We start from the raw sequence: 144,179 nt of genomic DNA on the forward strand, positions 1-144,179 counted from the left end.
AAGTTCAAGTTGCTGTTCTTAACTCTTAATAAAATAACCGTCTCTCAATTTTTTATCAGAAGATATTTATCCTGCACATTTTTTTATTTTTCTTTCTTTCTTTTTTTTTTTTTACTGCGGATTGAATTAAGGATCTTATATATGATAAGCATCAGCTCTATCACTGAGCTACACCCCCAGCCTCACCCCAAATATATTTAGTAAATACTTCATAAGTAAGGTAGAAAGTTTGTGCCAGACTCCAACTAACAAAAAAAAAAATTGTTTCCAAAAATTTATTTTTATGATAGTTGTCTAACAGCCCATTTTTATTCTGGGTGTTTTCAAATTGGGTATTTGTCATTCAGAAAGTATGACAGTGTCAAAATTAGGTTTAAAAAATCAGAAAAGTCACTTGAGATATGGATCACAGTCTCCATGGAATCCTATTTCTATCATAATTTATTTCTAAGACTTCACATTTACAGACTAAAAGCAAGGAGCATCCAAACAGAGATACTAGCACCCTTTCACAAAACAAGGCCTAATCCAAGATACTTAATAAATGCAACAGACTCTTATACTCCTAGAATGCTGGACTGGGTTTGTTCTGGCTGTTGGAAAGTCTTTTGATCTAAAACCTCTTATGAGAGGTATACATAAGGAATGCAGAGTGGTTTTCTCAGGAGATGAAATTGTGAATCTTGCCTTTGAAGTTTCTTGTATATTGCTCTATTTTTCTGCTCTCGGTAGTAATTTCTTGGAAGTCATAAAGAATTGCTAAACATCTAATCATTCTGTATTTTATGTTTACCTCAAAATGTCTTCTGTTTTCCAATTTTGTTTTATTTTCTTGGGGCAATTACATTTTTTTTCCAGGAATTTTTTCTTTTTTTTTCTTTTTTTTAAATTTATTTTTATTTTTTTTATTGGTTGTTCACAACATTACAAAGCTCTTGACATATCATATTTCATACATTAGGTTGAAGTGGGTTATGAACTTCCAATTTTACCCCAAATGCAGATTGCAGAATCACGTCGGTTACACATCCACATTTTTACATAATGTAATTGTTGTATTCTGCTACCTTTCCTATCCCCTTCCAGGAATTTTTTCTACCTGCCATACTGCCCTAACCTGGACACAGACCCAGATTGTAAACTAACTCTGCTTAAACAATCAGGAAAAGTCTCTTTTCCTCTCAAAGCTCAATTTTATTTTTGGGGAAAATTTAAAATTCAAAAGTTTGGTAAAATTTAAAATTCTAGCTTTGATGATCTCTCGATTTGTTCTTAATATTAATTGACATAAAACAATTGTTCAAAAATACTCACTGAAGGAATAAATATTAGCCTGTTGATTAAGTGCATATTAGGACAGAATTATAAGTTTCTCTTTGACAGCCAAATGAAAGAACTAGCTGGGAATGGGGACATGTTAAAGGTCTTCCTGTTGGAAATATCTAACATGTGGTGTCACGAAGTCTGAGTCTGGGAATCATTAACAGGATATAAAGCCCTATGAAGGGTGGTGACCAAACTTTGATTCTGAGACTGTTTTGAAGTTTTCAACTCTTATGGACAGCAACAAGACTAGGAAAGGATTGAAGAGATGTATTTTCTGTCCCTGTTATACACTTGTGTGGCAAGGAAGCACAACAGACCACTTTTCCCTGTCTGGGAAAGTCAGACATGGTTGGCAATCTTTGGGTAACTTAAGATTCTCTCAGGCTTTCATCAATTGTAAAAGAGGTTTTAGTCAAATTTGCCAGTGCTTTGGAAATTTCTACTTTCTTGGATCATCTATTATAATTTAATGCATAGAGGGAAAAAAATCTGGACAAATAAACATGGTAACAGTAGTTATTCCTGCAGTGGGGTTACTGGGGACAGACATCCATTTTTACTAGACACTCTTCGGAATCATTTGTATTATATTTGTTATAAAAAGAATAATTTAAGTGTACTATATTAAATGCATCCAGACAATTAAAGTAATGGCTGCGATTTTCAGACTAAACAAACAGAAGATTCTTGGGAGAATGAGGAACATAACTCAGTCGCACAGTGCATGTTAACATGCATGAGGCCCTGGGTATTCCCAGCATACCACACGGTGTACACACACACACACACACACAGAATTATTCTCTATTTTCTAAAGTAGATTTTTACCAACATGGCTTAAGTTTATAGGCATCTGGGGGAAAATTGTTTTCATTCATTTCTCTACTTTCATGAGTATTTAGTTATTGTATCCAGAGGGGTTTTTTGTTTGTTTTCTTTTGGTAATTGGATTTGAACCTAGGAGTGCTTTATCACTGAGCTATATCCCAAGACCATTTTTTTTTTTGAGGGGGGAGTGGAATACAGGGGATTGAATCCAGAGGTATTTTTTTTTTAAAGAGAGAGGAGAGAGAGAGAGAGAGAGAGAGAGAGAGAGAGAGAGAGAGAGAGAGAGAGAGAGAGAGAGAATTTTTTTTAAAATATTTATTTCTTTTTAGTTATTGGCGGACACAACATCTTTGTACGTGGTGCTGAGGATCAAACCCGGGCCGCACGCATGCCAGGCGAGCGCACTACCGCTTGAGCCACATCCCCAGCCCCAATCCAGAGGTATTTAACCACTGTTTATTCAGTGCTTTCATATCCCCCCAGCCCTTTATTTTTTATTTAGAGACAGGGTCTAGCAGAGTTGCTTAGGGCCTCACTAAGTTGCTGGGGCTGATCTCGAACCTGTGATCCTCCTGCCTCAGCCTCCAGAGCTGGCCATGGGGATTACAGGCATGCACCACTGCAAGTGGCTTCACAGACCATTTTTTAATTTTTTTTTTTTTTTTTTTTTGAGACAGGTTCTCAGTAAGTTGCTGAGGGTTTCTCTAAATTGCTGAGACTGGCCTCAAACTTTTGATCCTTCAGACTTTTAAGTCTCTGGGATTACAGGCTTGTATCACCATGCCTGGCTGATCAAGAGATTTTTGTGTTCCCACTTTTGTCAAGGAATAACATGTATTCATGATACTGGCAGATGATCTGTAAATATTTGTTGAGTGAAAGCACTGAATAAACAGAAGTCTTCTCTCTGGAAACCACAATAACTTTTAAGAGAGAAGAATACCAATTTGGGCTCTGAGACAGTCTTTCCTCCTAGTAACCTAAAAGATTTTATAATATCTCTAAGAGTTATCTTAACAAAATTCCCTACTTATTTGCAGAGATTAGTTTATATAATAAAAATCTGAGTAAACAAGTAATTGTGTATATAATATTTCAGTCTCTAAAGAAATTATTAAATAAAGCATTTTATGTTGACAAAGCTCTATCATATTGTTTAGCTATTCCTCACATCTGCTTCTCTGGTGAAAATTATCTGCATTCAAAGGGAATGATTAAACAAATGAGTCGATGAAGGAATAAATGCTTTGCTGGTAATCCCAAAGGCAAGGAAAGGCAAAGACAAGTTTAGTATTCACTGACTTCATCTCTCTGGACTGCTGTTTATGCCACCCTACTACTAACTCTGTTTTCTACCCAGAACAAAGAGGTAGCACTACAATGATTTTGTTTTGTTTTCCTTCCCATGGCAGTAAATATGTGGGTCATTTATTCTAGTAAATGCTTGTCAGGAGAAGATGAAAGACTAAATTAGATAAGAAATGTCTGTTTACTGCAGGTATGGGTTAGTATCTTAGTTTATAACCTGTCTATAATATGCCCTGAGGACTCTAAATAAGTCATTTCAGTTTTTAAGTGTACAGATTAACATTTATCCTCCATTTCCAAAAGATGATTCCCCCCCCCTCGCCCCCCCCTCACCCCCCCCTACCCTTTCTGTGCTTGGAAAGAGACAGAGAAAAAGGAGACATCTAAAGACCGGGAGGGAGGGAGGAAGAGAGAGAGAGAGAGAGAAAACAAACAAAGTTTAAATGAATCTGAAATACTTAAATTTCTTGACTTTATTTTACTGAATTTCACATTTAAAATTGATAGAACTGACATTTTTTCTTACTAAAAAAATGTTAGCTATACTTTGAATAAAGAAAGGGAAAATTAATACTAAATATATCTTCCTATTCTCATTACATTTTTGTTGAGTTTCACCCCCTAGATATTTTTTAAAAATTTTTTTAGTTGTTGATGGAGCATTATTTTATTTATTTATTTTTATGTGGCAATGAGAATCAAACCCAGTGCCTCACATATGCTAGGCAAGGGCTCTATCACTGAGCCACAACCCCAGCCCTCACCCCCTAGTTTTTGCTTATTTACTTGTTTTGTTTTGTTTTTATTTTTAGAATTAGCTACTTGATTTAGGGGGAACTTGTTTGTATGCAGAAATGAGTCTTCCCCCCACCCTCTACCCCACATATTTCATTTGAAATTTACTTGAATTTTTATCAAATTTCTTTGGCTTTGAATATTTACCTCTCTTGTGTTCTGAACAGCATTTTTCCTTCTACCAATTGTTCAAGTGAACCAGTTCACGGCTGAATCTACAAACTGTTCTGGAAGCTACAAGTTTCCTTTGTGGCTCAAGATTCTTAGAACACAATCTACACTTAGTGAGTGTCAGTTATAACTGCTACCTCTCCCAGTCTAAGCACCTAGTACAGGCTGTTGGCTGATATCAGGGATGAATTAAAGCTTTTGTCTTCAAAACACAAAGTCCCTCTTGCTTTATAATTGTATTTAGAACATGTATATTCTCTAAACTCTTTCTGGTTTTTGTTTTTTGAATTTGTATTCTAAACTTATTTTCTTAGTTTTATCTGCTTCTTTGTACTGAAGTATTTGCTAGCATTATGTCACTATACCATTACTGATAAATGCACATTAATATTCTGGCTTTAATTCTCTACTCAACTTAATTACATGTGAGGTGTTATTAATAGTGTTCTTTTTTAAAAAAATAGTGTTCCTTTGATTCTTAATACGAAACACAATCTGCTGGATAACATATAAACAAGTGGCTTGATTTACTGAAAGTAAACCTAAGGAATGAAAATTGCTACCCATTGGGCTTATGCAACATAATACTATAATAATTGAGAGCACAGTCTGAAGTCAATCCTTGTGTTTAAATAAAATAATAAAATAATGCTATTTTATTTAAAAAATTAATTATGATTAATTATTAATGAATTATTTTGGTACCGGGGATTGACCCAGAGGAGCTCTATTAAGCCTGGCTGATACATTATTTTAAATGTCAGAATCTGCCTAGAAAAACCAACCATATTTCCTCTTCAGATAGTTACAACCAGAAATGGAGGAAAAAGTTGAAATGTTTTTATTGTGACAACATTAAGCTGAGTGCAGGGATGCATACCTGTAATCCCAGCTCCTTAGCGGGCTGATATAAGAAAGATCCAAATTTCTGGGCCCAGACAAAAGGGGCTGGGGATGTAGCACAGTGGTACAGCACCACTGGGTTTCCTCCTCAGTATGGGGAGAGGAATTGTGACAGCATTAAGTAACTTTGTGTTGTATTTTTAATATAAAATTTCCTAATAAAAGTCCCTTTGTATCAAAGATGGAGCCCATTTCTGAGCTTTTGTCTGGGAAAAGATCATTTAGAAAGATCTAAAAGAACTAAAAGACTGTTGCACTATTAAGTTGTAGTTTTCTCATTGTTTAAAGAATGTAGCAGATATAACTAACTTTTATGGGTGCCGAGGAGCATTCTGATTAAATTATTACTGTTTCTACCTGTTTTGATTAAAATCCTTCAATTCCCAAAGACTGCAGTGATATGTCAAGGTCCTTACCCTCACAGGAAAGGGCTATTTTTCCTGTGGGGACTCCCATGAGTCTTTTGTTTCCAAACATCCTAAACCACGTGCTTTCCTAGGACTGTTCTGACAGTCCCGCTTTTATAAATGCTGAACTCCACCCAGAATCCCTTCCCCACTTGGCTTTCATAACAAACTCTGTGGTGAAGGCCTCCCAAATACTAACCTCCTTCCCAGTTAGCTAGTGATTCCTCCAGGGCATTGTTTCTCCAAGTGTGGTCCCCTGCAGGCAACATCAGCATTTGCAAACTTAAGAGAACTAGAAATTCTCTGGTGACACCTTAGCCCTAATGAATAAGAAAGTTTGGGGTGGAGCCTATTTGCATGTGTTTAACAAGGCCTTTAGGCTATTCTACCTTTCACTGGCAACCCTCTTACCCACTTTTTGTACTCTAGGACAGAGAAACATATCCATATCAATAGCCTTGACTCACTTATTTCTGTAGTAGTTATTCAATACTGTTTTTATCTGAAACTAAAGTTTTTATACAAACAAAACCAAAAATATTTGCCTAAAATAAATTAGTCTGAGGTCAATTTGCCCAAAGCTTTACTTAATGATCATTACTCTGATTGTCCAATTTTTCTAAAATTCCTTTGAGTGTTTCGTACATTTTTTAAAATCATTTTCACACCTACACATTCCTCAAGCCACTTCTGAAATCTCAGCTCTTATTGAACACTCAAAATAATCTCTATCATTACCTCTTATTTTTTTATATATAATGAATTAGCTATAGGTTTTTCTCCTTGTTGAGAGCCACAGTCAAACGGACCCCAGCAAACTTCCAGCTGCCAGCAAACTTCCAGCTGCCGGCTGATGATTGGCTCACAGCGGCCCAGCAACATCTAGCTGATTGGCTCCTCTGCGGTGATGCTCATTGGGCCGTTTCCCTGCCCTTTCAGACCACGGAGCTGCTCATTGGGGGACTTCTTTGGCTCCGCCCATGCGACCCAGCCAATCGGCCTCAAGAGCAGGAGGATTGTGGGAGGTGGAGAGACTGGGGTTGGGAGAGAGGCTTGTGGGAAGCCGGTGGTGGCAGTTGGGCTCTGAGGGTTTTTTCCTGAGGAGCTGTTTTGTTTGGTGTGTGTAGTTCTAAAAATAAAGTTAGTTTCTTTTGACAAGTGGCTCCTGAATTGTGCCCAGCCAGACTGCGGCACTCCTAATATTATGAAGGGTTTTTAAATTTTTTTTCTTTTTTGTGGTGCTGGGGATTGAACCCAGGGCCTTGTGCATGCAAGGCAATCATTCTAACAAATGAGCTATATCCCAGCCCCATATTATGAACTTTCTGTGAGCACAACTCTCCTAATTTTTCTTACATGATGCCCTCTGAGTAGCATGTACTTTACAAATGCTTGTTGATGTCAGTGGCAACATAATACTATAATAATTGAGAGCACAGCCTGAAGTCAATCCTTGTGTTTAAATGCCACCTTCTCTACTTAACTAGCTGTGTGACTTTGAGGAACTGTTTTTAAGCTGTCAATCTCCTTATCTGTAAAGATAAGCATAATATTATAGTACTCTTCTTACAATATTACCATAAAATAAAATGCATACATGTGTGAAGCACATGAACCATTCCAGGCATGTACTAAATACCATACATATAATTGTTAGTTATTACTATTTTTATTTTCCTAATGACATTTCTGCCATCAACTGTTTATGTATCTTTATTTCTTTAAAAAAATATATATATATATTAGTTGTTGATAGACTTTTATTTTATTCACTTATTCATATACAGTGCTGAGAATCAAAACCAGTGTCTTACACAAGTGAGGCAAGCAATGTATCACTGAGCCAGAACCCCAGCCCTTCATTTCTTTTTCAATGTTCTTTCTTACTTTACTCTCTCTGCCTAACTTGGATTTAATTTTGCTTATTTAATTTAATTAATTAACAGATTATTATTGTTATTATTATTATATTTATTTATTTATTTTGGTACTAGGGATTTTAATCCAGGGTACTTTACCACTGAGCTATATTGCCAGTCCTTTTTATACTCTTTGAGACAGGATCTTGCTAAATTGCCCAAGATGGCCTGGAACTTGAGATCCTCTTGTCTCAGCCTCCTGAGTCATTGTGACTACAGGCAGGCATGTGCTGCTGCACCAGCCTTCATTTGGATTTAACAGATGATAATTATTTTATGATAATTAATTTTATCATAAAATTACAATATTGCTGCTTTATAAAAGTTAATATACTTTAAACAGTTTACATTCTCTGGCTTAGTAAATGTCCTTCTGGAAGTACAATTTATTTTTATAATGGCCAAAACTTAGCAAAAAAATTATGTATAAAAATGTCAATTTTAGCATTGTTGACAGTAATGGAGTTTTTTATATATTCTGGATATAAGCATTTTATCAGATAAGTGACTTACAAATATTTCTCTCAGGAGGTAACATGTCTTTCATTCTTTTAACAGAATGTTTTTCCATTTTTCAAAAACCAAATTTTTAAAATTTAAAAATTTTAATAAAGTTCAATTGGTCAATTTTTTTCTTTCACAGATTGTGCCTTTGATGTTACATCTAATATCTCAATGCTACCCCTAAAGGTACCTAGATTTTTCCTAGAAATTCTATAGTTTTGTATTACACATTTAGGTCTGTGATACTTGTTTTCTCCTGGGGTGCAAGTACTCTACCACTGAGCTATATTCCCCACTCTTTCTATAATCCATCTTGAATTATTTTGTGTAAAGTATGAGATGTGTGATTAGATACATTTTCTGCATATAGATGTTCAATTAATTATCCCAGCATAATTTGTTGAAAAGACTATTGTGTTGTTTTAATGTTAAATTCTATCCTTTCTACTATTATAAAACACTCACTTTTTGCAAGATGACTCAATGTTTTACATCTTTTCAGGGAATAAAACTCCTTATTTAACTCAACTAGAATCAGTGTGGTTAGTTAGCTAATCACAAAAAAAAAATGAAAACTACATATCTTCAACATTTTATTTTCACTTAAATGTATAAGACCTCATTTATTTGCTAAGTCCTTGATTGAATATGGGCCTGCTGGCTGGTGTTCTGAATTGTCACTTTTTTTATATATATATAAAAACACACCCATAACACATTGCCTATGATATTCAGTGTTTTCATCTAGAACTCAGACTTCAGGTTTAAAACGGGCCCAACCAAGTAATTATTTAGAGAATATTATCTAATCTCTCTAATCTTTAATTTCCTCATTTGAAAAATGAGAGTAAAAATAATATCTACCTCTTAGGATAATAAAACGAACTAACTTATGTTAAGCACTTAGAACATTTGTCTGACACATAGTAAGTGCAATAAGTATTTGTATTATACTGGAATAAGTTCTTGTGAAGCAATTTAAAAGATGAATCCTAGAAATGTTATTTTTTTCTTTTTTGTGGCAAGGATGAAACCTCAGACTTTGTACATATTAGGCAAGTGCTCTACCACTGAGTTACATCCACAACCCTGTTCCATATTTTTATAATTGCCTTGTTTGAATATGGCCCACTTCCCAAATTTGGTAGTAATAGCTTTTAGCAGCTCTTCTAGCAGCTTGTCTTCATCATGTCTTTCCAAAGCTCTTAACTTAGTTTTCATATTTAAAAAATACAAACTTTTTTCTTGTACACATATTTCTTGAGCAATCATAAACAGATTTGAGAAAACAATGAATTCATAAGTATAAAACTCTACTATTAGGGGAAATGTTGGTTAGGCTACAGAAAGATTACCAGTCAAGTTTTTTTAAAGTGCTGAAGGAATCAGTCAATATATTTATAGAGACACCAGAAAGGGTCAATGAATAAGGTTAATTGATTACACGGAAATTGGTTAGCAGGGTGTGTGCTACACTACAAGATAATATTTTCTGTATTCTATTTTTATTTTTGGTACCAGGATTGAACCCAGGGACACCTAGCCACTGAACCACACCCTCAGCCCTTTTTATTTTTTATTTTGAGACAGGGTCTAAGTAGTTTAGAGCCTCTCTAACTTGCTGAGGTTGGTCTCGAATTTGTGATCCTCCTGAGTAGCTGGATACTGGAGTGCACCAGCACACCTGGCTCTCTTTATCATTATTTTTAAATCAGCAGTGGCTGTTTAAATGGGCACTGTTTTAAAAGTTTTCAAAATAAAGGATTTTTTTTTTCCAGCAATGGAGTTTCCATTTAAGAAATTAGAAGCTCAATACAATACCAATTTAATAAATTAAGTGAAGTGTTGCATTACATTTCTGTATGTTATTTAAGAGGTCAAGTTTAAATAATTCATAGGGATGGTAGTAGGTAGGCTTTAAACAAGAATCCTGGAAAATAGTCAAAAGTCTCAGCTAGAGCTACATTACATTCTGTAGCATATAAAACTAACTATAACTGGATTGAACACTTCAGGAATATTTCAAATGAAGAAATATTAACAATTCATTCAATTGAAAAGTGTGAATTGAGGGAGCTCAGACTAACTTACTGAAAGCTAGTTTACCTAAAGCAGTTTAATTAAGAGTTTCTCATGTGTTCAAAGTATATAAAACAGAAAAGTCACTATCAGGATTCCAAACATTCCTCCCCTTACAAAAAGAAGATTATATAAATAATTATTAAATATACAAGACAAGATTCTGATAGAAAACTTGGTTACAGTTAGGATATGGGATGTCTCCCAAGCCTTTTGTGTTAATACAGGAATATTTAAAGGTAAAATGATAAGAGTATGAGAGCTATAACATAAGCAGTTCATCTTAGTTTCAATGGATTACCTGGATGGTAACTATAGGCAGGTGGGGTATGGCTGGAGGAGGTTAGATCACTGGGAGTATGCCCTGGAAGGGAGCATCTTCTCTGTGGCCCCTTCTTCTCCCTCTCCATCTGCTTCCTGACTGCCTTGAGCTGAGCAGCCCTGGCCTCTGACCATGATGTTTTACCTCACTTTGGGCTGAGAGTAACGGCCTACCATGGACTAAATCTCTGAAACTATGAGTCCAAAATAAACTTTTCCTCTTCTAAGTTATTCTGGTCAGATATTTTCATCAGGATCACACAAAGCTGACTAAAAGAGAACCCTTAGATGAATTGCTTAATATACGAAGGGCAAATGGACCTTATCTAAGAATTCAGTTAGACCCTTACAGGTGGTAATTTCAAAGCTTTGGCCTGGCATTTTTTGCCAATGAAACAGTTATCATTCTTCAGCAATCACCTATTACTTATTCTGATAGACTCACATAATTTCAAAAAGAGTGGAACTAGAAGCTATAAACTCCAGTGTCTGCAGGGTCTAGGCAGATATTGTGAATGAGTGAAGTGCATAGAGAGGCAATTCAGTGTAATGAAGAATGTAGTAAGTGAGGAATTGATGCCCTATCTAAAAAGTGCAAAGCTCCAGTGGATCATGACCAAGTAGAAATATGGGTCCAGTATGGCTTGGTCTTCTGATTATTTTCAAAAGAACTCTTAAATCTAGATTTTTCAGGTTAATTAGCTGTCAGTTCCATTGGAAAAAAAAAACATTTGTGGGACAATACTGTATTAACAAAGTATACTTCCTCTCAGAATGCATATTTCTTTTTAGGAGGGAAATCAGGTATTTTTTAAAAAAATTTTTTTTAGTTATACATGGACACAATATCTTTATTTTGTTTATCTATTTTTATGTGGTGCTGAGGATTGAACCCAGTGTCTCACACATGTGAGGCGAATGCTTTACTGCTGAGCCACAACCCAGCCCAGAAATCAGGTATTTTGAAGGACTGGCACCCTGAGAAGATGGAAAGACTATCATCCCACCGCTTCCCTGAAAAAAAGGCCATTTTAGGGAACTTAGTTATATGAAAGGAACTTTTATAGGGAGGCAGAGGAGGCACGGGGCAATGATCTGGGTGGAGTCTTCATCATTCAGGGCATGTGTCTTTTTCTTAGAATTTAGAATTCAGGCCAAAGGGAGGGGAAGCAAAAGTAACTTTGCCAAGGACAACTCCCAAAAGGGCAGTCATTGCCACTGTTACATTTGAAGAAAGCTAATAGACATAAAGAACTGTCTTGTCAGGAGTGGTGGCACACGACTGTAATCCCATCTACTCAGGATGTTGAGGCAGGAGGATTGTAAACTTGAGGCCAGTCTGGGCAACTTAGTGAAACTCTGTCTCCACATAATAAATAATAAATGTAAATAAATGATTAGGTAAGACACTGTCTTGTTGAAAGCTCTTAAGGCATTATTCTTGATCAACCAACTCCAAATATTGGATATGTACTGTGTTGCAAGGGATATAAATCATAGGGTAAGGCCAAAGGGAAACACTGTGTTATTGGAACAAGGTGAGAGCTCAAGTTATGGGAGAGATGTCGATTGGCAAAAGCAGTGATCATTGAGGAATGCACCCATTTCCAGGATGGCAGCCAGATAGGAGGGAACTGGGCAACTACGTTGGTTTCTCTTTCTTCCAGCTTTATATCTCTTGCTGGTACTTCATACGGACAAACCCAGTGAGAGGCAAGAGGGCACTGGAACCTGGGTGGTACAGTTTAAAAGGCTCAGTGTCAGTAGGTACAAAGCAGGGTGGGCAGGGGTAAGGAACAGATGTGATTGGAGCATAATCAGTAGAGTGTCTTGTCTTCTCCTTCTCCTCCTCCTCTTCCTCCTTTTCCATCTTCTTTTCTTCTTTTCCTTCTCCTTCTCTTCTTTCAATACTGGGGACTGAACCCAGGGATGCTCTACTACTAAGCTACATCCCATTCCTTTTTAATTTTTTCAAATTTTGAGACACGATTTCACTAAGTTGCCCAAGCTGGCCTTGAGCTTATGATCCTTCTCCCTATCTCCTGAGTACCTGGGATTATAGGCAAGCACCATCATGCCTGACTTATAGTGCTTTTTAAAATGAGAAATTATCAGTAATTTATTAGCATATAGAAAGGAGGAAAAAATCTGTTAGGAACTAGGGAATAAAGATAATGAAGCCAATGAATTTATGTCAAAATGGTTAGGACAGAATAGTCTTGTCAAAATAAATATTTGCCTTCTAATACATTAAATTATGTAAAAAAGGCAGCATGATTGACAAAGGAGTGTTATTCAGTGGATATAATTCATTTGGATTTTACAACGAATCCTGATAATGCTTTCTTGTTGGCTCTGAAAGAAACTAGATTTTTAGCCAGGTTCAATGCTACATACCTGTAACTCCAGCTACTCAAGAGGCAGAAGCAGGAAGGTTGCAAGTTGGAGGCCAGCTTAGGTAACTTAGGGAGATCCTGTGTTAAAAAGAAAAAAAAAAAAGGACTGTAATGTAGCTCAGAGTTAAAGTGCAAAGTGCTCCTGAGTTCAATTCCCAGTACAAAAAAAAAAAAAAACCCCAAAAAGTAAGATTCTTCAAGATACTTAATTTTGAGAATAAAATCATGGCATTTGTATGTAAATGGATGGAGTTGCAGAATATAATGCTAAGTAAAGTAAGGCAATCCCAAGAAACCAAATGGAGGTGGGGAGCATGGGAGAAATAGATGAACTTTAGATTAGGCAAAGGGGAAGGAGAGGAAGAGAGGGGAGATGGAGGAAGGAAAGATGGTAGAATGAGATGCACATCATTACCCTAAGTATATGTATAAAAACATGAATGGTGTGACTCTCCTTTGTGTTCAACCAGAGATATGAAAAATTGTGCTCTATTTGTGTAATATGAATTGAATTGCATTTCCTGTCACATATAACTAATTATAATAAATAAAATAATTTTTAAAAGATACATAATTTTCACATAATAAAGAATGAGATAAACAGTTATGGATAACTAGATATGATTTAGCAAAGTGTATCATATTAATTCAATTAATACATTAAGATATGGGAGTATATAGTGTGTCAGACTTTAATTCATATCTAGGAAATAAATATTTTTTAAAAGGTGTAAAGAAATAAAACCCCATTAATCCTGGTCAAAAAAATATAAGAAAATTAAACATTGAATAAGTCCTATCACACTTCACAATTCTTATAACAATCATCATATTTGCTTGTATTACTTTCAGATGGTTTTCCCCATGCCGTTGGTGATTCCCAAATCAAGAGTGATCTAAGGCTCTATATTTCTCTGTCTTTGGGACCCCACCAATAATTATTGGCTTCACCTTCAAAGTCTCCCTAGCTCTGGATGAATGTACCAAGGGAGTGTGTCATTAAGTGTTCCCAAACGCATTTGCTTCTGCACAACATCAGCCCTTTTGTCCTCTGCTGCTTTTGTTACATTCTTTCTGTAGGAAAGGTGCCAAAATCACGGAAGCTGTCACTGTGCCAAGTATATCCCAGGCTCTCCCACTTGCACTCAAGAAATTCTCTCAAGTTTTCCTTGTTACCTCGGTTCCCACAAACAAGAAGTTCTGTGTTCACAAACCCTTCAGAGTTTTCAGAGAAATGGCTCTTTAACATATTCTTCTATTGCCTCCCCTGCTCAGGTTCTGACACTCATCCTTGGAAGGCATGAGGCAGAAGTATCATATTCAGTATTGCTTTCCCTCTCTTACTGGACCTGTGCCCTTCAAAATCTCTTACTTCCTTTAGGATGAACTGCTCCTCAGAGCCCTGCTAAGGCCCCTTGAGGATGTCAGGACACACTCTGTCTAACATATATCTGAATCTCAGGGTGCCCATGGCTTGCATTTTGGAGCCCTCCTATTACATAGCCATTACTTCCTGAATCCATTGTGGGTGCTGTATATATGATGAGCTGTGGTAACCCTGCAGAAATCCCCACCTCCCTGTCAGTCACGGGCATCTGGCCTCTTCCTATAGCAGAGCCAGAGCATTTGTCTTACTCTCGCTAGCCTTCTTTCACCCTCCTTCTAGGATGGGTTCAGGGACTCAATGAATTCTTATGTTTTCTGTATAAATTATATTTTATATACCTTTTATGATGTTACAATCTGAGAAAAGATAAGAAGTTAGCCATACATATAGGATCATTACAGTTTAAAAGCATTTTATCATTTTATTTAATGACTCTTCTACTTATATACCTATCCTGATCCTTATTTTCCTTTGACCTTTGGAGAAATCTGTTTTTCTCTCTGAATACAATCTATTTACCCTGATGATTCAGAATATTGGAGAAATCTTTTCTTTTTTCCTTTCTAAATACCACCTATTTTCCCTGATGATTCAGGATGCTAATTATTTCCCCTCTTTGGACCCTGTTGTACCCCTTTGGTCTGTTTTTCTGCTAGGGTATAGAGCTCTATCATTTTTCCCAGAGGATCTAGAAAAGCATTTTTATTTGTTAAATATTAATCCTTAAAAATATCTACAGTTATTTAAAATAAATTCTCAAGGTGTCACTGAAGCTGAGGAACCACTGTGGAGAACCATATGCTATAAAAATATCATCATCCCTATTTTCAGGTGGAAAAATTGAAGCACTGAGTAAGGGCATACCCTGCTGAGGTTGATCATGCCAGAAAAGCTTGATTTGAACCTATAGCTTCCTGATTATTAAAGGCCCAACCACTCAAGATCTCTTTTCTCCCTGTTCCTCAATTTCCTCTATTACAACTTTACCTCTACTACTTAATAACTAACTACAGGAAGAAGAAAAATGCTAACCAAACAGCAACAACAGAAAAAAAAGGGTAAATGGAATAAAATAATTTTTACTTTTTATTTTAAATGTATTTATTTAATCTAATTTGTTAAACATGATAGAAGGATGTATTTCAATCCATAGTGCACACATAGAGCACAATTTTTCATGTCTCTGGTTGTTCACAAAATAGTCACACCATTCGTGTCTTCATACATGTACTTAGGCTAATGATGTCTCATTTCCCTGTCTTTCCTACTCCCAAACCCTCCTCCTTCCCCTCCTTCCCCTTTGCTGTCTAAAGTTCCTCCGAGGAATAAAATAAATTTGACAAAGATACAATGCTACTGTTCACAGATGAATAATAGAATACTTGAGCTCAATATTTTTCAGATAAAAATAATAAAGAAATAATCCCTAAGTTTCCCTAAACTCAGAGCTCATTTCCTGAAGTAGTAAAAAGGAGATACCTAAAGATAGAGAAAGAACTTATTAACCCCTAAGGCTGGAACTTGGCAAAGAACTCAGCCTAAGATCGACCTAATCTAAAAGAAAGAGAGACCTGAAAGGAGTGTAACAACAAAATGTCAAGTTCACTTCTAAGTCTACAAAACAACAAAGCCCCACGGTATAAAAGGGAGGAAGAGTGTCATATCCTTCCAATTACTTACAGCCTCCTCTTGAGAGTTGTGTACACTCCGCTATAAAAATAAGATGTCCTTCCGAGAATTGCTTTGTTGATACTGTTACTTTTCTCAGGTGTGTGAATTTTTAAAAGATGGATTTCCATATTCTAGATAAATATTTCAAACTAGTTTTACCTTCTCATACATGAGATTAAAAAACTAACTCTAATTAGTGTTTTGTTGGTGCTTGTGATTTATATGCTTAGCTTTGAAGATCAAAAAGTAGTGTACATGTGCTTACATGTTGCTTATTTTCTCCCACACACTCTGATGTTATCTGGTCATTCTTTAAAACATCAGCATTAAAAATATTGAGTCATGGGTGGAAAAATGTCTAAACACCAGAGTTTAGGGGTAGCAGCAAAGCAGGAGGAGGTGCAAAGTTCAGATATGCTAGCTCTGATGTGAGATGTAATACTAGCTTCTGGTCTTGGGCAAGAAATATATTTCTTGGGACCTCAGTTTCTTTATCTATAAAATGGGAACTAAGTACAATACAATATATGTAGTGCTTAGCACAGTATCGAGCATGGCATATGTATGTGACATATATAAAAAGTGATTTAGGACATAGACTCTGGAGATAAGCATCCCGGGTTCAAATCCTAACTTAACTAGCTGGGCAAGTTACTTAACTTCTCGGTGACTCTATTCCTTAATCTGTAAAATGAGAATAATTATAATGTTTATTTCATAGGGTTGTTGTTAAGATTTAACGAGTTAACAATATAAATGCCTTAGAAAAGTGCCTGGTATGCAGTTAGAATTCAATAAGCACTAACTGATATTATTATCAGAAAAGTGTGCTGTCCAGTAAGATAGTCACACTTGGATACTGAACATTTGAAATGTAGTTAGTTTTAATTGTGTTGTGCTCCATGTCAAGTTTCAAATACTTAATATAGAAAAGAATGTAAAATATCTCAATAATGTTTGTATTAATTACACTTTGAACTGATAGCATGGATATACTAAACTCAATAAGTTATTTAAATTAATTTTACTTGTTTCTTTTTACTTTTTAAAATCTAGGCACTAGAAATTAAAAAGTACATATGAGACTTGTTTTATATGTGTGTTGATGGTACTATTCTAGAATACAGAAGTATTAAAGCAAAAAGACGATCAAAGAAAACTTATCTTTTAGTTTACTTCAAAACTTGGGATATTCATGGTATTTTTTTTTGTCATAAGTAACAAAGTATTGAGGAAAAGTAAGGAAATTACAAAGTACTAAGAGAAGCCATTATAGCAGTCAAATAAGGTAATGCCATTTTAGGTTACATTCATTTTTCCTATAGAATGTTTTGTTCAGTTTATGACTACATTTTATAAGATAGACAAACTAGAGTATATACTTGTTAAGGCTCTGAGGAAGATGAGAATTTCTCATCTCCATGCCACAGAAGGGAAGAAGTGTGGGTGGTTAAGGATAGGAACATATTTATCCAAGTGAGGGGAAGATTTGAAGGAAGGCATAATAGCTATTCTCAAATTCCAGAAAATTTGCCATGTGGAAATGGAATGACCCAAAGGGTAAAATGAGGTCCATGTTACAGAGATTTCAGCTTTAATATATACAACAACCTTTTAAAAATTACAGTTCACCAAAAGTGAAATGAACTACCTTATAAAAATATTTGAGACTGTGTTGCCAGAAATTAATCAGAGAACCATAGAGAGGTAGGTAGATGGAAGATATCCAAAAACTTTTCCAAATCTTGGATTTGTGGATTAAGACTTTGCAACTAATTCTGGAATAGAACTGCCAATTCATGCAATATAACCAGAATAACTAGAGTCCTACAGTTTTTTTTTTTTTTTTTTTGTGCTGGGGATCGAACCCAGGGCCTTGTGCTTGCAGGGCAAGCATTTACCAATTCAGTATCCCCACCCCTTTAATTATTTTTTTAAAGAAGATATAGAAATATACTGGTGCTACTTCAAGAAAACAGAAGTTACTGTAGAGATAGATACATATGGTAGATAGGGATCTCAGAAGAAGGCAAGGGGAGGGACTGTGATACAGCAGGCTCAAACTGTAACAGGAACTGAGGCAGCATTTGCTATCTTCCTCTCAAAGGCCACTCTCTTCTTTTCTCATGTTATTTCTGCTTTTCTCAGCACTTCATTCCATTCTTGTAATTGACTTATTCATGCAACTCTATTCATTCTTTTTGTCCCCTGGTACTTTTGGCTTGTGTTTCAAGGCTTCTTTAACTTGAAATCTACTCTGTGACTTTAAAAGCTTGAATCATCTCATCTACATTTTTTCAGACTGTCATTTTTCCAATTCCAGTTTCATGAGAGGAATAACTGGTTCAGCTTCTCTTTCTAAGCCACCATTACTGGCCGTAGTATGGATGGACAAATCCTTCCTTGGACAAATGGTGTCTTAGTTTATTTTCTGTTGCTATAACATAATACCCGAGACAGGGTGATTTAGAAAGAGAAATTTATTTGGCTCACAGTTCTAGACACTGGGAAGTCCAAGAACATGCCCTTGTCATCTGCTTGGCTTCTGGCAGAAGGGCAAGTTTGGGCCTAAAAAAGAGAGAAAAGGGAAGAGAAGGCGTGTATGAGAGAAAAAAGGGGGCTGAATTCCTGCAATAACTAACCCACCCTGGAAAGGAAAAGCATTAATCCATTCATGAGGGCTCTGCCCCCATGATCTTAATACCTCCTACTAGGCCCTACCTCCCAATCCTGTAGCATTGAGGAATTAAGCCTCATTATGATTTTGATGGGGACTAATGATAGAACTGTAGATTTTGCTCTTTGATGTATTCTAGGAACTTGCTCCTTAAAGTATAGTTCATTGACCAGTAACATTAATGTCAGTCACCTAGAAGCCTGTCGGAAATGAGAATCTTAGGCCCCATTAAGATCTAGTAAATCAGAATCTGCATTTAAATAAGATTTCCAGGTCATTTGTATTCACATTAAATCTTAAAAAGTACAAATCTAGTTTGCTTTATGGAAGGTTTTTAGTAGGAAAGTTCCAGCAATATGTTATAGCCATGTGAGAACAAAGAAGTAAATTGTCAGGAATTGTGTGAACTGGATGATTTTATGTTTGGTGGCTTGAAGTCAATTATTGTGAGTGTTTACAGCATAGAATGCTACAATTTCATTTATTTTATACTGGAATACCCATAGTTAAGCTTTTATCAGCATACAACTGGAGAGTTTTCATCACTTATTTCAATCTGGAATTAAACTAGTCTCTTGGGGAGATTGAGAAGCTCCTAGATGTGTGGGACAAGTTGAAAATGAGTTTCAATCTATTATAGAATGTTCAAACTTAAGACTAAGAAACTATTACTTTAGATGTTTATTTATGAAAAAAGAATCCAAAACAAGTACATGGGGTAGGGGAGGGATTCTAAGAGTTGGTAATAGTTTAAATCCTGATAGGTAGGCAGACAGGCATTGGAACTCCTCATTGACAGTAGACATTTTTTGAAGCTGAAACCTTGACAGGAATAGCAATTTCTGTATAAAGTTGGAGAAGATAAGAATGAGTAGATTCTGGTCCTAGATGTGTAATACATGGGAACTTTTCCCTATATTATATTGAGCATGAAATTATTAAATGAAACAATTCATCCTCAAGTTAATGTTAGATATGGATGCAAATGTTTTATAATATTGAATAATGAGCAGTTTTCCAAGAATAGTTATTCAGCCAGTATGTCAGCATCACCTGGGAACCTATTATGAATGCAAATCCACAAATTATCACTCCAGGGCAACTAGATCAGAAACCTTGGGGTGGAACTCATCAACTGAGTTTAATAAGTTCCTGAGTGAATCTAATGGATGCTACCAAAATAAAAATGTCTTAAGAGTTTCTTATTTTTGTCCAATAAGAGAATCTATTTTCAACCTGAGCCCCAAATAGGAAGTGATTCTTCTTGCAAAGAATTAACTGGAAGATGTTTGAAGAAGGCAAAGAACAGATCAACATGATTACAGGGCTAAGCACATATTTAGAAGCTTTCCCCAGGGAAGTTAGCCAAGCAGGCTGGCAGCTGGCATTTTCCGAAGACTCTGGAAAAGTCTAAACCTTCTTAGAGATCAACTGGGAAAAGTTGCATTTTAAAGTAAACTTTGAGGAAGTGAATAAACACAGCCTGGAGACTTTCTGCAATCACTAATAAAAGTTCTAATATGAAGAAAATGACATCCTTCATGTATGGGATCATATTCATAAATAAGCAGATAGTTTATTTTGTTTTTCTGGTTAAGAAAGCTCACCAGTTCTTTACTCTGTGCCAGATACTGAAGTAAGTAACTTGGTAGTTATCTCATTATTAGCTCCATATCACAGATAAAGAAACTGAGATCCTTATACAACTAGTAAATGATGATACTGAGATTCAAGCCTAGGTTGTTTGGCTTCAGAGCTCAACCACTTAAACAAAAAGCTCCACTGACTCTCTTCAGTGAGGAAAATTTCATTATGTATCAAATATTTAGATGCTTAGAGTTCTCATTTCAGAGTATGAATTTTTGTAGTTTTTAAAAATTAAGTCCTTCTGTGGTTTTTATAAAGCTTTAAGCTAAAGAACTTCCTTGTGAATTGTTTTATATAAGCAGCTGGACTTCATACCTCACTTGACTAATGCTGCCAAGTTCTAGTGTCCAAAGAAGGCAGTTAAGCTGTACTCATCCAGGACATTGCTTTAATGATTGGACTATTACATACTACCATGAGTTCCAGAACCAAAGGTTTAAATTCTCCTGTTAGGAGACATAGAGAGGTCTATAGATGGGGGCCAACTGACCTAAGTTGTAGAAAGAGAAGACGTGTATAGTCACAGAATCAGCATCCCTAATCTGGGTGTTTACTTTGTTTGAAATCGTCTAGGTGAACTTGCATACATCCTCAAATTTAATTAAATTTTAAGAATCACAAGACAGATGACTGTCGGCTTTTTTCACCACATCAATGCATAGCCACTTATGCTGCTTGAAACATGGCAGATGATCACGTTTGTGTAAAAAAAGAACAGGAGGAAAGGACAGCAAGAAGGAAGAAAGTTATAAGGGTAGATTCAAATTCTTTGAATGTATGTGTGTGTATGTGTTTGTGTGCGTGTGTAACTGGGGATTGAACCCAGGGGCTCTTTATGACTGAGCCACATCATGAGTACTCTTTATTTCTTAAGATTTTTATTCTGAAAACTCTGTAGTAAGAAGGTTTGGGTTGCAGCTTGTTTCTCTCATTTATTAGTGATGTGACCCTGGGAGCGTTTGTCATCTTCTCTGATTCTCAATTTCCTCCTTCATAAAACACAGATAACCAATAGGCCTTAAGTATCTTGTGTGAAATGTTTAGAACAGAAGTTAGAACTTGGGAAACATTCATCAATATGTGGAATATAGTATTAATAGTTAATTAATAGTTAAAAGAAGGAGTGACTTATTTAAATCTAACAATCAATGAAAACTGAAGAAAAACTATATCAGCCTAATAACATTTTTCTATACTTTCTGATATATCCCTCTCTGAAGAAATTGCTCCAGAATGTTAATCTAAAAGAGTACATATGCCCTACCAAAGAGAACTGTAAGGCCTGTCTTTGATCTTAAAACCAGATCAAGAAATTGGAGAATTCCAAGACTTTAAGGGACAGGTCCTGAAAACAAGTATGAAATATTTTATTCATTTCTCTCACTGCCAGCAACATGCCATCTCCCATTGTCATCAGATCACTTTTCTGAAAAGGGATCATCACATCACTTTCTCTGGGGAGTCCCGGAGTGGCTGGCATTTGTCAGGGTTAGTGCCCTTCTTCTTGATGTCCAATGTATGATGCACAGATTAAGCAAACAAAAAGGTGGGACTCAGTTAATTTAAATTTCATCCAAACAACGACTAACTTTTTAGTATGTCACATGTAATATTTGGGACATATACTACAAAATTATTTGTTGTTTATCTGAAATTCAAATTTTTGTTTTGTTTTTTCTCTTTCTACATTTTTTTATTGGTGCATTATGGTTGTACATACTGATAGGATTTGTTGTTACATATTTATACATTCATATAAAAATATAATTTGGCAAATATCACTCCATAGCACTTATCTCCTCCCTCTTTGCCTCTCATCTTCTAGTTCCTTTCCTCTATTGTTCTCCCTTTGATTTTCATGAGATCCCCACCTTGACCCATGTTTCTTTTCCATTTCCCTCTCTAGCTACAACATATGAGAGAAAACATACAATTCTTGACCTTCTGAGTTTGGCTTATTTCGATTAACATAATGGTCTCTAGTTTCATCTATTTTCCTGCAAATGACATAATTTCATTTTTCTTTATGGCTGAATAAAATTTCATTGTGTATATATACCACATTTTATTCATCAGTTTATCTGCTGATGGACATGTAGGCTGGTTCCACAGTTTAGGTATTGTGAAGTGTGATGCTCCTTTTTGTTTTTTGAGACAAGGTTTAAGTTGCCCAGGCTGGCTTCAAACTTGTGATCCTTCTGTCTCAGTCTCCTGAGTTGCTGGGATTACAGGCACAGGCCACCATTCCCAGTTAAATTCTTTGAAAAATAACAATCAGAAATAGTTGTGAAATCTTTGAAGTAATTGGTTAGCTGTTCACAAGGCAATAAATTAGAAACCGTATTCTTCATATTGCTGAGTAATGTATATAAACATAAAATAAAACACCTGGAAATTCCTACTTTGATTATAGCTCATCTTCAGAAACAACTTCATGGAAGCAAGTTAATTTTTCAGGCTTGTCCTTCTAATGGAGTCACTAATTCATGCATACAAACATTTACTTATTCAACAAACATTTATTGAGGGCCTCCTGTGTCTGGTATTATATGAAAGGTGCTAAGGTTACAAAAATGAATGACAAGATTTCTGCCACTAAGTGCTCAGTGGCATAAGTTGGGATGGTTGTGCAATTCTCTAATTTACTAAAAAAAAAAAAAAATTGAAGGATACAATTTAGATTGGTGAATTTTATGTATATAAATCATATTTTGAAATTGCTTGAAACAAACAAAACTAGATGTAACTACATAAAACCAGGAAGAGGTGGCCATAATTCCCCCTCCGAAGTCAGGAGGGAGCCTTGTCAATGAGGAAAGTCTGACCTGAAATCTTAAAAACAAAAACAAAACAACAACAACAAAAAAACCTGATACTGTTACCTGATAATGTGGAACAATATATTTAAGCGAAAAGGACAGAATGAAAAAAGTCATGGAGGTGAGAAACCGTGTGTGTGTGTGTGTGTGTGTGTGTGTGTGTGTGTGTGTGTGTGTGTGTAACCTAGGTTGGGGGTGAACAGGGGATACGCAGAGGCCTTTAGATAGCCAGTCACTGGAGGGTTTTATTTAAAACTGGGAGATGATAAAATCAGTGATTAGATTTGTTTTTGATAAACCACAGGACAGCTGTGACGTAATGGAAATGACATTTAGTTTTCTTGTTTTTTTTTTTTTGTTAGAATTAACCTGAGCATAGGTCTCAGTTCTGCCATTTTAAAACTGCACGCGTTACATAAATGTCGAATGCTGTATTATTATTCAATTGATCCTGATGGCACAGCTCGCAGGGCAGGGAAGGGAGGGATGTAAAACCGAATGTTAGATCAACCTAAAACTATTACGCCTGATTTTGCGCTGAGCTAAAAAGGAAGTTTGTTAGTGAGTGGGATCTCCCTCCCTTTGGGTGCTGGCGAAAAGCCCGGCGGAATTTGTTTTTTTTATTTTTGCTGCTGGGGCCGGACCCAGGGCCTCGCGCCTGCTAGGCCAGCGTCTCCCTCGGAGCTACCTCCTCCGCCCAGCCGGGCAGGTTAGAGACATTCTTAACAAGGCTGGAAATGTGGCTGAGGAAACTGGTGGGACCTTCAGCTTTAAAATATTTTAGGCTGAGTCCTAGGTTTCCTCACGATCTATTAAAATTATTGTACATAGGTAGGATAAAAAATTAAAAAAAAAACCCGAACAAAATAAAGTAATTAAAGCATCTCTAACAAGATCGTATTTTCCTGAAGGTGGTTAAGCCATCGTACCGGAACCTCTAAACCGAGGGTCCTAGGCAGCACCGAGGAGTGACAGCAACACCGCCACGCCGGCAGAAAAGCCTGTTTTGGTCTCCGCCCTGTTCCTCTTGTTCCTTCTAACCGCTTCCCTCCTCGCCAATTCCGGAACGGAACTCTTTTTTCATTCTCCCCAGTTGAATTGTAGGACCAATTTCATCAACACAATCCGGAGTGGTCAACATGGCGGCGGCCGTAAGGTGCCTCGGGAGAGGTAAGGCGTGGGGTATCTTAGGGAGAAAATAGTTCATTGAGTCTTGGGTTACAGCGGAATGCAAGCTAGAGTCCCCGAAGCGGATCAGGTATAGGAACTCGACACGCCTCTTGCACTTTCTGGGCTCTAGGTTCTTTGAAGGATCATCACTACTTAAAAGCAATCTTATTGGAGGTTTCATTCCTTTCTGAAGCCAGTCACCTTGAGGGCGGATTGGCGGGGGAATGTATCATTGAAGTCCCTACAACCATCAGCGTGGAAGGCAGGGTTCTATCTCCAGTGTGTGGACTGGGGAGTGGATAGGTGGAGTTTGATAAGTGAAGAAGTGAGTTCTCCTTAGACTGGTGGTACACTTAAGTGACCTCCATCCTTAAGCCTTAAGAGTCTTCAGAGTGCTTGTTGTTGCTTTCTAGATACATCGTTTCAAGTGATTACAGTTTTTAAACATTATCTAATTTGGACCAACGTGTATCATTTGGAAGGTATTTCAGCAACTCTTTTCAGCAGTGAATAAAGTCCAATTTTAGGCGGAGGCAACAGCGAGCATACCCTATCCCTTAATTTTATAGAAAGGGGGAGATGATTTTGTTGGGTTGTTGGTATGTGGCCAAATTTATATAATCAATAAGTGGTAGGGGAGGAACTGAAGCTTGCACTCCTAAACCAGTGATTTTCTGCAGTGCTGGCGATTGAACCCAGGACCCCACCAGCGCTAGATAAGGGCAGTACCACTGAGCCACACCTCCCAGCCCTGCTCTCTGCTTTTTGAAACACAACATTACAGTTTTCTCTTTGAGCTTCTTACAAGAAAGCTGTGTCATCATGAGCATCCTTTACTTGGAATAGTTGTTCAAAAGTTAGGGATAGCATGGGTAGCAAGAGATCACAGTAGACTCAGACCACTACTAAGTAAGCAAACCAAAATGTATATTATTACTGAAAGGAGATTGGTGGCGTTATCTTCCCTGTATGACAGCAATCACATTACATTAGACAAAACCAAAGAAATCAAAAGGAGAACTGAAGGTTATTATTCTCTTCTTGCCACATTTTCTTCTCTTAGCTTCCTGGATACCTTTCTCTTAATTTAATTTTTTTTCTATTTCACCTGTCATTCCTTCTTATATTAGTTGACTGATTCCTCTTTCTCTTCCCAGTCTCATTTCTTGGAATAAATTCAAGTATAGTACAAAAAAAAAAGGACCAATAAAATTGTTTTTTTCTCAGTCAAGAGGTTTGAATTCTAGAAGAGTACCTATCAATAATTTAATACATGAAATAAACTGTATATCTTAATTTCCTTTTAACTCTGTGTCTTGATTTCTTGTTTACTTAAAACAAAAATATCACTGCCTGATGCTATTAATCTTTTTAAAAATTTATTTTTATTAGGTATATATGACAGCAGAATGCATTTTGATTCATTGTACACAATTGCAGAACAACTTTTCATTTCTCTCATTGTACACAATGTAATGTTGAACTGTATGTGCAGCCATACATGAACCTAGGGTAATAATGTCCATCACATTCTACCATCTTTCCTGTCCCCATACCCCTTCTTTGCCCCTCCCTCCCCTTTGCCCAATCAAAGTTCCTCCATTTTTCCCATGCCCTCCCCCATCATGGATCAGCATCTGCTTATCAGAGGAACATTTGGCCTTTGTTTTTTGGGGATTGGCTTACTTCGCTTAGCATGACTTCATCCATTTACCTGCAAATGCCATAATTTTATTCTCCGAGTAATGTTCCATTGTGTATATATAACACAGTTTCTTTATTCATTCATCTATTGAAGGGCATCTAGGTTGCTCTCAGTTTAGCTATTTTAAATTGAGCTGCTATAAACATTGATGTTTAGTATGTTGACTTTAAGTCCTTTGGGTATAGATAGACCCAGGAGTGGGATAGCTGGTTCAAATGGTGGTTCCATTCCAAGTTTTCTAAGAAATCTCTATACTACTTTCCAGAGTGGTTGCACCTATACTTGTTATTTTGAGGTATACAGTTAATTGTTGCCAACTATAATTGCCCTGTTGTGCTATAGAATATTTGAAATGATTCCTTCTGCCCAACTATGTCCTTGATCAAATTTATCATCTTCTTTCCATTTCCCTCTCCTTCCCAGCCTCTGTTAACCTCTATTCTTCTCTCTACTTGTGTGAGATTAACTTTTTCTAGTTTCTGAATGTAAGTGAGAACATGCAGAAATATTCATTAGGTTTTGGAGGCTTAGTACAAAAAGTGTAAAATATCTTAATTTTTAAATACTGATAATGAAATGATAATATTATGGGAGGTTAGCTAAAGCAAAATATATTTGTTAATATCACTGTTTTTATTCCTTTTTTATTGTGGTTATTAGAAAAAACTAAAATTACATGTGGCTCAAATTCTGTTACGCAGCACTAGCCTATAGTTTTCCACATCATCTAGTGCCTGCCTCTTCCCCTAATCCCCAGCTTAACTTCTCTGACTTCTTTTTTTTTTTTTTTTTTTTTTATTGGTTGTTCAAAACATTACAGAGCTCAAGACATATCATCTTTCATACATTCGACTCAATTGGGTTTTGAACTCCCCAAATACATAATACTCACTTCTGTTACATACTCACATTTTTACATAATGGCATATTAGTGACTGTTGTATTCTGCTACCTTTCCTATCCCCTACTATCCCCCCTCTGACTTCTTCTCTAATTAAACTCTCTACACTTAACTCTTATAGTTAGTTTCCTCCTGGTTCCATAAACACCGAGAATTTCTGCCTTGGGATGGTTGACCTGGAACATGTTTCTAGGTATTAGTGCTGTTCACTTTCTTCTTTCAAATCTTTGCTCAATGTCACCTTTTTAAATAAGGCCAATCTTAACCACTTAAAGTTGCAAACCACTTTCCTTCTGTCTTGATATCTTATCCTGCAGTCCCTCCATCCCCCATATTATATTTATTGGTATTCTTTCCCAGTAGAACATAAGCACTTTGAGAATAGGATTTCTGTGTTTTGTTTATGAATGTATCCTAAATGCTTAAGGCAGTGTTAGCACATATTTTGTTGGTACATTTGATATCTTATCCTGCATTCCCTCCTCCCCCATATTTTATTTATTAGGATTCCCTCCCAATAGAACATAAGCACTTTGAGAATAGGATTTTTGTGTTTTGTTTATGAATGTATCCTAAATGCTTAAGGTAGTGTTACCACATATTTTGTTGGTACATTTATTGTTGAGCGAGTGAATGAATTAATCCTGGATCATCAAGAAAAAATGTCCCCCCTTCAAGTGAGAACAGCTTTGATATATACCTTGCATCTAGGTTCATGTAGCAAAACTTGTTTTTTCTTCTAAAAATCTGCATTCTCTGCCTGCAGTTCCTGTTTGTGCATAGCCTTCAAACAATTGTATTTTAAAACACCCTCACTCAAACTGCCTGATGAACTGGAAAGTACTTAAGCAAATGCACAGAAATGCAACCGACTGGGCTACAAAGACATGACCAAAGAATTATGCAAGTTTTACAAATACCCATCTTTAAGACTGAAAACTCATTCCTAATACAAGTTATCCACCATAATAATGCTGCAGTTAATAGAGTCTGGATTTTCACACAGATAGGTTTGACATTCAATCATATGACATTTTGAAAAGCACAATTATGAGGGAATTAGGGTATACTGTAATTTCTGGTTGTTCTTTGGTCTATGGACAATATTCTAAAGCACAGTATTCTTTTTTTATGCTTTTAATAGTACATTATAGTTATATATAATAGTTGGGCTAATTTTTACTTAATCATACATGTATGAGATTTAATTGGCTCCATTTCAGTCCCTTGTGCCTCCTCTTTCCTTCTCTTGCTCCTGCCTATTCCCCTTCCTTTACAGGTTTTTCTTTTGTTTATTTTTAATTGGTGCTTTGTAGATATACATAAAGGTAGAATTCACTGTGGTATATGTATACTTGCTCATAACATAATTTTGTTAAATTCATTTTACATTTCCTCTTCTTTCCCATCCCTTTTCCCTCCCCTTCAGTTTCCTTCTTATCCATTGTTTTCTCTCTATGCTTATGATATATGATCCCTTCCACTCCCCCATACTTTGCTCTAGCTTTTGCATATGAGAGAAAATATTGAATGCTTGATTTTTTTCTGAATCTGACTCATTTCACTTAGCATGATGCTTTCCATTTCTATCCACTTACTGGCCATAATTTCATTCTTCTTTATGGCTGAATAAAACTCAATTTTGTATATATATATACATCACATTCATCTATTGAAGAACACCTGGACAAAATAAAATATTCTAGGCTGGATTTCTGGCAGGAGCATTTCCTTACCTTGCTGAGAGGTGCCTTGCTTAATGCCCTACCCAACCATTGTCTCTACCTACTTTTGGTACTAGAGGGTATTGTGTTTTTTTTTTTTTTTTTTTAATAACAGGGACCAGAAAACATTTTCTGTAAAGAGATGAATAGTAAATGCTTTAGATTTACATGCCATCTGTCTCTTGCAGGTACCCATCTCTGTCATTGTAGCACGAAAGAAGCCACAGACAATAATGTTAATAAATGAACTAGCTGTTTTACAATAAAACTTAATTTTTATTTATTTATTTTTTTGTGGTACTATAGATTGAACCCTGGGCCTTGTGCCTGCTAGGCAGGTGTTCCACTTCCTAGCTACATCCCCAGTCTTTTTTTTTTTTTTTTTTTTTTACTTTTTAATTTTCACACGGGTCTTCCTAAATTGCCCAGGCTGGCATTGAACTTTTGATTCTCCTGCCTCAGTCTCCTGAGGAACTGGGATTATAGGTGTTTGCTATTGTTCCTGGCAAAACTTTCTGAACACATATGTGTGTGTACACACACACAAGGCGTTCTCTTTGTGTGGTGTAATAGGTAATATTTAAAATAGTTTGAATCCAGGTTTTGCTTTAATTTGTTCATTTAGCAGCTGTTTATTGAGTCTCCATTTGTCAAACACTAAGCTAGGTGGTTAGGGGTACAGTGGTGAACAAGCTATACACATTTGCTTCCTACTGATAGTATTTACCATCTATTAAGGAACAATTATTTCTTTAATTACAAATGTCCTATGTGTTGAGAAAGAAAAGTACAAAATGCTATAGAAATGTAGGACAGGAGTTGTGGCTCAGTGATAGCGCATTTGCCTAACATGTATGAGGCACTAGGTTTGATTCTTAGCTCTGCGTATACATAAATAAAATAAAGGTCCATTGACAACTAAAAAAACATTTTAAAAAAAGTGTATATGAGAGACCTAATCTATTCTGAGTCTTCAGGGAGACTGTTCTGAAGAAGTAATGTTTAAGTGGAATATCTGAAACATGACTAGATTACTGTGAAATTCATCATGTGAAGGGAAAGTGGTAGGGAAGAATGTCACAGAGGGAAGAAAGATTTTGTACGAAAATCCTAAGGTGGTAAAGAACAGAGTAACTGTTCAGGTAACTGAAAGGAGGTGAGTGATTTGAAGCATGGTAAGCATGAAGGAATGGTTTTTTGTTTTTGTTTTTGTAACTTGGTTTCTTTTAGTTTGTAGCAGTTTAGTGTTTGATAGGTTAGAAGTAACTCATAGAGTATGTTGGTAAGAATTTACTCTGTTCAAAGAGCCAGGTTGAGCTATACAAGTGATTTAAGGACATGGAGACAGATGTCCTTTAAAAAATAATCCTTTTTACTAACAACAGGTGGAAAAGAAACAGAGAGGACCAAAAGTAGAATAATGGAAGAGTTTGGAGTTTGTAGTAATCCAGGTGGCCTGGTTGAAATGGGGTTATAAAGAAAAGCAAAGACTAGAAGGATGGAAAGGATCTCCTAGAGAGTAAAGATGAGAGTTGAGTGAGAAGGCAGTTTACCACTCATTTCTGGGGAATGTAACCATTCAGTATCAATTAAAAGAGTAAGGTAACAAAGGAGGCCGATTAGTTTCCATTTTGTTACCAACATGGGTAGGAGTGGGCAAGACTTTGGAGAATGAGTACAGATGCAGGTTAAGTTCTTAAGTAGTTGAGGAAGCTCTGAGGTCTATGAAGTTATCTGCTAAGGGTAAGTGGGTAATAAAGAAAGACTCTTAAAATAAGAATTGAAAATACAGACATCATAGTATAGTAGTCCTACTTAAATAGTGTTTTTTTTTTTTTTTTTTTTTTTTTTTTTTTTTTTTGTAACTTGGTTTGTTTTAGTCTGTAGCAGTTTGGTAGATCTGTAGCAGTTTCTGTTGGAAATTTTAATTTTTGCTTTTCATGACTGGGGATTAAATTGTGCCTACTGAATAGTGGTTCTGCCACTTGCTTTTTTTGGCTCAACATTATGTTTGTGAAACTCAACTATGTAGCATGGTTCGTTTATTTTTACAGTTCTATGGCTATTATAGAAATATACCACAATGTATTTATCCATCCTATTATAGTTGCTTGAGTTCTTTTTTGTAGTTTTGTTATTACAAATAATGATATGATCATCCTTGTGCATGTCTCTTGGTAGACAGGTGCAAGGGACATGCTTAGAAGTAGAATTATTGCATCATTGGGATATGCATGCTCAGTGTCATTGGGTCGTGCTTTCCAAAGTGGTATTCCAGTTACACATCTTCAGTGTCTAAAATTTATCCCTGCTTGATATTGTTAAAACTTTGTCAATCTGAGTATGTAAAATGGTGCTACTTAAATTATCTATTATCTGATCATAAACTGTTTACCTGTCCACAATGAGATCAAAGCACTTCCTCCTTTGAGAAAATTTTGTGGAAAATATATTGTCAAATACATTAAATAATTACTTAGTGATGTTTTATATGTTGGTGTAATCTTAATTTAGTTGCAAACTATAACAGGCCTCCTGATCACCACTAAGTAATACTCATATAAGACATTTATTAGGTTTTAAATTTTTATTTACTTGGTTACTAATGTGGTTGTGCATTTTTAATGTATTTATGCATTATTTGTGTTTCCTTTTCAATTAGAAGTCTTGGTTTTGTTCATTTCTCAATTCAGTTGATCATATATTATTAAATTATCTTTTATTGTTAAAATATTAATCTTTTGTTAATTATGCATTTGCCAATATATCTGACTTATCTTTTCACTTTTTTTAAAATATAGTTTTAGTTGTAGATGAATACGATACCTTTATTTTGTTTATTTATTTATTTATTTATAATGTGGGGCTGGGAGTAGAACCCAGTGCCTCATGCATGCTAAGCAAGTGCTTTACCATTGAGCCACAACCCCAGCCCATCTTTTCACTTTTTTAAAAAGAATATTTAATAAACAAGCTCTTCACACTAATGCAGCCATATTTTAGTGCTTTTTTGTGAAATAATTTCTTCCCCAAAGTTCATAAAGTTATTTTTCTATATTTGAAAGTCTTTTTAAGTTTTGGCATTTATGTAAGTCTTTTATCCATTTGGATTTGATGTGTGTGTGTGTGTGTGTGTGTGTGTGTGTGTGTGTGTGTGTATGTGTGTTAGTGGTAGCATCTAAATATACTTGTTTCCTTATGGGTAATCATTATCGCTGCACAACTTATTAGATTCAATTCAATGTGCAGAGATTTGCAATAACATCAATTTTATTTCAAGTATCCATATATGCATGTATCTATGGCTGAACTATTTGTTACTTTATTAATTTGCCTTTCTATACTAGTTCATGTATACACTTTCTATACTAACGTGTTTTAATTTCTATACCTTTACAAATATTGATCTCTGCTAGGGCACGTCACCCACTTTGTTCTGATCTTCAGAAGGACAACTCTGAATCCATTATCTATTAAGAAATGAATGAATGTAAATTATTTAAAAATTCAGGGATACTTAATACTTGCTCCCTAAAAATAGAGCCTGCATACTTTGTTGAGCCTGAACCAGATTAAGTTAAAAATAAATAACAAAATTGTTTGAATAAAAAATGTGGTTAACCAGGCATGGTGGTGAATGCCTGTAATCCCAGCAGCTGGGAGGCTGAGACAGGAAGATCGTGAGTTCAAAGCCACCCTCAGCAAAAGCAAGGGACTAAGCAACTCAGTGAGACCCTGTCTCTAAATAAAATACAAAATAGGGCCGGGGATGCAGCTCAGTGGGCAATCCCCAATACCACCCCCTCAAAATGTGTTCACCTAGTTTCTAGAAATGTGGTTTCTATTGTTAGACTTTTGTAGAATGGTTAAAGATCACAAAATATTGAATGATTTGGAAAAGCTAATCTTTATAATGTAAAGAATTTTAATATACTGGATTAATGTTAAAATTGTTTTTTCTTTTCAAGTCTTGATATGTCATCAGAGATGTCATCTTTCCAAGATGGTTTGTCAGATGTCTCTTTATCCTTGTTCTTTAAACATTCAAGTGCCCAACAGACATTTTGCTGCTGCTGCTACAAAGTAAGTATTTTTTGTAATTACTGTTTCATTTACTATTATTTAAAAGTTTGATTAAAAAGAAAAAAAACTTGCTTAGTTCCATAAAGATTCACAGGGGGATACGGTTGTAAAAGTTTATCATCTCTGCTTCTTTGACCTTATAGTAATGAATGAAAGATAAGACTTATTACAGTAATACTTAACATTTATTGAACACTGACATTCAGTAACTAATTTAATCCCCACAGCAATCCTATGAGAAAGCTAGTGTTATTATGCTTTTTAATGGAGAAGAAAATCAAAGCACTGATAGATTATGTAACTAGCTCAAGGTCAGAGTTACTATATGTGCTAATGACTTGAACCCAAGAAATTTAGTTCCAGAAAGCCTTTTCCATATGCTTTCATGGCTGTTTAGAACACAACCCACTGTTCCAGTTAATGAATTTTAATTAAGGTATACTCTGTGTGTATATGTTTTTATTTCTGCTCTTTAAATTATTTCTTCTTAGGAACTTTTTATTAGCAGGTGTTATAGGATTACTGGTATTATTTTATAGTGGGATTTCAGATTTCCATAATATATGTATTAAAATATAAATATACCTTTTTTTTATGTAGAATTTGAACATGTAGAAACCCAAAGAATGAATTTTTTTCCCCCCAACTTGTGATTTCCAAAAACAAGAACTGGTTTTATATTGGAATTAGAATTTAGTCCTTTGCTCCATTCATACTGTCATTGACTGGTTAAATTGAATGATGGTATGATAGCCTGATGGCATTATTGCTTTGTTCCCTGCTGAGGTAAGGGACTGAAAGGCAGGTCTGGGTTAAACTTCCAGGCTTTAGTCTTGTACCATCTGGTTGACGGGCATGGCACTAATTGTTTTTCTCTCCAAGTAGCACTGATATTAATGAAGTGTAGAAACAGATAGTAACAGATAGTTGTAGTTAGCTTTTTTCTGAATGTCTCCCTCTATAATGTCACCCATTTTTGAAGCAGAAGAAGTGGCTCAGAGATAATTATAAGAAGATGTAAACTATCAATAATTAAAATTTACAGAATGCTTACTATGTTAGAACACTATACAATGCACACTATACCTATTCATTTAATCTTCATAATAGCTCTATGAAGTGCAGATTTTATATAAGCATTTACAAATGAAGGAATGGAAGCCTAACAAAGATCAAATAATATGCCCAGGGTTATCCGGCTTGAATGTGCTAGAGGAAGGTGTTCAGCCCAAACTGTTTGACTTCAGAGCTATTACTCTTCATAGCTAGTATGGAATAATGAAATCAGTGATTTTTGGAGAGTATCCTCTGAAAAGCAAATAGAGTTCAATCTACAAAATTTTTGACAAAAAAAGCTTTTTGACAAACTTTTTGACAAAATTTGATAGAATACAATCCTTAGATTATGGGATACACAAAATGAAAACTAAAATTTGCAAAGTTTTGGTGACTTTTCCCTAGCACAATCAAGCCAGATAGCCCTGGACACATTACTTGATCTTTGTTGGGCTTCCATTCCTTCATTATATAAAATCTGCACTTCATAGAGCTATAATGAAGATTAAATGAATAGGTATAGTGTGCATTGTATAGTGTTCTAACACATAGTAAGCATTCTATAAATTCCCAGTTGTTTAATATGTTTTTTGTTTCTTTAAAATTAATTGAGTATCTGGTTATCTTTGCCAAAGTAGTTTCTTTCTCTGTCTCTCTGTTTTTCTCTTTCCTTCTCTCTCTCTTTTCCCCTAACCCTTTCCCTCTCCCTCTTTTATCCCTCTCCCTTTAACCTTTTTGTGGTACCAGGAATTGAACTGAGGGGTGTTTTATTACTAAGCCACCTCCCTAGTTCTTTTTACTTTTTATTTCTGAGACAGGATACCTCTAAGTTGCCAGGTCTGGTTTTGAACATGTGATCCTTCTTCCTCAGCCTCCCAAGTAGTGGGGATTATAGGCATGTGTTATGGCTCTAGTCACTTTAGCATACTTTGATAAGCATTTCTCATTTCTGTGTTAGGCACTGTGCAAGATATCATGTTGTGATATGAAGATGATGAGGCACATGTTCAGTTCTTTGCCCTTAAAGATTTCATAATGAATTGAGAGCAACATAAATAATTGCTTTTTGTTGTTTAAATTATTTAAAACAAAATAGTTAATTCTTTGAGTAGATAATGTATTCATGGTAAGCAGTTAAAAAAGTATGAAGGTTATGTAGTGAAAAGTAGGTCAGTCTTCCTACCTCTGCCCTTCAGCCATTCAGTTGTGATGATCCCCTTTTTTAATAAGTATATGACTATATTATTTTTTGTATGTGATTATATTGCTTTTTGTATAAGTGGTAGTTTACTATACATTTAAACAAATATTTAGTACATCTTAGTTTTGCGTCTTTCATTTAAAAATATAGCTTGGAAATAGTTTCATTTGGAGCTATCTAGTTATTTTAACTGTAAAATTTTTAATTATCCAAATGTACCATAATTTATATAACCATTCCCATACTGATACATGTTTATCTTTTTAATCTTTTGCCACTGCAAAGGATCCTGAAGTGAATAATCATGTACAATCATATATCTTAACAAATATAATGAAAGTATTTATAGTATTAGCTTTAAAATATACAAAATAGAATTATGGGTCAAAGGTATGTGCATTTATAATTTTGATAGGTAATTGTCTTCATAATATTTTGCTAGTTTATGTCCTTAGCAGTAAGTTTTATTAGAATGCCTATTTTCCCATGTTTAGTATAGTCAAATATTTTTGCTCATTGTCAGTTTTATAGATAATAAATGTTGTTATGGTTTTAATTGATATTTCTTTTATTATTAATGAAGTTGTGTATCTCTTCATATGTTTAAGAGCATTTAATTTTTCTTTACTTTGAATTTCCTGTTCATGTCCCATTATTTTTGTTGTTGATAAGTGGAACTCTTTAGCACAGAGTTATTATAAATTAGCACAGATCTATGATCTAACTTCAGTTTAATGTTTTTAACTCTTATATTAGAGGAATCCCAAGTGCTGTGAGATTACACATAAAAGGTTGATTAATTTTACCTGGGGAAGAGTAGGCAAGAAATGTTTGAGCTGGGTTTTGAAAGAGAGAATTTTGCAGGGGAATTGGGAAACAGGTATTTCAGTGGTGCAGAGGCAAGACAGTGGATATAAATACAGCCCAATATGGCTTGAATATAGAAAGAATAGGGAGCTAGCAGACATAGGAGACTTTCTTTGAGTGTGAATAGTGCCTAAATTCTATTGTTTTTGAGGAGTTGAAGGAGTACTTGTTGTACCAGTTTACATTCCCACACAGCAGTGAGTGAAGAGTGCCCAGTTTTCAACATTCCTAACAACCTTAGATATCATCAATTTTTATTTGTATTTCTTGAGGGTATTTCTAGTTTATGTCTTTTGCCCATTTTGCTTTTGGGCTGTTTATCATTCTGTGAGCATTTGGTTTTTAGGGATATTATTTTGAGAATATTTTATCTTCAAGTATTTGTCTTATAGAAATTTTTCACTTTCAGCCTTTCCCAAATTTTACTCCAGTACAATTGTAAAAGCACTTTTCACCAAACTAATAAACATAACACAAGAAATATGCATATTTTAAAAAGCTTCAAAATTTATAAGCAGATTAATTTTTTCTTATTTGCTAATGAGTTACTTATTACTCAGTAGCTAGATGAGAATCAGAGTGTTCATAAATTTTAGTTATAGTCTTTTATGTTTTAATGTACAGGCTTTAATAATATGCTAAAAATAGTTTTTTAATGCTATTTTTTTTTTTTTTGGTCAGGATCTGAGACAGGATAGAAATGCACATGCTTGTTTATTTCTTCTTCTGTCATTTTTGATCTTCCCAATCTATCATGTATGTACAGCATCTATTCCCTACTTACCAGTTGCAGATTGTGATTTAAAAAAAAAGATCACTGGGTCATCTGAGTCTGGTTCTTTTTTATTGCTTTGTGTATCTCAAAAATATTTTATTGAATTTCAAATATCTTATATAGAATAATAGAGACTGAAGAAATAGTTTTTATGCCAAAAAATGGTCATGCCTTTGATTTGCCAAGAGTGTTGAGTCAATCTAGATAGGGATTCACAAGATTTTGGTCTTGTAGTTGCTCTGGTTACCACCAACTATTACTTTGGGCTTTGGATGGGGGCTATGTTGCTGGAGAGTTTTTCTCAGTGTTCTGTTCCATGCTCAGTTTTCTGCTTTCCCTGGGGAGGTGCATCACTTACTCTCTATATTCTTGCTCCTCTCCTAGCAGTAGACTGTTGTTGCCTATTACTCAGTGCTTGCTAGGCTGATGGTGGGCTGGAGGCATTCTCTGTGGTCCAAACCTAGCCTTAGTGTTCAGTATGCCTGTTGAGGCTGTGTCTTGGAGAGAGGGTTTTTCAGCATTATTGTTCCTCTTGCCAACACCTTCTATCTGTTGCAGCTCCTGAGGGGCTGTTTCCTGGTCATTCCTGGCTATATTGATATAGATACTGGGCTCAGGATTCTTCCCTGTCCTGCCTCCAAGGGTGAAAATTCTTGTGTTTTTTTCTTTCTCTCTTTAGACAATGGATATTTACTTAAATCTTTTCCTCCTGCCTGTATGCTCTGGGGAGTCTGTCTGTCTCCAGCCCTGCTTCAAGTCTTTCCTGGGAGCACTGGTGGAAGTGTGGAAAACGGCCTGCAAATTGAGTGTGAACTCCCTTATGTGTCTGTATCTCCTAGGGGGTTTATATTGTCATGTTAGCCCTAAATTTTTTTCTTCCTTGCTTGCCTTTCCTCTCATGCCCTGCCATAGCAGAGACCAGATTGAGGGTGGGGATGAGGGTGGGTTTGACTCTGTTGGATTTTAAGTCTGCAGTCCTGCTCTGTGATGAGATCAAGGAAAGTTTTGATTTTATGCACTTTTTTCTTCATTATTAATGCTCTTTCCAGCTTTTACATTTTAAGCAGAAACAGAATTTATGTGCTTGGTTTCAAAGGTAATGAATAAACTAGCATCTGAGAGTTTAGTGAATTTATTTTATTAATATGCCCTAGTCATTTTCCATTTGGTTCAGTTTCGTTGTATAGAGTTGTATAATTCAACACCAACCCACCTGCCCCTAGAATTCCTCAGTGCAAAGTATTCTGTAGCATTGGAAGGACGTGGATTAGTCTCTTGGAGTCATAGATGTTCAAAGGTCTTGAAGTGAACTTTATTATAGCAGTGGGTCTTTTTTTTTTTTTTAATTTCCCCTTTTTTATGGGGTCTGACCATGGAATTATTTTTCTTTTTATGTTTTTGAAGTTAGGGGACAGATAAGGCAGGGAGAAAGTTATTAGCTGAATACAATCTCTTATTACTCATTTAATCCGTGTGGTTTAGTTACCCAGGTAACTGCAGTTAAATTCTATTCTCTTAGATTTAGACTGCCAGGTGTTTTTCCCTACCTTCTCCCAAACCTTTCTAGTATGATTTATTTTATTATGAAAATCACAGTATTTAAACGCTTCTGATAGTGCCTCACCTAATTGCTTGAACAACAAAGTTCTTCTGAATGTAATTCTTATGAATTAGGATAAACATTTTTGCCAGGGGGAGGGAGGCTGTGGAAAATAGGCAGTAGGTGTGTAAGATTAACTATTATTGAAGGAGTTTGTTCAATTGAAGTTTTTAAAATATTTGAATAATGCATTTTTCTCTCCCTGCTTTCTTCCTGTGTTAGGGATCGAACCCAGGGCCTCATATATACAAAGTACATGCTCTACCACTGAGCAAATGTGTTTTTCTGAGAGTATTATTTGATCTTTTATATTGATGTTATGCTGTTTTTGTTTTATTTATATAATAAAAATATTCCATTTGAAACTTAAAACTTTTTACTGAACCACCTCAAATGTTTTCTGAAACATTGCTATAATTATAAAATAAATTGCTCTGTAACTGTTTAGTCTCATTGCATGTCAGATTTTTTTGGTTTTTGTAAATATCTATTTATTTTTTGTGGTACTGGGGATTTGACTCAGGGATGCTTCCCACTAGGTTGCATCTCCAGCTCTTTTTATTTTTAATTTTGAGATAGGGTTTGCTATGTTGCCTAGTCTGGTCTTGAACTTGTGATCCTCTTGCATCACTGGGATTATAGGTGTGCACCACTGTGCTTGGCTGTAAGTATTTATTAATTTAGAAAGTCATAATTCAGCCACTGGAGATTTCATTGCAGATTAAACGCACTGGTTCAACTATGACTGAAAATTTAGTAGTGAAATCAGCGTTTATATAAAGTAAGTTTGGAGACTGTAGATAGGACATTTTATTTATTTTTAAATAGGAGACTTTATTCCTAAAACAGGCTTTCCAGTCTCCTATCTTGTATTTGCTTCACTTCTTCCGTACTGAATGTAAGGTAAAAAGGTGGTTTCTCTAGTTTGGAAGATTTCAGGATTTTATGGAGCACTTCTAAGGTGGCTATTGAGGCATGTTAAATCCATCCAGTTGGGCACTTGCTTAGACTTGTCATCAGTCCAAAAGTACACCTGCACCCCATTAAAATGAGGAATGTCATTATCTGCTATTCTGTTGAATTGCTCATTAGCTGGGAGGATACTCTTATTGGGTGGTAATAAGGATTTATTAAGTGCTAAAAGAATAAAATTATGCTAGATTGGTTTTTGAGACCTTTTTAAAAAAATATTTACTATCCATATCTTTCACATAAATTTTATAGGACCCCATACCCATTTTATTATTGCCATACAAATTACCAGAAACTTTGAGGCTTAAAATAAATTTTTTTAAAATTTCATTTTATGGTTCTTTAGGTCAGAATTCTGACCTAAAATACTATAGGTTGCACTGGGCAAAAATCCAGGTGTTGATGGTTTTTTACTCAAGGGTGTGGGGGCCAATCCATTTCTTTGCCATTCTCAGCTTCAGGAAGCTGCCCACATTCCTTGGTTTGTGCCCTCTTCATCTTCAAACCAGTTTCAGGTTGAATTCCACTTATGTCTGATTTCTCCAGTGTCATTGTCTTTCCACCTCTGTCTTACATAGCTGGATATGGGGAAAGGTTCACATTTCTAAGGACCTATGCGATTAGATTGGGCCCACATAGATAGTGATAATCTCTCCATCTTGAGATTCTTAACCATAGTCACATCTACAAAGCTCCTTTTGCCATGTAAGATAATGTATTTACAAGTTTTCAGAATTAGAATCTTGGAAGTACCCTACAAAATCCTGATATCTTCAAACTGGAGAACCCACATTTTTACCTGATTTTAGAAAGGGAGAAGTGAAGCCAAGAGGAGGAGGGAGACTGGAAAGCTTGCTTTAGGAATGATGTCTCCTATTTAAAATAAACAAAATGTCTTAAGATGGTAAAATGTCAAAAATGTTTTGATATCTTTGGGAAGGCATTATTTGCCTACCATAGAATGCACATATCTTTCTAGAATACTGTTTTACTAATTTAAAAATTTATGGTTTGGGGCTGGGGATGTGGCTCAAGCGGTAGCGCACTCGCCTAGCGTGCGTGCAGCCCGGGTTCGATCCTTAGCACCACATACAAACGAAGATGTTGTGTCTGCCGAGAACTAAGAAAAAACAAATAAATATTTAAAAATTCTCTCTCTCTCTGTCCCCCTCTCTCTCACACTCTCTTTAAAAAAAAAAAAAATTATGGTTTGAATTAATGCTCAGTTTTGTTCTTACCTTTAAACTCTTACCTGCCATTACTTGTTGAATGTTCTTTCTTAGGTATTTTGGTAAGTACCTTGATAGCTTTTGCCATGTAACAAACTTCCCCACAATTATTTATCAGTGCCCACTTGTGTATGGGTCAGCTGACCCAGGTTAGAGTCAGATGAATGTGTCTGAAATCAGGGCTTGCTGTGCATCTGTGAGTTTGTAGGTTAGCTGAGAATTGTCTACCCTAGCCTGGGGCTCTGTGGGGCAGCTCTGTTCTACCTGTCTCTCATCCTCCTACCTTTGGGCTAGTCTAGGCATGTTCTTCTTATTAAAATGGCAGAAAAGCAAACCTAGTCAAAACATGAAACCTTTTCTGGCCTAGGCTGAGAAAAGCCGAGAACAGAGAAACTGTCACTTTTACTTTACTCTGTCAAAACTAGTCACAGGGCTAAATCAAGGTGCTGGGAAATATGTTTCTATCCCTTTAGTGGGAGGTACTGCAAAGTCACTTAGCAAAGAGGCTAGAATGGAGAGGGAGGTTTAAAAAAAATAGGGCAAATGATAAATCTAGCCTTTTCTCAAACTCTGTATATCCCAACTGCACTTATCTCTGTAACTGTTTGCTTTATTAGAAACCTGTTTTGTTTCTTTGTTTCTGGTCTTAGTTAATGATAGTATTCTATGTCTCATCACTTAACCTAAGAAGTATTTTAATCTTGTCTTTCTCCTTTTCCTATCTCCAATATTTTTAAAAAAATATATTTATTAGTTGTAGGTAGACACAATATCTTTATTTTATTTTATGTGGTGCTGAGGATTGAACCTAGGGCTTCACGCATGCTTGGCAAGTGCTCTACCACTGAGCCACAGCCTCAGCCCCCTATCTTCAATATTTACCTTGTAAATATTTTTCTGTTCTGCACTCTTTTTCAGCTTCCTTACCATCACCATTCTTGTTCAGGCTCTCATGTCTCCTTGAGAAGTTAGGGAGAGAGTAGCTTTCTAGTTGTCTCCAATTCTGCTTCTTTTGGATCCATTTCTCTTATTTCAACCTTGAAATTCAGCCTCTTGTTCACTGGCTTCTCTTTGCTTTTAGAGGAGGCCCTTGTGATGTAGATTTTCCAACGTCATTTTATAGTGTTTTCTGCCTTCTCTTTTGTCCTTTTAATTCAAACATGAGCAAACCAGTGGGTCTGATCTGATCTACCACTTATTTTTGTTCAGCATACAAGCTAAGAATGATTTTTACAGTTTTTAGTGGTTAAAATACAAAACAATGATATTTGTGATACATGAAAACTATGAAATTCAAATTCATTTTCTATAAATAAAGTTTTATTGGACCATAGCTTTCTTCATTTGTGTATTGCCTATGGCTGCTTTTGCCCAAGAGCAGAGTTGAGTCATTGGGACAGAATACCAGATGACTCACAAAGCTGAAACATTGACTACCTGTTCCTTTGTAGAAAAAGTTTGACAACCATTGCTCTTGTCATATAGAACTTATAATAGTTCCTCTTGTATATCATTTTATTTCATGGCCCAGTGTTTTTTATTTTGTTGTTTCTTTGCATGGCTCTTATTTTTAAAATAACAGTCATATTAAGATATAATGTACATATCAGTAGTTTTAGTATATTCAAGGAGTTGTACAACCATTATTAGAATCACTTAATCACTTTTTTTTTTTAAACTGTATTAGGTGTTGAATCTAGTGGCACTGGACCTCTGAGCTACATCTCCAGCCTTTTTAAAATTATCTTGCTAAGTTGCCCAGGCTGGCCTTGAATTTGTAATTCTCCTGTCTCAGCCTCCCAAGTTACTGGGATTACAAGTATGCACCATGCACCCTGCTGTGATCACTTTTATTTGGAACATTTTCATTATTCTTCACACATACTCCATCCCCATTAAGAGTTACTCTCCATTTCTTCAACCTCTTTCAGGCCTGGATAATCACTAAATCTACTTTTAGTCTCTATTGATATGCTCATTTTTGATAAATGCATAATGTTTTTAAGGTTTAAGTCACATTGTAGGGAGTATTAATACTTCATTCCTTTTTTTGATTCCTTTTTGTTGCTGATTAACATTGCATTATATGGTTATACAACATTTTATGTATCTGTTCATCAGTTGATGGATGTTTGGGTTGTTTATTTCTTTTCGCTATTAATGAATAACATTGCTAGGGACATTTATGTACAAGTTTTTGGGGTGAACATGTTTTCTTTTTTGGGGGTGTATATCCAGGCTAACTTCCTTATTCCTCAATAATTGACTCTGGGGCCATCTCTTTTAGCACTCTTTTATACTCTCCTACAATGGGTTGTTTGTTTTCCTAAGACCTTGATAACACTTTCATTGTACTTTTCACATTAAATTGAAATTATCAATTTGCATGCCTGTCTTCTCTATTCCTCTGTAAATTTCTGGAGAACAATATCAATGCTTTATTTAAGTTTTACTGACTGTAAAAAGTAGAAAAGTTCACTTAATATTTGTTCAATTTGAAAAACTATAAAGCAATCTATGCTTTTGAATTAAATAAACTTTCTTTTGTTAGTGTTCTCTATCCTATGTAGATTGGTCTTTAAAAAATCTCCTAGGGGGGCTGGGGATGTGGCTCAAGCGGTAGCACGCTCGCCTGGCATGTGTGCGGCCCGGGTTCGATCCTCAGCACCACATACCAACAAAGATGTTGTGTCCGCCGAGAACTAAAAAATAAATAAATATTAAAAATTCTCTCTCTCTCTCTCTCTCTCTCTCTCTCTCTCTCTCTCTCTCTCTCCTCTCTCTCTCTTTTTTTAATTTTTTTAATTTTTTAATTTTTAATTTTTTATTGGTTGTTCACAACATTACAAAGCTCTTGACATATCATATTTCATACATTAGATTGAAGTGGGTTATGAACTCCCAATTTTACCCCAAATTCAGATTGCAGAATCACGTCGGTTACACATCCACAATTTTACATAATGCCCAATTAGTAATTGTTGTATTCTGCTACCTTTCCTATCCCCTACTATCCCCCCTCCCCTCTCCTTCCATCTTTTCTCCCTACCCCATCTACTGTAATTCATTACTCTCCTTGTTTATTTTCCCATTCCCCTCACAACCTCTTATATGTAATTTTGTATAGCAATGAGGGTCTCCCTTCATTTCCATGCAATTTCCCTTTACTCTTCCTTTCCCTCCCATCTCATGACTCTGTTTAATGTTAGTCTTTTCTTCCTGCTCTTCCTCCTTGCTCTGTTCATAGTTGCTCTCATTATATCAAAGAAGACATTTGGTATTTGTTTTTTAGGGATTGACTAGCTTCACTAAGCATAATCTGCTCTAGTGCCATCCATTTCCCTGCAAATTCTATGATTTTGTCATTTTTTATTGCTGCATAGTACTCCATTGTGTATAGATGCCACATTTTTTTTTATCCATTCATCTATTGAAGGGCATCTGGGTTGGTTCCACAGTCTAGCTATTGTGAATTGTGCTGCTATGAACATTGATGTGGCAGCATCCCTGTAGCATGCTCTTTTAAGGTCTTCAGGGAATAGCCCGAGAAGGGCAATAGCAGGGTCAAATGGTGGTTCCATTCCCAGCTTTCCCAGGAATCTCCAAACTGCTTTCCAAATTGGCCGCACCAATTTGCAGTCCCACCAGCAATGTACAAGAGTACCCTTTTCTCCACATCCTCGCCAGCACTTGTTGTTGTTTGACTTCATAGTGGCTGCCAATCTTACTGGAGTGAGATGGTATCTTAGGGTGGTTTTGATTTGCATTTCTCTGACTGCTAGAGATGGTGAGCATTTTTTCATGTACTTGTTGATTGATTGTATGTCCTCCTCTGAGAAGTGTCTGTTCAGATCCTTGGCCCACTTGTTGATTGGGTTATTTGTTATCTTATTGTCTAATTTTTTGAGTTCTTTGTATACTCTGGATATCAGGGCTCTATCTGAAGTGTGAGGAGTAAAAATTTGTTCCCAGGATGTAGGCTCCCTATTTACCTCTCTTGTTGTTTCTCTTGCTGAGAAAAAACTTTTTAGTTTAAGTAAGTCCCATTTGTTGATTCTTGTTATTAACTCTTGTGCTATGGGTGTCCTATTAAGGAATTTGGAGCCCGACCCCACAATATGTAGATCGGAGCCAACTTTTTCTTCTATCAGACGCAGAGTCTCTGATTTGATATCAAGCTCCTTGATCCATTTAGAGTTAACTTTTGTGCATGGCGAGAGGAAGGGATTCAGTTTCATTTTTTTGCATATGGATTTCCAGTTTTCCCAACACCATTTGTTGAAGATGCTATCCTTCCTCCATTGCATGCTTTTAGCCCCTTTATCAAATATAAGATAGTTGTAACTTTGTGGATTAGTCTCTGTGTCCTCTATTCTATACCATTGGTCCACTCGCCTGTTTTGGTACCAGTACCATGCTGTTTTTGTCACTATTGCTCTGTAATATAGTTTGAAATCTGGTATCGCTATACCGCCTGATTCACACTTCCTGCTTAAAATTGCTTTTGTTATTCTGGGTCTTTTATTTTTCCATATGAATTTCATGATTGCTTTATCTATTTCTACAAGAAATGCCATTGGGATTTTGATTGGCATTGCATTAAACCTATAGAGAACTTTTGGTAATATCGCCATTTTGATAATGTTAGTTCTGCCTATCCATGAACAGGGTATATTTTTCCATCGTCTAAGATCTTCTTCTACTTCTCTTTTTAGGGTTCTGTAGTTTTCATTTTATAAATCTTTCACCTCTTTTGTTAGGTTGATTCCCAAGTATTTTATTTTTTTGGAGGATATTGTGAATGGAGTGTTTTTCCTCATTTCCGTTTCAGAAGTTTTGTCGCTGATATACAGAAATGCCTTTGATTTATGTGTTCTCTCCTCTCTCTTAAAAAAAAAAAAAAAAAATCTCCTAGGGCCAGGCATTGTGAAGCTCACCTGTAAACCTTGTGGTTCTGGAGGCAGAGGCAAGGAGGATCATGTGTTCAAGGAGGCCAGGCTTCGTAATTTAGCAAGGTCCTCAGCAACTTAGCCAGACCCTGTCTCAAATAAAAAATATAAAGGGCTAAGGCTATAGCTCAATGGTAAAGTACCCCTGGGTTCAATTCCCTATACAAATGAAACAAAAAAACCTCCTAGAATATTAATATAACTGATCTTGATAATTTTTTTAAGGCCTGCAAAGAAAACAAAAAAAGATACCAAAGAAAAAGCGACAGATGAAAAAAAGGATGAGATAGAAAAAATAAAATCATATTCCTACATGGAAGGTGAACCTGAAGATGATGTCTATTTAAAACGCTTATACCCAAGGCAGATATATGAGGTGGAGAAAGCTATTCAGTTACTTAAGAAATTTCAAATTTTGGACTTTACTCATCCAAAGCAAGGGGTTTATCTTGATTTGACACTGGATATGGCATTGGGGAAAAAGGTATGTAGACCCAATTAAAATGTGTTTATTTGTGAACAGTGACTATATGAATTGATATTTCTTAGTTTTTAAAATTCTTGTACCCACTATGATTTTTAGAAAATCTCATGCTCTTTCTATAGTGTGTCATAAAAAATGTTAATTTTAAAATTTTCCAGGTCTGAAAGATGAAATATGAAATATTGAAAACATAAAATTAAAGACACTATGGAGAGTTGATTTATATATATATTTCCTGTTCTCCTAAAGGATGACTAGTATAAATTTCAACAAAAGTAGTGTTAAAATTGAGATATCATTGTAACTTTGGAAAATAACTTAAGCTATCTGGGTGTCATGTTTCTTCTTTGTAAATAAGGGTTTTGGATTAGCTCAAATGTGTTCCTTACAATCTTAGATGAGACTAAGTTTGCATGGCTTAGGTACTAAGCTCCTCACTCATGCTTTAATCAGAGCCTCTCTGCTTTTTATGTTCATACTCTGGATTTCTTCAGAAGACTTATGTTTATAAAACTCTAAAAGAGAGAAAACCTTGAGGTTAGTATTGAGGTCTATTACAGCCCTAAATTTTATAAATGTCTCTTTAAAAAATCTAACATTTTAGAAATGATATTTTATTTTCTAAAATGTCTTTTTTGTGTCAAATTAGAAGATTTAAATTTTGTAATACAAATTAACAATCTGCACAGCAAAAGAAAGCAAGCACCTAGGAAGAAGCAGCACAGCATTATGTTTAAGAGTATAGGCAATGGAGTCAAATTACAGTATAAATCAACCCATATTATGCCGTCACTATATATTTTTTTAATTTTTATAGTTGTAGATGGATATCGTGCCTTTATTTAATTTATTTTTTTATGTGGTGCTGAGGATTGAACCCAGTACCTCACACATGCTAGGCAAGTGCTCTGTCATTGAGCTACAGCCCCAGCCCGCCGTCACCATATTTTGACCCTGGACTTCTTTGCTTTTTGGCTTTGGATTTATTGTTTAACCTCTTTAAGTCTCAGTTTTTCCATCTCTTTATGAAGAGAGATAAAGTATTTAGTTTGGTTCTACTGAGGATTAAATGAGATAATACATGTAAAGGACTTAGTACTTATTAATTACATTTACTGAAAACTTTCTGTGTATCATTCACAGTACTAAATGTTTTGCACTTATTTTCTCACTTAATCCTATAATGATGTCAGAAGAGGAAACAGAAAGTGAAGTATCTTGTTCAAGGTTATAGAGCACGGGTAGAGTTAAGATTTGAATGAAGGTTTATCTCATTTCTTAGTTTTCATTAGAAACAGTTTATACCAGTCATGTTACAATTTTTATTTTGTATGTTATGTTACTCTTAGTTCTTTTTTGGAGAGGGGTACCAGGGATTGAATTCAGGGGCACTTGACCACTGAGCCACATCCCTAGCTCTATTTTATATTTTATTAGAGACAAGGTCTCACTAAGTTGCTTAGCATCTCAACTTTGCTGAGGTTGGCTTTGAGCTGAGATCCTCCTGCCTCCGCCTCCCCTCCCCAGCCACTAAGATTAGAGCATACACCACCACACCCAGCCTTACTCTTAGTTCTTTATCTTAAAAGTTTTGTAATACAGATGATACTTTTCTTGGTCAACCATTAAAGAAGTTCATAACAATGTCCTGTAGGACACAAACTTCATTTTGTATATGGAAGTCATTTGAAATGAATGACATTAAAAAGGTACTGTCATTATCCTAGAGCTTTTCTTTTTCTTATAGAGTGCACAACAAGCCAGTGTTCCCCGGGGGATGCTGTTATGATTGCTTTACTACTGAAACCAGTTATGACATGATAATGGCAAAGGAATGCAAATCAATAATAAGTTAAATGAATGATATAACATGTGCTTAAGAATTTATGCCTTCTTAGCCAGGTGCAGTGGCACATGTCTGTAATCCTACCTATCCTGGAGGTTGAAGCAGGAGGATCCCAAGTTCAATAACAGCCTGGGCAACTTAGAGACACTCTGTTGCAAAACTAAATAATTATATAGGGCTGGGGATATAGCTTAGTGATAGAGTACTTGCTTAGCATGTGGAAGCCCTGGGTCTAATCCCCAATACACATATACATACACACACACACACACACACACACACACACACACACACCCATACATATAAATAAATTTTTTAAAAAAGGAAATTTTAAAAATCCTTTTTGTCAGAAAAGAAATCGCCCCCCTCAAGATGTCTCTACTTAAAAGAATGTTATCTTTCACTCAGTTTTATTAGCAGAATAATGTCTTTTCTCTCTCCTTTTCCCCTCCAAACCTTAAGGCTTGAACAGAACTGTGAAGGGCCTAGAACTTATTTCCATTTGTCTCCCTAAGAGACCTGAGCCTTAGATCTACAAATGCCCTTGGCCAAAATGATGGAGTGTATTAATTCTGAGGCCCTGTAGAATCTCTGCCCATATTAGAGTGCCTCAAATGCATGCTATTGTTTATTTTTGATTTCTGGTTAATCCCCCCTGCTCCCTTCAAAAAAAAATATGATGGTGGTCCAGGTTATTTCAAAACAGTATCTAGGGGTTGGGGTTGTGGCTCAGCAGTAGAGGGCTTGCCTAGCACATGTGAGGCCCTGGGTTCAAGCCTCAGCACCACATAAACATAAATAAAAAATTATGTCCAACTACAACTAAAAAATAAATATTAAAAAAAATAGTATCTATTTTACCTAATTGTTTAGAGCAAGTATGACAGTTAGGGGTATCCTACTAAGCAGATGAATTAGATATTTTCTGTTGTTCATTTTGTATAGCTGTGTTCATATTTTTCTTGACTGTGTCAGAAAATTAGATTTTTTTTTAACAATTTTAAGTCAATTTAGGAAACATCTGTTTATATCAATGAAATGGTAAACATCATACTAGGTGCTGGGGGCTTATAGATATACAAATATACCTCTTAATATTTGAGAGACTGTGGTAAGTGATAAAGAGATAGAAGCAGATGCTAAGGGAGTATGGAGCTGGGAAGAGAGATTTAGATTTTTATTATGTTTTCATAAAAAGGACATATATTTTCTTGAGCTTTAATTTGTAATCAAAAGAATGGTTCTGGATTAATGACATATGGTAGAATCAAAGAATGAAAAACATATCAGTTCTGGTTTTTATAGAAAGTGAGAGATAATAGAAAAAAAATGAACTTTTTATAATTGTTTTTCCTGTTGTATGTTTAGAAAAAAGTGGAGCCATTTGCCAGTGTTATTAGTTTTCCATACCCATTTGCATCAGAAATCAATAAAGTTGCTGTATTTACTGGGGTAAGTAACTTGTAATCTATTTGTATCATTTAGTTTATTTTAGAAATCACATTAATCAGTGGTTTGAATAACTGAATAAATAGAGAAAATTTAGGTATTCATCAGCATCTTGTTTTCCCCATTTAGAGTTCAAAGCAGATGACTTATTTGGATTTATGGTACTAATTTGAGATAGAGCCAAATAGAAAATTTCACTCATCATTACTAATCCATCACATTATATTTTTCACAAGAAACTGAAGAGTACCATACAATTTATCTGTGTAACTCCTTCTTACTACTTAAATTTCTTCCTTTACACAAGAGGATTATTTTAAAGCAAGAGTACCACTTAGTGCTAGGTATCCTCAGAAACCACATCTTCTAAAAATATCTAGAAAGTTAGGAAATCAAGTTTATAGCAAATGTTTATAACAAAAGTTTATAACAAATGTAGTAATCTATCTACATCTCTTTGCTAATAATGGATTTGTTAATTTGATATACTGTGTTTATGTATGTTTTATATTTTGATTCTTCTCTATACAAAGTTCAAAATTGAGGCGTTTTTCATTTGCTCTGCCTTACTCTCAAGGAAGATACTTTACTTCTTCCCAGAGAAGTGGGGAATATAGTTCTTGGAATGTCACAGAACTTTTGATACCTAAGAGATTGAAATATTTTCACAATAAAACCATTTTTTTATAAAAAAAAATAACTAATACTATTTATTTTTCTTTTGAAATTTTCAGACACCTGGTAAGTTTTAGTTCTTAAGTTGAAAAAAATTACCCTCTTAATATTGATTTTATAAAATATTTCTGTTTAAGTTAGCAGAACTAAATATATTTTAACCTTTTACTTTTGAAAGGTAATATATTGATAAAACTGTTACCTACCATTTAGTTGGTTTCTAATATGTCATTTTGGTGTATTTCATCATGTCTGTCAAGAAACACTTTACCTACAAATTAAACATGTAATGAATGTCGTAAAATGATACATTTAATTGAAAATTGATGTCAAAATAAAACCATGATTTTTATTTTGAATGCTGATTATTTCTGACAGAATATTCAAAAATATATTAAAGTTGTTAAAAAAGATTGATGTTTACATTATTGTGTTTTGGTAGAATGCATCAGAGATTGAAATAGCAGAAGAAAATGGAGCTGCGTTTGCAGGAGGAACTAGTCTGATTCAGAAGGTATAGTGTTGTTTTCATGTTCATTAGTTATAAAGATTGTTCTGTTATCTTTGCCATCCACTGATTTATTACATGTTGAACATAATCACCAGGCTCATATCTTTTGATAAATTGTTAGTAGGGATTTTTATAGAGCAGGGAAAAACTTTCCTTTTTCAATCTCAAAATCAAGGTAAGAAAAAACAAAATGATGTTGATTATATTTGATTTATTTTGTGGTTTCTTGTCATGTCCAGGATGCACCTCTCTTCCTTTTTGTCCATCAGGGTTTCTTTTTTGGTATTAGGGATTTAACCCAGGGGTGCTTTACCACTGAGCTACATCCCTAGTACCCTTTTTATTTTTTATTTTGAGACAGGGTCTCTCTAAGTTGCTTAGAACCTCATTTCACTGAGTTGCTGAGGCTGGCCTGGAAGTTGTATTCCTCCTGCCTCAGCCTCTCGAATTGCTGGGATTACATGAGTGTGCCACCACTCTTGGCTCACTTTTTTATTTCAAAATGGGGTCTTGCTAAGTTGACCAGACTGACCTGGAATTTGTGATCCTCCTGCATCAGCTTCCTGAGTAGCTGGGATTATGGGTATGCACTGTGCCTGGCTCTATTCATCTTCTGAAAATCAAATATCTGTTGTGCTTTCTGGGAGTGATTCACTTGATAGATCAAAAAGCATAGTATCTGACCTCTATAATATAGTGCTTTTGGTTCCTCTTAACTTTTACTCCCTACTCAGTTCTGAGTGGCAGAGGCTCACCATGGTAGCTGACAAATGACTGTGTAGCTGCCTGTAGAAAATAACAGAGCCTGTGGAGTATTTTTTTTGAAAAGAACAGCATTTTTTTTTTTTTAAGGTGGAAATAGGCACATAGCTATTTCTGAAATACTAATGATACTTTAATGTTCCCTAAAAGCTCCTCTTCTAAAGATAATCATTTAGATTATGGATTTTTTTAGGGAGGAGAGGCAGAATAGGAAAAAGTGATTTAAAAATTTTTTGTTCAGTATCCAGATTTTCATCTGGGGAACTTTTATCTGGGCTCATCCTTTGGAATGTATGGCAGTGCTGGTAATTTATTTTTTTCCCACTCCAGTAATATTCTAAATTTGTGGGAGATTATAAATTTTTATATGGAATCTTAAAAATGAGTTTTGGGAGAAGAACTAAAAGAAATTAGGAAGAGAATATACTTTAACAAAGATTCTAGACCAAATTGAAGGTTAGTACCCAATTCTTTTTAGCTTATCAATTTTAATTTGTATGTTTATTTAAGAAAATATCGTGAAGGCTTGGGGTTTGAGAGTGGAGCTTGGTTTCTTAAGTCAGAGAACTATTCATATTACATTTGTATATTGCCTTTCATCTGTTTTCTCCTGCAAACACAAGGTATCTTGTAGAGCTATCATAGCCACTCTTTCAATTCTCAAACTTTAAGTAAGAAGTTAAGTTACGTATCAAAGAAGAAATGGTAATGGAACAGAAAGTATTTTATATAGCGTTAAGTTCAGCAGAGGAAGCATATTTGAAAAAGTAACCCAAATAAGGAAACCAAATACACTTTGAAGTTATTTGATTTATAAAACTTACAGGTACCAGCATTTTTTTTTTAGGGACCTTAGTGATGGATCTGTTATGAAAGGGACTGTGCCATTTGTATAAGTAATCTTAATCACTGTATTCTTGCAAGTTACCCATAGTCTCTTTTAAAAAGAGTGTCCATGTTATTTTTAAAAGGTATTCAGATTATGAAGTAAATTCTACATAGTTGTGTAAATAGTATCATGGCTGCAATTTTAAAAATGCATTCCTGTATTTTTATTTTAATTAACTAATTTATTTTTTGTGGTTCTAGAGATTGAACTTAGGGCCTTGTGCATGCTAGGCAAGTGTTCTTCCATTGAGCTGCATCCCCAATCCCATTCCTATATTTCTGAATTAGTGTACTGTAATTACTTAGCTCTTATAAAATGTAAACTATGATAAAATTACTAATTTTTCAGTTGTTTCTTAGATAAGAACTTTATTAAATTTTATTTTGTAATATCACAAATATGCTTGGTTGTGAGAACTTTGAAAGTAATTTCATGTTTTTACTTATCTCTAAGAGCATGATTTCCATCCACAGATTTGTATTATTTCAAGGTTAAGGTTAATTATAGCATAACTTTCAAACATAACTTTAATTTAATTTAAAGGAACATCACACAGAATTAATTTTGGGAAGTCTTTAAGTAGAAAACTTACATACAATTCTTTTGACATTTTCAAAATTGTCTCTGCTTTCCTATTTCCAAGGCTGAGAGCCCTGATTCTAAAATCACATTATCTGTGTTTGAATTCTGGCTCTCACTCTGAGGAGTGCATAGACTAACTTGTCCTCCCTAAGCTGTCAGTTTCTTTATCTGTAATGCATGGTCAATAGTAGTACCTGCCTAGTAGAGTCGTTGTAATGATCAGATGAACTAAATCATGTAATACATTTAGCAGAATTCATGGCACTTGAGAAGTACTCATTTATTATTGTAAAGGAGAACATGGCTTATTATTTAAGGAGTAAAGAATTTGTAAAATGAAATATTGGTAACAGAAAGATAAAATTCAAGAATCAGTGCTTTTTTTATTATAAAGTTCAATTTTTTTGGATTCCATATAACCTTAAACCAAGGCTTTGAGTAGCATATTTTGGTAGGATTTTATGCAAAAACAGAAACAAACAAAAATTGCTGAAATACTTGTTGCCCAGGCAGTATTGTTCTAAAGAGTTCTTTCATTTTATAATCAATTAAATTTTTAAGTAGTGTAGTAGTATAATAGTTACTGTAGGTGCTTGCCTGAATCAGTGAAAAAAATCTTTTAAAAATTGAATATTAATCCCCTGCTCTGAAAATGGAAATAGAATATGGATAATAAACTGTGCATGAACTTGTCTTTGACTGCCCCCCACATCTTTTATTTTTAGGTATTGGTGACAAGGAGAATTTTAGTTCAGTTCTTTGCGAAAATAATTATAGATTCAGCTCTCTCCATGCTCTAAATTTATAAAGCTAGTGGTTGCTAGTTAGTTTGGCACCTAGTGATTATTAATTTTACATGTGATCTATTGCAAAAATATAAGCTTATTTCTTCAATTCTAACAGACATGAATTCTACTTTGTCAAGTTATATGAGTTGTATACATGTTAGTGTTATATTCTAGCTTATAATGCCTTTTTACCTAACATAACTTCATGGAAAAATTAAAACCATTAAATATTTTGTTAAAAATGAATGTGTCTGTATTTAAAAGAAAATGTTTTGCTTCTGATTGTTTTCTTAATTGGTAAGTGCATTCATAAGGTCCTTGCATTTGAAGAAAAAAATTATGCTTAATGTCTCTTCTGTATCAAAATGAAAATTACTTGTTTTCCAAAAGATAATCTAAGATTATTTTTTCCCCCTGATTTTCAGATTTTGGATGATGAAGTTCAAGTAGACTTTTATGTAGCTGTTCCAGAAATAATGCCTGAGCTTAATCCATTAAGGAAGAAACTGAAAAAAAAGTTTCCTAAGCTTACTAGAAGTAAGGAAGAATTTTTTGTTATTTCAAAATGCTGTCAACAAGTTTCTTCTCAATTTAGTTCAGTCAGAAAACAAAGTTGCTAATAATATATGTAGAGCAAATAGCATGTCCTGATGTTTGAGTTTTGTGTTATAAGAATTGTAGATTTGATCCCCCCCAACATTAATATTGATAATCTAATAGGAGAACGTAGTTACTTTGCAGTACTGGTTCTTAAAATTTAGATTAGAGTTTAGCTCCAAATTAGTGGAATATATTACACTAGGTATGTTGTCATCGTATTATTTTATTGACTTTTATACCTCTTTATTAATATATATGCTCATTAATTTATGCATTTAGCTTATGTATGTATGTGTATATATGACTACATGACTTTACAGGTATTTTACCTTACGGAATTTTCCCCTCATGGTTTTTCTCTCCCGTAAGAAATCTAGTAAGAGAGGTTTCTTTGTAAAGAGCCATGTTATAAAGTGGTATTACTTGATGAATTTACAAGGTTCTGTAGGTGTTCATTGAAGGAGTTTACATATAGATGGGGAATGGGGAAGGCATCATGAAGGAGGTAACATTTAAGCTGTACCCTGTATCCTAAATAATTGGATAAGTTTGGGATTATTATTTTAAGTAGAAGGAGTTCATTAATCAGGGAAGTAGAAATTATAGGCCAGGTCCAAGGAATAACAATTAATTTTCTTTGTCCATAGGGAAGAGTACCTCTACATTAAAATAGAAGAGAAGTGATGTTGGAAAGGTAGATTGATGCTATATTGAGCAGGACTTTGATTGGTGAACTAATGAGCCTGGACTTTTATTCTTTATTAAAGCAGGAACCTCTTAGAAGTTTTGAGGTATAGAATGACATGATCTGTCCTTTAGAGCTTTAATCTGGCAAGAGTTGGTAAAATGTATTGGTAAGATGGTAAGATGAATTGAAGCTAGAGACAGGGAGACCAGTTTGGGTCTGATTGTAGGAAATTAATAAAGGCGGTATTTAAACTAATGTTTTCATAGTGAGACTGGAGCTAAGAGGACAAACCTCAGAAGTATTAGGACTTTGTGAATAGTTAACAATGAATAGATTGCTGGGGGAAAAGATGCTGAAATTTTAAGTCGGAACTTCTAATAAGTGGTATCATTAATTGAAACGGAGAGAGAGAAAAAACAAGTTCACTTGTTTTAGGTGGTGTTGGGTATCTGTGTAGATCGGAATTATTTTTAATAAAATTTTGTAGTGTAAATAGAAGTGCTTTAAAATTGCTTTCATAAATTTCTCTTCAAATTTCAATTCTAGTTAAGCTAAAAAAAAATCCAGCTAGAATTGTTTATACATGTTAGTCATTAACACATGTTAGTCACTAATCATGATCTGTAACTTAAGCAAATTCCAGTGGACTCTCCAGTTCTTTTGTTGTACTGTCGTTGTGTTTATGTTTCATAACTTACATTAAATCACATTTCGATATTAGATATTGGACTGGGGCTTGGCATTTTCATTACTGATGTTCATCACAGTACTATTTGTTGTCATGGAATCAGACTTACATTTTTTCCTAAGTAAGACCTGAAATTGAACATTATTTAAAAATTAAAACAGAACTGAAGTTGAATTTGATGAAAATTTTACTCATATTTTTGTTTCTAATTAAATTCAAGCTCCAGTCAGAGCAAAACAAACAGTACTAAATATAGCCAGTTAAAACTGAAAATGAATACCGAATATATCTATTCATCTAGCTCCTTGCTTTGCTCGGTGAACTGGTTTTTCAAACAGACATTAATTTTGTCACCTTTGCTACTTTATCCATTCTTTTGTAACCTGTGTCTATTCTATTTAGCTTTGAGATTTTTAAAAATTGCTGATGGTAGCACAATGTTTAGGGCTATTTTTAAATTTTTTTTGTCTGAAAGATTTCTAAGATAACTTATTTCCTTATTCCAAATAGCAAATTTCCTGTTAAAATGTTTATTTTTTATCAGTGGGCTTTACTTATTTCTCCTTTCATAATGAACCACATCTTCCGCATATCATGGTCAAGTACATAAGTATGTGTCCCCACATTTGCTTAATAATGCATCTTCAAAAAACAGATCTTCTTCTACCCCAGCACTTCTTTTTACCCCCATGATCTATTTACCAGCCTAGCAAAACACTTGTGTTCTTTAAACATGAAGACAAATGATTAACCTGTCAAAAATATTAAGACAGAATATAGTAGATGTGCATTAGAACTATGAAGCTTGTATTATGCATTTTCACAGTTTATTCAGATTCTTATTTGGGAACATTTGATTCCCCTTATGTCCTACAAAAGACATTAGGGTAAAATAGAAATTATGTTTTGAGCAAGTAAATGAAATTAAAAAACAAACAAATAAATCCCTTGCAGCTGAGCTCATTAGTTTCCCATTTTGTCTCAGTTTTCTAATAGGAGTGGATGTAACCATCTTGTCTGCATTGAAAGTGCACATTTTACAGCATGTTTATAATGCTGAGATTTTATTCATTTTATTTTAATTGCTTTTATAACTTTAGGCACATTCTCTATTTTTCAAATGTACATTTTCCATGTTTTCTTAATATTTCTATTTCATAAAAAGAAATTTAAAACTTGTTTTTTAAAATTTCTTGGAAGAAATTTGGCTTCTTTTGCTAATTACCTTGCTTTTCCCAAACCATGTCCTCTGAAAATCTTTTATCTGTAGTATAGAGATTTTTTGATACTAAAATATTTTATTTCTATTATTGTTTTTACTTAGCATTACTAAACAAAAAATAGTAGTATGAAAAATATCTTGACTTAATGGAATCTGTCATCCATTATGTATACTAACCTGTGGTAGGTACTACGACATACATGAAAACAGATGAATTATTTAATTAATTTATTTGGTGCTTGGGATTGAACCCAAGACATTGCTCATGCTAAGCATGTGCTCTGTCAATGAGTTACACATCCTACTTATTAGGTGAATTATTTTAAACCATACTAAGTTGTTGACAGATAAGAAAGAAAGGGATACAATTAGAAAACTAGAATTACACTACATGTGTATTTTTCTTAACATGCAGCTCTTAGAACTAGTCACCTGTGCCTGCTTGGAGTCTTGTCCACTGGCTATTCCAGTAGAATTGTTCAGAGAGAATATTTACATCTATTGAGTAGAACACTGCTTTCTATAAGGAAGTTGTATCATAATTGAGATTCATGAACGTTAATAATATCAAAAATTCAAAGTACTTTTAACTTATTGAATAACATGTTGTATTTCAGATTATTGCTTACAGTATTGAAATAAGTAGAATTTTTTGCTTATATAAGGAAAAATACAAAACAAATTTTGCAGGGTAATCAATTTGAAATTTTTCTAATTTTCCCCCTTGCATTAATTTAAAAATTATTTATGTGTGAAAGAATTCATAAATGATTAAGTGCTGTTAAAATTATAGGTGAACTATCGATATCTTGCATTTGGTTCTGTTACTCTTTCCTTTTACTTCAATCTGAAGGTTTACCTTGTTCTTCCTCACTACCCCTCTAAGTGCTTTTTTTTTTTTCTCAGATCTTTGGGTTTATTATCTTATCTGTCCACAGTGTTCTTTGATTATTTGCCTGACTTATTTTCTTATACAGATAACATCTAAACAGAGAGGTCTTCCATGACCATTCTATATGCAATATTATTCGCTCCTTCCTATTAACAGTAAATATTATGCTTTTGTATTGCTTATAGGGCCTATTACTCTTTGCATCTCCTACTTTTAAGTTTATAGTATGTGTTCAGTTCTTCCCATTAGAGGAAGGGCATTTTAAGTTTGTTTGTTACTATGTTCACATAGCCTAGAATAGTACCTGGCACATAGAGATCGTATACAAATATTTGTATAATGAATGAACATTTTAGTGCAGCATTCAATTGGTAGAAGATATAGGATTAAATATTGCAACCGAAACCTGGGTTTATTATAAAAAAAAAATTGTAATTTTTTTTGAATAAGTGTATTTATAATAATCATCTACTATGTGCCAAACCTTGGACATGATATCTATAAACATCACACATGAAGTTCTTAATGTCATAGAACAATTTGACTTTTGACAGTAGACAACTGGTTTTACTTTAGTATTTAATCATGCCCAGATTTGTCTAGTTAAACAAACAAAAACCAAAATATAACTGCCCTTCCAACCTTTATTTGATCTAGCTGTCCTTTTTAGCTATGATCTTAGTTCTTTCTGTTGTTTAATGCCAGTTTTTAAAATAAATGGTCTACAGTGATTGCTTGTCTTCATTTCCTTAAAAAATGTTATTCTATCTCACAACCTTCTCTTCAACAGTTTGTTTAAAATATTTCTCTCAATTATAATCACACATCTTTTTTTTTCTTCTACATTCAAAGGTCAGTCCTTTGTTTTCTCTTGTTTCTTTGAACTCTTTTGTATGTACAATCCTAACTCATCTTCTTTCTAACTATTCCTTCTTTGTCTTCCCTAGTAAAATACCAGGTGATCTAGTTTAGATTATGTTCATTGTGAAAATTGAATAGAGAAAGTTAGAGGAAGAGAAAAGGAAAGAAAAAGAAGAAAAACAGAATAAAAAAGCACATACAAGATAAAGTGGAGAAGGAGAGCTGCGATTGTGGCTGAGTGGTAGAGTGCTTCTCTATCATGCGTGAGGCACTGGGTTTGATCCCTGTCACCACATAAAAATAAACAAATAAAATAAAGATATTGTCTCCATCTGCAATTAAAAAAAATTAAAAAAATAAAAAGAAAGTGGAAAAGGAGGAGAGCAATTACATAGCAACAAGGGAAAACAAAGCCCTAGAGCAGTGACAGATTGACATTTGGTTGTATTGAAAAACAGAATAAATAATTGCTAACAGACTACCCTTAGTCTTGGCTGTATCACTTATTGTGACCTTGATCAAACTTAAAATATTTTTGTGCCTCCAGTTAATCATCTACAAAATGGGTTTCATGATAACATCTGTTCCATAGTATTTTTATGATAATGTATGCAGAGTTTAGCACAAATTAGGTATATAAAAAGTACATACTATATGTGAGCCACTGTTATTATTAACTCCCTACTATTTCTAAAGTTCCTATTCATTCTCCACAGTTACTTTAGGAGAATTTAATCTTTCTCCTGTCTTCATATAACAGTTCTGCCTTCACAACTCATTTGTTGAATAAGAGAATAATTATTGAGTGCCTATTATGTGCCAGACACTATACTTAATATGGAGAATTGAAAAATAAAAAGACCTTTCCTATTTTTAAGAACATAAACGTTGAGAAAGAGGAGAGATGAGAATAAACCACTACACTAAAGGGTAGTAAATGTATTAGTAGAAATGTACAAAGTACTTAAAGGACTGAGGAACTACTTTATAGATTCAAATCATGTAAACAAGATGACAGTTTAATTGAAAAGTTAAGTATGAGTAGGTATTTGCTTTCATGCATAGGGAATACATTCCAGGCAGAAGAAATGGCTTTTATTAATGCACAAAATTATGAGAGAGCCAGTTGTGTTCAGGAAATTATAAGTAGCTTTCTATCATTTAGTACATAAAATATTATCAGATAGTGGTGTTTAATGGGGTTAGACAGTGATAGGCAGCGAGCCAGGTCATGGAGGGCTGTGTGTACCATTCCTTGGAGATTAGATTTCAACTTCTGTATAGGTAGGAGCCATTGAAAACCATTGCTCAAAAGAATAGGATAAAATTTTCTTACTAGAATGAGTATTTCAGGGAATGTGTAAGTGGCTGAATGAGAATGGTGAGACTTGAACAGAGACCCAGTGAAGAGAGTATTACAGTAGCCTAGATACAAGATGATAAAAGAATCTGGAAGTGGCAATGAAGATGGAAAACAAAGGCTTTTGTGGCTTATTGAGGAGATAGACTTAATAGGAGTAATTGACTAGATATAAGGTATAAGGGAGTGCAAGAAATCTAGTATGATTTACTAATTTTGGTCTTAAGTAGCCCAGTGAATATTATCTTAAAGAGATATACAGGGAAAAGAAGAACTTAAATTAGCACTATTTGCTGATGATATGATTCTATACCTAGAAGACTATACCTATAGATTCTGTACCCAAAAAGCTCCACCAGAAAACTTTTAGAACTAGTAAATGCATTCAGCAAAGCAGCAGGATATAAAATCAACACCCATAAATCAAAGCCATTTCTGTATATCGTGACAAATCCTCTGAGAAGGAAATGAGGAAAACTACCCCATTTATAATAACCTCAAAAAAAAAAAAAAAGATACTTGGGAATCAACGAAAGAGGTGAAAGATCTATACAATGAAAATTACAGAACCCTAAAGAAAGAAATCAAAGAAGACCTTACAAGATGGAAAGATCTACTTTGTTCTTGGATAGGAGAATTAATATTATCAAAATGACCATACTACCAAAAGCACTATATATATTTTAATTCAATTCCGATCAAAATCCGAATGGCATTCCTCATAGAAATAGAAAAAGCAATCATGAAATTCATCTGGAAAAATGAAAGACCTAGAATAGCTAAAGCAATCCTTAGCAGGAAGAGTGAACCTGGTGGCATCACTATACCAGACCTTAAACTATACTACAGAGCAATGTAATAGAAACAGCATGGTATTGGCACCAAAACAGAATGGTAGACCAATGGTACAGAATAGAGGACACAGAGACTAACCCACAAAATTACAGTTATCTTAGACAAAGGTGCCAAGAACATGCATTGGAGAAAAGATGGCAACTTCTACAAATGGTGCTGGGAAAACTGGAAATCCATATGCAACAAAATGAAATTTTAAACCCCTATTTCTTACCATGCACAAAACTCAACTCAAAGTGGATCAAGGACCTAGGAATTAAACCAGAGATTCTGCGTCTAATAGAAGAAAAAGTAGGTCCGAATCTCTATCATGTGGGATTAGGCCTCTACTGCCTTAATAAGTCTCCTGTGGCACGAGAATTAAAACCAAGAATCAATAAATGAGATGAACTCAAACTAAAAAGTTTCTTCTCAGCAAAAGAAACAATCTGTGAGGTGAACAGAGAGCCTACATCCTGGGAGCAAATTTTTACCCCTCACATATCAGAGCACTAATCTCTAGGGTATATAAAGAACTCAAAAAGCTAAGCACAAAAAAACAAAAACAAACAAGCAAACAAAAAAACCCACCAAATAACCCAATCAACAAATGGGTCAAGGACCTAAACAGACACTTCTCAGAACCTCAGTCAGTCAACAAATATATGAAAAAAATGTTCACTGAAAATGCAAATCAAAACTACTCTAAGATATTTCATTCTAGTCAGAATGGCAGCTATTATGAAGACAAATAACAATTAGCATTGGCGAGGATGTGGGGGAAAAGTCACACTCATACATTGCTGGTGGGACTGCAAATTGGTGCAGTCATTATGGAAAGCAGTATGGAGATTCCTTCGAAATCTGGGAATGGAACCACCTTTTGACCCAGCTATCCCTCTCTTCGGTCTATATCCAAAAGGCTTAAGAACAGCATACTACAGGGACACAGCCACATCAATGTTTATAGCAGCACAATTCACAATAGCTAAATTGTGGAGCCAACCTAGATACCCTTCAATAGATGAATAGATAAAAAAATGTGACATATATACACAATGGAATTTTACTCAGCGAAAAAAGAATAAAATCATGGCATTTGCTGGTAAATGGATGGCGCTGGAGAAGATAATGCTAAGTGAAGTTAGCCAATTTCAAAAAAACAAATGCCAAATGTTTTCTCTGATATAAGGAGGCTGACTCATAGTGGTGTAGGGAGGGGAAGCATGGGAGGAATAGATGAATTCTAGATAGGGCAGAGGGGTGAGAGAGAAAGAGAGGAGGCAGGGGATTAGCAAGGATGGTGGAATGTGATAGACATCATTATTCAAAGTACATGTATGAAGACACGAATTGGTGTCAACATACTTTATATACAACTAGAGAGATGAAGAATTGTGCTGTGTATATGTAATAAGAATTGTAACTCATTCTGCTGTTTATTTTTTTAAAAATCAATAAAAAATGAGATATATAGGAGGTATAGCAGGTTTGGGTATGACAATAGTATTGCAAAGTGAAGTGGGTAGGGGAGGATTAATTGGCAAGCACAAATTTACTGTCTATTAACAGAATAATTTATACTAAATACATGTGCACATTGTGATCACTAGAGCAAAGAAAAACATTGAAAGTTAGAGAAATAAAGATGATATATTAATTTTTTCATTTAAAACAAAAGGTTGCTTGCTATAAAGAAGGAACAGAGGAACAAACAGGATGAGACAAATAGAAAATACATACCAAAATAAAAAATCCAGTCATAACAATAATTATTAGGTCATTTGGAAATGGACTTTACATTCCATTCAAAAGGCAGAGATTAGAAGATGATATAAAAGCAATCCAATGATGGGTAAAGATATACCATGAAAACAATAAGTATTAGGGAATTGGATTGGTTATATTACAAGGTTTACCTTTTAGATGATGAATGTTAACTGGAGAAAAAGATGGATATTCTATATTATTAATAGGACGTACTCATCTAAAAAGAGCCCTAGAAGATATGAAACACAACTGGACAATATTGAAAGCAGAAATATAGTAATTAAGTCCAGTTGGAGATTTTAATATTTTTTCTTTGTATTATTATTATTTTTTTAAATTTTTGAGCAATTGGGCACAGAAGGAGGGAATAAGAGAGGGGAGGAGGAGAGAGGGAGGGAGGGAAGGAGGGAGCAAGCTCAGGGAAGGACCCCAAGTGGGCAATGGGGGGAATGGGAGTGGGACAGGCATGTGCCAATGTAACCAGCTTACAACCCCTTTTAGAAAATAATGAAAAAAGACCATTTACCAACTTATTTTATGTGCTGAGCTCTACCCCGATATCAAAGCCAGACAAGGACATCATAAGAAAACTGCTGACCATTATTTCTCATGAGCATAGAAGCAACAACAAAAATCCTTAACAAATGATTAGCAAATTGAATCCAGCAATATAAACATAAGGGTTCATATATCTCAACCAAGGAGATTTATTTTAGGAATAAATTGTTTTTATATCCAAACATCAGTATAATATACTGTGTTAATAGAATAAAAGAGGATTAGATGCAGAGAAGTACCAGTAAATAAATAAACGTATGTATGTTGGAATGAACTATGGGATTGAACGTATGGGATTGAACTATGTCCCAGACCTTTTATTTTTTGAGACAGGGTCTTGCTGAGTTGCTTAGAGCCTTGCTAAGGTGCTGAGGCTGACTTGAATTTGTGATCCTCCTGTCTCAGCTTCCTGAGTTGCTGGGATTACAGATATGTGCCACCATACCCAGCTCCAACATCTGTTTATGGTAAGAATGCTGAAAATACTAGAAATAGAAATGGATTTCCTCAACTTGACATAACATAACTATGCAAAAACAACATTCTTAATGGAGAGACTCTTAAGATGGAAGGCTTTCTACCTGAAATAACTATCAAGACAAAGATCTTTGCTCTCACCACCTACATTTAACATTGTGCTGGAGGTTAGTGAAGTAAAGGGCATATACTGGGAAAAGAAGAAATCTGTATTTCCAGATGATATCTTAAGTTATTCTTGTGATTTCTAAAAAGTAAATTTAGAGATATATTATGCCAAGATCCAGCAACAACAATCGACCTCATTTCTATAGACTACTAACAGACAAGATGAGATTTATAAAACAGTTTCACATGAGGATAAACAAAATATGTAGGACTAAGTTGAGCAAAAATTGTGCAAGAGCTAGTCACAGAAAACTGCTAAAAGTTGTTGAAAGTTTGAAGAATACCTGAGTAAATGGAGACATACACTATAGCTATAGATTTAAAGGCATAATATTGTTAACATGGAGTTATTCCCAACTTTTTCTAGACTTGATGTAACCTCAGCCAGAAAGCCAACTGACAATTAAAAAAAATTTTTAACAAAAGACTTCACTGCATAGCACTATTGTAATCAGAACAGCGTTGTATGGCATTAACGATAGATGAATGTGGATCAAACATTGGTCAACTTCTTTTCATCAAAGGTGCCAAAATTATATGGAAAAATAATAAAAATTTCAAGGAATGGTGCTTAAATGCCAGATGTCCCTTTCTTCATATCAAACACAAAAAAACCTAAAATGGAAAATAAAGCAAATTTAAGGGAAAAGCCAAGAAATTCTAGAACTTTGTCTTTTTAAAATATTATTTTATTGGTACATTAGAAATGAAGGTACACTGTGAGAAGCTGTAAAGGTATGCACCTTCAGGAAGGTGAAGAAGCAGTGGAAAACACCTCTTCTAAGTTAAAATTGGCTTGCCCTGTAGGGGGCGCAGGGACTACACATACAAAGGTCATCAGTGGTGAGATTATATGACAGCATCTACCATCTGGAATTTATGTACAAATAGGAAGTTTAAAATATAGATTTTAGTGAACAGTGACTACTCTTGACCTCTTAGCCAGGGAGTACAGATGAGAAGCCATAGGTACCTAAAATTTATACAAACACAGGTTTATAAAAATTAGCCAAGGCTCTCAGGCAGTGTTGAAATTTACTCTTGGGAAGAAATCCCAATGTTTGGGAACATTCTTTCACCTGCTGGATAGTTTTCTTTGAGAGAAGCATATATTTGTTTTCCCTTCAGTATTAGTTTTATTCAGTTTTGATTTGTCAAACTTATTCACTTTGGACATGTCTTGTTTATCAACGATCTTAACTAGAAGAAAGACTGAAGGCTTAAAGCCTAGTTTAAGGTTGTCTTTGGGTTGATGTTGCACTCACTTTGAACCAGATTCAAGAAATTCTAGAACATTTTCTAGGAGAATACAGAACACAAAATACAAAATGCTTCACAAATTTGCCTGTTATCCTTGATCAAGGGCCATGCTAATCTTTTTCTGTATCGTTCCAGTTTTAATATATGTGCCATGAAAGTAAACATTCTTTATTTCTTAAACCCTGTTCTTTCCTACTTAATTACCATACATTATCACTATAATATTAAACTAAAAATTATGAAGTCATTTATTCATTTCTCTGGCAAATGTTTGTCATATTTATACCTCACTAATTAACTGTCTGCATCTACATGGGGATATCAAACAGGTGGTTGGAAATCATGAGTGATGTAGCTGGAGATGTAAATTTGTGATTAGGAATGACTGGTATTTAAAGCCAGATGTCTGGATGAGATCACGTAGGTAGGTATGCAAGGATAAAATAATAGGTCAGATGACTGAGCCCAGAGATAGTAATGTTGGAAGAAGTCAGCTAAATGAAGGTGGCTAAGTTGATAAAAAGCAATAGGCCAGCTAGTGAATATGTGTGTTTGAGGAGAAATCAAGTTGTTATAGAAAGAGGAAAGATATTTTGTGACCTGCTGTTGATAGGTCAAGTCATATGAACACTGAGAAATGGCTAATGGATTTGCCCATTTGAAAGTCATTGGTGACTTTCACAATATTATTCTTGGTGGAATGCTGGGAAGGATAACCTGATAGAATACGCATAAAAGGAAATGGAGGAAAGGTCATGAATAACTTTTATGAGACCTTAATGCACTTAAGAAGAATATTAGATAGGGGCTGGGGATGTGGCCCAAGCAGTAGCGAACTCGCCTGGCATGCGTGCGGCCCGGGTTCAATCCCCAGCACCTCATATAAACAAAGATGTTGTGTCGCCCAAAACTAAAAAAAAAAGAAATACAAATAAACATTAAAAAAAAAAGAAGAGTATTAGATAGTAACTGGAAAGCAATATAAAGTCATAGGAGGCTAGTTTATTTTGTATTGAAATGGGAAATTTTCTTTTTTTTCACATTTTTTAATTGGTGCTTTATAGTTATATATATTGATGGGATTTGTTTTTAAAATATTTGTATGTGGGGGTTGGGGATGTGGCTCAAGCGGTAGCACGTTTTCCTGGCATGCGTGCAGCCCAGGTTCGATCCTCAGCACCACATACAAAGATGTTGTGTCCACCGAAAACTAAAAATAAATAAATAAATAAATATTAAAAAAAATTTAAAAAAATATTTGTATGTGTACACAATATAATTTAAAACGTGTAGAAAATGTGAAAAATTTGAAGGGTAAGAAATATAGTGAGGGCTGGGGATGTGGCTCAAGCGGTAGCACGCTCGCCTGGCATGCGTGCGGCCCGGGTTCGATCCTCAGCACCACATACCAACAAAGATGTTGTGTCTGCTGAGAACTAAAAAATAAATATTAAAAATTCTCTCTCTCTCTCTCTCTCTCTCTCTCTCTCTAAAAAAAAAAAAAAGAAAAAAAAAAGAAATATAGTGAGCAATGTGTCACTAAAGACACACTACTTCCTAATGCTGGACATGGTAACTTGGGAGGCTGAGGCAAGAGGACAGCAAGTTCAAGGCCAACCTTAGCAACTTAGTAATACACTGTCTTAAAATAACATTTGGAAAGGGATGGGGATGTAGCTCAGTGGTAGAGTGCCGCTGGGTTCAATCCCCAGTACTGCAATTTTAAAAAGAGAGAAGGAGAGGGACAAAACTTCCATGGTGCCTCAAGACAAATGTTCCCTTCATGAGTAAATGTGAGGATCTGATTACATGTAGAGCAAACATACCTTCACCATACATTACTCCCAAGTATTATCTCAGAAGTTGTTCAGGATGGTTCAAGAGCACTTCAGCATGAAGAAAAGCAACTACCCACAAGGAGCTTACAATCTAATTGAGAGATAGGGACACAGAGATGGAACAAATACTGAAAAGATATTTATTACATTCTGATGTAACTGAGTACTAAACAGTATGACATAGTTTAACAATAAAGAGTAAGATGTTAATAATGGTATACAAAAAAGAAACACATGGTTAAACTATGTCTATTTAAACATCTTCATATTTAACATACACCTATGCTTTTAAAGTTATTTTTTCATAGGAACCAGGCTTGTATTTAGTACAAGAACTCAAGAATCATTCAGTGATACTTGAATATACCCACAATACTGCCTTCCTTCCTGTCACTTCAAATGAATTCTCTATGCTTTTACTAACTGCCACCTCTGGTCATTTGTGCATTGGATTCCACTTTCACTCACCTATAAGAGGACACTGTTTCTCCTTCTATGCTGTTCATTTTTCCTGCTTTCCTGGATAATCCTTCTTAGTTTAAAAACTTACCATAAAATTTCCTGCTTCAGGAGAAAATTTTTGCTAGCACTTTTGTGACAAAAGATTAATATCTAGAATGTATAAAGAGCTCAAAAAACTTTAAACCAAGAAGTCAAATAGCCCAATTCATAAACGGGTAAATGAATTAAACAGATCCTTCTCAAGAAAAAAATATAAATGGCCAATAAATACATAAAAAATGTTCAGCAACATTAGCAATTAGGGAAATTCAAATCAAAGCTACACTGAGATTTCATTTCACAACCGTCAAAATAGCAGTCATCAAGAACACAAATAATAATAAAGGCTGGAAAAGATGCAGAGAAAAAGAAACACTTTTATGCATATATTAGTATTTCAGTATACTGAAATATAAATGCATTTTGTGTGTTAACTCTGAGTTAAAATGATAATGACTAAATCATAGTGGTTATATAGTTTATTTTTTGAATCTTCTGTATAATTTGAACATTATCAGTTTTTACCTTGATTTTGTTCTTTTCTTTAGTAAGTGACATTATAACCTGAGAAGAAAGTTGCAGGCTTCATGCACACACAGTGGGAGGAAATTACTCAAGAGCATGAGCACAGGAAATTGTGACCACAAGGGCCACTCTAAAGTCTGTCTGCCACAATTTATTTACTGTATCTTCACATGGAATATATGGTTATCACATTCAGTAATTTTTGTTATGGTTTTAGATGTAGTGATAATTTGGGATTTTTTATTTTTCTAACCAGATTCCATTGGCCGTGACATCCCTAAAATGCTTGAATTATTTAAAACTGGACATGAAATTCACGTAGATGAAGAAAGGGAGAACTTTCTCAGTACCAAAATAGCCACAGTAAGTTATGGTGGAAATTCATTAAATAATCCTTTTTTGTTTAATTTATTAATAATTTATACTATTGTAATATACCAGTCATTTGCATTTGCTTTTGAAACTAATATTAAGCATATGTGTTGTATATATTCAGAGATATGAAAATTGTGCTCTGTATGTGTAATATGAATTGAATGCATTCTGCTGTCATATATAACAAATTAGAATAAAAAATTTAAAAAAGAATAGCATTAAATATACACATGGAATTTTTTTATTTGAGGACTTCTTCCATCCAGAGTTACTGGGTATTCACTAGAATTTGCTTATATTTGCCTTATCTAGTCTAAGTATGTATTTTTGTTTCCTAAACCCAACTTTCAATATGCTTAAATTTAAGCATATTGAGAGTTGGGTTTAGATCTTGTGTGTATTCTATAGAACATTATATAATGCTGAGCACATAGTGGGTATTTAATACTACATAATGGAATTGAATAATTTGCCTTATCTTAATAATTTATGTCTGGTTATTTCTTTTCTTTTCTTTTGTACCAGTGATTGAACTCAGATATACTCAACCACTGAGCCACACCCCCAGTCATATTTTGTAGTTTATTTAGAGACAGGGTCTCACTGAGTTGGCTTAGCTCCTCACTATTGCTGAGGCTGGCTTTGAACTTGCGAATCCTCCTGCTTTAGCCTCTCAAGCTGCTTGGGATTACAGGCTTGTGCCACTGTGCCCAGCTTTTCTGGTTATTTCTGTTTGTTTTCAAAGTTGTTTGCCTATTTATAGAAGATACTAGAAATCAATTTCCAATGTCATTTTTAGGACACTAATATTGACCTGTCAGAATTATAGAATGATGTTTTCAATATACAGGCATTAGAAATAAGTTATTTGCAAATACAAACAATCTCTAAATAACATGTAATTTTTTTTCTGTCCATAATTATAGGAATAATATAATACTGATAGAATAATTTTAAAAAGTGCTTATCAAGTGTCAGGTGCTATTCTAAACACATTTTGTGTATTCTGTCTTTTAATTCTTAAGTATGTGAGAGGTAAAATTATCATCCTTATTTTATAGATCAAAACTTGGAAGCCCATAGAGTCTGAAACTTTTCCAAGGTTTCACTGCTAAAATGAGGCAGAATAGGTAGGATCTGGACCTTGAATATTCTTAAGCTTTCAGGTTTTTTTTCCCCCTATTCTACCTTGTTTTGTGACTAGAATAATTTGAATTGCTGCTCTTCTTTCTCTTTTTCCTCCCATTTGACTCTTAAGAGGAATTCTGCATCATACACAATAGCTAGTGATCCAAGTGAATTGAGCTATGTCCACCTTTAGAGATTCAGAAATAAAGAAAAAGCACTCAGCTAGTTTCATGGTAGGAAAACTTCCCTTAGAAAGGAAATAAAGTAGGCTTACTGCAGTCAAAGGTTGAAAAGTGTCTACTTGCCACATTATCATCAAAGCTCAGATACAATTTACTTGGCCTGAGCTCTGCTGGAATCTGATGATGAAATTTAAAATTCTTTGTTTCCAAAGGCCCTTGGCAGTGCTTCTTTTTTTTCTCAGAGTTGAAAATATTGGAATCTGACAAACAAACAAACGTGGTATTTAAGGAGCTTTTTTTGAGCTGTAGAGACCTGAGTTTGAATATCTGCCATGCTATGTAAGGGATATTAAGCAAGTTTCTTAATGTTGCTTTTCAGATTTTCTCATCTGCAGAATATCTATGATAATTCATATTTCACAATGTGATTAAACATCAGCTAAAACTGTAAGAGGGTAGTACCTATTATAATAGTTTGGGTTGGTCTTTGGGGACTATAGAATATCCTTATAAGATCCTTTCTTAAGTAATAGTTCAGTATATTCAGTAGTATAGTTTATATAGGTCCTGACTTAAAGTGTAAGAAACCATGGCATTTTATACTTTTTTTTTTTTTTAATAAATACTATAGAGAGTAAGACATGAGCTCCAGATCAGGGTACTTGGATCTTTTGGAGACTAAATGTTTTTTTTTCTCAATAAAAAAGAAATTAATCTATGTGTTTAAAGAGAATCTTCTTGAGTACAAGTTTAGTATTATAGTATAGAAGGAGATTAAGAGAATAGATTTTAGATTCATGCTGTCATGATTAAAATCCTAGTTCCAGTTTAGAAAGAACTATTCTTCCTTGCTGTCAGTCTTGATTATTTTCCTCTTTTCTGCCATATGTAATGTGATAGTAATGACAAATACTACCTAGGCTAGGAATGATTAGATGAGGTAATAACATAATAACTATGTAGCACACTTACTTCTTCTGGCTAAGATGAAGGCCCTATGCGCCAAAACCAATGAGCATTATCTTGATACCAAAACCAAGGAAAACTACAGTGCAACATCATTCATGAATATAGATGTAAACATTTAAAACTGAGTTTAATAAATAAAGTCCAGTGATATATAAAAAGTATAATTTATCATGGCTACCTTAGAATGTTTTCTATTGCTGTAGTAGAATACCTGAGACTGAGCCAGGATTACAGTCACAGACCTGTAATCCCAGTGGCTCAGGGGGCTGTGGCAGAAGGATAGCAAGTTTAAGGCCAGCTGGACAGTTTAATGAGATTCTGTGTCAAAGATGAAAAGGGCTGGGGATGTAACCCAGTGGTAAATTGCCCCTGGGTTTCATTCCCAGCACCCCAACACACACATAAAAAAAAATCTGAGTCTAGATGATTTATATAAAATAGAGGTTTACGTTGGCTCATGATTCTGGATGCTGGAGAGTTCAAGAACATGGTGCCAGCATCTGGTGAGGGCCTCATGCTACACCACAGAATGGCAGAAAAGTGAAAGGACAAGAGACATGTGTTGAAGAGGCAAGAACACTAGGAGTTGACTTGCTCTCTGGAGAATGAATCCATTTCAATGAGAAAGGCATTAATCCCTCTTAATGACTTCATTACCTCTTACAGGCCCCACCTCCCAGCATTGTCACAATGACAGTCAAATTCCAACTTGAGTTTTGGAGAGGACATATCATATTCAAATCATAGCAGTAATCAAGTACCGTTCACTGTAGGAATACAAGGTTGGTTTATGATTCGATAATCATTATAATTCATTTTATTAACAAATTATAAAACCAAAGCCATATGATCATTTCAGTAGACACAGAACTAGCATTTGACAGAATCCAAATGCTGATTAAGTAATCTCAGCAAACCAAGGATAGAAGTTAGTGTCCTTTGGGTTAGTTCTACTGCTCAGTGGTAGAACATGTGCTTAACCTGTATGAAACCCTGTGTTTAGTCCCTAGCACAACACCCACCCCTGCACCACCACCAAAAGTCAAGTGTCCTCAACCTCATAAAAGATATCTAAGAAAAACCAATAGCTGGCATTATATTTATTGGTGAAAGACTAAATGCTGTTATCTTCTTAAGTTTAGAAAAAGATTAGGATATGTGTTCTTAATGCTTCTGTTCAACCTTATATAGGATTTTAGGTAGAGTAAGAAACAGGCAGAGAGACATCTAGAATGGAGGAAGAGGTGAAACTGCCATTATTTATAGAGTATATGATTTAGCTAAAAGAACAAAGACATGAGTTAAGTATAGTTGAAGTATATAAGCTCCATGTATAAAGATCATTTGCATTTCTGTACAGCAGTAACAATTAGAAACAAAAAACAGTGAATGTCATTTATAATACTATAAAAATATGAAAACTTGAGGATAAATATGACAAGAGATGTGAAAGATGAATGCACTGTAAACTTCAAATATAGTAGAAAGAAGTTAATGATACCAATAAAAGGTGAGATGTTCTTTGTTTATGAATTAGTAGACTGAATGTTAGTAAAATATTAGTTATTCCCAAGGGAGTCAATAGACTCATTAAATTCTCAAATTCCCATTCAAAATTTATTTTCAAAAAAATAGAAATTGATTCTAAAGCTTATATGGAAATGTGAAGGATCTAAGATAGCCAAAGCAACTTTGAAAAATAATGAAGTTGGAGATATATATGATTTATAAAGGTACAACAGTTAAGACAATGTGGTATTGATGTTTAGAGAAAATACAGTCAATTGAATAGACGACCCCTCCCCCCCAAAAGACAAAAAACATATGGATAACTGATTATCAACAAAGTATAAAGGCATTTTTTAGTGAGAAAACCACATAAAGCAGTCTTCAACAAAATGTACCAGAACAGTTAGATAGCTACATATAATAGAATGAACTTTGAACCACATTTCAAATCCTACATAATAATTAACTCAAAATATATCAAAAATCTAAACATAAAGCCTCAAATAACAATACTTCTAAAAGAAAAAAATTGGGCTTGGGAATTATTTCTTAGATGTGACACCAAAAATATCCATAGAAGAAATTGGTTAGTTGCCCTTTCATAAAAATTAAAAATCTGATCTTTAAAAGATAGCATTATGAAAATGAGGACAAATTAAAGACTGGCAGAATATATCTGATGAATCCAGAATATATTTAAAAAACTTATCAAACCCATTAAAGAGACCCAATTTTTAAAAAATTTGGCAAAAGATGTGAACACACTTCACCAAGGAGCTACAACACAAACATATGAAAAGATGCTCAACATCTTTTTTTATTATTATTATTTTTTAGTTGTAGATGGACACAGTGCCTTTATTTTATTCATTTATTTTTATGTAGTGCTGAGGATTGAACCCAATGCCTATACATGCTAGGCAGGTGCTCTACCATTGAGCCACAACCCCAGCACTGATGCTCAACATCTTTAGTCACTAGGAAAACATAGATTAATACCATAAAGAACTGACAGTACACATATACTAGAATGAATAAAATTTTTAAAATTGACCACGTTGTTTAGGATGTGGAGGGGCTAGATCACTCATATACTGTGGGAATGTTAAATGATGCAATCTCTTTGGTGAATAATTTGTCCTTCTCTTAAAAAGTTGATCCTACTATATGATCTTGCCATTCCACTTTTAGATATTTACAAGAATTGAAAACATGTCCAAAGACTTAGAAACAAAAGTCCATATCAGGTTTGTTTGTAAAAATTCCAAACTGGAAACATTCTAAATAGCTATCATAGATGAATACATAAACAAAAATATTCTTTTGGAATAATAATAAGATCAATATATACAATAGAATGGATGAATTTTAAAATAATTATGCTGAATAAAGGAGGTCAGAAAAAATATATACTGTAGGATTATATTTATATAAAATTATGGCAAATGCAAACTTCTATATAGTGATAGAAAGCAGACTCATGGTTGCCTTGGGGACAGAGGTGGATAGAGAATGGCAGGTAGCAGGATTATTAAGGGGCACAGTAAGTTGTGGAAATGAATGATTATTATGTGGGTGATATCATGATTGTATATGTCAAAACTTAGTAAATTGCATCTTTTAAGAAAGTGCAGCACATCTAATGGAATACTATTTCATAATAGAAAAACAAACTATGGATCCATTCTACAATATGAATGAACCTTAATAATATTATACTCAGGGAAAGAAGCCAGATACAGAAACCATTTATGTGATAACATTTATATGATATATCTAGAGGAAGAAAAACATAGGAAAGATTAGTAGTTCCTTGGGAAGGGAGTGGGAGGAAATAGGCATTAACAGTAAATGTGCATAAGGGATGATATTGGAGTGATAAAGATACATTAAACTGATTAATGGTGATGGTTGTACAACTTGATAAACTTAAAAATTATTGAATTGTACATTAGAAATTGATGAGTAATATGCAAATTATGCCTTAGTAAAGTTATTAAAAATGTGCAGTATGCCAAGAATAACTCAATAAGTTATTTAAAAAGTATTACATTATTTACTGTGGTATCTGATACAAAACCAAGTGTTCAATGAATTTTATTATTATAATTATCAGAGGTGCAATAAATTTTTTTAAAAAGATTTTTAAGCAGAATAATGAGGTTTTCATGTGTGATATTATTTTCATTGTACAATTGGGAATATTGAAGATGTGAGGTTTTTGTTTGTCTTGTTTTGCAGCCTATGTTTATGAGAATTTGATTAAGAGTGAGTGTACAATAAGAGCACTGACAATATCACATGCTTATTAAAAGTCCTCTTCATTTTGGATAAAAGAACTATATCAATGAACAACAGCCTGTGGGCCAGATTTAGTCATGGCTATGGCCTGCTTTTGTACAACCTGTCAGAATGGTCTTTATCATTTTAAAAGGTTGTAAAAAACAAAACAAGAGGGCTAGGATATATATAGCTTAGTTGGTAGAGTGCTTGCCTTGCATGCACAAGGTCCTGAGTTCAATTTCCAGCACCACACAAAAACAAAGCAAAACAAAACAAGAATATACTACAGAGAATAGATGTGGTCTGCAAAACCTAAAATATTTACCATCTGTCACACTACAGAAAAGGTTGATGAACCCTAATATAGAAAGATTTTTTGAGTGAACAAAAGATCAGTTTCGTGTTTCTGTTTGCCTATGTGGGAGGTACTGTATCTAGCTAAATTATCTTGATGTCTCTTGTTATGATTGTGTAAAGGGTCTTACTGCCACATTGCTTCAAGATCTAGTTCTAGTGTCAGGGTATTATGAAATTGATGTTGAGTACTTTAAGCTACATTTTCTTCTGTATCAAAGTGATAAATACAATCAGTTGAATGATCTTTCTTGATTAGTATCTAATGGGTGTCTAATACCTGAGATTAGAACTCAGTTACTAATGTCTGGGGATTGAATCCAGAACCTTGTGCATGCTAGGCAAGTGCTGTACCACTGAGGTACATCCCCACCTGCAAGTACTCCTTTAGGTGGTTAGTATGTAACATTTGTCAGCAGTACTTGTTAGATAAATTTTTTTTTTTTTTTAAAGAGAGAGTGAGAGAGGAGAGAGAATTTTTAATATTTATTTTTTAGTTGGCGGACACAACACCTTTGTTGGTATGTGGTGCTGAGGATCGAACCCGGGCCGCACGCATTCCAGGAGAGCGCGATACCGCTTGAGCCACATCCCCAGCCCCCTTGTTAGATAAATTTGTTTCATTTATTTTTTAGAATTTTTCCTACAATTTGTACTTGAAATGTACATAGTTCATGAAATTGGTTATTTCTGTGTGATCTCAAATCAAATACTCTTTATCAGTGAAAATCATTTAAACACTATGTTGAACATGATGAAGAAAGAACAAGTTATTATTGGAATATTTTGTTTTTTTACCAGTTATATTGCTATCATGTCAACATTTACTTTCTCTCTTGGCCATGGATCATAATTGGCTGGAAATAAAAATAAGCTGCTAAGTGATCATATTTAAAGAAAAGATCTTAAAGTATAAAACTAAAAGGGCTACAAAGAAGAAAAATGTATTTCTCCTACATTTTTCCCCAATGGCTCTTTGCATGAAATGGAAATTAAACTAATATGGGTTCTCAGAAAGTGAAGTTGAAACACAGGTATCTGCTCAATGTTTATAATCTAAATAGTATAATTTCAGATAGTAAATAATTTCAAAAGTATCAGTATGTTTATACTATAGAAAACAATATAATAATCAATTCAGTTATTCATATAACTTTTTAAAATTATTACTTGTCAATGGACCTTTCTTTCTTTCTTTCTTTATACATATGTGTACTGAGGATCGAACCCAGTGCCTCACATATGCCAGGCAAGTGCTCTACTACTGAGCTACAACCCCAGCCCTCATATAACTTTCTTAATATTTAAAAAAATTCAGATTAATATGTGTACATGGTTAAATTTAGACAGTTCATGAAAGTATATAAGGAACACTGAAGTCTCTCCCTGCAGTTGTTTTCCTATGGAACATCTATTAATAGTTGATTAGTCCTTATAGAAATATTAAGGCATAAAACATAAATACCCTTAAAAATTAATTTATGTGCAAATTTTTATGTCACATATACAGTTCCTTAACATTCTTTTTCTTTCTTTCTTTTCTTTCTTTTTGTGGTTGTAGGTGGATAGCATGCCTTTATTTTATTTGCTTATTTTTGTATGTGGTACTAAGGATGGAACCCAGTACCTCACACATGCCAGGCAAGCACTCTGCCACTGAGCTCCAGCCCCAGCCCCTGTAACCTTATTTTCAGTGGACAAAAATACAGGTATAGCATTAATATCTTCGAAGATGAGAAGAGATCTGCTTGCCATGTCCTTTTTTTTTTTTTTCTCTCTCCCTTTTTGGCAGGGTTAACTGAGGGTGGAATTCAGGGAATCAACCCATACCATGTTCTTCTTTTTTCTCCTCAGGCTTCCTGGGCTTTAATGTGGGCTGTCATGCCCACCTCCCCCAACCCATAGTTGCAGATGGAGAGCATGCCTTTATTTTATTTTTATGTGGTACTGAGGATTGAACCCAGTGCCTCACACATACAAGACAAGTTCTCTGCCACTGAGCTATAGCCTCAGCCCATGTCATGTTCTTTTTAATGCCTGCATATTTTAGATAGCTATGTAATCTATTTTATTCTTCTGAACATCCTGAGTCTCATCTGTCCACCTGTTGTGTTTTTTTTGTTTTTTTGTACCAGGGATTGAACCCAGGGATGCTTAACCACTGAGCCATGTTCCCAGCCCTTTAATTTTTTTTTTTTTTTTTTTTTTTTTTTTTTTTTGAGACAGGATCTTGCTAAGTTGCTTAGAGCCTCACTAAGTTTCTGAGGCTGGTCTCGAACCAGCGATCCTCCTGCCTCAGCCTCCAAAAGCTGCTGGGATTACAAGCATATGCTACTCAAATGGCTTATCTGCTATTCTCATTCCTTTTCTATTCTCATTCTTAGCCCTGCTCACTCTGATCCTCCACCACTCTTTTTTTGGGGGCTGGTCTCCTGTTGGTTCCCTTTACTATGTACCTTGTATAACTTACCTGTATCATATGTGCTATTTACTAGTACCTGCTGAATGAAAATGACAAGAACCGTGGTCACCGAAGGATGATTACATTGAAGTGTTGTAAACATTAAAGTGTTTATAATGCAGATTCCTTGCTAACTACGGAAAATAAAACCTTTCCTAACTCATATTTGGGACTGATTTTGTCTGACCCATGAAATATTAGAGACTTTTAGTGTATCCTATGTATTAAAAAATTATTCTCATGTAATGACTTCTCATGAACTTTGTTTCTGAACAAGAAAAATTATTATTAGCTCATTTATAATCTAATAAGAAACAAAGAACAACTTAATGTATAAGTTCTGTTTAACAAATATTTATTGAGTACTGATTACAGTAGGCACACTGCTGGTGACATGACATTTTTCTTTTTAAGAAGGACACACCTAGTGAGGAGATAGATACAAAAGTAAATTACATGTGTGATAAGTATAGCAGTATATAAATGTATATATAAGATATAGAAGTTACAAAAAAAGCAATGATTAATGTAATCATGGCATGGAGTAGGCCAAGGATGGCTTCTTGGAGGACTTTAAAAATATACTCCAGGTAAATTAAGTATCATTATTCTTATTTCAAAATAATATACAAGACGAAGAATGGGCTACCACACAACTATACTGATTCAGCTATTTTAAAGCAACCAAACAACAGCGACTTAACCATGATAGTTAACTTTCTCCAGAGTCTGAAATGGCCAGCTCAGGACTGCTTTTGATCTGCAAAGTTATTTAAGGATCAAGGTTCCTTCCCTCTGTTCTTTTGTTATCTTTCTATTCTTTGTGGTTAAAGCATGCTGACCACGATATCTGACTGATTCAGGGGGCAGGAGGACGTAGAGTATGCAGCTGTTTTTCAAGCATGTGAGATGTTGCTTTCACCACCTTTGTTCCCATCCTTATCCAGACCTTAGTCACATGGCTTAGCTGATGACCTGTGTTATACTATGCAGCTGAATGACCATGAACTGAGCTAAAATTTTGCTTAAAAGAGGGAAAGTTAAGGTTTTATTACAACTGAGGAGGAACCAGGAAACCAAAAAGAATAAGAAAATAAAAGGCCAAAATATTTGTTCATTTTGTTTATTGCTGTGTACCCAAATCCTAGAAGAATACCTGGCAGATATGTACTCAATCAATAACTATTGAATGAATGGATGTACATATGTATGAATAAACAATATGCCAACTGATACTAGTTAGAAATATCTAAAAGATGTATCAATTTAAATAATCAAAATTTGACCAATTTACACTGAACTCTTCAAATAATCCTTGTGAAATAATACAAGTGAAATATTAATTGCTGTAGTTTAACAAAATGAAATAATTAAAAATCTTGTTCACTGTTTATTATAGAAGTGCTTAGCTAGATTTATATTTTGACATTATTTGAGAAAATTAAACTCTGCAAATATTGAAGCGTAAACCTGTCAAAATAGGTACTTTGGAGTAATTTTCAAAAAGTATCTGTTAGTATTTTATAACATACTGCAAATTCATTTTATATCTGCTATTAGGCTCTTAGAATATTCTTTGTTTTTTCTCAGTGATAGATTCCTTGTGTGATTTAAGATATTTGCCCTTCAGCCTGCTCTTCTGGTACACTCCAAAGTTTAATTAAAGGCCACTTGCAATGTTGATTGGTTTTCTTGACTTGTTTCAGATAGTTCTAATTTTCTATTAATATTGACGCTCTCATTTCACAGTGGCACATTTAATACTTTTATATTTGTGAAAAACTAAAGTTTTTTTTCCCTTCCTCTCTTCCTCTCTTTTTTTGTTAATGTTGATTACCTCACATATTTCAAAAGCAAACAAATGTGATAGCATTGTAGTTGCAGTTTCTTTTGATGAGAGTGGCAGAGTTCCAGGAATATCACTTTCCAGTAGAAAAAAAATTACTAGAGTATAAAATATAGGATTTGTGGTAGGAGACATTTGTCAGTAGGAAAAGGTATGAACTATGATTTTCAATCAAGGGAAAATTTAGAATGTGTTTATTTGGTATATTTAACCTTTCATAGGATTTAATACCATAATAGGTTTGTTTTTCTTTAAAAAATTTATTGTTTAATATTACTATTAAATATATACTGGGGCTGGGGATGTGGCTCAAGCGGTAGCGCGTTCGCCTGGTATGCATGCGGCCTGGGTTCGATTCTCAGCACCACATACAAACAAAGATGTTGTGTCCGCCGAAAACTAAAAAAAATAAATATTAAAATTTTCTCTCTCTCTCTCTCCCCCCCTCTCTCTTAAAAAAAAAGGTTTAAAAAATAAATAAATATATACTATTTGTACATAATTAAGGGGCACAGTATTGTAATTGAATATGTGTGTGTATATATAGCATAATGATAAAATCAGGATAATTAACATTTTCTTTTTTTAATACCATAATAAATTATATTATTCTTGCTGCCTATTTATATATATTCAGACACATGTAACAAGTAACTTTTATGTCTGAAATCAATTGAGTTGAAACTCACACGTAGAAATACTTAATGTAGTTTTCATGGGTTTTAGATTTTGATTTTTAAATCAATTCTAACTGAAAATTCTTTGGGTTTGAAAAAGTGAAAGTCAAGGTGAAAGTCAAAGATAAAAACATGTACATATTAATGTACACTAGACCTATTTTTAAAAAAATTTTTTGTTGTTGTTGATGGACCTTTGTTTATTTTTATGTGGTGCTAAGGACTGAACCCAGTGCCTCACACATGCTAGGCAAGTGCTCTACCACTGAGCCACAACTCCAGCCCTAAGTCTTTTTTGATAGGTGCACTGTACTATGAAATCTACTTAGTTTCAGATCATTTTTAAAAACAATTATGGCCTTTTTATAAGTATTTGCCATCAGCATAAGAACTTGGTGGAATTTTATACACTTGATAAATATGGCCTTAAAAAACGTGTTTATAAAGGGGCTGCTTTATTTCTAATCCCTTTTTTGGTTTTAATCTTTCATTTCAAAGAAAATTCTTTTTCTAATATACATTTACACACAAGTGAAGCTTGTAAAATGACTTCTGTTTTCTAAAAGTTAAAATCAGAAATCTTGATGTTTTATCTTCATTTCATCTTAGAACATTGAGGACTTCTTGTCTTCATAGCACTTTTCAGATGAGATTGGGTACATTCAGAGTAGTGTGGCCATAGACAACATCAGTTTTCTGTTTTTTAGTGTGAAAATTGAACCCAGGTACTTTACCACTGAACCATATCCCCAGTCCTTTTTATTTTTTGAGGCAGAGTATTGCTGTGTTACTGAGGCTGGCCTTGAACTTGTGATCCTCCTGATTCAGCCTCCTGAGTCACTGGGATTATAGGCATGTTCTACTGGGCCTGCTGACATTACATTTCAAAATAAAATCTAAAGAAAAGCTAACCTGTATTCATAACATTTCAGGACAGAAAGTTAAATGAAACATCACACACATTCTTGGAATCTGTTGCTTCATAAAGCCTGGTTAGGCTCTTATGTCTAAAACGGTAAAATTGCTAAGCAGAGAATGAAGCTCTTGGCTGTGGGAGCACCCTGAGGTTCAGATTTTTGAGTTAGAAGTTCAAATACATACACAGAAAGTCTGGCTTCTGCTAAATAGCATATGCTTTTGTTATGTCCAAAACAAACTTTCTTTTTCCCCATTTATTTTAGTACCCTTTTCGTTTCATTCATCCTATTATTTAGTATTTTAGCTTGGCATCACACTAAAGCTAGTAAAGGCAAAAGAATAATTTTAGTGGCCCTACATGGACTGATTCTTCCTTGAATACTCTGTTCCTTCCTTACTTTTCTGCCACAGAATACACTCAAAACATATCCTAGTGCTTACTGAGTGCCAAAACTGTTTTTAACTGTGATGATATACTGTCTTGGAGAAAACCCAGAGTCCTAGTCCTCAAACGGCTTACTTTTCTAGTTTGGGAATATAGATAATATGCAAATATGATTTTATATATTTAGGTAAAGGGACAGAATGATGGAGATGTGTATATGGGGAGGTGCTATTTCAGATAGGTTTGGTAAGGAAAAACATCTCTGAGAGGTGACATTTTGAATAGAAGCTGAATGATGTCAGAGAATAAACTGGAGCTGCTTGGGAGAAAAGTATTCTTTTTTTTTTTTTTTTTTTTTTAAAGAGAGAGTGAGAGAGAGAGAGGGACAGAGAGAGAGAGAGAGAATTTTAATATTTATTTATTTTTTCTTAGTTCTCGGCGGACACAACATCTTTGTTTGTATGTGGTGCTGAGGATCGAACCCGGGCCGCACGCATGCCAGGCAAGCATGCTACCGCTTGAGCCACATCCCCAGCCCCATAAAACTTTTTTTTTTTTTAATTGGTTGTTCACAACATTACAAAGCTCTTGACATATCATACTTCGAACAATAGTTTCAAGTGAGTTATGAACTCCCATTTTTACCCCAAATACAGATTGCAGAATCACATAGGTTACACATTCACATTTTTACATAATGCCATACTAGTGACTGATATATTCTGCTACCTTTCCTATCCTCTACTATCCCCCTCCCCCCATCTTCTCTTTCTATCCCATCTACTGTAATTCATTTCTCTCCTTATTTTTCTTCCAATTCCCCTCACAACCTCTTTTATGTAGTTTTTTATAACAATGAGGGTCTCTTTCCATTTCCATGCAATTCCACTTTTCTCTCTCTTTCCCTCCCATCTCGTGCCTCTGTTTAATGTCAATCTTTTCTTCCTGCTCTTCCTCCCTGCTCTATTCTTAGTTGCTCTCATTATATCAAAGAAGACATTTGGTATTTGTTTTTTAGGGATTGGCTAGCTTCACTGAGCATAATCTGCTCTAATGCCATCCATTTCCCTGCAAATTCCATGATTTTGTCATTTTTTAGTGCTGCGTAATACTCCATAGTGTATAAATGCCACATTTTTTAATCCATTCATTCATTGAAGGGCATCTGGGTTGGTTCCACAGTCTAGCTATTGTGAATTGTGCTGCTGTGCCCATAAAACTTTTAAAACCTAATTAGCACAGACTTTCAATTATTACTAATTCCAGTTAACAACATCAGTAAGTTTATTATGAAACATTGATTTCTCTTGTGAGCAAGTAGTATCTTACTTTTCTCATTTTCATACATCACAGAACATGTTCCTACTAGTATACTATAAAATTGTTAAGTTAATAACAGAGAATAAAGTATTATGAAGAAAAAACATACTTTAAAATTTTTTTCCATATTTTTATTGGTGCATTTTAGTTGTACATAATGGTGAGATTCCTTGTTACACACTTGTTTGTACACACAATATGAGAATACAATTTGGCAAATATCATTCCCCAGTATTTCCCTTTTTCCTCTCCTCCTCCCTCCCTCTGGTCCCTTTACTCTACTGACCTTCCTTTCATTTTCACCATATTCCTCATCCCACACTTTCCCTTTTTTCTCTCTAGCTTTCACATATAAAAAGAAAACATAGGACCCTTGATTTTCTAAGTTTGGCTTACTTCACTTAACATAATGTTCTCAAGTTCCATTCATTTTCCTGTAAATGACATAATTTCATTTTTCTTTATGGGTGAATAAAACTCCCTTGTGTATATATACTACATTTTCTTTATCCATGAATACATTGACAGATACCTAGTCTGGTTTCATAGTTTGGCTATTGTGGATTGTGCTGCTGTAAACATAGTATGCATGTATCACTATAGTATGATGACTTTAATTGTTTAAGGTATATTCTAAGAAGTGGTATACCTGGGTAATATGGTGGTTTCATTACTCATCTTTTGAGGAACCTCCATACTGATTTTCATAGTGGTTATACTAATTTACTATCCTGCCAACAGTGCAAATGTTTCTCTTTGTCCACATCCTCTCTAACACTTATTATTGCTTGCGTTCCTGATGGCGGCCATTCTAACTGGAGTGGGATGAAATCTCAGTGTAGTTTTGGTTTAAAAACAATAGATTTAAAATAGGAATGTCACTTGTTCTACTTGTTCTGTTTTATTTTTTTAAATGCTACCATATTATTTTTATTTTTTTATTTTTAAAAATTTTTTAAATTTTTCCAAGTTTGGGGTAATTTATTGCAGCTGTCCTAGAAAAGTCATACACTGTTTTTCATTTAGTAGGCATTCTAATACTTGTAGAAGGAACCCAATCAGTTCAATTCAATACAGTGGTTCACTAAGGAAAATATTTAACAATAAATCTGTAAAGAGGAGAGGGATACTTATAACTGAGTGTAATATTATTTTTTATTTTTTGGTGTTAATTATTATTTTATTTATTTCTTATATACATGACAATAGTGAAGTGCATTACATTCGTAATTATCCATTCACAGCACAATTTTTCGTAACTCTGTATATAGAGTATGTTCACACCAAATTATGCCATTATACATGAGCCTTTCTTCTTTTTTTTGTATTACAATTCTTAAAACACCTTAATACCACAATTTATCATATCTCTGTATATGAGGTATGTTGACATCAAATTCACATCTTCATACATGTATTTTATATAATGATGACCATCTCCTTCCACTATCCTTGCTAATTCCCCTTCCCCTTCCCTTTCCTTCCCACCCCAATTTCCTATTTAGAGGTAATTTCCACCCATGCTCTCCCTCCCTACCCCACTTTGAGTCACCCCCCTTATATCGGAGAAAACATTTGTTTCTTTGGGATTGGCTAACTTTACTTAGCTTAATCTTCTCTAATTGTTCTACTTGTACTGTTTTATTTTTTTAAATGCTACCATATTATTTTAAATTATTTTTTTAAAGTTTTTTTTTTTAGTTGTAGTTGGACACAATACCTTTATTTATTTATTTTTTTAACATGGTGCTGAGGATCAAACCCAGGGCCTCACACATACTAAGCGAGTGCTCTACCACTGAGCCACAACCCCAGCCCTATTTTTAATTTATTAATGTGTAATTAGAACATAAAATCTCGAATCAATTGGAATAGGAATTACAGAAACATCATCTAATATGATTAAAATTGTGAATGCATTTATGTAATAGCCTAACCTTGACCTTAAGTTATCATACATAACATTGGGGAAAAAAAGCTCTTTTACAGTCATACAGATATTCAGATATTGAGGACTTGTAAACAATAATTTATTGGAAAGTGAAACCTAAACTTGTTTTTCTAAAAAGGAGAAAATATTGGGTAGCACAACACAAATGTACATGTATACCAAATCATGCCAACACCTGATTTAACCAGCATTTCTTGTCTGTGTTTCATATGAATTTGGAGCTTTGAACTCTTCAAAATTAAAGCAATGTCTTTGATGGGTTTTGGTTTTTGTTTTTCCCTGTCTTCTTTTTAAAGTTGTAGACATGGTCTATTCATAGGTGAGTATCACTGTGTTTTGCTTGCCTCATAGTTGTTTTGAAGCAAGAATACTATCTGCTTGGCAGCTGATAAAAGCTGAAGTATATTGTAACAAAAATAAACAAGTTCAGGGCAAGAGAATATAAACATAGCTAATCTTGTGTTGAAATCAGGGCCTTCAGTTTTAGTGAACATGTTAGAACAGGAAAAGTGAATGTATTAGAGTTCTAACAACAAGACATGGTAGTAGAGGTCATAGAATTTGAAGGCTTATTTTGAAGCAACTAAGTCCATGATCTGAAATAGTAGCTTGCAAGAAGTATAATTTAAATCAATTAGATATAAACAATAGCTAAAGAAAGGCAGCAGCCCATTAACTCATGTGACTTCCTCCTCTTTTCCTTTATTCCTTTCAGTTAATCATTAACTCTGTTGCCTTACATTTGGTGTGCTGTGTTATAAATAAGGGAATTAAAGAGAGGAAAATATACTGTAGAATGTAAGATAAAGGCAATAGGTTGGTAATAGATCTTAGATCTCCAGGGATATGGGGCCAAGAGGAGAAATTATTATTTATCCTGAATCACTATGTTCCAGCACCATCTTTGATGCTTTATCATGAGAGAGACTTACTTGCAATGACTCATCTTTATAGTATTTTAGGTTATATCCTTTAGATAGATTTTTGCCAGTGTTCTTACCAGAAGGAATATTAGAATAAAAAATAGTCATTTTCTTTTCCACTTTTCTTACCCATAGTGTCACAAAATCAAATGGAAATTTCCCCAGAGTTTGGGGGATTAATAGTATGACTCTCACCCTTTTCATATATGAAAAATAGCCTAAAAAAATCATACCATTGGAGAGAAACAGCTTTTCTTATTAATCCATGCAATAACTCAACAATGTGGTAATCATTGATTAAAAGAATGATGAAAAATACAAATATGGCATAACATGTAAAAGAAGTGTCACTAATTTGTTTTCCAGTGGTTGCCAACTCCTTTGTTGGCAATACATTTGTTAATAAGTAGTTGTTAACATACTGGAAACATAGCTTTCTTTTATTAGCATTATTTTAAAAAGAAAAATAAAACTAGTGATAAATGTGATAGTTTTACTGAATTCTTTTTTTTTTTTAATCTAGGTGAAGTTTAATGGATCTGAAAAATAACTCAGAGTGTCATTAGTATTATATTTAAACAAATTATAACATCCATTAATATGTATAGTAGACACACTACAATATTTGTAAGGCCCTATTATAAATTATTAAATATAGACAAAAAGTTGAACATTTTCCAAATGACAGTATCATAAGCAGTTATCAAAACTGCTTCTAAGGTCTGGAGAAGTAGCTCAGTGGTATGGCCCTTTCCCAGTATTAGTGAGATCCTTGGTTCAATCTCCAGCAGCAAAAGCGAAAATAAAAAAATATTCTACCTAAAAGGATCCTTATTCCTCCATTATAGATTTTGTTAAATGTATTAATTTCTCAGTTACATAAGGGATAACTCAACTCATACCACTAGTTGTCTGTGTCAATAAGTTTCCAAATACTTGTAAGGAAACACTGTATTTTAAAAACATATAAGCAAATAATGGATCCATGGCTTGTTTTTTATAGCCTGTGAGCTTAGAGAGGTCTATTACACGGCCTTATTTAAAAAAAAAAAGAAGAAGAAGAAGAAGAAAAGAATCGTATTGAGGACCTTTAAAGCTTAATATATTTATTGTCCAACCCATCACAGAAAGAGTTTGCCAATCCTAAAATATAAATTCATAACACATAAGTCTGGCAAGTTCCTATATCAGGTAAGATGGCATAATCACAGTATACCCTTTTGTTAAACTAAATGAAGGTATTATAAAACATGGACAGAATGTATAGAACAATTCATTGAGGACTCTGAAAATTAAATAGTATTAAATTGGAGAAAAAACTCAGACCTGAAGTACCACCAAACTGATAGTGAGTTTGTCATTTTGTAGTGGCACCCTCCTCCTCCACAGAAAATCTTAATTAAGCTTTTCCAGAAATCTTCACCATAATTGATTTTAGTACTATCAGCAACAGAGTTTCTACAAAAGAGTTCAATGTAGTTAAACTTCCTATTTTCCTGTTGCTCTATTTTACTTGGCTTGGAAGAGATCAGCAATCCAGGTGCTGGATGCCTCTTTTCCTATAGTATAGTAGTTTGTAAAAGTGTGTTTGCAAATGCAATATGTGATTATTAAAAAAAAAAATCCTTTAACAAGGCCTCTGACCTTGAGCTGGAGCTTCACAGATATATCTACATTTCTAAGATAAGAGAAGTTACCAATTGGGCTCCATGGTAACAGCTGGCAGGGGGAGGAAAGAAAGGGGAGAAGAAACTTAAAAATCAATTGTTTATATTAAACACATTTTTAAAAGATTTTTAAGAGTTGATTTCTAATGATGTTTAAACATTTAACTGTAATTTTATTTATTCTTTTACTATGCCATAAAACTTTTTAAACCTATTTAGCACAGACTCAATTATTACTAATACTTCTCAGGTGTTGTCCTTGAAGGGTTAACTTGCCCAGAACAGTGAAAGAAAAAGCTGCTTTTATGTAAACTTCTGCAGACTGAACTTCTGAGCCCATCCCCTTACACACTGGGTATACAGTTCTGAAACAACCTGAACTCAGGGTTCAGGGGATTAATTGATTACTGCAAAAGCTGTACCCTCTGAACCTGGCTGTAGCCAAATAAAACTGTTTCCTGCTATCTTTGGTGCCCTGCCTCATCTGCTCCCTACAACATTTTGTCCCCTTCCATTGTCACCTGGCCTAGTCTCAACATAGCTTGAGACCTGGTAAGTGGGCATGGTTCCAGTAGAAGCCCTCTAGTCACAGACTTATCTCCTTGTAGTCACATCAACTGTGGAGGAGGATATAGGTATATGTCTTTGAGGGAGGAGAACCTTCCTATCTGATTTGAGGAGATATAAATCACACAGTTTACCTCAGAAGGGAAGGGTGACACAGACAGAAAGAGAATCTTAGTAAACAAATTTAGTATAGGAGAGTATGTGGAACAGAGAAGTAGTCTGGATTTTTTTTTTTTTTTGCTTTTGGATAATTTTTATTTTTCTTTACATTTGTTAGCATTTTAAATATATTTTTTACAGATAATATAAAAACATTATGAGATAGTATGCAAACAGGAATTATAAATAAAGCCATTTATAGTATCAGCAGAATGGAAATGGTTTGAAAAGTTTGAAAAATCAACCACAACATCTTGAAACATGAAACATTGAGAACTCTCTAGATGTTCTCAGGTTTGTCACCAAGTGTTAAGAATTCTGCTTTGTCTATTTATTTATTTTAATTAGGTATATATGACAGCAGAATGTATTTTGATTCATTGTACACAATTGCAGTACAACTTTTCATTTCTCTGTACACAATTAGCATTATACCATATGTGCAGTCATACATATATCTAATGTAATAATGTCTATCACATTCCACCATCTTTCCTACCCCCATCCTTCCTCTTTTCCCCTCCCTCCTCCTTGCCCAATCAAAAATTTTCCATTTTTCCCATGACACTCCCATTATGGATCAGTATCCACGTATTAGAGAGAACATTTGGCCTTTGGTTTTTTGGGATTGGCTTACTTTGCTTGGCATGATATTCTCCAACTCCATCCATTTACCTACAAATGCTATAATTTTATTCTCTTTTAATGCTAAGTAATGTTCCATTGTATATATATACACCACAGTTTCTTTATCCATTCATCTATTGAAGAACATCTAGGTTGCTTCCACAGTTTAGCTATTGTGAATTGAGCTACTAAAAACATTGATGTGGCTGAGTTACTATAGTATGCTGATTTTAAGTCTTTTGGGTATAGATGGAGGAGTGGGATAGCTGGGTCAAATGGTGGTTCCATTCAAAGTTTTCTAAGGAATCTCCATACTTCTTTTGAGATTGGTTGTACCAATTTGCAGTCCCAAAGTAATGTATGAGTGTACCTTTCCCCCCACATCCTTGCCAACACTTATTGTTGTTTTTATTCTTTTTTTAAAAATTTGTTCTACTTATTTGTAGTTGATATCAGAATGCATTTCAATTCATTTCATTTCGTACACAAATGTAGTACGCAACATTTCAATTCTCTGGTTGTATATGGTATAGAGATACACCATTTGTGCAGTCATACTTGTACCTAGGGTAATGTCTGTCTCATTCCACCATCTTTCCTATCCTCAGTACCCGTCCACACCCTCCCCTTTGCCCAATCCAAAGTTCCTCCATTCTTCCCATGCCTCCTCCCCCTGCCCTGTTAGATTAGCATCCATTAATCAGAGAAAACACTCAGGCTTTAGTTTTTTGGGATTGGCTTACTTTGTTTATTTAGCATGGTATTCTCCAACTCTATTCATTTACCTGCAAATTACATAATTTCATTCTTTTTTAATGTTGAGTAATATTCCATTGTGTATATATACTACAGTTTCTTTATCTGTTCATCTGTTGATGGGCATCTAGGTTAGTTCCACAGTTTAGCTACTATGAATTCAGCTGCTATAAATATTGGTGTAGCTATGTAGCTGATTTTAAGTCCTTTGGGTATAGACCTAGGAGTGGGATAGCTGGGTCAAATGGTGGTTCCATTCCAAGTTTTCTGAAGAATCTTCACACTGCTTTCCAAAGTGGTTGCACCAATTTGCAGTCCCAGCAGTAATGTATGAGTGTACCTTTTCCCTGAATCTTCTCCAACACTTACTATTGCTTGAATTCTTGGTAACTCCCATTCTGACTGGGGTGAGATAAAATCTTAGTTTTGATTTGCATTTCTCTATTTACTAAAGATGTTGAACATTTTTTTTATATATTTGTTGATCGCTTGTATATCTTCTTCTGTGAAGTGTCTGTTCAGTTCCTTAGCCCATTTACTGATTGGGTTATTTGGTTTTTTGGTGTTAAGTTTTTTGAGTTCTTTATATATCCTGGAGATTAGTGCTCTATCTGACATGCGTGTGGCAAAATTTGCTCCCCAAATGGAGACTCTCTCTTCAACTCATTGATTGTTTTGTTTGCTGAGAAAAGCTTTTTAGTTTGAATCTGATCATTAGCAATCTGATCTTAACTGAGTCAGTGGAGTGTAGTGAGCTTATGTTTTAAAAGGGCTCTGTGTTTCTTGGCTGTTGCGTGGAGAGCTGAGGTAGGTAGCCATCTTGAAGTGGCAGTGCTGGGGCTTTCTGTTGTGGGAACACAGGAGATCATGGAAAATACCAGCAGGCTGTGCCAGCAATTGCCTGCCATGGGGTCCAGACTGCTACTAGTGTGGTGCAGTTAAGGGCAGGCACTGAGAAGATTGTGCTTCCAGGGATTCAGTGTAGGGATATGTGAGAAATGTTTCTTGCTTTCCCTTTTGGTCTAGTGGTTTACAGGATCATCCAGGGAAGGGTCCAGAAGCTGGACAGGTGGGCACATTTGCACTCAGGGTCTGATCCTGGAAGACCACATTCATCTGCAGTGGAGTGTGTAATAACTATTCAGGGTTAATTACTCAATCCCACAAGCAGAGTTCTTTTGAAGGCTCTTAAGATCTGCATGCTCATCAGAGATCAGCTAATCTACCTAGCTAGAAGTTGTGTTAATTTAGTCTCTCTGGAGCAGATACCACCTGACAAAATTTCAAAAGATGATGGGAACTAAATACCAGCCACTAGAGCTTCTCATTTAGAACTCCGTATCATCCCTGCCCTGGGAGAGCATTGACTTTGTCTGGACAAAATCCAATTGTTAGTACTTCCCATTCTGTCCTACTGTATACAAGTGAGAAGGAAAACTGAGAGATATTATAACTAGCCAATTTAGTGAGCAACACAAGAGGACAGGTTTCACAACCCCCCAGCCCTTGCTATCTCTATAGTGTCACATAATCCAAGAGGCAACAGAGGGCAATATGGCATGGACAGCGAACATCTATCCTTGTCATCAGGTTTGACCACCCCGGTGGAAATAATTCCTTTATTTTTCATTAAGAACCTTTTTTCTTTTTCTTTTACATATGAATGTGTGTCAGAACTCTTGGAAATAAAAGACACAGTAAATCAAATAAAAAATTTGCTTGAAAGCATCACTAATGGATTAGATTACATAGAAAACAGAACTTCAATCTTAGAAGACAGGGTATGTGAACTTGAACACTCAGTATGCAGTTAAGAAATAAAAAAAAGACCATAATGAGAATATACAAGAACTCTGTGACAGTATTTCAAAACCAAACTTAGAGTCAGTGAGGTTGAAGAAGACATGGAGATACAGACTGATCACATTAAGAACCTTTTCAGTGAAATAATAGCAGAAAAATTCACATGCCTTAGGAATCAGACGGACATCCACATACAGGACACATATAGATTCCCCAAATAGACAAAGACAAAAAAAACCCCTGTATCTAAGATACATTATAATCAAAATATCTAAAAGAATATGGATAGAATATTAAAAGGCTGCAAGAGAAAAATATCGGGTCCCATTTAGAGGTAAACTATAAGATTTACTTCTGACTTCTTAGCCTTTTAAAATCCAGGAAGGCTTGGAATGAGATAATCCAAGCTCTGAAAGGAAACAATTGCCAACCAAGATTGCTAGTTCCAACAAAGTTATCATTCAGAATCAAAGAGGATACAAAAACTTTCCACAATAAGGATAAACTAAAGGATTTCTTGATCACTAAGCCAGCACTACAAAAAGTATTTACACATTGAGGAACTCAAAAACAAACCCGAAGCTCTCAATTGGATGAATCTCTCATGATGAGCAGTTAAGTAAATGAAAACTAAGACTGGATTAAACATATGAAACAAACCAAAATGGCAGGAAATAATAAACATTTCTCCATAATAATGTTGAATGCAGACGGGTTCAACTCTCCAATTAAAAGACAAACTGGGGCTGGGGTTGTGGCTCAGCAGTAGAGCGCTCACCTCGCATGTGTGAGACCCTGGGTTGGATCCTCAGCACCCCATAAAAATAAATAAGTGAAATAAAGGTATTGTGTCCAACTACAACTAAAAAATAAATATTAAAAAAAGACAAACTGCCAGAATGGGTTAAAAAACAAGACCCAACTATATGCAGTTTGCAAGAGACTCATCTTATAAATGACATCCACAAATTGAAAGTAGAAATATGGAAAAAGATTCAGTGCAAATGCTGTCCCAAACCAAGCAGGAGTAGCTACTCTGATGTCTGATGAAGCAGATTTCAAGCAACAATTAATCACAAGAGACAAGAAAATCACTACATACTGGTAAAAGGGAACAACCAATAAAAAGATATGATAGAAAAACTTTATGTCCCAAATGTTGTTGCATGTAATTATATAAAACAAATTCTTACTGATATCAAGTTCCAGAAGTGCAATAATACAGGGTACCTTCAACACACCCTTTTGATCATTAGACAGGTCATCCAAACAGACATTTCTGACCTAAATAATGCTATAAATTAAATGTACTTAACAAGACATCTATAGAATATTTCATCTAAAGTCACTTTCTTCTCAGTAACTCATGGAACCTTTTCCAAAATAATCCATATTTCAGGTCCATAAAACAAGTCTTAGTAAACACACAAAAAATTGATAGAATGCTGTACATTTTATCATTTCATAATGGAGTTAAATTAGAAATCAACAGCAAGAAAAAAATAGAAACCATATAAACACATGGAAATTTAGCAGTATTCTTTTAAATGAACAATGAATCATAGAGTAAATGAGACAAAAAAAATTTTTTTTAATTCCTAGAATCAAACAATAGTGATACAATGTACCAGGGTTTCTGGCACACCATGAAGATGGCTCTAAGAGAAAAGTTTATAGCATTAAATATCTACATTTTTAAAAAGGAAGAAGATCCCAAATAAACAATTAAATGTTATATCTCAAGATCCTAGAAAAGAAGGAAAAAATTATAAAACCAGTAGAAGATAGAAAATAATTAAGAGCCAAAATTAGTAAAATAGATAATAAAAGCAATACAAAAGATTGATGCAACAAGAGTTGGTTCTTTGAAAAGATCAACAAGGTTGATAAACTCGTAGCCAAACTAACCAAAAGAGAGAAAAGGCACAAATCATCACAATTAGAGAAGAAAAAGAAGATATTACCACAGACATTGCTGAAAAATAGAGGTCCGTTTTAAAAACTTGTAATCTAATTAATTGGAGAATATAGGAAATATTGATAAATTTTTTAACACATATGACCTTCTCAAATTGAACCAAGAAGAGAAAAAGCCTGAAGAAACCAATAATAAGCAATGAGATTGAAATAATAATAAAAAGCCTTTGAACAAAGAAAAGCCCAGGACCAGTAGATTATCAGCCAAATTCTATCAGATCTTTAAAGAACAAATGTCAGTTCTCTTCAAATTATTCTATGAAATAGAAAGGAAGGGAACACTCCCAAATTCATTCCATGAAGCCAGTGTTGCCCTGATACCAAAACCAGATAAAGACACATCAGAAGAAAACTACAACCAATATCTGTGACAAACATTAGATGCAGAAATGCTTAATAAAATATTAGCAATCTGCATTCAAAGACATATTAAAAATTATACACACAGTCAAGTTGTATTCATCCCAAGGATGCAAAGGCTAGTTTAATATACATAAACTAGTAAACCTAATTTGTTATGGTTTGAATACATGGTGTCCCTCAAAGCACACATGTGAGACAGTGCAAGGATGTTCAGGACTGGAGTTGTAGCTAAGTGGTAGAGTGCTTGCCTAGCATAAGTGAGGCATTGGGTTTGATTCTCAGTACTGCATACAAACAAACAAACAAACAAATAAATGGTTTATCAACAACCAAAAAAAATTTTTTAAAAGATGTTCAAAGATGAAATGAATAGATTATGAGAGTTGTGACCTAATTAGCAGATAAATCCACTGACATGGATTAACTGAGCAGCAACTGTAGGCAGGTAGTGTGTGGCTGGAAGAAGTAGGTAATTGGGGCCATGACTTTGAGAGGCTTTTATTTTGTCCCTGGTAAGTGGAGCTCTCTCTCTGCTTCCTGGTTGTCATGTCTTGAGCTGCTTTCTTCTGTCATGCTCTTCCACCATGATGTTCTGCCTCACCTTGGTCCCAGAGCTCTGGAGTTGACCATGAGCTTCTGAAACCATTAGCCAAAGGAAGTAGAGAGTGTAGAGAGTGGAGGTAGAGAGGAAATAAAAGTATGAAAAGGATCTCACAAAAATTAAAGGAAGACCAATAGAGTAGAAGAAGGGGATCAAGAGGGAAGATAGCAGGAATGGTATTGAGAAGTACTAAGGAATGAAATCTACCAAATAATGCTATGTCCATATATAAATACACCACAATTAATTGTGTGTGTGTGTGTGTATGTGTGTATAATTATTACACTAACTAAAATAATAGAAGGTGGATCAGTGGAGAAGAGCAAGCAGAACTGGGGAGGGAAGAGGGGAGGGTAAGGAATATACTGGGGAATGAGATTGATTATTTATATGTATGAATATGGCAAAATGAGTCCTACTATTATATATAATTATAATGCTCCAATAAACAAAAAGGAAAAAGTATAATTTGAAAAGTATAAAAACAGTTGGGTGTGGTAGCACATGCCTCTAATCTCAGTGACTTGGGAGATGAGGCAGGAGGATTGCAAGTTCAAAGCCAGCCTTAGCAATTTAGCAAGGCTCTAAACAAACTTAGCAAGACTCTTTTCAAAATTTAAAAAAATAAAAAGGGTTGGGGATGTGGCTAAGTGGTTAAGTGCCCTGGGTTCAAGCCTTGGTACCAAAAAAAAAAAAAAAAAGTATCAAAACATGTAATAACATAATGCTTGTTATGAATGTGGTGGTCAGGTAGGGATTTGAGTCTATTCCCCAGTACCAACAGGGAGAGTAAGTCCTATTACTTTGTTTCTTTTTAAAAATTTTTTAGTTGTAGATGGATATAATGTCTTTATTTATTTTTTATGTGCTACTGACAATCAAAACCCAGTGCCCCACATGTGAGAGGCAAACGCTTTGTCACTGAGCTGCAGTCCCAACCCTGCTTTGTTTCTTTATGAAGAAATAAAGCATGCCTTGTAGTTTATAGTATCTTGGTTTTATACTTTTCCTTTAAAAATTTTTTTTGACAGTGCTGAGAATTGAATCTAAGGCTTTGTGCATGCTAGACAAATATGTTCTACCACTGAGCCACACCCTCAGCCCTGGTTTTATAAATTTGAATGCTAAACTGAAAGTAATGTTTTAATTGAGTAATAAATGTACATAATAAAATATTTGGAAAATTCTGAATAGTATAATTAAGAATATAAAAGTCATTGAGAATTTCTGAAATTATGGTGAAGCTGCAGTACTTTTCATTGCTGCTCTTTTTCTGTACATGCAATTTTTGTTTATGTAATTGCTATTACATATTGTTTTATATATTCTTTTTCCTTTAACACTGTATCTTAAATGTTTTTTCATGTTATTAGAATTCTTGTAAAAGTATCATTTTAATAGCTGTTTTATACTGGGCTGTATGGATAAATTATAATTATTCAACCTTATACCTTTTGGGCATTCTAATATCTCATTACTGTAAACATCACTTCTATAACTATAAATCCACATCTCTTTCCTATCAGAAAAAGCATTTTGTGTCTGGGTATAAATGTTTATTGAAAAGTCTGAATTTAGTGAAGTAAACCATGAAATAGATTTTTCCATTTTCTGCTTCCAACTGTGTCTTGTACAATTTCCCTTATTTGTTAGGCACAGACCTTTTAGTTCATATAGTTCCAGTGATTGTTGGTAATTGGAAGTGCAGCTGATCCAGTTCAAAAATACTATCTCATAAGCAAAGTCTTCCCTTGTCCTATTTGGAGCCAGGCTTTTATGGCTCATGTTACCCAGAGTGGGGAGGACTTACTTGGTTTTCAACCTTCTTTTACTCTTGAGACCTTGGAATGCTCAGTTCTAAGGTATCTTGACTAAGGTGCTTTTTTTGAGGCTAATTCCTCTGGAGTAAAGGAAAGGAGAATAAGAGGAACAATGCAAATGCATCTGCTTATCTGTCTGTATTTGTGGTCACTGTTACGATTATTTTTACTTTTCTGCCCATCTCTTATGGGTTAAATGTTCTTCATTTAGCACATGTTCCACCAGCCAGTCTCCCCTTCTTACAGGTGCTCTCCCCCTTCCCCAGTTTCTACATATGAGCCCTTTGGATTCTTGCCACCTCTGTTGTTTGCTGCTTCTAATTGGAAAGGGGGTTAATTATAGTAGGACCTTTTTAATGGCCTTAATGTTGATATCTTCTTTTAGAATATAGGACACTAAATGTACTTTTTTTTTTTTTGCTTTTGATTTATAGCCTGTCATCAATCCTAAAGAATCGTGTTTCAAATGCACACATTAAATTTACAACATATGTTGAAATTGTAGCTAAGCATTTTTTCTACTGTTATTTTTAAATGGCAATGCAATTTTTAGACTGATGAAACATTTTGCCTCATCTGCATAGTAGATGCATAGTAATAAACTAAAAGTCTATCAGCATCCAACAAAACTTTTCTTTAAATGAAACAATACAAACCAAAAGTCTTTTTTGCCCTAGTAAAAAGTTATGGTTTTGCTCATTCACTTCCTTCAACACCTTTAGTTTATTCACTACCCTATAGATGAGCAAACTGGATGGACTGTGGGCCAAATCCAGCTATCCACCTGTTTTTTGTTTGTTTGTTTGTTTTAATAAAGCTTTTGTTGGAACACAGCTGTACTCATTTATTTATGTATTGTCTATAGCTGCTTTTGCGCTATAACAGTAGAGTTGTAACAGAGGTCATTGGGCCTGCAAAGTCTAAAATATTTACTCTCTGACCTACGAAAAAATCCTCCTGTTTTACACCCCTTCTCTAGAATTGTTTCATTAACAGACTAAATGCACTATTTACATGTTAGGAAACATTTAATATCTTTTCACTGCTGATGAGAAGCTTATATCCTACAATCTTTTCATTTAGAACCCTTTGCAATCTAGTCTTAAGTCACTTTCTGAGGTTCAAATTCAGTATTTTCTGCTATTTTCAGTGGTGCAACCTGAAGATCAGAGTTACATACATATTGATAGCTTGCAGGCTGTATTTGGCCTCCCAGACTTATTTTGTTGGACCCACATAGAGATTTTGTTTTGTTTTATTGAAACCTGAACATTTAAAAACTGAACATTACATAGAAATCCAAATTTTGACATGTTTTTTGAAAAAATCAGGAGCCATAATGACACCAGCCCCATAGCTTTCATCACAATTGTCTATTATCCCTGAGTAGCCACTGCTTCTCTCACATAGGGTGGTTGCTCTCCAGTTCTGCATGACCTGTATTATGTAAGTGGCATTTGTGCATGCACTTAAGTCCAGAAGTCTTCAATAATGCTGTCCCTAAATACAATGAGTTACATCATGGTTACCTCATGTCACCTTATACTGGTTTTTCTGCTTAGAAAATTTTCTTTGTTCTTCAGTATTCTTCCTCTTTTAGAATTCAGCTTAAATATTCTTTGTAAAGCCCTCCTGGTCAAAGCCAATCACTTCTTCCTCTGTGCCCCTGTAAGTGTTTATTCATTTGGAATATCACCTATTGTGTTATATTTTAGTGACTAGATAGTAAGCTCCTGAGGGTAGGGTTTGAATCTTCCCTTCTTTTTGTTTCTATTTTACAGCATTGTTGCTTGACAAAGAGTGGGAACTAAATAAATGTGCTGAATTATGTGATGTTAACATCTAAAAATTAGGAAAGTGGTAAAGGATTCATTAGGCAGAAAGAAAAATCGTAGTTTTCATCTGAATGTTCTTCTCCTTCCAGTGTCTAATATAATTTCTTTTCCTCCCCTTAGCTTCCAACAAACTCATTTGTGTTTTTCAGACAAATAGTCATTTTTTGTAAGGATCAGAATTACTTGTTCAGGGTTACAAGCTAGCAAGTAATGGAAATGAAATTTATCAATGTTTGCTTGCCTGAAGAGTTCACAAACATAGCTGACAGGCCAACTTCTTACCATATATGTGCTTTTAGATAGATGAAACATTTAAGTGCTATATGATAATAGCTACATCATAGAGTTCTTGGAAGAAATGAAAAAATATCTATGTAGATATGGAATTGTTAGCTAAGCAGTTTCTGTAGAACAGAGTTTGACCCAGAGTAAGTACCCCAATAAGTTTTATAATCAATTATAATTATTTCATATGTAATTATAATGATTATTTATCAATACTCAATTATTATTATTATTACTACTTAATTAATGTTCTGTAGGAAATATGGATTTTCTTCTCTTTCTTGATTTAGATTGTTGGAAGTCACAGAGGTTGAGTATTGGCCTTTCTGCAGAAACCATCTGCTAGGCCACACTTAATATAACTTAGAATATTGCATTTGGAAGGGATTTTGGAGGTCAGGTAGTTAACACGTACTTATCGAAAGCAGTAGTCTCTTTCATTTTCCAGTTAGAGGTGATCAGTCATCTAAAGACTATCAGGATATTATAGTTACATAAACTGTTCTTTTTAGAAGGAACATGTATTGTTTAAAAATCATTTATATTGCTTTCTTAAAGTTCTATCCTATGTAGAATTTAAATATTATTTTTATTTTTTACACTGTAGTTTATAGTCTTCCAAAATAGTTGAACAAACTTACCTCTTTATTGGTGGTTCTCAAAGTCTGACCCAGGGATCCCTTTTAACTAAGATACTTTCCTGGTAAGTCTTTTTCTCTCTACTTTTCTTTTAAGTCAGAGAATTCATAAAGATCAAAAGCATAGGCTAAATTTTTTATGTGCATTCTTCTGGAGCAAGGTTTGATGACCTAAAAGAGTTTAAAAATTACTGCTTTGGACATGTTCATGACAAAATTTTGCCCTGAGATGAAATATAACATATGCATCTCAAAGGGACAAAGAATGACCAATTTTTTAGTTAGAATGATAAGAAATTTTTTGAAAGTAAAGGTTATGAGTTGCATGGAAAGAGAAGAATGAGTTTAAAAGCAATGAGATAGAGGCAGAGTTCACTTATGTACAGAATCTCAACCCTTGCATTTTTGGTAAAAAATCTTTTCTAAGGAATGTTAAGCAGAATGTAGGATTCACTAAAAAAACAGTTTTTTGAAAAATTTGTGCTACAGAATGAGAAATAACGATTATGCCCTGCAGTGGATGATCACTTTAGCTAAACATAAATAGTATTACGACTATTTATGGGGGTGGGGAGTAGGTACTGGGGATTGAGCTTAGGTGCACTCGACTACTGAGTCACATCCCCAGCCCTATTTTGTATTTAGAGACAGGATCTCACTGAGTTGCTTAGTGCTCATCATTGCTGAGAATTTTGCAGGTGTCGTTTTCCTGAGTTATGGTCAGTTCAAATAAATTTCCCATGTAAATTAAAAAAATTTTTTTGTAGTTGTAGATGGACAGAATGCCTTTATTTTATTTGTATATGGTGCTAAGGAATGAACTCAGTGTCTTGCACATGCTAGGCAAGTGCTCTGCCACTGAGCCCTAGCCCCAGCCCCTCCCATGTAAATTTTGATGAAACTGATATAGGGATATATATTATTTTTGTACGTAAGTTATCATTACTGATTTCCATCAGTAGCTAATTAAATAATCAATAGTAATACCCATAAAATATGTAACTTTTCCATAATTTTGCACAATATTTAAAACAAAAATGAAGTAAAGTATTATGTTTATAAATATATTTTAAAATTCAGTAGAGGGCACATTACTAAAGATCAGAGGTGCTAATAAAATTTGGAGAAAAGTGTAAACTATATTTTAAAACATTTTTATATTTTTTAAAACTTAAAATAAGGGTCCAGTGGTATAGTTCAGAATCAAAGCTTATGGAGGCCTGAGTTCAGTCCCCAGTACAGTCCCCCAGAACCTCCCAAAACCCTTAAAGTCACTGAGGGAATCTTAATAATGAAAGTTGCAGGAGAATTAATAGTTTTGTATTTATATCTATAGCATATGTTATTTTGGCTTTCTATGGGAATTGCAATATAAGACTGTAAAAGGTATACTTAAAAATTTGAGTATATATAGTATAACAGTATAGACCACAACTGTTAAAAAAGATATGTTGGACATAATTGCTTTTTCTGTCTATTTCCAAATTTAAGGTAGGTGCTAAGGTCTTAACAAAAAATAAAGGAACTTATTAAGCTGTGATGGTCTCTTTAGTTGGTAATAGGAAGAATGACACTTTGAGGTATAGTGGAGAATCAAGAGGTGAGTACTCCTTTAGCTTTTTCTTTTCTTTCATGTAGAGTGTGGAAGATGTCTTCTCTGCTAGTATGATTGCTTCATTATATTTAAAGACTGCAAGGTCTGTGGACTTATAGGATAAACTAACTAGTGATTTGAGTTTTTTCCTCTCAGAACTCTCACTTATGGATTAGGATGAAGTGAGAATTCCTTCAGTAATGTTTAAACTTTCATTTAGGGTTTGGTACTGTGTCATTCCAAGTGTGTGTTGAATAAATGTTGTTTAATGACGATAAGAGAATAATTTTTTCCAGGAGGGGTTCTCCTTATATTTACATGGCACATTTCTCATAATGGTTTCACAATCACGGGAAAATAGAAATCTTGTTTAAACTTTTAACTCTTTCACTGTATGATTTTTGTTCGTTATGCTATTATAAATTTTTGATGAAATATTAGAAAATAATTCATTTCACACAACCCAAATCCTCTTAACATTTGAATGTACTATAATTGAGTTTAACTGGTATATTTAAAACAAATAACATTCATTGAATTTGATTAATAAACATGGACTTTTTCCACATTTTTATTGGTGCATTATAGTTGTACATATTGATGGGATTTGTTATTACATATTCATACATGCACACAATATAATAATATAATTTGCCCAGTAATACTTCCTACCACTTCCCCCTCCCTCTTGCCTCCTACCCCTTGGCCCCTTTCCTTTACTAATCTCCTTTTGAGATTTTTCTTTTTGAGATTTTCCTTTCTAGATCACCTTTCCTTTCTTATTACCTGACCTTCTGAGTTTGACTTATTTCACTTAGCATAATGGTCTCTAATTCCATCCATTTTCCTGCAAAGGGCATAAATTTCATTTTTCTTTATGGCTGAATAAAATTCTGTTGAAGCATGGGCTTTTCAAGGATATAAGTTGGGTTTAGGAGTTTTATGAATAGGACTTATTATATATTATTGTAGTTTTGCTAAATGGCAAGATAATTGGTATTGCCTGGTTAGAGTGTTTTAAAAATTAGAATGTTAGCTCAGCATCCTAAAAATATCTCTATATGTATTTCCTTAATGCATGTAGTAAAGTAGCTGTATTTTGAACTCATGAATGCATTAATTTCTAAACATTTTTTTTTGTAAATAAATCAGCAAATGACCTTAAGAAAATAACACTAATTCCTTGAGGTTTGTATGGGGAATGGTATATGTATCCAAGATATGCTTTGTAGAAATTACTTGAAAATCAAGGAACCTCAAATGGAAAAATTTTAAAACACTTTGCTATAATACATTCTATAAGGTAATTAAATCTTTATATATAACATATAAAATGTAGCTTTTCAAAAGAAGTATGGAAGTTTTTGCTTTCAAAATAGGGTTTCTTAATAGTTAATTGCAGCTGGGCACCGTGCACCCTGTAATTCCAGTGACTTGGGAGGCTGGGGCAACAGGATTGCAAATATGAGGCCAGCCTCAGCAATTAAGCGAGACCCTGTCTCAAAATAAAAAATAAAAAGGACTGGGAATGTAGCTCAGTAATGGAATGTTCCTGAGGTGCATCCCCAGCATCACTGTGGGGGAGGAAGGGCAGGGGTGAGGATAATTGCATTAGGTGAATACTTGAAATAAATACTAATAATACTAATCCAGAATAAATACTAATACAGTTACTCAAATGGTGTCATCTTCTCACATTCATATCATTAATGTTATACACATATTTTTCTTTCAGTTGGATATGTCAAGTGACCAGATAGCTACCAATCTGCAAGCAGTTATTAATGAAGTGTGTAAACATAGACCTCTGAATTTGGGTAAGTGGTGTGCTGAGGGTGGACTTCCCTGTAGCACTGTGGTACTTTAAAAAATATAAAATATTAGGAAAACAAGTAGATTAATATGCAAATACATGTTCTAGGAATTAAATAAATAAAATTTACTTCTTCAAAGTATTCCTAACTACCTTATTAATGAGTCATAGTTTTTAGAGAGCGACTTCTTTATCACTTATACAAATACATTTACACATTTCCATGTTATTTCTATCATTAAATGTAATAAAGTTTGAAAGAAAACAGATTGCCTTAAACTATAATGGTATTAAATAGGAACAAAAGTCATTTAAGAAATGTTATTTTGAAGCTAGATCATTGACTTTGTCTCTGATACTAGTACATGGCTTTCTTATTTATTTATTTTAGAAAAGAAAGATCATTTTTGTTATGTTATGAAAGTCACTTCTTTTTTTTTTTTTTAAAGAGAGAATGAGAGAGGAAAGAGAGAGAGAGAGAATTTTTAATATTTTTTAGTTCTCGGCGGACACAACATCTTTGTTGGTATGTGGTGCTGAGGATCGAACCCGGGTTGCACGCATGCCAGGCGAGCGCGCTACCGCTTGAGCCACATCCCCAGCCCCGAAAGTCACTTCTTATAAATAGGTGATTCATGGAGAATCACTGACTTGGTCAAGATGTGGAAACTAGAACACAGCTAGCCTGGCACCTTTATCATTGCATTGCTTCATTCAGATTCCTTCCTCAGACAAACTTCATTCATGGATAACTGAAGCTAAGCCAGGATCTGTTATAGTTAATTGGCTAGTTAATTGACTATTCACTAATAGGTTAACCATGACAGAAATTTGCCAGGGTTAGTGTTATAACTACATTAATAATTAAAGCACAATCATAAGCTGTTTTGTTTTCTTTTTCTTTTTAATGTTCTCTGGGAGTTAAACACTTCATTTGTTCTATGGCTATAGTACCTAGTTATTGTATGTTTATGGATTTTTATCTTCCACAGAAACTTTGATTTCAGTATAGCATCCTCTGAGACTATAGCAGAAGTGGAATGGTAGACAGTAAATCGAAGTAGTGCTGTTATTTTTTATTTTGTGTCATTTAAAATGAAATCTCTTAACATTGTTCTTATGAAAAGCTTTTTAATTTTTAGAGAATTTTACCAACTGTTTGGTAACAAAAGGTAGCATCTGTGCAGACTGTTTTAAATATTTAGAGTATTTTCATCAAATGTAAATATCACCACCTGCTCCCTTCACTGTTGACTTTGCAATAAAATAAATTCTAGGTGATCATCTTCTGGAAGAAAAAAATTATTAGTGAGTGTGTGGTTTTAAGGATAAATCTCTAGACAGCTAGTTTTGTCTTCTGCTCTAGAAATGAATCTATCTTTCCTTTCTTAGAATTTAAAATATTACTCACCAACTTAGTACTTTTCAAGTGAAAATATGATGTGAGTCCTATAAAGTTTCCTGTTGTTTATTTGTATTCGCACCTTAGGAATCTATAGAATAAACATCAAAATTGATTCTTGCCTTTGTTTCTAGGTCCCTTTGTGGTACGTGCCTTCCTTCGTAGCTCAACAAGTGAAGGTTTGCTACTAAAGATTGATCCATTGCTGCCCAAAGAAGTAGAAACTAAGGAAAGTAACCAAGAAGCTGCCTAAAAGTGTTGAATTGTGAAATTCTTTTCAACGGATTAAGAAACAACAAAGAAAATTATAAAACTGCATAATTTCTACATTTGATGTCTTATGATTTCTTGAACATTGCACTTAGAAGTAAATTTTAACACTGAAAATTTATACAGTTTCAAAATTAAGGAAATATTTTCTCTGAACCTACTTTTTAAACTCTTATCACATTTACATATTGGTAGATATAACAGCAGTTTCTAGCTTACAACAACTTTCCTTTGGAGCCATAACCACCTGAGGGAATGGTAACATCCTTGGTTCTCACAAGGCAGAGAATGGCCAAGTCATGACCTACATTACAAACATAACCATTTTTTATAATTTTAATTCATTTATTTGTTCTAATCAGTTATACATGACAGCAGAATGTTCTTTGATTCATTATACACAAATTGACTTCTCTGGTTGTACCTAAAGTAGCATCACACCATTGTGCAATCATACATGTACCTAGGGTAATGATGTCTGTCTCATTTCACTATCTTTCCTACTCCCATGTCCTCTCCCCACCTTTGCCCCTTCCAGAGTTTCTCCACTCATCCTATCCCCGCCCCACCATTATGGATTAGCATCCACTTATCAGAGAAAACATTTGGTTTTGGGGGATTGGCTTAGTTCACATGATATTCTCTAACAAACTTAACTGTTTTTTAAAGAAAAAAATGTGGAAAGTATTCATTCTAAGGAATTTCTTCTTCTAACCGCCCCCCACCCCCTCTATTTTTTGTCAATACTAGGCATCGAACCCAGGGCCTTGTGCATGCTAGGCAAGGACTCTACCCCTGAACTACATCCCCAGCTCTGGTTACCATCTTCTGAAAGCTTTGATTAATCATTAAAGATCCTAAATCATAAAGTAGGAGCTGTGTTATTTTATTTATTTAGGGCTTTGTGCATGATACATATAGTCAAGGACTGTACCACTGAGTTTATACCCCCAACCCAAGAATTCTGCCATTTTTTTTGTAGATTTTCTTCTGATTAATGGAGAATATTCATTATTGAAAAATTTAAAACACTGGTAAATTTTTTAAAATTCATAATACTACTACCCAGGGATAATCAGCATTAATATTTCAGTACTTCCTTGTTTCCAATTGAGAGAGAAAGCATGCGTATGGGAGGGGGGGGGCCGGGGGCAGGGAGTGTATGCTTTCAGTCTCATGAGCTATTACAGTCATTTCTCTATATTATTTAAAATCTCATATGAAAAGTATCATTTTGGTGATTGAGCAACATTTCATCCTGTTGATATTCTGATTTATGGAATCATTCCCCCAGTTGGTAAGCATTTAGCTGGTTTCAGAGTCCCCCATCCAATATTTGCCATGCATTAGAATATAATTTATTTTCCTCTTTATTTCTAGAAGTGGCTTCTAGGGTGAAAAGATCTGATGTGGATAAAGGTCTCATGTCTTTAGAAAGGTGCCTTGTGAATCAAAATAAACCATAAAAATAAAGCTTTCTTTAGACAGGAACATTCCCTACTCTTCTATTAGAGCATTTGTTGAAATTGTCTTAACTAGAAACTTGTTGAAAATTTATAGTGGCATGCGTCTGGAAAAATAATGGAATTCCACTATATTACTCTTGGGTTTTTTTTGGGGGGGAGGGACCAAGAATTGAACTCAGGGGCACTCAATCACTGAGCTACATCCTCAGCCCTATTTTTTATATTTTACTTAGAGACAGGGTCTCACTGAGTTGTTTAGTGCCTCGAAGTTGTTGAGGCTGGCTTTGAATCCCCAATCCTGTCTTAGCCTCCAGAGCTGGGATTACAGGCGTGCAAGCACAGTATTACTCTTAGAGAACAATAAATTAAATCCATTTTAAATATTTTCTTCTTAGGGCACAATGAGTTAAAGCCTATATTTAAAAAAAAAAGACAAAAGTTTTTTATAGAAAATACTTTTTAGTTTGCATCCAAATCACCTGAAGGGTTTACAAAACATAAATTGCTAGGCTTCAGCAATATGGGGAGGACCTTGAAATTTTCATAACTGGCTGTTTCTGCTGCTGATGGTTCAGGGACTATACTTTGAGGCTGGTATAAACTGATATTTCTTTTAACCATGGATAAAATAAAAACATCTCTTACTTTGGAGCCAACATCAGTTTATTTAAAAGTTCTGCAAGTGATTCTGAACTAACAGGATTAAGAATTACTATTATATGCTAACAGCCAAATTATAAAATAATAATAAATAAAGGTTTTTAAAAACTGAGCTGAAAAAAATGGATAATGCACTGAGCTTAAGAACTAGAATTAGTTTCTAATTTTCTGGTATATTTGTAAAAATAGTTTAAATTCTTGAATTCTAACCTTGTGAACAAACAACTCAAGTTCTGTGACCTGAAGTAAGACAAAGATGTCATATAGTGGCACCAATGTGCTTTCTAACCAAAATTTTATAATACATCTTTTAGCAGGTGGCATTTTACACTGTTTGAAGTGATGTAATAAGACATTATTAGGTAGCATTACTAATATATGCACATATCAGAACATGAATTTGATGGTATTATTTAAAACCTTATTAAAAACTAGATACTTTGAGTAGAATGGGTTTATTTCAGTGTTTTTTTTTCAAATCTTAACTTTTATAGCAAGTAGTGTCCAGTAGATGGCGATAATTGCCTTTCATACAACTTTTAAATATTTGTGTACTTACTGATAAATTCTTGATTTTTCACTTAACTCTACAAATAAAATAGCAAAAGTAATTTTTATAGACCACTTGGGAGCTTTGTTTCGGAGTGAACTTTTTTCTTCATGTTTTACTATTTTGGGCATGTTACAGAGGTTGTTTTAGGTTTCTAATAGTGTAAATTTAGAAGTTTTAAAAATTTGTTTTTATTAAGTAATTTTTCAAATACACAGAATATAATTAAATAATGAATACCAATTTACATATCACCCACATTCTGCAATTAACAACATTCTGTTATTGTTCTATTTTCATCAGTTCCTTCCAGTTACCTACCACCCTTCATTCCTGCTATAGTAATTAAAGCAAATGTCACATATTGCTTAACCTATAAAGTTCTAAAAGTAGTCAAGCTGTAATTACCCGAAAAATCCATTGTTTTTTCTATTCTGCTTGGGCTATTGAGGGTTATGTTTTTTAAAATATATATATATTTTTTAGTTGTTCATGGATCTTTATTTATTTATATGCAGTGCTGAGAATCGAACCCAGTGCCTCACGCATGCTAGGCAAGCACTCTGCCACTGAGCCACAACCCCAGCGTCATTTTTGTTTTTATTTTTGAGATGGCGTCTTGCTATACTTCACAGGCAGTTCTCAACCTTTGGCTCAAATGAACCTCCTGCCCCAGCCTCCTAACTAGCTGGGACTACAGGTATATACCATCATGCCAAGCTAAGTCCTTAGTTTCTTTGGATTATTTTTTTCACATAATGATAGTATACCCACTTCTAGCACTTTTAAACTTGGAGTGTGTATTAACATAATTAGTAACAAAAGGTATGTAATCAGTAAAAAATGAGAAATTGATAAAAATTTTAAGTCGATATAAAATTAGATATTTATTTTATAAGGAATAGAAGATATGCTTGGGTATCTTCATCTAATAGTATTCAAAAGAACAAAGATTTTACTATATTGTTTATTTTAAAAAATAGAAGCACATTACATAAAAATTGGTGAATAGAGACATGAACATAATGAAAGATTTAAAGAAAGAACTCAATGACCCATAATCCCCTAAAACAACAATTTAGCATTTTTGTTGCATTTTTCTTTTTCCTTCTCCCTATGTGGAGGTCTCCTTTCCCGGTAAAGTTACTTGTTTATGATCAGGTTAGATGCAAAGTAGAAATCTTGGCTTTGGAGGATTCCCACATTTCTAGCTCCTCAGTCACTTTTGGTTGACAGAAGAAAAAAAAGCTATTTGCTCAGTGAAAAGTCTAACACTTTGTGTCTCATTTTGTGCTACATAAAGCTTTGTATAATTGTTTCCTGAGTTGGTTGTTGCTTTGATGAAAATTAATTTATATAAAATCATAGGTTAAATACAACAACCTAGTGTTTCCTCAAAGAGCAATATGTATACCATTGGTGGTATAAAAAATGAATTTAGATAAGAAGTGACTCACATTTAAAATTAATAGTAAAGGGACTGGGGTGGGGTTTCAATCCCTAGTACCAAAATAATAAATAAATAAATAGTTAAGTACATCTTCAGTGTATTGGTAGAAAAATGTTATGGTTTAGATATTAGATATCCCCACCAAAACTTGGGTGAGACAATGCAAGGAAGTTCAGAGGTGAAATGATTCAGTTATCAAAGTCTTAACTTAATCAGTACATTAAGCCTGAAAAGGATTAACTGGATGGTAATTGTAGGCAGGTAGGGTACAACTGGAGAGGGTGAGCTCCTGTGGGCATGCCTTTGGGTATATATTTTGGTTTGGTCAAGGGAGCTGTCTCTCTGCTTCTCTTGGTTCAATGCCCTTAGTTGCTTTCTTCCTCCACATCTTTCACCATGATGTTCTACCTCACCTTGGACCCAGAGCAATGCAGTTGGCTGTCTGTGGACTGAGGCCTCTGAAACTGTGAGCCTCAAGTAAACTTTTCCTCCTCTAAAATTGTTCTTGTCAGGTCTTTTGTTCACAGTGGTAACAACTGACTAAGACAAAAAATATAACCTGCACATAAAGACCATGATTTCAATTGGCATCTAATATGAGTAAGATATGAGGTCTTGCCCAAAAACTCATGTGAGACAATGCAAGAATGTTCAGAGGTGAAATGATTAGATTATGAGAGCTGTAATCTAATTAGTGAGTTAATCCACTGATATGGATGTACTGGCAGTAACTGTAAGCAGGTATAGTGCGGTTAGAGTAAGTAGGTCATTGTGGATGTGACTTTTGAGTGTATTTTGTCCCTGGTGAGCAAGGCACTCTGTTTCCTGTCATCAACTGATCAGCTTTTCTCTGCCATGGCCTTCCACTATAATGCTCTGCCTTACCTGGGGCCAAGAGCTCTGGAGTCAGCTGATCTTGGACTGAACCTCTGAAACCATGAGCCAAAAATATTCTTGTCAGGTCTTTTGGTCACAATGATGAAAGCTAAAATAGTGTCATTGCCTAGGATGACATTATAGTAAGTAATTATATTTATTTTTTAATTTATGAAAAAATTGTTAAATAAATGTGTAAATTATATAAACTGCCACAGTTCAAAGTAGCTGTATCATTTTACATTCCCTCCCATAATGTGTGAGTATTCCAGTTTCTCCACATCTCTGTCAACCCTTAAAATTGTCTTTTAGACTTTCTAGTGGGGGTATTTAATAGTCATATGTAATTTACTTGAGAAAACAAGTTATTTTACTATGTGAAAAATGATGGTAGGTTTAAAGTATGTGCCATTTAGAGAATAAAGTACATTTATACCATGAAGACTCAGAAGCAGAGGTAAGCAGTACTAATATAGACCTTATAGGGAAGCAAATTCTGGCACAAACTAAAGCAAAACTTAAATGCTGTGAACTCTTGCAAAGTAATAAGTGAACTTTTTATTGAGTATTCATATACAATATAATCGGTTATCATATACAACATAATTGGTTATTGTTCATTAGCTGCAATCAACAGAAATTGACTGATTTAAGTAGAGAAGGAATATATTATAAGGATATGATGTGAATCACAGACTCCAAGGAAAGGCAAACAATTAACTGGTCCTTAGAAAGTGCAGGAAGCGCAGCAGCCCAAGAGATCTAACTTGCAGAAAACAGTGGAATATCCCCTCAAAGAGTAATTGTTTTGGTGAATTTTTTCAGACCTTGTGTCACTCCTATCAAGATTGAAATCTGCCTGGTATAGTGACATGCCTATAATCCTAGCTACTTGGGAGCCTTGCAGGAGAATTGCAAATGCAGGTCCAGCCTGGGCAACATAACATGAGAAAGCTCCTCTCAAAACCCAAACAAACCTGAAGATATTTAAATTCTAAGAGAGGAGAGTCCACTTGGCTCAGTTTACATGCCCAGTCGTTGGCAGGAAAAGGCAGAAGAGATAATCTCAAGAAAAATTCATGTAGTAGGGTAGAAGATGTTTCTCAGAGGAATACTGAAATGATTTTTACCAAACGAAGTGGTTCTTAGAAACAACGATAGGAGACAACTGGTGATGTGGCTCAGTGGTAGAGCACATGTCTTAGATGTGTGAGGGCCTGGATTCAATCCCCAGCACTGCCAAAAAAAAAAGAAATAAGAAACAATGATAGGAGAGTCAACAAAACTCTGAACCACCTATTCCTTGAATATTTATTAAATGACTTCTATGAGTCTGTGAAGTCAATAGTATGGGGTATTGAATTCAAAATATTAATGCCACACCCTGCTTTATCAGTCCTCTGTTGACAGACATTTAGAGTTTTTCCAATATGTCATTTTGCTTAATGTAATTGTTATGTGTTTGTTTATGAGCATGAGCAGGTAATTCTATAAGGTAGATTACTATGTGATTAAGAGCACAGAGCACACACCTGAGAGCCCAACTATTGTGTAAAAAAAAACTATTTTGTTTGTTTGTTTTAATATTGTTTTAGTTGTAGATGGACACAATATCTTTATTTATTTCTTTATTTTTATGTTGTGCTGAGGATTGAACCCAGTGCTTCATACATGCAAGGCAAGTGCTCTACAACTGAGCTACAGCCCCAGACCAGCTATATTTAATGTTGATATTGCCCAGTAAAGAAGTATTTTATTAACATACAACCCAAATTTTAAAATATGAACTAATAGTAAGTATACAGATTAATGAATTTATATTCTATATCCTAATTCTATATTCTATATCCTTACCAATAATTGGCTTGTAATTTTTTTTTATTTTCATGATTTTGCTGAATGTGACATTGTCTAGTAATGTTTGGAGAATTTCTAAATCCCTTTAGTGGGGGAGATAGCATTTAGTATATCACACCCTATTGATTAAAGTTGTAATATGGTTATTGTTTTAGTCTTCTTATCGCTGTGACCAAAAGACCTGACATAAACAATATTAAAGGAGGAAAAATTTATTTGTGTCTCACAGTTTCAGAGGTCTCAGTCCATAGATGGCTGACTCCATTCTTTGGGGTCCAAGGTGAGGTAGAACATCATGGTGGAAGGGTGTGTCAGAGGAAAGTATGGCTCAGGACATGGCACCAGGAAGCCATGAGAGAGAGTTTTCCTCATTATGTACAAAATACAAACTCCAAAACTACATCCTCAATGAATCACCTACTCCAACCACACCCCACCTGTCTACAGTTACCACTCAGCTAATCCCTATCAGGGATTAATCTCTGAACCAACATAAAGTCTCATAAACCAATTGTTTTACCTACAAACTTCCTTGCATTGTCTCACACATGAACTTTTGGGGGGCAATATCATAACTGTATAACTTTTTCTTAAAAAATAAAAGACTTGAGATAGAAGAAGACAGTTATTTTCTCATTCCAACAAGTTAATGTCTTGTTTGGAGAACAAGTTTTGTTTTGTTTGGATTATCCTGGGAATAAAGGGCTATTTGTCAAGTTGGTCAGGATGCCCAGACTATAGGACCTGGTTTTGAAAATTACCCTTTCTTTATATCTAAACCCCAATGTTTGGTGAAATGAGATCCATTAGTTTTTAAAATTATATTTCTAGTACATTATGTAATTCAAGTATTACTGCTATTAATGTAGAGTGGAAACTGCAAATTCATGGCTCATGCTCTATCATCCCCCATCTTCAACCAGGCACTTGACAGATGGTATGAGTCACAAACACCTTCCTACAGGTTTCTATGTGGTCTCAAGGTTTTTTAAAAAAATGTTCTTTAAAAATTTGACCTATAATTATACATATTTATGGAGTTCAAGGTTATATTTCAATACATATAATGCAACATACAATGTCAGATTTTTTCCACCTCATTTCAATACTCCACAGTCACACAGTCACACTTTTTCAGGTGGGCCCTGTGGTACACACCTGTAATCCCAGTGACTCAGGAGACTGAGGTTAGAGGATGTCAAGTTTGAGGCTAGCCTGAGCAGCTTAGCAAGACCCTCTTTCAAAATTAAAAACAAAAAGGGTTGGGGATGTAGCTCAGTGGTAGAGTGACCCTGGGTTCAATCCTGGTATTGACAAATCTTTTTCTAAATCAATTAATCAATCAATCTTTTCCATTCTGTACTTTAAGGTAGAAGGTAATTTGCTGAGTCTTATAATTTTCTCAAGTATTACCATTGTTGGTTGGTCCTAAATTAGAGTGACCAAAATGTGACTCATTACTAGAAAGCTATAATTTAAGTCTATTTATTACTTAATTATTCAGATTGAGAAGTTGGCTTTGGTTTTGTTTCACGTTTTTTCCTTTGTTTTCATTTTCTCATCATTTAAAAATATTGGACTAGGCAAAATTCTGAGATGGTTGCTATGGCTTTATAGGTTACAGTATTTAGGAGAAGTGACTTGACTGGGAAGGAAAGATGATACAGATACCAGATTAAGCATGATCTTAACAGGTTCAGGGCTGGAGGGTAGGATCGATCTCAAAGTCTATAAGGTTGTAGAATGTATTGGTCATGATATATTATAGAATGATAATAGCTTGTCACTTGAAGTTCTAATTAAAAATTATTAGTGGTAGTGAATTAGGAATTGTTTTTTGAATTGGAAAACTAAAAGATGCGTTACTTTAAAACTTTTGGCCATGCCACAATGAAAAGCTGATAATTAACACCTAAAATAAAAGCTAATTAAAAGCTGAGAGGAAAGAGGGAAGAAAGGAAGAAAGTTCCAACTCCAGCCTTACTAGGAGTGCTACCCGAGCATACACTGGCCTTTCTAAGCCTCAATCTTCTTGGCCAAAAAAAAATGGTCATATTAAAAGTCACCTTTTAAAACTCCCAGTATTGTGAGGATCAAATCAGGTAATATAAATGAAGAAAACCTTATAAACTAATGTAATCAATCATGTTATCATAAATACTAGGGTAATTTTTTACATTTGAGGTGAGCCTCAATATGTAAAAAAAACAAATTAGATGAAAAAAATTCTGGCTTCTATTTCTGTCCATAATGGAGTAACCTGGACTGGACTTGACCTCTACCTGTAAACAATCAGAAGACCAGACAGAATATATGAACTATACATATATGCACTATTTTCTGATATTAGAAAACATGCAGTGCAGGTGTGTGCTTTCTTTATAAATGGAAACCAATGAGAGGAGACATATACATGCCCTGTGTTCTGTCTAGAGTCAGTTTGCAGATCAGCCCAGGAAAGCAGAAGACCAGCGAGAGCATGGAAGTCCCTGTAGAGAAGAGACTGACAACAGATTTGGGGAAAGCTGGAGCAGCTCACTTTACAAAGCCTAGCACTAGAAATGCAGGAGCTAGAAATGCAGTGAAGCTCCAGGAACCTGCATAGGGTTGCACTGACTATCTTGCTATGTGCTAAAGTGCACGTGTATAGAGTGAAGGGTCACAAGATTAGACCCAAAGCGACCTACTGGAAGATTCAATATGGCAGATTAAAGGAAGTTCTAATTTCCGGATGCTCTATGGCTCATGATTCAAGCAGCAGAGTACTGCTTCTCAGATAGGTGGGTGAAATGCTGAATTCACTGAAATTCAATACCGGATAGTTGGAGTCTATCTTAGAGACTCAGAAATTTGGGTGCATTGAACAAAGAATGAAAGAGTACCTTGGAGCCAAGGTGATTGCGGCAGTGGTAGCAGTGCTGGTTCACCATACAAGAGGAGGGAAAACACAAAGGGAAACACAAAGGACAAATTCAGCACTAAAAACCCTGTAGATCAGAAAAGCAACCTAAACTTAACTGACTCAGGCTGCATAGCAAACTAGCGTTTGAAAAGTGCTCTGTTTCTCAACTGGCAAGTGGAGAACTGAGACAGAGAACTCTCTTGAAGAGTCCACACTGTGGTTTGCTGCTGCAAAAGCCCAGGAGTCAAACATTGCCATACAGTCCCTACAAGCACCTACTGTGTGCCTTAGCAGGCACCTGGCAGAATGTGAGTGAAACAGGCACAGAGAAGATTGTACAAGGGAATTCAAGTCAGAAAAACAGAAGTGAAACTTGCTTTCCCTTTGAGACTGGCAGCTCATGTGATCAGCTGAAGAGTGCCAGGAGACTGAACAGGCGGTGTGAATACACTCTGGGACTGAGCCTGGGCTGGCCACATTCATGAGCTCACATTCTTGAGTGTGTGAGGCCTGTGAAGAGTTGGTTTCCCTGCCCTGGAGTAGAATTCCTGGAAGGATCAGGAGAGCCAGACTTCCAGCAGAGATCCATATCTGCATGGCCCTTAGGGGTGTGTTGATCTCTCCAGAACAAAACTCTAAGGTCTGAAAAGAACTGGAATTCCTCTCATAGAACTTTGCAGTAGGCCCACTGGAGTAGTGCATCAATCTGGTCTGACAAAACTCTGATCTACAGTATATTCCATTCTGTCCTACCTTATACTGCCCAGAAGGGAAGCTGAGAGCTATTTCATCCACCTTCTATATTAGCCCACTCCAACTGGCAGCTTAGTGAGCAACACAAAAAGAATAGGGTTAACAGTCTCACTCACTCTCTCTCTCTCTCTCTCTCTCTCTCTCTCTCTCTCACACACACACACACACACACACACACACACACACACGACAATCACCCAAGGAAGGACAGTTGGACACAGTGACCATCAACCTCCTCAACTGTTTTGACTACTTCTATAGAGAGATTTTTTTTTTTCATTTTTCATTAGGAATCTTTTTTTCTTTTTCTGTGTTGATTGGTGTGTGTGTGTGTGTGTGTGTGTGTGTGTATTTGTTTCTTTTTTAGACTTTTGTATAATAGTCATTTTTCCTTGTCTTTTGAGGGTTAGTGGCTTTGGTTTGTTTTTCTGTTTCTTTTTTTTTTCCTTTTTTTCTTCATTAACAGTCAAATTCTTGTTCTTTCTACTCCCCACCATTTTCTCCCTTACAACCAACACAATGCATCCTAAAGACCCTCTCTTTTACATTCTCTCAGTTCACATTTTGAACATTCGAAACTTAAATTATTTTAACTTCCTGTCTTATTTTCTTTTACTCTTAATGAATTGTATTTTTACCATCTTTTAGAACTATTTGGTTTAGATAACTCCTGCCCCAGTCATTCATGTTGTTGCAGTTATTAGTTCTGTGAATGACCTAGTTGACACCTGCTGTCTTCTTTAATGTCCTATCTAGTTCATGGCTATTGATCTTACTGTGGGCAACTGCTGATCTCCACCTTCCCTGTTTTTGTAGTAATTAGCATTGTGGCTGTCATACTGGACATGGGTATTTATTTTAATGTTGTATATTATTTGCTTCAGTTGTTGCTATTGTTTGTTTCCCCCTTTTCTGTGAAGAGCTGGGAATAGACAGGGGCCCTACAAGTTCACAGGGTAGGCTCTGCTGCTGAACTAAATCCAACCAAAAGACGGTTCACTTTGCTACACACACAAATCAACCACACTCAAAGTTCAGTTATACTTTAATACAAAGAACAGAAGAAACAAAAAATCCCAAACTAATGTCTAAGTCCCTAGGAGGAATGGCTGGAAGGTGGTGCTCTGTTACCACTCATGAGTATCCACTGCTACAGCAAAAACAGAGAAAATTAACACAAAAGTTATTGATACCACACATATGAGGGTTCTCAATTTAGATCACTATAGGACACTTTGCAAGAGAAGGCTGTTACTTAAAAAGGCCCTCACATAAGAGCGGAAGAGAATTTATCCCAAGAGATGCATAAAACCCAACATAGGAATACAAAAAATATGAAAAAAAAATAAGATAACACAATGCCTCCTAAAGACCCTAATTTGCCAGCAACTGACTCCAAGAATATTAAAGTGAATGAAATACCAGATAAAGAATTCAAAAGATGAATATAAAAGTGATCAATAAATTCCAAGAAAACAAAAAAACAACCAAATGAATTAACAAAGTCAGTACAGGATATGAATGAAAAAGTCAATAAGGAGATAGAGATATTGAAAAAGGACCAGTCATCTTATCCTTGATAAAGGTGCCAAAAACATACCATTAACAAATGGTGCAGGGAAAACTGGTTATCCTATGTAGAAAAATGAGACTAGCTCTTTTATTTCTCACTCTGCACAAAAGTCAACTCAAAAGGGATAAAAGATCTAAGTAGTTGACCAGAAACTACTATGCAACTACTAGAAGAAAACAGGATCAACACATCAACATATAGGCACAGCCAATGACTTTTTCAATGGGACACTGAAAGTTCCAGAAATAATGCCAAGAATTAATAAATGGAATGGCATCAAATTAAAAAGTTTCTGCACAACAAAGGGAACAATGTGAAGAGAAATCTACAGAATTGGAGAAAATCTTTGCTAGATACTCTTCTGACAGGATTAATATATAGAATATATAAATAACTCAAGCATTTAACTCTTAGGAAAACAAATATCTCAATGAATAAATGGGCAAATGTATTAAACAGACATTTCTCAAAAGAAATACAAATGGCCAACAAATATATGAAAATACGTTCAACTTTGTTAGCAATTAGGGAAATACAAATCAACATAACTGAGATTTCATCTCACTTCAGTCAGAATGGCAGCCATCAAGAAAAATAAACAAAACAATAAAATGCTGGAGAGGATGTGGAGAAAAAGAAATACTTAGCACTGTTCATGGGATTGTAAATTACTACAACCACTTTGGAAAACAGCATGAAGTTTCCTCAAAAGACTAAGAATGGAACCACCATATGACCCATCTATTCTATTCTATTATATTTATTTAAAAGATCTAAAATCAGTGAACTATAGTGATATATGCATACCCATGTTTACAGCAGTTCAATTCACAATAGCCAAACTATGGAACCATCCTATGTGTCCATTAATGGATGAATGAATAAAGAAAATGTGGTATGTATACACAAAGCAGTTTTATTTAGCCATAAAGAAAAATGAAATGATGTCATTTGCAGGAAAATGAATGGAACTTGAGAACATTTGTGAAATGAAGTAAGCCAAACTCACAGTCATATACTTTCTCTCACATGTGTAAGCTAGAGAGGAAAGAGGGAAAGAAAGGTGGTGGGAGTAGATCTCATGAAAATCAAAGGGAGATCAGAAGAGTAGAGAAAAGAGATCAAGGGGAGAGAAGAGGGGATGGCACAGTGGTAATATGGGGGAAAGATATTTGTCAAATTATGTTATTTTATCATGTGCACAATGAATTCCATCATTATGTACAACTATAATGCACAATGAAAAATGCAAAAAAGAAAAAAAAAAGCAATTACCAGGTAACTGTAAAATTGAACAATTGCCAAGCTTAAATACAGCTGAGTGACATTTGAGTTTCCATATCAGTGTAGCAAGACCTCAATAAAAATGCTGGGCATTCAGTAGATACCCCACAGTCATGCCTTAGAAAGGGCTAAAAGAGCTTTATAATAAAATTTTCTCTAGACCACCACCAAAAAAGTTTAAAAGCTACCTCAAAAGGATCAAATTTATTGGCAGGAAACTGCCTGCAAAATTCAACACTGTAAATGAAGAAAGCAAAATCATACTGTGTCATTCCTTCTTTTGTTTAATGTTTTTGAAATTCATCCATGTTGCTATGTGTATCAACAGGATATTTTTCTTTGTCATTAAGAAATATTCCATTGTGGGGCTGGGAATGTGGTTCAGCAGTAGAGCGCTCACCTAACATGTGTTAGGCCCTGGGTTTGATTCTCAGCATCACATAAAAAGATAAATAAAATAAAGGTATTGTGTCCACCTACAACTAAAAAAAAATCTTTAAAAAACAGAAATATTCCATTGTATAGAATATCAAAGGTATTTACCCATTCAACCGTTCACAGGTAACTTGCATTATATTCAATTTTGGGGTATTGTAAGTAAGACTTCTGTGAATATTCATGTAGAAGCTTTTTTTTTTGGTGTATCTTTGTTTTATTTAATTAGACATTAAATTGTGTAGTAAGTATATGTTTAATTTCACAGGGAAACAACCAAATAGATCCCCAAAATGGTTGTACCATTTTACACTCCCACCAATAACCAATAGTTGAAATGATTTCATATCCTCAGAAATAATTAGAATTTTTAGCTTAATTTTAGCAATTCCAGTGGGTGTACAGTGGCATCTCATTGTGATTTTAATTGGTAATTCTCTGGTGGCTAATGATGTTGAACTTTTTTGGGGGAGGGTTGCTAATTAGCTATTCTTTTCTTTCCTTTAGTAAAATGTCTATTTAAATCTTTTGACTTCATAAAAATTTTTTGTTTTTTTTTTAATTGCAAGAGTACTTTATATATAATCTGATTTGAAGTCAGTTGGCAAAGATGTGTGTTACAAATATTCTCTTCTAATTGTTACTTTTCATTTTTTATCTTTCAATAAGCAGAATTTTATAATTTTCATAAAGTCTGCTTGGATATTTCTTGCATACTTAGTGCTTTGTGTTATCTAGGATATGTTTTCCCTCTCCAAAGTTACTAAATTTTTCTTCTATGTTTTCATCTATTATATTTTTTATAACTTTTAATGTTTACTTTAGGTTTATGATGCATTTCATATAAAATTTTTCAGTGGTTTAATGATCAAACTATATACAAATGGTCCCAGGATCATTTGTTGTAAAGACCATCTACTCCTCCATTTTTGGATCTTGGTTTAAAAAAATCATTTGAACATATATATGTAGGTTGATTTCTGAATTCATTAATTTGTTCCACTGTCCTATTTTCCTAAGCGTATATTAACACCAAACAATCCTGATTACATAATTTATAGTAAGTCTTGAAATCAGATAATAAGCGCACTTCAACTTTCTTTTCATGATCTATTCTGGCTATTTTAGGTTATTTGTACTTTTTAATACCATTTAGAATCAGCTTGTCAATTTTTACAAAAAATAGTTTTAGTTGAGATTTCTTTGAACCTATATTTGAATTTAAAGAGAACTGATACTTTAACAATATTGATTTTTCTAAACCTTGATAGTATATCTCTCAATTTATTTGGGTCTTCTTTAATGACTCTCAGAGAGACAAATGTTGAGGAAATTCTTTTGTATCTTAATATGATCAGAATTTTTTCCTGAATAGGTGTTACATTTTTTAAAATTATTTTTTGAGAGGAAAGAGAGAGAGAATTTTTAATGTTTTATTGTTTAGTTTTCGGCAGACACAACATCTTTGTTGGTATGTGGTGCTGAGGATCGAACCCGGGCCGCACGCATGTCAGGCGAGCGGGCTACCGCTTGAGCCACATCCCCAGCCCAGGTGTTACATTTTATAAAATGTTTTTTCTAAATCTATTTATAGGAACAGTTGGTTTGGGATTTTTTTCTATAGTTTTTAAACATGGAGAACTATATTGTTTATTTTTCAAAGGTTAAACCAAGATTTTGTTCCTGGGATAAATTCCATTTGATCATGATGCATTATTTTTATATGTTGCTAATTCTGATTTGATAATATTATTGGAAACTTTTAAAGTTAGGTTCAAAAGAGATATTGACCTTTAATTTTCTTGTAATAGTATTACTTGGTTATCAGTATAATATTAGCCTCAAAATAAGTTGGGAAATACTACCTCTATTTTGTTAAACTTTTGTAAGATAACCATTGTATCTTACTTAAATGTTGGATAAAACTCACCAGTGATACCTCTGGAAGTAGAATGTATTTTGTGGGAATATTTTAAAGTACTAATTCAATTTATTTAATTGATACAGAATCATTCAGATTTAAAAAAATATTTCTTCTTTTACCAGTTTTTATTTTATAGTTTTTGACTATCAAGAAATTGATCTGTTTTGTATGTTGTCAAACTGATTAGAATTAGTATGTCTAAAATATTCCTTTATTATCCTTTTAATATCTATAATAGCTAAGGTAATGCTCCTATTTTATTTCTATTTTGGTAACTCATGTCTTCCTTTTTTTGGCCAGTCCCACTAGAAATTTATTACTTTATCAATAATTTTTTAAAACCAGCTTTGATTTACGGATTTTTATTTATTATTTATTTTCTGTTTAGCCAAAAACTTTATGGTAGTTAAAGATATAATTCAGCTATACAAGACAGAGAAGCCAAATCCATCTGCAGGCCTGAATTGAAAAAAGTCGGTGTTTTCAGCAAAAATGGACTTCAGGTTCCTGAAGAGCAACCTAGGCAACCATTATCATTATATCCCACACATTGGAGGTGTTATCTACAGCAAAGCTAATAGGAGACTAACAATATATTGTCCAGCCATGAGACCTCAAAATCAACAATTGATAAATCAACCAAGAGCAAGTGAAGCTAGAGGGGGTGTTTAGATTTCTCCCTGTAACTATAGTTATTTTAAAATAGCACTGTCATTTTCTTTTTCACACTCTTTGATATGAGACCTTTTTACTCTTTCCTGGATGTGTGTTAATCTCTGGAATTGAATTGATATAAGTAATAAATGCAAAGTAAAACACCAAAAAAATTCAGCTATACATCATAACTGTACAATCTGCCCATTTGAAGTTTATAGTCAATGTTTTTAGTATAGTCAGAATTGTACAACTATCATCATAATGAATTTGAGAATAATCTTGTAACCCATTAAAAAAAACCCAAACCCTATCCAGTCACTTTTCTTTTTTCTCAATAGACCCATCCCCAACCCTAGACAACCACTAAACAACTTATTTCTGTAAATTTGCCTCTTCTGGACATTTTACACAAAAGATTCAGGTAGTTTGTAGACTATTTCATGGAGTATAATCCTTACAAAGTTCATTCATGTTGTAACATGTATGAGAACTTCATTTATTTTCTTTGTTGAATAATATTCCATTGTATGGATACATCACCTTTTGTACATTCATCAGCTGATGGACATTTGGGTTGTTTTTATTTGACTATGTTGAATAATGCTGCTATAAACATTGATTGCTTCTTTTGCTGGGCAGGTTTTTTTTTTTTTTAAGTTTAATGCAATCCTGTTTTGGCTATTTTTACTTTTATTGCCTATGCTTTTGGGTCCTATTCAAAAAATTATTGCCCAGAGCAGTGTCAGGATACTTTTCCCCATTTGTTTTTTCTTCTAGAAGTTTTACAGTTTCAGGACCTACTTTAAGTCTTTAATCTATTTTTAGTTGATTCTTACGTATGGTGTGAAATAAAGATCCACTTTTAAAGATCCACTTTCACTCTTCTACATGTGTATATTCAGTTTTTCCAGTACCATTTATCGAAGATACAGTCCTTTTCGCATTATGTATTCTTGGCACTTTTGTCAAAGATCAAGTGTCCTTAAGTGCAAGGATTTATTTTTGGGCTCTGTATTTCATTGACTTACATGTTTGTTTGTTTTTTTACCATACCATGCTGTTTTAATGACTATGCTTTTTAATATATTTTTAAATTAGGTAGTATGATGTCTTTAGTTTTGTTCTTTTGGCTCATTTTATCTTGGCTATTTGAGGTGTGTGTGTGTGTGTGTGTGTGTGTGTGTGTGTGTGTGTGATTGCATATTAATTTGAGGACATTTTCCCTCTTGCCATCTTTACAAATGGCAACACCTCTGTGCTTCTAGCTGCAAAGCCTATTTGTAAACGCAGCGATGGCAAGAGGTGGAGGAGCTGCTGACAACCCAAGGCCACAACTCTGGATCCCAGGAAACAAGCGATGTTTGCCTGTGCTGTAGCCTAAGGAGAAAGTGTTCGCTGCAGCTTTGCTCACATCAGGATTCTCCCTAGCCACTGAGGAAAAAGCATTAACTATTTACCTTCAGGTGACTTATTTATTCTGTAAAGAATATGTGTAAATATTTTGTACAGAGAGTCGTGTATGAAATAAACAGCCATACGTGATTACTAAAACAAAACAAAACAAAACAATTTGAGGACATTTTTTTTCTGTGAAAAATGCTATTTGGATTTTCACAGGGATCACAATGAATATATAGATCACATTGGGTAATATAGATATTTCTAATAGGGAAGTTTATAGTAATAAATGCCTACCTGAAGAAAAAAAGATGTAAAATAAATACCTTAACTACATAGCTCTAGAAATTAGGGGGGAAAAGACTGAACCTAAAGTTAGCAGAAGGAAGAAAACATTAAAGTTCAGAGGAGAGCAAAATTAAGTAGAAACTAGAAAACTAGAATATTAATGAAACTTAGAATTGGTTTTGATAGACAAAAATTGACAAGCCACTAAGTAGCCTAAGGGGGAAAAACAGAAGACTCAAATGAACAAAATTATAAGTGAAAGAAGAAACATTACAATTGATACCACAGACATACAAAGAATTATAAGAGACTACTATGAACAATTATATGCCAACAAATTGAATAATAAGAAATGGTGAAATTCCTAGAGACATACAACCTACCAAGATTGAATGAAGAAATAGAAATCTGAATAAACCAATAAGGAATAAATAGATTGAATTAGGGGGGAAAATCTCAAAATAGAAAAGCCTAGAACCTGCTACCTTTATCACTGAATTCTACAAAACATTTCAGGAATGTCAATCTTTCTCAAATCCTTCCAAAAATATCAAAGATGAGGGAACAATTCAAAATTCACTTTATGAAATTAGCATTACTCTAATACCAAAGCCAGCAAAGACAATGTAAGAAAATTGCAAGATAATATCCCCCAAAACACAAGATGCAAAAATCCTCAACAAAATACTAGTGAACTGAATTGAAGAGCATATTAAAAGTATCATATACCTCAATGAAATACCAGCAAATCAAATTCAATAGCATGTTGAAATGATTCTATACAATTTGTGTGGAGTGTGTATATATGTGAATGTGTTGCTGAGAACTGAATCTAGCACCTGCCACATGCTAGATAACACTCAAACACTGAGCTATCCCCCCCAAACTCCATATGTAATTTTTTTATGATCAAGTAGGACTTATCCCTAGGATTCAAGATAAACAAATCAATTAATGTGATACCAAACATTAACAGAATGAAGGATAAAAATCATATGATCATCTCAATGAATGAAGGCTGAGGCAGGAAGATTACAAGTCTAAGGCCGGACTCATTAATATAGCAACCTAAACAACTTGGTGAGACCTTGTTTCAAAATAAAAACCAAAAATGACTGGGTATGTAACTTAGTAATATTGCATCTCTGTGTTTAATTCCCAGTACCCCCACAAAGTAACATTTATTTACAGAAGACATGATCATATATACAGAAAATTCTATTAAAGACATGTAGAAAAATCAACATATAAAAATGAGTAGCATTTTTATTACAATGAGCTTACAATGAACTATCTGTAAAAGAAATCAGAAAACAATCCCATTTATAATAGCATAAAAACAATACTAAAGAATGAATTTAACCAAGAAGACACAAGTGGGAAAATATCCCATGTCTATGGGTTGGAAGAATTAATATGTTCACTTTTTAAAAAAATGCTTCTGGGAATTAAGCCCATGGCATCAGACATGCTAGGCAAGCACTCTACCTTTGAGATACCACCCTATGCTTTTTCACTCTTGATGGTGTCTTTTGAAGCACAAAAATTTTTAGTTTTTTACTTTTTCTTTTTTTAAAATTAAATTGCACTGCTGAGAATTAAACATAGGGCCTTGCATATGCTAGGCAAGTACTCTACCACTGAGTATATTCCCAGTCCTACACTTTTACATTTGGTGATATCTGATTTTTCTTTTTTTGGGGGGTGTTTTATCTAAGAAAACCTTGCTTAATCTAAAGTAGTGAAAACTAACACCTGTGTTTTTTTCTAAGCATGCTTTAGTTTTAAGCTCCTACATTTTGGTCTTTGATCCATTTTTAGTTAATTATTTGCATGTGTGAGCTACAGGTCCAACTTCATCCTTCTGGTTCAGCACAATTCTTTGAAAAGACTATTTTTATTGTAAGTAATAGCTGATCATATAATTTTTATTTATTGTGACAACTAACATTGTAGACAAGAATTTTTATTTAATGCTTATATTGTTTGCACTGTTTTTTTTTGTTATTATTTGTCTCCCCCCAAATGGTGGGTTAGTGGAAACTTTCAGAATGTAAATAGTTAAACTGATATGCAATGTAAAGAATGATGTAAGAAGTGTAATCAGAGCAAAAATACAGGAAGTGAAAGATCACTTTAATAAAGAGAGATTATGAAGAGAAATCAAGCAGAAATTCTTGAAATAAAGGAATCAATAAACCCAATTAAAAATCCAAAGGAAGGGCTGCAGTTGTAGCTCAGTGGTAGAGCACTTGCCTAACATTTATGAGACACTGGTTTGATGCTCAACACCACATAAATATAAATAAATAAAATGAAGATATAAAAAAAAAGTACAATGGAAAGCATCACCAACAGACTAGATCACTTGGAATACAGCATTTCAGGCAATAAAGACAGACTATATAATCCTGAAAATAAAGTTCTTTATGGAGAAAAGCTGTTAAGAGACCACAAACAAAACTTGCAAGAAAAATGGGATAATATGAAGAGACCAAATTTAAGATTTATTGGGATAGATGAAGGCTCAGAGATACAAACCAAAGGAATGCACAATCTTTTCAATGAAATAATATCAGAAAATTCCCCAAACCTAAAGAATAAAATGGAAAATCAAATACAGGAGGCTTATAGGACCCCAAATATACAAAATCACAACAAAATGCACCAAGGTACATTATTATGAAAATGCCTAGCATACAGAATAAGGGTAGAATTTTAAAGGCTGCCAGAGAAAAATGATGAGGTTACTTTCAGAGGGAAACCAATCCAGATCTCAGTTGATTTCTCAAGCCAGACCCTCAAAGCTAAAAGCTCTGAAAGAAAACAGATGTCAGCCAAGAATACTATACCCATCAAAATTAAGCTTCAGAATTGATAATGAACTAAAAACTGTACATGAAAATCAAGCTAATAGATTTCACAATTAGAAAGCCTGCACTGTCTAAAACATACTCAATAAATATTTCATGAAAAATAAAAGTGAAAACCAGCAAAGGGAGGAACTACACTAGAATAGTCAATCAAAGGAGAAATTAATTCAAACTAATTCAAAATAAAAACTAGACATAAATCAAAATTACTGGTAATAAAAATGATTTCTCAACTATAAAATAAAAATACCTGGCCTAAATTCATTATTTGAAAGACAGACTGGTAGATTAGATTAAAAAATAAGACACAACTGTCTGCTGTCTCCAAGAGATGCACCTCATAGGCAAAGACATCCACAGGCTAAACTTATAAGAATGGGGAAAAATATCATTCACATGGATCTTGTAAACAAGCAGGGATTTCTATTCTCATACCAGATAATGTGGGCTTTAAGCCAAGTTAATTTGAGGGGAGAAAGAAGGACATTTCATACTGCATAAGGGAATTATACATCTATAAGATATAATAATCCTAAAAATTTATGCCCTGAACAATGGAGCATCTATGTACATCCAACAAATCCTTCTCAGTTTTGAGAATCAAATAGACCACAACACAATAACACTGGGTGGCATTAACACACGTCTCTCATAATTGCAAAGGAAATATCACAACAGACACCATTGAAATACAGATGATAATCAGAACCTATTTTGAAATTTTTTATTCTAATAAAATAGAAAATCTTGAGGACATCAACAAATTTCTAGAGACATATGACTTATCCAAAATGAATCAGGAAAACATCGAAAATTTAGACAGATAAATTTATTGTAATAAAATTGAAGACTCTATCAAAAGTCTACCAACAAAGAAAAGCCCAGGATCAGACAGAATTTTAGTCAAGTTCTATCAGACCTTCCAAGAATAACTAACAACATTCCTCCTCAAATTATTCCATGAAATAGACAAGGAGAGAACACTCCCAAACTCTATGAATCTAGTATCACTCAGATACCAAAACTAGACAAAGATACATCAAGGAAAGAAAATTTCAGACCAATATCCCAGATGTAACATTGATGCAATAATTCCCAATAAAATACTGGCAAATGGCATACAAAAACATATTAAAAGATAGTGCACCATGATCAAGTAGGGTTCATCCCAGGGATGCCAGTTTGGTTCAACATTCAGAAATTGATAAACATGATTCATCACATGAATAGACTTAAAGAATCACATGATATGTCAATAGATGCAGAAAAAGCGTTTGACAAAATACAGCATCGCTTCATGTTCAAAACACTGGAAAAACTAGGGATAGTAGGAACATTCTTCAATATTGTAAAAGCTATATATGCCAAATCAAGGACAACATCCTTCTAAATGGAGAAAAAATTGAAAGCATTCCCTTTAAAACCTGAAACAAGACAAGGATGCCCTCTTTCACCACTTCTTTTCAACATAGTCCTTGAGACTCTAGCCAGAGCAACTAGCAGAAGAAAGAAAATAAAGCGATATGAATAGGAAAAGAAGAACTCAAACTATCCCTATTTGCTGGTGACATGATTCTATGTCTAGAAGATCCAAAAAAATGACCTGAAAGCTTCTAGAACTCATAAATGAATTCAGCAAAGTAGCAGGATATAAAATTAACACCCATAAATCAATTGTGTTCTTCCACATCAGTGATGAATCAACTGAAGAGAAATTGGGAAATCTATCCCCTTCTTTTTTTTCCATTTATTCTTGAAGTATGTATTGCACACCAGAGTAGTAGTTGGAGGCTGTCAATTCCTTTCTCCTTTTGTGGAACTAGTCAGTTTTGCCCCTTCCCAGCAGTATGAAGTGGGGTGGATTGGAGGGTGTTGCCTCCTCCTCTCATAGAGGGGTGGCTACAGAGTTCTGTGAAAGAGGTTCCCAGATGTGGAGCTCCTAGAGGCAGGGTTTTGTTATAATTAAACTCCTGGTGTTTTTGTGGCATGATGTTTGGTGAAGCTTTTAAATCAGTACACCTCCAGAATCCAGCTTCTGATTCACACTGGGCATCTGTATGGTTGGAATCTCCCCTAGGTTCTGCTCAGGTAAGGAGGAGCCAGTCCTTTGTGACACCCACCCCCACCCCCAGTCCCCAACTGGTCCTGTGAACAGCAAGAGATCCTGGGAGAGGTACCCAGGATCTCTCAGGTCTGAGTGTCTTTAATTCCCTGGGTGTAACACTTTCCATGCCTGAATTTCACCTGGTTTTCTAGTCACACTTTGGGTCACATGGAAGACTTCTGCCAGGTCAAGTTTTCCAACCCAGCTTGAATTACACAGGTCTGGTGCCTGGATTTCTACACACACTCAAGGGCTGCTCAACCGGAAAAGATGGCAGCTGTCTCAGCTCTTTGTAGGCCACCAGGAGATGTGTAGTGTCCCTCTAACGTGAAAACAAAGTGCAACTCACCTTCTGGATTCACTTGACAATATTCCTGATCACCATTCTCTCTGCTTCAAGACATGCCATGGTGCCACGTGGAATGCAGGCTTTCTTAGACCCCTCTCCGACCTGTCCACAGGCTGTTCTGAGAGTCCACTGTTAAATCTCAGTAGTATTTCTTTTTCTCATTGACCTCAAAGAGAAGCTGTTTGTCTGCTTTCCTGGTCTCGTGCCACAGAGCAACTTGGAAAAGTACCCTCTACTCCGCCATCTTGCCTTCCATCATATATATTTTTAAAGGCATATCTTGAAACTTAAGGCACAGGTCATAATATAAAGGTCAATAATAATTAATAGAAATAATTTATATGTATAAATAATATAATTTATTCAGAATCTAATTTATTTTTTATAAAATATTAATATTAATATAAAGGTCAATAATCATTGAGCTTCTAGTTGTGAGTACTGTAATGTCAAGGATGAGTGACTAGTGCTGTTATTGTTTTTTCCAAATTTTAATTATAATAGATGTGTCTTTGATGATTAATTCTAGATAACTTTGTTGTTTTCATAGTTTGATGATGGAAATAATGATATATACATAAAAACAAGGAACGAATGTTCTCTAAAAATACACATCACATCAAAAGAGTGAACTGGCTTTTTAAAGATTAATTTTAACTTAAACCTTTAGTCCAGGTGTAAACTAGGGTACCTTCACCTGTTGTTTTCTCATCAGATATTCTTCTAACTTTATAGCACTTACCTCAGTTTATTTGTGTGTATTCACTCCTGTGTTCATTTATTTAATGTCTAAGTCTCATGTCCAACTCCCATGTATATATTTTTACCCCCATGTATCCAGCACCTGGCACTACACTTGGCATATAGTATTTAACCTCAAAAATTTGTTGAATGACTAAATAAAATATCAAGAGACCTGCCTCCAAATTCAGTTTTAACCTCATTCCGATTTACTAAATTACTTGAGCAAATCATCTCAGTCTTTCAGTCTTGGCTGCCTTCCTTGGCTTAGAGAATAATAATGATGCCTTAAATATAATAAATTGCATCTTTATAATATTCAAAACATTTTGATAGCATTTGTCAAGAGATCAGTATGTTCTAGGCAGTCCTTTAGGTATTAAGGATACATCAGTGAACCATAAAAGATAAAAATCTTGACTTTCATGTAACTAATATTCTAGTGAAACTTGTTTGTTTTGGTCTTCATGACAACACTGTGACGTGAGTGGGACTGATGTTTTTATTAATTTGCTAATAGAGACTATGTGAAGTTAAGTATTTACTGAAGGTCACCCAGCTAGCGAGCCTAAGAACCAAATAGTTCATGTCCAGTGCTTTTCCTATTATGTTTTCCTTCCTCCCCTCTGTCATGCCAGAAGTTTTTGAGAAAAAATAAGATCCAGTTTCAACAAAAAAAGATTCAACATCTTTTGTAAAATAGATGGCATAAATACAAAATGATGGCATAACTTGGGTTTTAAAAGCCACGGCATTTCAAAGTATCTTAAATCTAAAGAAAATTTAAAACTAAGTCTAAACTCTTTTTGTTTAAATATGGCCTGCTGCTATTTATGTAACACCTGACACTTATACCCAGGCCCTTGACTGTAGGAGTTGGGGCTTCCTATTGCTAAATGTTCTAATACTGTACATTAGTATGGAAATCTTGACAGTGCCCACGGTGGATAACATATTAGTTGCTAAGTAAGGGAAATTATTATGCCATCTGTTGCCTCTTACAGGTTGTGTTATTACCCAACTTATTTTTTGAGTCAACATACCAAAGGAACTCTAACTATAGTAGTTTGCATATTTTTTTCAACTGAATAAGCAATTTATAATGGAAAAAACCCACCTAATTTGTGCCTTTTCTAAATTTTAATAAATGCCTTGAAAAATTATCTTTGTCTTTTAAACTTTGTTTCTAAGAGATGATTTTTTATTAGACCCTCAGTTACCTTGTATTTAAACTTTAGAATTTTTCTTTGTTATGAACTTCCAGGAGCTCTTTACCATCATTAGTAAATTATTTACAGAAAATCAGTCCTTTATTTTTATCTAATCACCTCAAATTCTAGAAAGAATTGAAGTGGTCGAAAATATGCTTAGGCTTGCATTAGGGCATGCTGGGTATGAAAAATACAACTACTTGACAGAAATGATTAAGTAATCTCTTTTAAATCTGCCCAAGTAACCATATACATGTGATGCAATTCTACTTGACTTTTGTCCTACCAAACTATTGGATTAATACCACAAAAAAACACTTCTTAAGGTGTATTTGCTCAAGAGTTTAATTCTTGGGAGCGACCCCTCCCATCCCCTGCAAAAAAAAAACAACAAATGTGTGTGGAAACAAACATAGGTTTCATATCTTCCTCTCTGGTCAAGGAATAATCCTGGGAAAAAAGTGGAGTTGCTGAAAAGCATTCCAGTCAGTCAAAACCAATTATCTGTGGTAGTTATGAAATTTCTCACAGGACTAAGATCTAGGGAGAAGACTTCTGAAGGGCTTTAATCAACATATTAAGGATTATTTTAATTAACTATCACATAGAAGATCCAAAAATAATCTAGCAAAATTTCAGTCTTCATATCTCACTCATTTATTCATCCATTCAAACAACATCAGGACCTATCATGTCAGACACTTCGAAGCAAAAGGTTATTAAGGCAAATTAAACAGTCTTTGCCTTGGAAGAACTTGGTTTTGTATGGAAATAGTTACATGTGGACAATGGGAGAAATTGTAGTAAGCTGCATAGAAGAAATTTGGGGTAGGATGAATATGGATTCACTTAGTGGAAACGAGTACTTGATTCCAGATAAAGGGAATAGCAGATGTGAAGTCACTAAAACAGAAGCTACATACATGTAATTCAAAATTGTGAGAATGTAGTATGTCCCTATATTTGTATTTTGGAAGAGATGGGACAGAAAGAGTGGTGAGAATGTCTAGACATGCAAACAAGAGCCAGACTGGGACTAGGAATTAGGGGATTAAATATTATTTCGTGTACAATGGGGATGCTTGAAGCATTCTAAACAGAGGACTGAGGTGATTCAATTTTCATATTACAACAAGCATTCTTTTCTTTGCAGGTCTGGGATGGAACTCAGGGCCTCACACATGCTTTGCAAACGCTCTACCACTGAGCTACATCTCCAGTCCACAACTAGCATCCTAATGGCATTGTAATCAACATATTCAATAGAAAAGAAATTAAAGTCCAAGAAACTCACTAATTGCCATATGGTAAAATTAAGCAGAAGGCCAATAAAACTTTTTTTTTTAATTTTTTATTTTTTTTATTGGTTGTTCACAACATTACAAAGCTCTTGACATATCATATTTCATACATTAGATTGAAGTGGGTTATGAACTCCCAATTTTACCCCAACCAATAAAACTTGACACAGGGAGAGAAGGAAGCAGAAAAAAATATGAGGTATGATAGACAAGATATTATAATGGAAGATTTTTGTTTATTAGTTTGTTTGATTTCCATTAACAGAAAACTGAATTCAATAAAAAGGAGTTCATTGGTTCACATAACTAGAAGATTCAGAGGACAGGTGTTATGCTGAACAGTGTTATTTAAAATGTTTGTTTTCATCTCATAATTCCGCCTTCCATAGTGTTGTTTCACTGGTTTCCTTTTCAGACTTCACCTCACAATACCACAAGATCCAGAAAGGGAGAGGGTGTGTGGGTGGCCTTTTGGAGATTTTTTTAAAAGAATGAAATCCAAAAGTTATCTTGATCCAATTTCTGAACTGTGGCCAGGGAAATTTCAATTGCAACTAAACTGGGTTATCTGAACTCATTACTTTAACAAGGAGGATGAGCCTGCATTTGGGAATACATAGGATTGGCTCCCTGCAAGCATTGAAATGGGCTGAAACCCCAAACTGGAAAGCTTTGGAGCAGAGGAATGCTGGGAAAGTCTAGTCAGGGAGAATGTCTACCATGGGATGTACTTCCCAGGAAACCGACGTTGGGAGGAAGAAGAGGCATGTGGTGAGAGGTGGGGTGAAACGAGGTTCTTTTCTTTCATCTTATATTCTCTTATTAAGATAATTAAGCATATTTATAGTCTGTCTAGAAGATTCAATAAAGAAGAAGAGATGGAAGATAGAGAGCAGCTGTGCTAAGGAAAGGCTGGGAGCCAGAACACATGCATATAGGTAGCTCTGTCTAGCAGGGTCTCCTCCTATAATGAATTGAACAAGAGGGGACCTCCCTCTGGAAAACCTTTGTTTTCTCTGTAAAATGTAAAGAGATGATGGGAGCTTGAGAATAATGAGGATTTGAAAGAGTAGATATAGAAATCAGGAAAAAAAGGATCAATAAGAACTAGAAGAACTGCTGAGCAGTATTGAAAGGGCAGCTAGTGAGTGAGCTAGGATACCTCACACAGGTGCTCTACATATTCAGTGGCTCCACTACACAGTTGGGTTATTTTTATCAGAATTTCTCAATAGCCCAGATGGAGCAGGGTTGAAGATGGGAGATTAGCTTGTTTCACAGGAGTCACAGGGTGGAAGCTGCTTATGTTGAGATGGGGGTCAGGGAGTTGAGAACACTCATACGCCATGGTTGCCAGCACTCATGGAATCAAGGTAGATGCTATTAACACAGTGCAAATGAAAGACTAAGAGACTGGTGTATTAGAATGCTCACTGATAAGAAAACTAAAGCACCCAAATAAACATACTAAAATTATTATTATTGACACTGTAAATTTTTAGTGCTGGAGATTCAACCCAGGGCCTCGCAGATGCTAGGCAAGCACTCTGCCACTGAGATACGTCCCGTAGCCCCCTACTAGAATTATTACTATTAGGATTAGCTGTAAGACTTTAATATGGACTTGTCTGATTTATTAGCAAGCCATTAATTTCAGCACTGTAGCAATTAGGTATGCTTTTGGATGCAGGTTAAAAAAAAAACAACCTCATAGTGACTTAAGCAAACTGGTTTATTTTTTCTCTTTATAAACCAAAGAGAATCCATGGCTGGTGCAGGGACTCAAGGATGTCATCAACAAATCCAGGTATTTTCCACGTAATCATTATTTAATGTTAGCTTATGTGTACTCACAAGATACTTCTGTAGCTATAGGCATCACACTCAAGGGCAAGACAAGAAAAAAAGAAAAATATGCCAGCCATGTCTGTTCCTTTTATGAGGAAATTGAAAGCTTTCCCCAAATCCCCTCTAGGTCTCATTGGCCAGTACTGAGCCTCACCATGCTGCAAGGGAGGCTGGAAAAGGTAAGGGAGAAGAGAAATGGGAAGAGGTGAACATGAAGGTTTGCTATAAGGACTTCTTTGGAAGTCTCTTTTCTTCCCCAACCCCCAAGATTTTTGCAGTGGTTTTTCTTTGTGTGTTTGAGACATTTGGAATTATATGACAACATGGTAGGTTTACTATAAAGTCAGAGTTCGACAGTTTAGGGGAAAGGGAAATGCATTCCCTTCCTTTTTACTAAGATTGCAAAATGAGTGAAGGGGGAAGTGGGAGCCCACACTCCAGGTTTTACTTTACAAGGCAATGCTGAGGCAGGGATTTTGTTTTCTTGGATGGACAGTCAGCCAGCATGCAGTGAATGGCTCCATGGGATATGTGAATGGAGTCATGGTACATTAAGTTCTGGCAATCAGTGTGTGGACATAGTAACTCACTCTTCGATCAAGCACTGTAAGAACCAATCTCTCGAAGGAGTCAAGCATCTGCTTACATATGAAACTCTCATACCACCACAGTGACAGCCAATTCAGATGGCTAGGGAATCCCAAATTGCTGAGCCTTGTTTCTTCCACCAGAGATAGCATCAGAGATGAAGATGAATAAAAACTGATCTCTAATGTAAGATATATAATCCAGCCAGAGCAGACTGCTTCTCAATGGCAGGAGTGCTACTCTGGCCATGGTTCTGCTGTGTAAGCCAGCCTCTCTGACAATAGACATCAAGTAAAAGTACGGTGCAAAAGCGCCTATTGATCCTGCAGGCATCTATTGAACTAACATGATTCGTTCTTCAACACTCATTCCTGATAAATAGAAACAAAATCAGAATGACCGAGGGCTTTAAAGGAGGTAGTGTTTCTAGCTCTGGAAATACCATACCGCTTTGTTTCTCCATTTATTTCTCATCAGTGGATTTGCTTCAGCTGTTTTCCAGTAGGGAGAATGTTATTACATAAAAATATTTTGTTACAGTGACACTCATTCAGTTTCGTTTAAGCATGGGCCCTGAACTGTCTGGATTCCTCACAAAAATATAATACAAGTAGCTTACATTTAAGTAGTGATTAGACATTTTAAAAATTTGGAAAACAACTTATGCATATTTAATGATAACAACAGCTAAATTTCCATTCTCCAGGTCAGAAGGCCTGGAGCTATCATGACCATTAAATTTCTCTGATATTTTTCTAAAATTATACAATTATATATTCTTTAATATTGTCTCCTAACAAACTCTTTCATCAGAACCATTATAGAGTTGCAAAACTGATGTTGGACTTCTGCCTTTCTGTCTCTTTATAGGCCCAGATGAAAGTAGTAAATAGCCGTTGGGGAAGCCCCAAGCAGCATGGGGAATTAAAAGGAGAGGAAGAAAATTGTCTAAATAATCCACAAACTCTTTAGTCTATCACTACATTACCTAGGGTTGATTATTTCCCTAAGGCATTTATAATTGTAAACAGATCTGCTCATTTGAATCCTTCTTGGACCAGTATCATGTATGATGTGGCATTCATTCTCCTATTATGCAAACAAAGGCACTGATTTTAATTACATGGAAATTGGTGTTTACTGTGAGCTTTTATGAAGAGTAATTATTGCTTTGGAAGAGGATCTAAAGAGTAGTCAACTTTACAAGCTTTGATTTGGGTGTAAATGCATCTGATCGCTAGAGTTCAGTAGTAAGAGTGGATTTGTGCATTCAATCCACATTCGTATCATTTTTTCAGATATCAGATTCCTCCTAGTCTATCTGGTGTTTTTGTTCACACAAATGCTGATTTCAAGGCTTTGTTTAGTTTACTTCCTTCTTAACATATTGCTGCTTTTATTACTTTCTAAACACATTTGGACACATTAGCAGAACTTTGCTTCCGTGAAAAGATTTTGCCTTCCTTAAGGTCAAGAGATCCTGTTTTTATCACCTTTGCAAATCAACAAAACACAATGTCTAGCTTATAGGAGGCAATAAAATAAAAGTTGAAGGAAATGAACCTTGCACACATAGTTGATTTGAGACAAATGAAAAGAATCTGTTTGTGTGCTTTGCCCTATCTGGAAAGAGCAAGTATTTTTGATTTACATCACAGGTGTATTATGAAGATCAATATATGGTAGTAAGAGAATAATTGCTCATAAGTTGATTGTCATATAAACTTCCAGGAAAAAAAAATCACCCTCTGCTTCTCTGCTCTGATATGCCTGCATAAAACCCTGTTCCCCTTGTTTTGCTGATGTTGCAAATACCTGAGCAATCTGCTACTCCCACCCATCCCTGGATCTATATAATATAAATGCTTTACAGATTTCTCATTTCCATTGAATAGCTGTTCTTTGGTATAGTATAATCTTACAATGTGATTAGGAATCAGAGCAAAGGTCAATTGGTGTCTCACAATACTGAGAGAACAAAAAGGATGGAAGACAATTACATTTTTGCCTGAAGCCCATTGCTCATTCTAAAGGAGAACTTGAAGCCAGCAACAGTGTGAGTCCAGGTGTGTTTATCCATCTGCTGCCCCTAATAGCTGAAGCTGCTTCATCAACGCTGATTAATATGCTCTGGCAGGTGCATGTCTTTAGAAATCAGTTGAAATGATTAAAGGCCTTATTTACCCAGGGGCTTCTAGAACCTATCTCAACTTCCCTTCCTGCCCCTGATCAGGGGATCATGAGGGGAACTGATCAATCCTCTCCTGACTCTTTTTGCTCCTCCTGGGATTTGAACTTTTATTTAGAGTCTCAACATGTCTTAAATATATTTTCACCCTTTGACCCAGTAAGTCCACTTATGGGAATTTAATAGAATGAAATTATCAGAAATTTATTCAGGTATATGTATTTACACTTTGTTTTATAGGATTTGTTGTAACATGGTTACAAGATCAAAAACCTGTGAGCAGTCAAAATACTTAAGTAGAAGATTGATTAAATAATGATATAACCACATAGTGGAATCCTATGTTGCCACTAAAAATCACTTATTTAACAAGACGGGGAAATGTTCATTTTATATAGGAAGTGAAAAAAACAGAATACATACATGTGTAGATAGATAGATAGTATTTTGGAAAATGTGTTTCCATTTTATTGGTAGATATACATGTTTACAAGTATTTTTTCCATTTAAGCCTACCTGTACTTTCTAGGTTTTCTATAATTTTATTAAAAGAGTAATTTTTAATAACTCATTATTTCAGCTATTTTTCTCTAAGTGAAAATCAAAAGGTGATTTTTACATACAGAGAGTTGTGGGTACATCCTTATCTGTCAAGAGAGAATATAAATTTGAGAAGCAAGTTTGACAAGCTCAGCAGAGGTCAAGGTATACCAGTGTGAGAGAAATACTCACAGATTGGGGTCACCCTGGCCAGAGGATATCTGAGAAGATTTTGAAAATTCCCTACTAAGTCAAACAAATACAGAGTCCAACTTTGATTTCAGATAATACGGTATTAATGTCCTGTTGAGGTTGATTAGGAGTCAGCCACGTGTGTCTATGTTCACTGCAGCAGACAGGCCAAGAAGGGAGAGATGCTTATGTCAGCAGGTATAGCTGCCTTCCTGCCTAAGGTGGGATATGGAGACAAAGATGGAGGAGCAGAGCTTGTTGTGGGAGGTGAGGAGAGGAAGTGGACCCAGCAGGCAGAGCAAAAATAAAGTTTACTGCCAGAAACAGCAATGAGAAATATAGGGGTGAATAATACTCAGAGACCCAAACCCAGCAGCTAGAATGACTTTGGAAGTTAAGTCTAATTTGTCATTCTTCTTCCAAAACCCTCCAGTAGCAACTCATTCACACAGAGTGAAAGCCATAGTTATAAAATCTAAATTTTAAAAATGTGCCCTTGGAAACTGGCTATAAGAACCATTTTGTTCTTGACTCCTGTGTGAATTTTGGATTGCACAAGTATAACAGAATTTCCTTGTTGCTGTCAGCCACACTGACCTTTTCATTTTTAAGTTCCCTAGGACCCAAATGAGTCCCAATAACAAACCTGGAAACCTATAGTAGATTTCATCCAGAAAGGGGCCCAGGAGAGGAAACTTTCATAAGCAGATGCAACCTGGAGGGACTGTAGGGAATGCGGTGAAACTGAGGATTTGGGTCTGGCACATAAAGTATCATTGTGCCCTTGGGGCATTTGCAGTTGTGCAGGGATCATATCCTCTCCTTCAAACAAAGAGTGTCCACCAGTGTGTTCAGCTGCTTCAAGCAGGTTCATGAATGAGACTGTGTATTTCAGATTTCCATGACTGTAATTATTTGCACTCTCAAGATCTGAAATGATACCACAGTTACCCTGGTATTAAATCTGTCTGGTTAAATCTGTACATGATAAGCAATCATTATGGAAAAGTATGAGGAAAGCAAGGGAAGATGGGAGAGGAGAGAAGAGAAATGATGTATCTCTTGGGAAGTAATATCAGAAAGTGGTCCCTGGGAAGCCTCAGGAGCTGGTCAAGATGATATATGGCTATACTCCAACCTGCTTCATGAACGCCAAGTCAGAAGTGCTGATATGAGAATTTCGAGAAGGAAAGCAAAGTCGGTAGCATGCACACAAGTCTGATTGTACACTCAGGAGCCCTTGGTTCTAAATCTACACCAGTTTTCCTGAGGTCAGAGTCTGAATCAGTGAGATAGCTCAGAATAGAACCTTTGAGCACCTGATGCCTGCCTGTGACCTATCTGCTAAACCACACAGAGCAAGGTGTGTGCACACAAAGCATTTTTTATTATTAGTGATGGGAAGCAGGGGTCACCAAGTTTAGAAACTCCTTTGAAGCCAGAGCTTCAGTCTTTGCAACCTGAAGGCTGACAACCGCACAAGATGCATATTCCTTTTTCTTCTTAGTAAAAAGGATCTTTTCAAATAATAAAGGACTTAAAGATGTTTTCCTGGACATGAATGGTTATTTTAAAGCAGCATTTTTTTTCTTATTTAAATGTAAATGAATCTGAAAGGGCTGGATTTAAACTGTCACATGCATTTCTAATCACATCCTCTGTCTAAGCCAAGCCTGAGAAATTCAGTAGTGAAGCCTGCTCAGAGCTCATCATAAACAGACACCAATATAATCTCACAAGGAACAAATGCTTGGTTCCACCTGCCTGTTTTAGGTCTTGTCTAGGTCTTGTCTCTGAGTCAAAAGAAAATCCTTGTATGGCACCAGCATTGGGCTGCTCTAGGCCAATAAGTGTTTCCCAGGTAGGTTGATAATTTTGTGCACCTGCATACCATTACTAAATAAACACTTTTTTAGCTTAATGTGGCAAGGAGCAAGAGGACTTTTGTGGAAGCATTTGCCATTTCTTGTGTGCTGTCCACTATAGTAATTATCAGACACATCTGGCTCTTTAAAGTACAAATTAACTAAATTAAAATTTAAAAATTGTTTACTTATATCAGTCATATTTCAAGTATCTAAGAGCTACATGTGGGCAGTGGCTGTTGTATTGGACAGAACTGATAGAGAACTTTTTCATCAGTGTGGAAAGTTCTACTGGGCAACACTGTTATATCCCAAGTAATTCAAGTTCCAAATATATATGCCTCTTAGTGCATAGCAAGAACCCTGCTGTTCATGTACTGACAAGGCTGTCGAATGGCAATTATACTGTAACGTTCACTCATGCAACAAATATTTATTGTCTACTAAATTTCCTGACTTTCTTTGCCTTTAGGCCAATTAGGTACCTGTAGCTTCATATTTCAAAGAGGAATCTGAGACAGAAAATGGGAAGACAGGCTGCACTGTTTGAAGTGAAAAATATCATTGCTTTTCCTCTCACCCCTCAATACCTCACTTCTGACACCAGACACACGTAGGGGGTTTTCCCACTCCAAGCAATTCTCCCATGCTCTGCAGACACCACTTGAGTATTCTATAATTCAAGTCAGTTCTAATTCTAAACAAAGGTAGCATTAGATCCCTCAGGTTGAGGACTCAGTCCCACAAGACTTTCTCCACTTTAGATGTCAATCACAAGTCCAGATTGTCACCTATGTATCTGACCAACTGGTTGTAAATTGGAAATTCCACAATCTCCTCCTAGATCCATCATTTGTTCAACTGGCCCACAGAATTCAGAAAAACAGAATACTTACTGGATTACTGGTTTCCTAAGGATAAATTAGAAATTTTACTGTCTAGGGATGTTGAGTTATCTCCATTCAACAAAGAATTGAAGAACAGGATATGGAGGTAGCAAGCAAGCGGCAGGTTTACTGCGACAGAGTGACAAAGCCAGACTTCTCTGAAGAGACAGGGCCCCAGAACTGAGAGTGCGGTGGGGTTTTGGCCTTTTTTTTTAAATGGTCTTTGGAACTTCCTCCTTTCCTATCTGCTCCCCTGTCCAAGCCCTCTTCACTATTATTGATTGGTGTCCCTATCTGTCCATGCATCAGTTCTAGTTTTTCCATTGATCTCCTGCATAGGAGCATGAGCGTAGAAGTGTCTGCCTGATTGGGTCCCCCACTTGAGTCTATGAGTGCTTTCATTAGCCAGGAAGTTGACCTCATCAGAAGACCCTCTCCAGGCTCCTTTGTTCTGGCCCTGACCCCAACCTCCTCACTTACCATCTTGTCCTGACTGCCTAAGCCTTTCTATATCTCCCTCAGAAACAGCCAGATAGTTTGAAGAGATGTTTAAGCAAGGTACTAGGAAGGGGCACAGAGTTTCAATGCCCTGTCTGGGTGCACCTTCTCCCAGTGCCACCACATGTTCACCAACCCTGAAGCTCTCCGGGCCCTATAGTTTAAGATTTTTGTGGAGGTTTTATCATATAGGCATGATCAGTTATTAACTCAATCTCCAGCCTTTCTCCCCTTCCTAGGGGATGAGAGGTGAGGCTCAAAATTCCAAGATTCTAAGTATGTTCTGGTGACTGCCCCTATCCATCAGCCCACCAAGAATCATGTTGCTCGAATAAAAGACATACCTGTCACCCAGGAAATTCCAAGGGATTAGAGTTTAGTGTCAGTAATTATGGTCAAAGACCAAACAGTAGAACAAAATATATAACTAGCACTCCTATTGTTTGGAAAATTACAAGGGTTTTAGGATCTTTGTGCCAGGAACTAGCACCAGAGATTATATATATATACACACTGTGACTATCACTGCAGATCAGAAATGGGCTAAGGGGATGTGATCCAAGACACCAAATATGTTGGCTATAAGAAGACATTTTTTTTGATCCTGGGGATTGAACTCAGAGGCACTAGACCACTGGGCCATATCCCTAGCCTCATTGTGTGTTTTATTTAGAGACATTGTCTCACTGAGTTGCTTAGTGCCTTGCTTTTGCTGAGGCAGGCTTTGAACTCACAATCCTTCTGCCTCAGCCTCCCAAGCTGCTGGGATTATAGAATTTCCAGATGTTTGTTTTTAATTTAACATTCATTATTATTGTGATTTAAAATATTTTTAGTATTCAATAGTAATGTCATCTAAGCATTCATTTGGTCCAATGATTCAGACAAGAAAATGGACCTGAAAATTAGCATCTTTGGAATAGAAGTCAGACATGCTAACACCTGAACACATTGAGCTATGAATTTTGGAGGAAACTGTATATGTATAGTACTTCATGCTATGAAATGCTAAAATTAAACTTGAGAAACTATAAAGCAAACATTAAAGTAAAAATAGGCAATAATGACAGGTGATGCATATGCCATGAGAATTTATCTCTAGTTTCCATTTATTCTTGTGGGAAAATTAGTCTGGAATTATGCAAGGCTTAAGGAACATGATTCTCACAAGGGATAGCTCTCTACATATTCTTCTTCTAGGTGAATTTCCAGGGAAATATCCCTATAGTTTGGCACCCTGCGGAAACTGCCCAGCTAGCCTACCTTGTTGTTCAGCTTGGGTCTGGTATTTGGTAATAGAATATATTGTGATTGGTTCTACAATATCCATTTTATTATCTTACTTTAGATAGAAGCTATGTGGCTGAATGGGATCAATTTTTTCCCCTATCTCTACAGGTGATTTCTCATTAGTGTAGCCCTCAGTTATTGAGTCAGCCATGGCCTTATTTCCCAGGCCTAAAATTACTGTGGTACGTGACCTCCAAGACCACAGTAATTTTTCTTCAGAGAGGGAAAGTCCAATCAGGGCAAAGCTTAATAATTTGGTTTTATGGTTGGAAGGGAAGCTCTTTTTCCACCAATGTAAATGAGAAAGAATTTAGTTCTGCCACCTTGCTACCACAAGCAAAGTCAGCCTAAGGGAAAAACTGATACAAGAAGGAGGGCAGGGCCAAGGGAATTAAGGGTAGAGGAGAAAGGAGCAAAGGCCATAATGATATTACAGGCCTTTGCCTCAAACTGACTCAAAAGTTTAGTTACATGAGTCAATAAATCCCCTTATTCTCTAAGCCAGTTTAAACTGTGTTTGTGCTACAGAAAGCTTCCTAACTGATAAATTAACAGATATTTTGAAACATCCTTTCCTTTTTCTCTACCTGTGATATCTTCAAAGTGATCAAGACTTAAAACAGGGGACTGGGGATTTAGCTCGGTGGTAAATTGCCTGCCTAGCATGCATCAGACCCTATGTTTGACCCCCAGCAGAACAAAAGCCCCAAACCCATTACCACCACAATAACAAACAAACAAACAAACAAAAAAAGTTAAGACAGGAAGCCCATACAGGAAGCTAATAGAAGACTCTGGTTTTTATTTTTTTTCAAGACCTAAATCAAATGTTCTGGTGTTTTTCCATTCTGATTTTTTATAACCTTATTATTTCATTATTAGTCCCTAATCATTGGCATTTTTCACTCCTAAATGGATTTACATTGCTTATAAAGTGAAACATCATCTACAGCTTGGCTTAATTACTTCATTCTGATTGCCTACATAAATAAACAACTCTCTGCCTGTGACAGTCTGGGCACTGCTGACCTCAGATTGATTGAATTCACTTGTGGTCCCACTGGTGGTCAAGGATGTGCATGTGAAGGGTTTCTGAGAGTAAAAATGCTTTTGGTGCAACGAGGTGATGCGTCACAGTTTCATCTTTCACAAAGTGAATAATTGCTTCCATTTGCCTGGATTTATATATCTCACAATGACTAGTTCAAAAGATTCAGCAAGTTATCTCCCAACAGAAGGGGCTGAAAGTATAAATAATTTACAGTTTACACAAAGGCATTGGTGTAAATGAAGTGTATTCCAATTTGGACTCTTTCTGTTGCCTGTGATGTACATCCTAACTTAATTGTTTTTATCAGAGAGGGGAAATTCATTGGTCCACAAACTGAAAAATGCAGAGGCTTCATTTGGGGTAGAGTTTGAGGCTGAAACAATGCTATCAGAATTCAGTTCCTCTCCATCTTCAGTCCTGAGCTCTATTCTCTAACATATTAGCTCCATTCTTCGGCTTCATGGGATGTCCTCATTAGCAGCTTTGGTTTCTACTTAGGAGCCCAACAAAAGGGGTAGTCCTCTTCCCCTAAAAACTCAGAGAGATGACAGATCTTGGGGTTGTTGGTATTGATTGGCCTGGCCAGTTATTGTGTCCCAGAGATAGAATGCTCAGATGGGCTTAGATTAGGTCACAGTCTCAACCCTTGCATTAAGTGAAAATGTAATTCTTTAGAACCACATCCATACCTACTGGAGGTAAGGAGGAATCCTACATATGTATATGTTCTACATTCTTATCTCAAAATAGGAGGTCTGGGTCATAGAAAGTGAAATGACATTAACCCACTAGAATGTGAGGCAATATTCCATGTTTTGTTGTTGTTGTTGTTTGTTTGTTTGTTTGTTTTGTTTTGGTACTGGGGACTGAACCTAGGGACACTTAACCACTGAGCCACATCCCCATTCCTTTTTATTTTTAAGACAGGGTCTTGCTAAGTTGCTGAGGCTGGCCTTGAACTTGTGATCTTCCTGCCTCAGGCTTCCCAGTTGCTGAGATTACAGGTGTGTGCCACATACCCAGCCTATATTCCATTCTTGTCTGTGAATTCCAGAAATCTGTGACGGTGGAGCCAAAGTCTTTTCCACTTCCTCTGCCTTTTCGCATTTAGGATTTCCCCTCCATAGTCACCAAATTTGCCTTTGGTGGGCATCTTTGCCCTTTCTTCTGACCCTATTCAGATTCCATCTGGGTGCTGATTTCTCTGTGAGCTCTACTCCTGCCTTGTCTGCCAAAGTTCATGGTTGTTTAAGGTTTTGATAAAACCACCAGCTGTTTCCTTTTTTAAAAAACTCATTCTCATTAGACTTACAATATAATTTATGAACACCAATAGTGAACTGGAAGAGAAAGAATATGAGGCAGCCAGTTGACTAATATTGTTTAGAAATAACTAACTCGAGAGTTGACTAACTTTGACAAACAGAAGAAAAGTAGACTAGGAGAACAGGAAGAGTGTATCAGAGCAGCCAATATGAAGCATAGACTTTGTTTTATTGTTTGCTTTTTCAGAATATGTTTGAATTGGTTCCAATATATTTAGTGGTCTTAGGATGCTTCCTGATGATCTGTCTTGGAACCAGTGTCCTGAACTGGGGTGGATTTTATTTCTAAAGAGTGTGGTGGATAGGCAAGGACATTTTTGGAAAGTTAAACTTGCCCAGTAAGAAATTCGCTGAGCTTCTAATTTGGCTGTTAATCAAACAATCTAAAAATAAGGGCTGTTTAAATAAAAGATTAAAATAAATCAAGAAAAAAAATCCCATATCAGTTTCTGCCCAGCAGCCCAATTACACCATCTGGTCACTTTTTTATTCCCTAAAAGCTAATGCGGTTGCATTTGCTCTTTTAGCTTAACTAATATGGGCCACCCTTTTTTAGGTATGTGAAAAAATATACATGTTCCTTTTTGCCTATTAAGATATCACTTTGGGGGAAAAAAGATCTCAATTTGGTCAATTTTATTTACTTTTTGTGAAGAAAGATGTTTCTGAGAGTGAATTCAAGGAGTCCCCTAGAAGGAAACACAAAGGGAGATGAAATAATGTGAGGCAATTGGGAGGTGACTAGAAAAATACTGAAGTTGAAATAAATTTTTTTTAAAAATTGGAGTTTAAATTTAGCCTAGTCATTGCCCTATTATCTTGATCAATGTACCTAATCATTTTGAGCATCATTTTCTGAAGAAAACAGAGAAAGGGATGCAAGAAACATAGTAATTAGACCCTTTGTGCAGCTGGAGGAGTATTGGTCTTTAAATTTGTTCTCTAAATACTTAAACCACTGTGGCTTTTTGTTTTTTCAGAATATATTTGAATTGGTTCCAATATATTTAGTGGTCTTAGGATGCTTCCTGATGATCTGTCTTGGAACCAGTATCCTGAACTGGGGTAGATTTTATTTCTAAAAAGCGTGGTGGATATGGATGTTTATTTAAATTTGTAACAATGATACCTTTGATTTTACAAAATTTTCTCTCAGTGAAACTTCATAAAACAGGAATAATTTGTTCTAAAATATTTACTATGACTAGAACAAATGACATTTCTTTATACCTGCCAGTGTTTCATTATCATAATGTTACAGTGATTTGCTGTACGTTCTGAGAACTGGATATAAGGTAAGCACCACTAAGACTGTAAGTTCTCCTAGGTACAAATCCAAGTCTAATTTGGGAAATGTCCAAGAATTGATGAACCTTTCACCCAGCCTTAACATGAAGATAGAGGAAGGAATGTGATGAGCTCGGGTGGAGAAAGCATTCCACGTGCCAAGTTGAGATGTTTTGCATTCCAGATCCCAAACTCAGCATTGTAAAATTAGCCTCTCTATTTTCAAGAAAGGCAGAGTTTTTTCTGGCTCCATTCTATGGTTCTTTCCCACTTCTATTTCTTGAGATTTTACATATCACACATAGCAATTTATAAAAGATACTGTTTGACAAATATTAATTTTTCTGAATATTTTAGATCTTGGCAAATTTCACCCAAGCCAATCTAAACTTCAAACCTGAATCAAAGAAAAAGGAGAGGAACAAAGAAACACTTTTAAGGTATCTTTCTTTAAAATTAATTTTTAAATTTATATGTGACAGTGGAATGCATTACAATTCTTATTACACATTTGAGAATCGATTTTCATATCTCTGGTTGTATACAAAGTATATTCACACCAATTTGTGTCTTCATACATGTACTTTGGATAAAAATGTCCATCACATTCTACCATCATTTTTAACCCCATGCTCCCTCCCTTTTGCTCCACCCCTCTGGCCTATCCAGAGTTCATCTATTCATCCCATGCTCCCTCTCTTAAGGTATCTTTCCTTTTATTAAAAATGTAAGTTCTGGGCTGGGGTTGTGGCTCAGTGGGATTGCACTTGCCTGGCATGTGTGAGGCACTGGGTTTGATTCTCAGCACAACATATAAAAAAATAAAGAACTATCAACAACTAAAATAATATTTTTTTAAAAAATAAGTTCTAATTTGTTGGAAACCTTTCCA

General features: G+C 34.9%; 1 protein-coding gene and 1 non-coding gene across 3 annotated transcripts; one reads left to right on the plus strand and one right to left on the minus strand.

Annotated features, from left to right (window-relative positions):
* Positions 1-24,194: 24,194 nt before the first annotated feature.
* On the plus strand, positions 24,195-103,945 carry Mrpl1 (mitochondrial ribosomal protein L1). 2 transcript variants are annotated; one of them, XM_005337272.5, is made up of 9 exons: positions 24,195-24,328; positions 32,627-32,741; positions 45,616-45,874; positions 49,089-49,172; positions 50,287-50,358; positions 53,802-53,913; positions 67,875-67,981; positions 101,327-101,408; positions 102,941-103,945. In XM_005337272.5, the coding sequence occupies exons 1-9, from the start codon at positions 24,298-24,300 to the stop codon at positions 103,057-103,059; spliced, it is 981 nt and encodes a 326-aa protein (XP_005337329.1). In that variant the 5' UTR covers positions 24,195-24,297; the 3' UTR covers positions 103,060-103,945. The 2 variants fall into 2 exon arrangements, with proteins under 2 accessions (XP_005337329.1, XP_077877570.1); XM_078021444.1 differs by lacking the exons at positions 101,327-101,408; positions 102,941-103,945 and adding an exon at positions 75,980-77,042.
* Positions 64,812-64,917, minus strand: LOC120892458 (U6 spliceosomal RNA). Its single transcript, XR_005737181.1, has one exon. It is a non-coding gene; the product is annotated as a U6 spliceosomal RNA (small nuclear RNA).
* Positions 103,946-144,179: the final 40,234 nt, after the last annotated feature.

Source organism: Ictidomys tridecemlineatus, chromosome 9, assembly GCF_052094955.1.
Source record: "Ictidomys tridecemlineatus isolate mIctTri1 chromosome 9, mIctTri1.hap1, whole genome shotgun sequence".
NCBI classification, from domain to species: Eukaryota; Metazoa; Chordata; class Mammalia; order Rodentia; family Sciuridae; genus Ictidomys; species Ictidomys tridecemlineatus.

Excerpts from the sequence above, each read along its gene's own strand:
- Mrpl1 (XM_005337272.5), top strand. The coding sequence starts at position 24,298 with ATGGCGGCGGCCGTAAGGTGCCTCGGGAGAG. Across the intron at positions 45,875-49,088 it reads ATATGGCATTGGGGAAAAAG|AAAAAAGTGGAGCCATTTGC; the intron begins GTATGTAGACCC and ends TTGTATGTTTAG. Across the intron at positions 49,173-50,286 it reads AAGTTGCTGTATTTACTGGG|AATGCATCAGAGATTGAAAT; the intron begins GTAAGTAACTTG and ends GTGTTTTGGTAG.